Genomic DNA, 128,020 nt, shown 5'->3' with positions numbered 1-128,020 from the left:
TTAAAGTTAAATGTACTCTTGCATGTTAAAAACTCAAGAGTTATTTAAGCAAAAGCTTAATACCATCTATAATGCTGGAACATTTTTATAATAATCCTATTATTGCTTGAAGGAAAATGGCAGAGTGGTGTTAGACGTGAAATCAGTAGTTGCTAGAAATAAGACTGTAATGCTGAAAGTTTGGCAATGCATGTATAAATCTCCTGAAATTTCTGTTTCATCTGTAATTACTACTGTGAATAATATTTCATCCTTTTTTTCTTTCTTTCTTTCAGATAACACGGTAGCAGGTAGACTATGCAGATACTAGAGTTGCTAAGTTCCATAGTTTTCTAAGAAACTTTTTGAAAACTTTGTATCTCGTGACAGTGATTTTTTCAGGAGTGTAATATTCTCATTATGAGCTTACTCATTTATTTTAAGCACAAAGGTCTTGCCCAGAGAACCACACAATACAACCAATTTTTATTGAGGTGAGAGAGATCCCAGGGCACGTAATGTCAAAAATTTGATTTATTACCTCTCATAAAGATAAGACCCCCACCCCTCCCTCCCACCCAAACTGGACACCTGTTTGTCCGTGCCCCCACCCATCTAAATGAGCATCTGTTTTTACTGTCCAGTGATCCTAAGGTATTTATGAATGTTTTGGGAACCGTGTTTTTGTGTGGGCCATTGAAGACTATTATGTGTTTAAACTTTAAATTGTGAAACTGTGTTAAACGGGACAAAGGGAAGTTTTTATTAGAGTTTTTCACGCACACATATCAACAAAAAATACGTGTAAAATGAGCAACGACTTGCTAGTGTTGTTGTAACGAACTCTAACTAGTTTAAAAACGTTTTAAGTTAAATAAAAAGAAGTAGAAGTGTACGTGTTTGTTTATTTAAAACAAACAAAGCATCGGACACCTTAGTTAAAACAATAGTATAACATTACAAAGTTAAATAATGTTGACTTATCTTACCCGTCTTCTAAAACAAAAAAAAAGCATCAGAAGCGAACGTTAAGGTACTTTACAACGTTCTATCATTACAGATTAAAAGGTAGCTTTTCTCACAAGTTACAGCAAATAGATCTGACTTATCTTACCCGTATTCTAAAACAAAAAAAAAATCAGAAGCGAACGTTAAGTAAAAAGTCAAAATCTTGTTACAAGTTAGGAAATAAAAGAAAGAGAAAAAATAAGTGTGATGTAAAATAAATAAAGAAAAAAGAAAAAGTGCAGACTATCTTAGGCAGCCTCCGCAGATAATCAAGACACTAGCGCGTCAAAACTCAGAATGAGTTTACGCCGCTGAGTCCAGACCACGCCTTCCGCCACCCCCCCCCCCCCCCAACAGCGTGAGGAGAGACCGATGCAAAGATTTAAAAGAATTAAAGTAATGTTTTAACATTAGAACAAACGTTATTTTTAATAAATCTTTAGCATTTCTTAATTAATGAAACAATTCGGCACTCATCCTAAAGCTTTTCATTTTAAAATTAGGTTTGTCTAGTTTTTACCTTTTAAACAAACAGTAGGCCTACCTACCAGGGAAATGTTGCTTATTTTATTTTATTTACTTTAGTTTAGTTATTCGCACTTAATTTAGTAATACCTTTATTTACTCTTTGATTTTTGTCAATCTTTAAACTTTCTAGCCTGCTATAATGGTTCAAACGCATACACACGTATGTGAACGGAAACCGGAATGAAAGCAAATGTTTCGGACGTCTTTGGAGTTTTCAGCCATAATTAGACGCCTAAACTTTTTACATTATAGCACGAAATGTAAATACTTCGTCTCATGCAGGGAGCAACGAAATGAGAACGACACTGTGTGTGTCTGGACGAATGATTAACGACGCGTCCGTATCAGATCAAGAGAGTTGCTGTAAAACATCTAAAGGTGTTTCTGGAGACGCAACTCATTTGCAATCTAACGAGTTTTTGGGGATCTGGCATCGTAAACTTTGGTGTAGCTGTTCATTTATCAAAGGATGCGACCCCTTTTGAAGTTTTTATATGACACATAGCTGGTTAAGTTAAAAGTTTAGGTATAGTTGAGAAATTAGTATTTATAACGAATTAATCTATTCGAATACGTCTTCAAACCAATGTTCAGGATGTAATGAGGTAGATAAAGAAGGTGATAAAGTTTAAATAAATAGAGGATCTCCAAAGATGATTGTTTTAATAAGACTGTCTATCGCGTAGGAAAAAGACGTTTAATTTACTTAGTTTCACATAATTTGTTATTTCTTTATACGATCTTTGATCATTGTTGCGCTTAAAACATATTATGATGTAGGTCTATACGTAATACATATAATGCAAATAGAAACCCCGTGAACTTTACCGTTGTAAGAAATACATAAGACCTACTTCAAACGGTCGTTTGAACAGATGGTTCACATCGCGCGAGGTCAATAAACAGATATCCCGAACTTTGACTTTTCGACTGTTAAAATCACCCGCGACGCTCAAACGCCAGATAGATAAGGGTCAATATGCGTCTACATGTTAGGGATATGCTAACATCGTAGCAATTAAGTTGTAAAAGAAAAAAAGAAAATCTAAAAGATGTTTCATCCCGTTGGTGAAACATCTCCAACTGTGTTAAGTAATGTGATGAAGATGCAGCCGACTAACTAACATGCGTCTGATGATTTGCGCAGGGGGTGGATTTGATGATAATAAGGAAAGCCAGAATCCGAATAAATATATGGTGGCCGGGAGCGATAAGTAAGAGTCTAAATATAAAATGTATCCAGAGTTTCTGTTTTAAATAATGTGGCGTAAATCTATATCATACCGTCAGGTAAATTATGTAAACAGATGCGAAACCTGCGTTTAAATGTAAATAATAAAACCGCTCCTTTATGCATGCATGTACGAATAAGCGCAATATTTATAGAATACTAGTCATTATGTTTAAACACGAATTTCGTAATATTTGACCATACTATTTCACAAATTAACGTTGTGTCATGTACCTTACTAAAGATTTGTGGTATTAGGTCACCCCCTGCCGGTTGTTATCGGATTTACGACGCATTTTCAAGAGACGCCCCCCTCAAAGTGATGCGTTAAAAGCACAAGTTATAACATCCTCATTAACTGTAAAACTCTAACTTCTCGCACGCCGTTGTTACACCTCAACAAACGTCGGAACGATGGCTGACAATTACGATGGTGAGTACGTTTTGCTCATAGGAGATGTTTAAATATTTTAACGTGAATATTTGTTTAACATGATGTTATTATTTCAGCTACTTTCGATAATCTTGTGTTTGACGAAGATTTAGAACACATCCTTGAAGAGATATGTAAGTCTTTACTCTTTTTCTATCGTACGGTTTAATAATGTTATTATTAATAATAATGACGGTTATCATTTTATTCAGTTGATGAAGCCCAACTAACTGTTTGCGAGGACGACAATGGCCTTAACGGTAAGTTGACATTAGTTTTGTTTTGTTTTTCTTAACGTGTTAAAACCACCGACCCCTCATAAACAGTATTTACTAAATTTGACAGGTGGGCATAATGATGACAACAATCTTGTAATAATAACTGCAGAGGATGTGCAGCGGGGGGTTGCGGAGGGAACCGAGTTACGTAACGAACCAGCCAACGTCACAACGGCCGCCCCCTCCCACACGGAGTGTTCCGATGAACAACTTCACACGCCTACCGTCCGTGCAAACGCTCGCACGGACGTAATCGAACCCCCCACGCAGCGAATGTATGAAAACACGTGAGGCTGCCCGAACAGGAAACGAACGACTCGCCGTCCGCCAGCCGTTTAAGGACTTCAGAGAACAACGGTGCGTATTAAAACAGAAAATCGCATTATTATGTTTTATGTTCGACTTTTATTTAATAAAATTAATAAAGTGGTTATTGTTATTCTTTTTACAGAACAAGCTCATGACCAACGAGGGCTAACAGCTTGGTCTGATTCGCTGGTCCACGCATGGGATCAGGTATCCTTCACTGATACGGAGAGTGAGGAAGAAGAAGAGGAGGAGGTGGAGGAGGTTGCGGAATTACTACATGAAATACCGGAGCTGTTTAGCGATCGCGATTTAAATAGAAGGCTTGATCGCGGCGTTGAACCGTGTTAATCGTTACTTCGAAAGACTTTTTGATCTGGCCGGACAACCGTTGACTTACCGGCAAGTTGAAGAAATTGCAGCTAACGCGCAAGGTGACGTTATTTCGATTTTAAGAAATGTCATATCCTGTCAACAACAACACACCGAAGCCTTACGACACGCAGCGGAGTTTTGGAGAAATTGTCACGAAGAGTTATATAACGAATTCACGCAATTTCGCCAGAGTATGATCGGAGTACCGGAGGAAATCCGGGAAAACCGGACCGAGCAGAGATTGGCGGTAAATGCATTATCTTTGATGTCCGAGCGTTTGAATCTGCTACAGAGAATGTTGGTAGATTTGCATGAACGTATGATATCCAGGAGATAATGTACAATGAATTGAATAGCTTTTTTTTTTTTTTTCCTTACATTATTTTCCTTATTTTTCCTTTCATTATTTTCCTTACATTATTTTTCCTTACATTATTTTGTATGTTACCTATATTAAATTTTTTTCATACTATTATTAATGTTTATCATTGACAACCGTGTATTATTGATTATTCATGTTATTAGTAAATCATATACGTGTTGATATGTAACTTCTCATCGTCGATTGTATCTCCTATTAGTTTCTGGTTCAATTTCTACCGTAAGTGTTTGTTTTTGTTATATCTGGACACGTTACGTTGTGAACCGTTGTGGTGTTTTCAAGGCGCTACATCCGTTTGTCTTTAAGGTTGAACTATTTTGTATTTCTGATTTTCAAAATAAATTTTCAAAATGAGTGGTAAAAGATGTCACGACGATTTGCATGACCGTGTACCAGAAGATGTTCAGAGATCATTAAGACCTAGACACGATTCTCAAAATAACGCTGATCTGTTACGCGATCTTATTAATAATCAATTACAGATGTTACAACCAGATTCGCTTAACATGACCGAAAGATTGCACGAACTGGTAGATGAACAGTATGAATGGCTGGATGTAACTATAAATGATGATCAGATTGGTATGGGATCGTCTAACGATGATGCCTCAAGCTACGAACCTTCAGCACCAAACATGGGTCTCAGCCAAAATTTTATAGATAGACTAATAAATGAAGGTGGTCGTGTGAGCGATTTTACAATTACCCCAAGATCGAGATTTAACGGTTTAGAAATTTGCAGAACTTTAAATTTCCGCGAAATTGTCGCAGACGATTATGCAGCGTATAATATCTTTTTGCAAGATATTTTGAATGAGATCGTAGATTTTTCACGTTTGTTGGCAGGCGAATCCAGTTTTATGAATGTGTCGCTGCAAGGCGAGAGTCTCCCAACAGACATTAACGCGGTTCTAACGCCAGATAATAATCATGACATTAATACGTTTATCGATCAAATCGAATGTACGGTTCAAAGCAACGCGGATGTGGGGGCCGATTCTGCTTTACAGTTACGCGTGTCTGTGGTACGGAATAGGCAAGGTGGAGGGCGTAGAAAGCTAACCGACCTAGCCCACAATATGATAATCCAAAAAAATAAGATGAATCTTTTCGTCGCAAAAAATATAACAGACAATATGTGCTTCATACATTTTTCAAACCCTCATTGTCCCGATCAGGAATTGGTCAGAATAGCCAACGACATACACACAGAACAGGGTTATAAACCGCAAGATAAAATTGCATTTCACGACGTTTCTAAATTCGAAACAGCCCTAGACCTGAAAATAGTCATCTTTCACAGAACGTGTTCAGGTAAATTGGAAGTGTATAAAAATACGGATGAAACACACCCGAACACTGTACATTTATATCTGCATGATGAACATTACTATGTGATAAAAAATCTGAAGGGTTTCTTAGGGTACAGCTACGTTTGCGAGTACTGCTATCAAGGCTTTAACGATCGTAGTTTACATTATTGCAAATTTACATGCAACGTGTGTAATACACCTCAGTGCACCACACATCCTAAGAAATGGATGCAATGTGAGGACTGCGCTAGATATTGCAGATCTGACTTCTGTTATGAAATGCATAAACAGCCGCAAAGTGAAGGGGTGAGGTCGCGCTGCGATCTCGTAAAATTTTGCGGAGATGTTGCAGACAGTATAGAGCGAAATGGACGGATGATAAACTATCACTGCACAAGTGCGCCCCGTCCAAATGTCCGCATTGCAACGACATACTGGTAGATGAAGGACATCACGGCTGTTATATTCAACCCGCAAAACCTGACGTGCATAGTGAAAAATATATTTATTTCGATTTTGAGACGATGTACGAAGATTCAAGACATACTGCAAATTACGGTGCGCCATTTCGCAAGACGGTGAAGAGTTTACAGCCGAGGGGGTTGATTGCGTAGACAAAATGGTCAAACATTTCAGACGTCCAAAATTTACAGACTTTACATTTATAGCACACAATGCTTCAGGTTTTGACTCTTATATATTGCTCGAATATTTCACAAGTCAGGGTTTGGCACCAAAATTATACTCCAAGGATGTAGACTCGTATATATGTACGATCATGTATTTAAACAGCGATACATAGACAGTTACAGTTTCTTACCTATGAAATTGTCAAAAATGCCCTCCGCTTTAAACCTAAACACCGATGAAAAAGGATTCTTTCCCCATCATTTTAATCGCTTGCAAAATGCAAATTACGCCGGACCGTATCCATCTAAAGAAGATTATGGATACAACACAATGTCCGAACCTGATCAGGTCAAATTTGATAGGTGGTACGAGTGTAGCAGGACAGGTGTTTAATTTCAAAACACAACTGGCGATGTATTGCAAGAACGACGTTGTTTTGTTACGTGACGGGTGTATGAAATACAGAAACGAGTTTATAGCGTGTACAAATGTGGACCCTTCGGATGTGTAACGCCGCGGGTGCGCTATGAAGGTGTTTAAAACACTTTTTTTAACCAAAGACACAATAGCCCTGACGCATAAAAACGCCTATCTTAATCAGTACAAAGCTTATTCTACACCGTCCATCCAGTGGTTGGAATATATTAAAGCGACCAAAAACGTTGACGTGCATCATGCATTAAATCACGGAGAAGTCAAATTCGGATCTTATCACGTGGATGGATATTATGAGTTTAACGGTGATAGAATGGCTTTGGAATTCCTGGGGTGTTTCTGGCACGGACATTGCTGTCGTTTTAATCCTAACGAATTAAATCCCGTGTCAAAAACACCTTTCGGTATGCTCAGAAGACAGTCTGATAATAAACTGGAAGTTTTGCGTAAAACTTACAACCTCAAAGTAATTACTATTTGGGAATGTCAGTGGGAGAATGCCAAACAAAACGATCCTGATGTTAGGACTTTTATGAGTAATTACGCTGCACCTGAACGTCTGAATCCTAGGGCGCCGCCGGTGGTCGAACGAATGCGCTGAAGCTTTACCATAAAGTTACAGAGGGCTTAACGTGTATCATACCTTGACTTTACGTCTCTGTATCCTTTCGTACAGTCGCGTAAAACTTACCCAATCGGACACCCTGAAATAATTTTAAAAGATTTTGAACCGATCGAGTCTTATTTTGGACTTATTAAATGCACAGTGCTGCCCTCACAGAACTGCTTCATCCGCTTATCCCTTTCAAATCGCCGCAGGGAAAGCTATTGTTTGCTCTGTGTCGCACCTGCGCAGAGCAGCAACTACAAACGGGTTGTCAGCATAGCGATGAAGAAAGAGCTATTTCAGGGGTTTGGACGTCTGTGGAACTCTCACATGCCCTAGTTAAAGGTTACACAGTTGTCAGTATCGCGGAAGTCTGGCACTTTCCGCAGACGTCAGACACATTATTCACCGAATATGTTCAGACGTTTCTCAAATTCAAGCAAGAGGCTTCAGGTTTCCCCCCGCACGTAGTGACAGATGCCGAAAAACAGTCTTACGTTGAAGATTATTTTGAGAAGGAGGGCGTTCAGCTTGACATAGGCAAAATAACACTCAATCCTGCGAGTAGATCTATAAATAAGTTTTTATTGAACGCCCTTTGGGGGAGATTCGGACTTAGATGTCATTTACCTAAGACCGAACTTTTGACAGATCCTGAAGATTTCGCCCAACACATTTTTGGAAACTACCATGTAATTAAACACTTCTCATTCGTATCAGATTCTGTAGCCCTAGTGCAGTGGTGCTACGCTGAAGACGACCCCGCCCCTGCATGCGATGTTAATGTGTTTATAGCCTCATTCACCACGGCTTATGGACGATTGGAATTATACGATCTTATGGACAGATTAGGCCCGCGCGTTTTTTACGTAGATACAGACAGTCTTATCTTTTCGAAAGAAGGCGAATGGATGCCTCAAACAGGCTCGTACCTAGGCGAACTGACGAACGAACTCGACATAGACGATAACATCACGGAATTCGCATCAACCGGTCCTAAATCGTATGGTTTTAAAACTGCAAAAAATAAAGTCACCCTTAAAGCGAAAGGGATCACGCTCCATTCTTCGAATGCGCAAATCGTTACCTTAGAAAGTATGATATGTCTGGCACACGGTTATGTAGCATCACGTGACACGTCCCATCTGCTCACCCGTACGGAGACCATCGTACGGAATAAAAAGAAGTTCACACTATATAATAGATCACTTTTGAAAAGAAAACGGATTCTTTTGCCTGACTGCTCCACTTTACCTTATGGTTTTTAACAATATGTCCAGACCAGAAGATACGTATGTTGAAGAAGGTTTTGACTTTCGTTTTAATTTCCGTTCTCCGCCGTGGTCTCCGGACCTTCCGCAGCGGAAGACTGTCTTTGTGAAAAATCTGTTGTGTAACGCAGATAAACTGATCAATGTAAAAATTGACAATATTGTTTTTTTATACAGTTGTTGGCAACCATTGTATGATGAACTCTTGTCATTGTTTGATATTAAATTTATTGAAGGCATACCAAAATCTTTAACGGATGAAAATTTATTGCCTCCTAATAAGAAATCTATTTTGATTTGTGATGATTTAATGGAATTAGCATATTCGAACGATGAACTCTCACGCGCTTTCACGAAATATGTTCATCATAAATCATTTTCCATTATATTGATAACTCAGAATCTGTTTTTTCAAGGTAAAACCAGCAGAACTATTACACTGAATACTCATTACATTATTTTGTACAAGAGCCCCAGAGACTCTATGCAAATAATGGTTTTAGGGCGACAAATTTTTCCAGGAAACGCTAAATATTTCATGGAATGTTACCAGGATGCAACCAATAAGGCTTTCGGATTTCTCCTGATCGACTTTAAAGCTAAAACGCCCGAGCGTTGCCTCAGATCGGATCTGTTTTCAGATCATCAAGTGGTGTACATACAGAAAAGAACGCGTAAACTTTGATGAAAATAAGAAAAATGAGCGATAGGCTTTGTAAAAACCTACCTCTTTTAAAACTGTTATATAAGGCTACACCGAAGCAGCGACGTGTCATTTTACAGTCGGCATCGGATCAACTGATTCTATCCTTATGCGAAATAGCTCTTAATGTCCTCCGCGGTACCATACCTCTAAACAGCACACAGTTCAAGATTAAAAAGAAAAAGAAGAAATCAAATACGCTGCTAGTAAAAGATCACCGTCGAAAAGAAAACGGATTCTTTTGCCTGACTGCTCCACTTTACCTTATGGTTTTTAACAATATGTCCAGACCAGAAGATACGATGTTGAAGAAGGTTTTGACTTTCGCTTTAATTTCCGTTCTCCGCCGTGGTCTCCGGACCTTCCGCAGCGGAAGACTGTCTTTGTGAAAAATCTGTTGTGTAACGCAGATAAACTGATCAATGTAAAAATTGACAATATTGTTTTTTTATACAGTTGTTGGCAACCATTGTATGATGAACTCTTGTCATTGTTTGATATTAAATTTATTGAAGGCATACCAAAATCTTTAACGGATGAAAATTTATTGCCTCCTAATAAGAAATCTATTTTGATTTGTGATGATTTAATGGAATTAGCATATTCGAACGATGAACTCTCACGCGCTTTCACGAAATATGTTCATCATAAATCATTTTCCATTATATTGATAACTCAGAATCTGTTTTTTCAAGGTAAAACCAGCAGAACTATTACACTGAATACTCATTACATTATTTTGTACAAGAGCCCCAGAGACTCTATGCAAATAATGGTTTTAGGGCGACAAATTTTTCCAGGAAACGCTAAATATTTCATGGAATGTTACCAGGATGCAACCAATAAGGCTTTCGGATTTCTCCTGATCGACTTTAAAGCTAAAACGCCCGAGCGTTTTCGTCTCAGATCGGATCTGTTTTCAGATCATCAAGTGGTGTACATACAGAAAAGAACGCGGTAAACTTTGATGAAAATAAGAAAAATGAGCGATAGGCTTTGTAAAAACCTACCTCTTTTAAAACTGTTATATAAGGCTACACCGAAGCAGCGACGTGTCATTTTACAGTCGGCATCGGATCAACTGATTCTATCCTTATGCGAAATAGCTCTTAATGTCCTCCGCGGTACCATACCTCTAAACAGCACACAGTTCCGAAGATTAAAAAAGAAAAAAGAAGAAATCAAATACGCTGCTAGTAAAAAGATCACCGTCGAGAGAAAAAAACGTCTGATTAATCAAAGAGGTGGTTTTCTCATACCTCTGTTAAGTGTCACCATACCTTTTATCACTAGTTTGATAACGTCCAGACAACATTAGGAATGGAATATGCTGAAAAGCATTATGTAATTCCGCAGAATCAGCTGAATAAATTAAGAGCCGGAACGTCATGAGACAATTCAACAAGTTGTGGAGAACGATTTGGATGGTGCTATAAGAAATATATTACAGAGGTCTGATTTAGATTCGCACGGAAAGCTAAACTTTATTCCAATGTCTTACAGAGGTTTTTAACTATAGTAAAACAGGGCGATTTGGAGAGCGGTACTTTAACTCTGACGCTCCCGAAACAGGATAACGTTCACACCGACGCACCTGGTAGTACATCTGCTAACGCACCTGACCCACCGTCTAATAAAGGTGATGAAGAGGATCACATCGTCAACGAGATCTTAAACAATGTACCGCAAAGGTAATTAAAAAACATCAAATTCATTTTGAATAAAATGTCTAATGCTAAGCAGCTGTCTTCATGGACAGATTCTGGAGAGTTTGTGTTTAAAGGCCGCGTAATCGCCGGTTCGCACGTGATGGATTTGGTTAAAAGCATAACAGCTCCTCATACCGTCCGCGATGAATACAGACCTCGTGGGTGGAACGAATTTCTAGATGCTTTTGCCGATTTTAAATATACCATTTTCAACTATAAGCAACCCGCAAGTTAAACGGTCGGTCGAAGCCCTTAAAGGGAAATCACCCGGATACAACCAGCAGATGTCGCCAAAGATGACGACCCCGTTGAAACAACGGCGTGGTAAAAAGCGTGCGGCCACGTCACGGCTTAGTACCCCAGTAGGAGATGCGTTTAATTCGCCGACTCTTGATGCTAGCGCGTGGTTAACTTTTTAAGTTACTGTTTGTAAATATATTTGTAAGCATGTTTGAAATGTATGAAATATTTGTATTAAAATGTGTTGAAATATCAGCGCTATATTAATAAAGAAAAAGATATGACTGATTACCCAACTTCTTTTATTTATAAAGTACACACATTTGAGATTACATCTTTTATTTATTATACATGTAATTATAGAACTTTACAGATCTGCATGCAGTGAATACAATTAAATGTATCACAGAGGCGAGGTTTCAATCTCTTTACAAATCGAACTACCATGTCATCATTTTTAATTAGATCGTCATAATACATTTTAACAATATTTTCATAGCCGTAACCTTTTGACATGTGATACAGAAAAAACACACAATGTTGGCCGCAAGCATCGGATGCGAAGTCTTGAACCTGTTTGTTAGAGTATTGCACGCGAATAGAATTGTTTTTTAAAAAATCCTGGACAGTCTTCGGAAAATGCGGATCTTTAGGATTTCCGCCAAAGCTGTCAAAAAAACAACTAACGCCATCGTTGTTTACGTAGATGGCTACCCAGTGTTGACCCAGTTCTGTGGAAGGGTTCCAGTCTAATGTTTCCCGATCTAATTAATGATACGTGATTCGAACAATCTTCATCGGGCGATAAATTAAATCCGTAGAGGGTGTATCCGTTGAGAAAATCCTGGCGATCTATTGCCAGGGGGTGATTTTTAAGATGTCTTCCGGTAGATAATACGAGTTGATAAAAGTCCCTCACGGCAGATCCGTTATCATATTCCGGCTGAAGGGGTTTGGACGGGATCTGTACGCCGTCTCGATATAAAGCCAGAAATTCCAGGTTAAAATGTTTAAAAGCAAAGGGGTTTTTATCGTACGCGCCTGAAAAAGCCGTATTTTCTGTCATTGCTAAAATTATAGATTTTGGTAAAGTCCCCAAAAAAAGATTTTCTTGATTAGACACGCGATATCCTACCGGTATAGAGAAATTCTTCAGACACACACGTTCTATGGGGTATTTAGCTGTGGTGGATAGAAGCGCTTGCGCATGTCCTAACCGTACGCCCGGTGAAACTTTTTTCACAAAAAGAGACGCTGATACAATGTTGAGTTTATAAGCGGTAAGGTCATCTCGCATCAAACAAAACTCGTCTTTACCTCTTGTCATCCGTATTCGAACGTCAGTACCGTTCAACATGAGCTTCTCCTGAAAGAATATATCGCTGTGGATAGGTGCTAATAATTCTACGACATTACTAGTGTTGGTAAACGCCGCGCGCTTCATTAATCCTGTATTTTCTCCTGCGGGATCTGTGGCGTCCATGTGACCCGGCGTGTCTTTGTAAAACAATCCGGCTGAAAAGACACTTTCGAGGGTGTCTTTTCCAAAATTGATCAGAGCCTCGATCAAGCACCTATAAGGGTACATACTAGAACTCTGTGTTATTAAGCGATCGCCTAGAGAAACATCCACCTGCGAGAATATACACGCTCCGGGATAATTTATTAAACCAACAGGCGCACCGTCTGCTATATCGGTACCGTCCGGTCTGGTTATTTTGACCTGCGTGTATAACAGAGTGTTATTAAGGTCGATGTAATCTTCGCCGTCCCTGCAATAAAAATTCTAACGGCGATGAATCCGTTATTGCAGATAAAGGTGGTATTTCCACGTAGGTATTTTTTCAATAGATGTCTGGGTCATAGGAACGGTAAATAAATCTAACTCGGATTTAATGCACTCCTCTGACATGTTGTGAAACAGAGACATGTTTAGAAAATAGTGTTCAGCGGTCTTTTGACACAGACAGTTTTCTTTACATCGCCGCTGGAGCGTCGTGAGCGTTTTGCGACTGTACGCTTCTTGCTAGTGCGTTAGCTTTCTTCACGCCGCCACTCCCCACGCACTCGCACCGGGCGGTTTAAAAGACCGCGACATAACCATTAACCCATTACCGTTTTGACCATTGTAGTTATTATTATCGTTATACGATCTCGATAGGGCTGTGGTTACAACGTCGCTAGCTATATTTTTCGCAGCTGCTTTTTGCTATACTAAAACCTCTTTTCAACAGAGGTAGAGCGGTTCTGAAAAGCGCTTTGAAAATTCCCCTATACCTGCCCCGACATAACAGGTCCGCTGGCATAGCCGGGTAACCCGTTACCCGCCTGGTTTCGGTAGTAAGCGGCGTGGCGTTCGGGGTCCATACTCGTGTGATAGGTTTGTTAAAAATAAAAAAAATAAAAAAAATAAAAAAAACCTACTTCACTGGTCTGAAGTGTAGTTTAACCACAACTTTACCGTAAGTGAAACGTACATGTTTGTTCTGATCGTCTTTGATTTCGATGCATATGTCTGTAATATCAGATTTATTCACAGGTGCGTAATGCGGCTTATCGAATCTAACACTGACTATGTCGTTAGATCGCCCTCTATATGTACAGTTCTCAGTAGCGGTACATGCGAGTCTCCAACTGATTGATATTCAATCATGTCCGTGTATATGTACATGCTATAAAAACCCCCTCTTATGTCGGTCTGATGTGGGGCGCGCGTCACGACAGGTGCATCATCAGGATGATCTTTGTGAGGCTGATTTACAGATCCTAGAGGCATGCCCGGTTTTAAACCTAAAATAATGGCCAACTTCCGTAAAATATCAAAGACGTGTTCGCCGGTGCTTTTAGAAATATCCTGTTTTGACATGATCGTAACCGAGGGTCACTCTAGGAGGTAGATTCGCATTTATTTCTCTAACCAGAAACAGTACATCCTCGTAATATCCGTTTTAACGTATTGCATACTTTAGATACGTTTTGAAGATTTTTTCTTTAATATAGATAATCACACCCGCATCCTCTTCGTAATGTTTCTCATCATAACTCAGTATGTCGGGGTCGTGTTAATAATAAACGCAGCGTCCTCCTCGTTAAATGTATACCAGGAAATTGGATAATAAAACTCGATCAGGCCTACCTCCCACTGGCCTTTGAGGTTCATACTTCTGGCAAGTCTTGTTTTGTAATTAGAAATACAGTTGTCAGGATACACATTCATAGACGCGTTGCAAGGAAGCGTAACGTAAAACCTCCCTCGGTCATGACGTAGATTATTGCGAATGATATTTAAGATGACCTCACCGTTACTTTAAACGCTTCTGTAAGTCCGAGATGGAGCTTTCTGGCAACCATGACGTAAATTTAGTCGGCCATCCCCACCATTTCAATAGACAGAACGTTTTTTTCCCTCTCTTTTACGATCTAAAATCTTCTCTATTTTAAACGATTTATCTTGATTCACAATAATTTTTGTAATTCTTTTCATAAAACAACCTTCGATAATATCCCGTCGTAGTCTTGTAACCTGTACACCGGCGGGGTCCGTGGTATACAGGCCGCTATAGTGAAAAACTCTTCTGTGTAATTCTGCTCGCACTTAGAAAACACATTTCTGACTTTAGACACCCTAACCACATCGCCAATTTTATACCTAAAAACAGGTGCACCTTTACGCATCCTTCCATACAGATTATTAAACACGTCCGCTTCGTTTTCTTTATGAACATCCAGGGGTCGCATTTTAATGCTTTTGTGATAGCTGGCATTATACCCGTCTATAAGGTCTTGTAAGATATCGTAATAACGCTTTGAATTGATGGCTGTTAAAAATCGCGCCATTCTGTCCCGAAGCGTGCGATTAAACCGTCCACCACCGACGCTTTTACATCACTTGCCGTAGCAAAATGATGTATGTTATACTTTTTCATCAGTTGCTGGAAATGTTTGTTAAAAAATTCAGTACCTTTATCAGTCTGTAATTTTTGAGGCACAAGGTTTTCTTTGAGTATAGATTCGAACGCTTTTGTAACCTCCTTCCCCGTCTTATTCTTCAGCGGGCGTGCCCATGCATACTTGCTAAAAACGTCTATACAAGTCAGTAAAAATTTTATATTATCGTTTTCTTTCGAGTAAGCAGACATGTCGACCAGATCTGCTTGAAACTGTACGTCTTTCCCAAACACCACGACTCTATTACGCTTGTATTTGACAGGTGCAGTTCTGTGTAAGGTATATGCGTCTTGAGCTGCTAGCCAGTCCGTAACTTCTTTATCATTCAGAGTTACGCCGTATTCCTGTAACACTGCACGTTTTAACCGTTTTTTACCCCCCAAAGATCCGGGGTTTGAAGGATTGTAGTATGTAGTACATCTTACTCCACTGTTTTTTCAAAAATAATGACAGACCGATTAGTGTCAAGTAGGTTTTATTTACAATCATTGTAGAAGGAGGGGTCAAACATTTAATATGATTGGTTATACGTTATCTATATATTGAAGGAACTTCATACACGTTACAATATTTTTCTCTGTCATATGTTCAACTAATGTATCGATAATTTTACACACATCCGTCAGTTCATTTCTTGACAACAAGATCATACACACATCGGTTACATAAGTACAAAGACATAAAATGTTACCTATTTTAAGACTTTCTTCAGATTCATGCATGATTTCGAGAATGTTTTTAACGGTCATACAGGGATCGTACCCCTTTGCGATGCATTGATTTGTCATAACTTTCCACTCATTCGACATACCTCGTATAACAGTCATTTGATTTTTTATTTTCATTAAACGTTTATTATTCACATAACAATCATTATTATCATCAATGGTCTTATACAATAAATGTATTATTTCTCTCTTAATTCGTTGTTTAAATAAGAGTTTTGCCAGACAGGATGTGTTGCAGAGGTTTCCCATCTTCCTCAGGTTAGTCAGAATCCGCAGGTGCGCTTTTCTTCCAGCTGTCAACGGCGTCAAAAACAGCCTGTTCACAGTTTTCATCCACAAGTTTCGTCCTGAGTTCTGCCAATCTTCCCACTATGTACATCTCGTCTCTGAGTTTGCACGGAACAGCTTCGACAACGCCCTGAATCCTCTGGAGGTGTGGTGATAAACCGAACAGTTTCAAGGTTCTGGCCAGAATTAATTTTAGATCGGATTTACACACTTTACCCCTCAGTTCTTCAAAACAGCCGAGAAAATAGTACGCCGGTGCCTCATAGAGACACGAATGTTGTGTTTGGGAAGGATGGTCGACCGAACAACCATAGCAATTTTTTTTAAGCTGCCTGTCAACCAGATGTTCCAGAATGATCCCGACAACAGCTTTAATAATTTTATGGGCGGTCACACCGATGCGTCCGTCGACCGAATCCGAGACTGAATCGGAGTTTGCGGCGTCAGGTGCTGCAGGTTGAGACGGTGCGTGCTTTGCCAGGAAAGCGAGGTTATGGTATCCGAGCTCTGTACAAAATTTGTTCAGCCAGGTAATGTTATCCGTAGATCGACCCTTTGCGGATGCGACCGCCGTGACACGATGCTAGGAGACGTTGAAGTATTTTCTTGGGTCATGTTGCTGGCGTTAGCGTTTTGAAAGTCTATTTCCTCTGAGAACCCCATCGCTCTGTATTTAATGATAATAGAATGTAGGCGGAGTTACGTGAATGCCTCTCCGACTGGTCACACACCATTCTGGGTGAAACAATTTCACTTTTATGTTGTTGTATCTGTCAAATGCCTCGCACCATTTAAACATTTTGTCAATCTTCTCAAATATGTCTTCTAACGCAGGGACATCTTTCCATTGAAATAAGAATTTAATTCTATAGTATTTGAGATGATCCTCTTCAGATATCGGCCATGCGCGCTCAGGTAGGCCTTCAGTGTGATCGCTACAAAGTATATAAACGTAATCATCAGCGCATTTGTTAACATGGTCCCCAGCACTCTGTATCTCATTCCAGGCGTAATGCCGCTCCACTCCCCTATGAATAGTGGTTCGTCGCAACCGTCTTTTAGATCGCGCCAGACATAGTTGTAAAATAAACACCAGTCTTTTACAGTGAAAAACAATTCAGGTTCTTCGCACGTGTCGTACGTGAACCTTTCATCATTGTCCACGGTACGCAGTCTGACCTCTCTGTTGGTCTTGTCAAAGTTGTAACTGAATACACGATTACCGGATAAATGAAGATCGTACTTAACATTATCCATAGACTCGTGGAGGAAATTGATCAAACACGGTCCATGTTTCATTTTCCTAGGCGCTAGAGTAAGATCGTCCATAGCACCCTCAACGGTCTTCTCTGGAGTTTTAGGTAATGATGTTTCAGCCATTGTTGTAGAACAATTTTCTGTTTTTTCCAATTCGCAAAACCTCGTCTGTATTTTGCGTGTAGGTGAAGATAGGCTATCCTCAACACTCCTTTTTTAAACACAATGTTACAACTGAAGCCGTCAGTACACCTACTGTTAGGGGGTGGCGGAAGGCGTGGTCTGGATTCACTGGCGTAAACGCATTCTGAGTTTTGACGCGCTAGTGTGCGGTTATCTGACGGATGGGCTGCTCTTTTTCTTTTGTTTAATTTTTGTAACAAGATTTTGACTTTTTACTTAACGTTCGCTTCAGATTTTTTTTTTGTTTTGTTTTTTTGTTTTAGAATACGGGTAAGATAAGTCAGATCTATTTGCTGTAACTTGTGAGAAAAGCTACCTTTTAATCTGTAATGATAGAACGTTGTAAAGTACCTTAACGTTCGCTTCTGATGCTTTTTTTTTGTTTTAGAAGACGAGTAAGATAAGTCAACATTATTTAACTTTGTAATGTTATACTATTGTTTTAACTAAGGTGTCCGATGCTTTGTTTGTTTTAAATAAACAAACACTTCTACTTCTACTTCTTTTTATTTAACTTAAAACGTTTTTAAACTAGTTAGAGTTCGTTACAACAACACTAGCAAGTCGTTGCTCATTTTACACATATTTTTTGTTGATATGTGTGCGTGAAAAACTCTAATAAAAACTTCCCTTTGTCCCGTTTAACACAGTTTCACAATTTAAAGTTTAAACACATAATAGTCTTCAATGGCCCACACAAAAACACAGTTCCCAAAACATTCATAAATACCTTAGGATCACTGGACAGTAAAAACAGATGCTCATTTAGATGGGTGGGGGCACGGACAAACAGGTGTCCAGTTTGGGTGGGAGGGAGGGGTGGGGGGTCTTATCTTTATGAGAGGTAATAAATCAAATTTTTGACATTACGTGCCCTGGGATCTCTCTGAGGTGCTATGAAGCTTCTTAAAGTATTGAACAGATAAATGGATTGCAATAAAAGTTATATTGTAAACTTTTATTTGTGTTTATGATGGACATGGATTCTGAGCAATTCATGTGTTAAACAAGTAATACTAATTTTAAGTGAATCCTCTTTATTTGTTTATTTTGTGAAACTGAAGAAGAATGTCATTTCGTTTCTCATTACTATTTTCAGTTATTCTGTGAGTGATGCCATTAGCAGTGGACCAGTCACACCTGCTCTCTCAGAGCGAGTCAGCTAAACCTTTGTAACGTCATTTTAAAACTATTGTTATCAACAAGTCAAAACAACAGCAGCATATGAAGCAATATTTACTTTATTTTATCAGACATCCATCTTACTTTCTTTATCAGTTTATTATGGAGGTGGGTCTTGATGTTGTTGTGAGATTAGCACCGATAATGGACATACTATAAAAATAATTTTTCAAAGTTGTATATAAAACAATGATTATTGGAGTAACGTTTTACAAGAAAACATTTTTTCGGTCTTCTACTTCAACATCTCATATTTAATTAAATGTGTTACTTGCCGTTTCTTTGTAATTATTTGTGAAATTTACTAATAATTATTGCAACCTGGTCTCATAAAAATACGTACCTCTGCGCACTTTTTGTGCGACACCGTTTTACGTACCTTGCTGCATGTTTCGCCGCAGTTTCAAATAGAAATGTCGCTAATGGCGCTAAAACACAGGTTCAATATGTGAACACTGGCACATTTTTATTACGTAGATATTGGTACGTATTGCTGTTTTTTTATTACGTTGCTTCAGATACGTATTGCTGCGGTTCAGAATTCAAATATCCGGGGACTGTCGCTAAAGGTTAATGCTCTATCGTGTTGGAAATATGCCCTACACCAAATCCAGCCCTAAACCTACCCGATAGTGTTAACAAATGCAAAACTGATATAAAAATGTATTAGCTGATGCAACTGTGCCATTTGAACTTCCTTTTATGCAGATTTTAACTGCTTTGTCGAACCGTAGTTACACGGGATTCAAACCGGTGCTTCTCGTCTCCTAAGTCCTTCTCTGTACTCCGTGAGCTACCGAACAAACTTATCTTATGAAAACCCATAGATATGAAGCTGGATGTGTGCGATGCTAACATTCAAAAGCATCAGTTTTCAAATCTCCCATCATATTAATATTGTTTTGTAGTCATAGCATGATATTCTTCAAGTAATTGTGCAAAAATTACGCTTTATTAATCGCAACTCTGTAAATTTGTGTGAAAGTGTTCATTTATTTTGGAAACTGCAGTGATATGTACTTATTGGTACGTATTTCATGTCACGCTAAAAAGTGCACCCAGGTACATAAATGCCATGAGACCAGGTAGAATTATTTAGTGTTTCCAAGTAAATCCTACACTGATTTTTTTCAGTGTACGGTTTCACATACTATTTTTTAAAAACAAATAGGTAGAACAAAACTGATACGGTGCAGTAGTAAAGCGTGAAATTAATATTTCACTCCAAACAGAGTAAGCGTATCATCCCATTTAAGCAAATAGGAATAGGTATAATCTTTTACAATCCCTAATTAATCAGCTTTGATGAGATGTAGACTGGGGAGAGGGGTAATAAAGGGAAGGGAGGATATTAGAGGCTACCAATATGACTGAGGTCATTAGGTGGGCACCCGTTTTCCTGGATGTTTTGTTGATAAACCCACAACATCTCCAGAGGGCTCAACAGCGAACCTTGCATGACACCCAGGACACTGCATTTTTCTCACCCTCAGGCCATTGAAGATGTAGTTGACTTTTCTTTTTTTTTTTTTTTCTTTTTTTTTTTTTGAGTAGAACAGTAAAGAAGATTTTTAACTGAAACTCTGGTTCTTGGTGATTCATAAAAAGCAAGTGAGCAGCTGCCAGCCAGTGAGAAAAAAAAGAGCATATCAAGGAACACAAAATTAATACCCGTGGCTCCTGACAATATATTAAGATTTTATGAAGCTAAACGATTGCTATGTGCAAGAAACTGAACATTAATTACAACATTACCTGTAATCCAGAGCCTCAAGCAAACATGGAAAAGTTTTTTTTTTTTTTCTCTCTTTTCCAAGTTCATTTCAATGAACTGGTTCAGTTCACTAGTTTGTTTATGCAATCATGCAATGATGTAACGTACACAATTATATTATTAAAGCACTCAATAATGATGTGAAACTTGGATGTTTTACATGTCTGTCTAAAGCATATAAAGAGAATAAACTAGTCTTCATCAGCTCAACTTTTTACATAAACAATTAGAAACCATAAAAACCTTCATATCAGCAGCTCATCTTTCTTTGTTCTGAGTTCCTCAATTCAGTGACTGGAGCGTTGAATGAGCAAAGCCAGCATCACGGGATCATATATGCTGTATTTTGACTCATTTCAAGTCAGAGTGACTGTCAGGCATGCCTGAAAGTAAGTTTTGATTGAAAAACTTGTAGATCTGTGCTGTTTGAGCCTTGAACTGTTTCAGACGCTTCAGTCCAATTTGGTGAACTGGTTCAGAAGAATGATTTGTTCGTTAACCGGACTTCACTCTGGATTGTTTGCCTGAGGTTCTGGATTACAGGTAATAACATTGTAAATAATGCTAATTTTCTTGCAATGACAGATTGTTTCACTTCATAAGACCTCAGCATATGGTCAGGAGCCACTGGTAGTAATTTTGTGTTGCTTGTATATGCTTTTTTGACTCTTAAATGACTGTAGCTGCTGAACTTTGAGTTCATCAAATCTGTTCCCTTTCCAAAATGTGCATCTGGATAAACACTCATCTATTCAAAAGCGTCAAGGTTTGTCTGGTTAGCTCCTGCTGGTACATGTCAAACACCACCTGGCGGCAAAAGCATGTTTTTAACCAAAGTGGTACTAATAAGAGTACTGTAAAAACATTCTTGTCATGAGATTAAAAAAATGAAACTCACTCAAGTTATTGGACTCAGCTACAGACTATTTATTTGACAGACTACTCAGGAAAATATATTTAGCATTTCAAATGAAATGCAAACTTTAAAGAAAAAACAAAACACAAGTCGAGAATAACAGGTTATCCAAACAGTGTTGTGTATTTCATGCTGAGTACATGGCCATTCAAAGATGCCCGAGGAGCCGATACAACGACGTGTAACAATTCAACACGTTTTCTTTAAATCTTACACCAAAAAAATAGGTATACCAAAACATTCCTGGAAAATCAGCAGGCAAAGTTGATCAAAATGCTTTATACAGATAACAAAAAGAATACAAAATGATCTTTGTCCAAAAATGTACAGGAAAAAAAATCTAAATAAAATCATTCTTTGTACAAATACCACATAACAACATCGATATTTGAATTACATTATATATAGACTGTATATATTTACTTTTTGTGATGTAAAACATGACAAAGAAGGCAGAAATCTGGACATGAATTGAGCAGTGTCGACATTATGAGGGAAAGCTACAGCACTCTCTTATACAAAATGTACAAAACAGCTGCTTCTAGGTACAACTAGTTACAACATAATACTGTCTTTTTTCTTTTCTTTTACTTGTTCTTTTTTTTACAGTATGCCACAGTACAAAAAAAACTTTTTGTGCCTAGAAGTGTTGAGGTGAAGCGAACGTAACCCGGTGCTGCCCCCTTAGTCATGTGACTTCAGTCATGGACGCTGAATGGTTCTGAAAGACAAGCAAAATTGCATTCAGAGTCGTGCTGCACCGTTCCAGACGGTAATAAGCATTTGACTCGTTGCGTAAATGCTTATTACCCATCAGGCGCATTTAACAGAAACACCAGAGAGCCGTGGAGCAGAACGTGTAATTTCACAACGTGCCAATTCCTGTTGAATCAACCGTTTCGATTATCGTACTTGGCCAGATCGTGACAGAACACCTGATTTTCCTTGTTTCCCCAAAAACATTGAGTTGCATAGTATGGTTTTGTCAGCCACTAGGGTGTTAATCTGGTGTCGGAAGCAAAGGAGAATTCCTCTGACCCACATCTGCTGCTCAGGTGCTCGAGGTATTTTACTGGCTGGCTGTCAATAGAGACGTCTCACAAGATTTTCCCTGCTGTAAACAGTGTCGGAATGAATTTGTAGAAGCAGCATTGTATTTCCCTGCTGTGTTAGGTGATAAAATGCATCGTTTTGGGCGTTTTGGAGAGAATAAATGGCAAACTGCAAAATCAAAGCCTTTGGGGTTTTTTTTACTCCGGGGCCAAATAAAGGAACTACTGCAGGGACGGCTTAAAAGTTCAAGTGGGTTTACAAAAAAGCAAGGCTAATTTCAGCCAAATATGCACTGAAAGTAATGTTGGTAATACTACTGTAGGTAAATACAATCCTCATTATTACACATTAGAAAAAAAAAAAAAAAATCATATTTAATTATTTTATTGTAAATTAAATTGAGGATGGTCCTAAATCTACCGGATCCCTCTCAATTTATACATCATATTCTTGGTACCACATTTATTACAGTTACTAAAACTAAGGCTAAAATTAAAAGAAAGAAAGAAAGAAAGAAAGAAAGAAAGACTTCCATTAATTAAAATAAAAAAATTTAAAAAACACAATTATAAAAAAAATAACCAAAATTACTAAAATTATACCTAAGATTAAAATGAAAATTGAAAATAAAAATACACATTATAAAAGTATCTCAGTAAAAAAAAAAAAAATGTATAGTGCTTTCTGGAGAAGCTGAACTGTGTTTAAATTTCACACAGTGCTCATGGTGAAAGACACTGAAAAAAACATTGTGACTTAACGCAATGGCCACAAATGTCAGTCTGCATATGTATACAGACCAAAAGTTTAAAAAAGGGGACAAAAACTGTGCAAACAAAACACAAGAACTCATCATGTGTGAACAACTCTATCTCAGACAAAGCAACTCTAGTGCAAAATGCATTGCTGTGGACCGAAAACCAGTGATAGTGGAAAAGCTGGCTTTTCTCAGCAAAATATTGATGTATGTGATGCGTTAGACAAGCCAAAAATAAATAAATAAAAATAACCACATTCCTCGTGCCTGAAATGTAAGTTACTCTATATTAAATGATTATAGAACTGTAACATCACATTTGTGCTGGTGTACTGAATATCAGTATGGCCTCATTCTAACAGTGCTGACATTAAGTGCAACAACACTCTTGCTTGTGTGATATTGCTTAAATAAATTTAATAAATAAATAAATACTTAATGCAAGTTAATAAGTGTTGTCAAATTCAAACTAGTAAAATAGCAAGATCCATACTACTATATACTGTATGTAACAAAACAAACACCGATCACTGTGAGCAGGACGAGAGAGAGATGATTTCCTGAGATGCAGAAGATGACATTACCTGTGCGCTGAGTGTCTCGAGAGGGCTTTCCACACGGGGGAATGTCATCAAGGGAAGGCCGCGGTAATCCTCCTGCTTCTGTTTGGTAGGAGTGGAGTGAGTCCCTTTGAAGTTGTTCACTACACAGATTCCCTACCATGAAAAAAGCAACTTTTGAAGATTGCGATAGATACAGTACCTACTAAGTCAAAAATACGTATTACATTAATACACAATACTTCACATTATTTAAATTTTTGCATATTTATTTTTTTATTGATCATGAAAAAAAGAATATTTATTAAGTTATTCTTAATAATAATAATAATTTTTAATGATAATAATAATTAAATTATTACTGAATTATTACATTTTACTGACCCTTGTTTAAAAATGTATGCTGTTTTTTTTTTTTTTTTTTCAAAAGTTTGGGGTCGGTAAGATTTCAATATTTTTGAAGCAAGTCTCATATGCTGCATTAATTTGATCAGAAATACAGTAAAAACAGCACAATAGTATTACTATTGAAAATAATAGTACTTTAATATATTTTAAAATTGTATTTATTTATTTGGCGGTAAAGCTACATTTTCAGCATCTACAGTATCTATCTATCTATCTATCTATCTATATATATATATACATACAGTATCTCACATTTATATACAGTACACCCCTCACATTTTTGTAAATATTTTATTATATCTTTTCATGTGACAACACTGAAGAAATTACACTTTGCTACAATGTAAAGTAGTGAGTGTACAGCTTGTATAACAGTGTAAATTTGCTGTCCCCTCAAAATAACTCAACACACTGCCATTAATGTCTAAACCGCTGGCCACAAAAGTGAGTACACCCCTAAGTGAAAATGTCCAAACTGGGCCCAATTAGCCATTCTCTCTCCCCGGTGTCATGTGACTCATTAGTGTTACAAAGTCTCAGGTGTGTTCAATTTGGTGTTATCGCTCTCACTCTCTCATACTGGTCACTGGAAGTTCAACATGGCACCTCATGACAAAGAACTCTCTGAGGATCTGAAAAAAATAATTGTTGCTCTAAATAAAGATGGCGTAGGCTATAAGAAGATTGCCAAGACCCTGAAACTGAGCTGCAGCATGGTGGCTAAGACCATACAGCGGTTTAACAGGACCGGTTCCACTCAGAACAGGCCTCGCCATGGTAGACCAAAGAAGTTGAGTACACATGCTCAGTGTCATATCCAGAGGTTGTGTTTGGGAAATAGACATATGAGTGCTGCCAGCATTGCTGCAGAGGTTGAAGGGGGGGGGTCAGCCTGTCAGTGCTCAGATCATACGCCGCACAATGCATCAAATTGGTCTGCATGGCTGTCGTCCCAGAAGGAAGCCGCTTCTAAAGATGATGCACAAGAAAGCCCGCAAACAGTTTGCTGAAGACAAACAGACTAAGTACATGGATTACTGGAACCATGTCCTGTGGTCTGATGAGACCAAGATAAACTTATTTGGTTCAGATGGTGTCAAGCGTGTGTGGCGGCAACCAGGTAAGGAGTACAAAGACAAGTGTTTCTTGCCTACAGTCAAGCATGGTGGTGGGAGTGTCATGGCCTGGGGCTGCATGAGTGCTGCCGGCACTGGGAAGCTACAGTTCATTGAGGGAACCATGAATGCCAACATGTACTGTGACATACTGAAGCAGAGCATGATCCCCTCCCTTCGGTGACTGGGCCCCAGGGCAGTATTCCAACATGATAACGACCCCAAACACACCTCCAAGACGACCACTGTCTTGCTAAAGAAGCTGAGGGTAAAGGTGATGGACTGGCCAAGCCTGTCTCCAGACCTAAACCCTATTGAGCATCTGTGGGGCATCCTCAAATGGAAGGTGGAGGAGCGCAAGGTCTCTAACATCCACCATCTCCTTGATGTCATCATAGAGGAGTGGAAGAGGACTCCAGTGGCAACCTGTGAAGCTCTGGTGAACTCCATGCCCAAGAGGATTAAGGCAGTGCTGGAAAATAATGGTAGCCACACAAAATACTGACACTTTGGGCCCAATTTGGACATTTTCACTTAGGAGTGTACTCACTTTTGTGGCCAGCGGTTTAGACATTAATGGCTGTGTGTTGAGTTCTTTTGAGGGGACAGCAAATTTACACTGTTATACAAGCTGTACACTCACTTTACATTGTAGCAAAGTGTCATTTATTCAGTGTTGTCACATGAAAAGATACAATAAAATATTTACAAAAAATGTGAGGGGTGTACTCACTTCTGTGAGATATCAAGGTTTTTGCCCCCTTCCGTTTTTTTTTTTTTTACATATTTGTCACACTTAAAAGATTCAGATCATCAAACAAATTTTAATATTACACAAAGATAACCCGAATAAATACAAAATGCAGTTTTGGAATAATGATTTCATTTATTAAGGTAAAAAAGCTGTCCAAACCTGCCTGGCCCTACATGAAAAAGTAATTAGCCCCTAAATCTAATAACTGGTTGTGCCACCCTTTGCAGCAACAACTGCAATCAAGCATTTGCGATAACTGGCAATGAGTCTTTCACATCGCTGTGGAGGAATTTTGGCCCACTCTTCTTTGCAGAATTGTTTTAATTCAGCCACATTGGAGGGTTTTTTGACCAGGACGACTGATCCGTGTAAACGAAAGAATGAATGGGGCCATGTATCGTGAGATTTTGAGTAAAAACCTCCTTCCATCAGCAAGGGCATTGAAGATGAAATGTAGCTGGGTCTTTCAGCATGACAATGATCCCAAACACACCGCCCGGACAACGAAGGAGTGACTTCGTAAGAAGCATTTCAAGGTCCTGGAGTGGCCTAGCCAGTCTCCAGATCTCAACCCCATCGAAAATCTTTGGAGGGAGTTGAAAGTCCGTGTTGCCCAGCGACAGCCCCAAAACATTACTGCTCTAGAGGAGATCTGCATGGAGGAATGGGCCAAAATACCAGCAACAGTGTGTGAAGACTTACAGAAAACGTTTGACCTCTGTCATTGCCAACAAAGGGTATATAACAAAGTATTGAGATGAAATTTTGTTATTGACCAAATACTTATTTTCCACCATAATTTGCAAATAAATTCTTTAAAAATCCTACAATGTGATTTTCTGGAATTTTTTTTCTCATTTTGTCTCTCATAGTTGAGGTATACCTATGATGAAAATTACAGGCCTCTCTCATCGTTTTAAGTGGGAGAACTTGCACAATTGGTGGCTGACTAAACTCACCAGAAAAAGAGCTATGGAGCTTCCTAATATGAATCCAGCGATGACATCGGAGCAGTGATTGCGGTATTCTGATACACGGTTCAATCCAGTCAGGAAAGCAGCGCACAGGATTCCTAGACAAAGTACAGGTTTGGCCAGACGACTGCTTTTCGTCTTGATGGTGCTTGTGATGTACATCTGAAACAGGCAAGAGCACACACACAAGCTCAGGAACCGATTTATTCAGTGGATTTTTTGTGCAGCAGGTGACTGTGAGGAAATCAAGCTTAAATAAATACACGCCGCTTGCTCCACCTCAGGGAAATTATGGCCAATTATGGAGAATGGAATCAGAGTAAATAACCTCTTATTCCCAAGAAAGAGAGAGAAAAAGAGCTGCTCTAAACTCTACAAACCCTGCCATTCAACATCACTAACCTGACATCAAAACACACTGAAGATCTATTCAAAATCAGTGTAAGAAACCAGATTTCACGCAAAAATGTCAACTAAATTAACAGACAAAATACAAAATGTTACAAAATAACAGAATTTATTTAAAATATAATAAATATTTTATAACACCATAAGAAATGCCTTTATTGTCACTTTTGATCAATTTAATGCATCTTTGATGAATAAAAGTGTTAATTAACTTTCTTTCTTTTTTTTCCTTCTGGATTACCTCTAACTAACATCACTAGCTTGACATTAAATGTCTACTCAAAATCAAAAGTGAGAAAATTTATTTAAATTTTGGCAAGATGTGTGGTTACACTTATTGCCTTTGTATAGCAATGTACATTTGGTGATATCAGGTAAATACATGTGTACACGTTTTGTAATATAAATCAACATGTTTGTACTTTTATTTTAAGTTTTTATTTATTTATTCATTCATTTATTTATTTGTTTGTTTGTTTGTTTTATTTTGCTTTTTTCCCCAAAAAGTTTACTTGAATACTGCTGTTAGATACCTGAAAAACATCAAACACTAATTTATTTAAATTGATAATAATATTTAATTTCTTAAATGTATATTTCATAGCATATTAGTGTTTGGTTTTGGTATCTAAATTGGGATTCACAATTGTGAAATTAAATTAGTATTGGTAACAACTTTGCATAAAAACAAACTGTACGGATATCCGTTTAAAACGCAGTGTAACTATATTTTCCCTGTATGAGAATTAATACATGACACTAAATTAAAACAACAGGCCATTTTTCAAGCATCCTCATTTTTCAGGGTCTGTCCAAACTGAACATGAACACATTTGGAATTTGGAGCAATTATATTTCAAGACTAATTGCTTTGGACCTGGTTGGGACAACTTTTGTGTAAAGCAAATTTCTTTTCCAGGTAAACAAACCATGAAGAATGAGCCAGTTGAAATCAAGTTGGAATTCAACACATAACAGACAAATAAAACTAAACAATTTCAAACCCACACTGCAGTGTCTTACAGTAACGTAGACGGCGGAGTAGACACTGAGCGACGCGTCTTTGGATGGGAAGGACCTCCTGGCTCTCTCCACCACCACCTGGTTCCCAGTGCAGATGTTTCCATTGGCGATGAACTGGTGGTTGAAGTGACAATCCATCCCGGTGTAATTTGGCTTGCAGACGCTCAGGAAATACGGCGCCAAATTGCCAGTCGCTACCTGGCCGGCGTTGACAAAGATGTCGGTGGCGAACAGGCCAAACGCAAAGACACCTGCGGTGAAAAACAACAACAGCAGAAAACTATTCATCTTGTTGTTCCCAATCAAGTCTCGAAAATATAAGCAAATCAGACAAGGGCTTGGAGGATGCCTATGAATACCAATGCGGTCTTGATGGAACGATGTTATTTTTATCTTCAACCAGAAGTAATTACAAATGCCCACTAGAGCAAAAGCTACATTTGCATACATCATTTGGCACCAACAAAACTACTCTACTGAGCTTAGTATCTTATGCATGTAATTATGATGTCCTCTAGTTATGCCAACTCTCTCAAACGGGCGTTTTCCAACTGATTTTGTGGAATACAATGGTAACCGACTTGTTTCACCGTGAAACTGTGCGTATGTGAAGTAGATTACAATTCATGCTGTCTCTGAAAGTGCGAAGGGCATCGATGAGCAAAAAGTTGAGCTACTGGAGAGAGAAAGACAAAAGATACTGTACTCTCTGGCCACAGTTGCTTAAGAATGCAATCCGATGGTCCATATCACTGCAATCCCAAGCCTCAGAGGACACCATTACCAGAGTCTCCACTACATTATGCATCACATCCAGCAAAGCAACGCTCCCCATGTTTCTCATTTTATTTTACATCAGGCTTTGGGTGGGCAGCATGGACATGTGTACTGAAACCAACATCCTGTAAATATGAATGCATAAAAGAAACACTGCGAGGAAAAGTTTTATTGGAAAGTTGTGTTGATTGTTTCTGCTATTATGTCTGTAGCAAACATTTAAAATTGATGTGTTGTGGAGGTAGAGTTGTGTGTTCGGTCTGTTACTAATCAATAAAGCAGCCACAGCTCAGCAGTTTTACTTGAAAACTTGCACTTTTAATATCTCCAGGTAAATCATACCATCCTAACAAAGTCAAAGATTTATTGGATCTGTGGTGCATTTTTACTTTTGAGAGCTCACTAAAGTGATATTAGCGATATTTGCTTAGTACTTTTTTTTTTTCTGCAGTAGTAGTAATGGGTTAAGTTGATTAATAAGCCATTAACAAATAATCTGCATTGGACAAGGTGTCAAAGCCAACCCACAGGTACTTAGCTATTTCTATTGTTTTACGTACAGTATATCCCGCTGGTTGTAAATTCTATAATCACTCCTTAACCCACACTCTAACAGAAATAATAATACTACTACTAATAATAATAATAAAACTCTTTATTTTGATACATATTTTACAAATGAGGGTGATTTAGTTTTGTCTGATTTAACTCACTTCTGTGTACAAATATGTAGTTAAGCTAAATATAGTTAAGCACATTTTTATGTGCACTGATCTTTTTTATCAATGTGAATACCTTTGTTAAATTGATCATTTTAAATTATTACCATTCAACAATATGAATCATTTTTAAGATTTAATAAGCAAACCGCTGGCCAATGTTTTGTTTATCATTAATTGCAGAACATGATCTTGTATCATTTTTTAAGCTCAATAAATTTACACCAATCATCCCATAAAATCCATAGTAACAAATGTCTCATTTTGCTTTGCATTTACTGTATTTATGTCAAGTAACTCCAGATTAGGGATATGGCGGTATCAAATTTTCATGTTGCGATTAATTGCTAATGCTTTTATCACGGTATGCAGTATTATCACGGTATTGAAATTTGGTTGCAAAAAAGTGTTTAACAACTTTTTTCTTAAAACAATACACAAAAATTGTAAAAGTAAAAAATTTTACACAGATTAAAATGCAAAATAATTATAAAGACCAGTAAGTATCACTTTACAATAAGATCTTATTATTATTATTCTGTTGAGCTTATGAATGCAATGACCAATCAGAGGTGTTCAGATGAGTCATCATCGCTAAAATGCCGGTGTTTTCTTCACTCTCTCGCTGACTGAATACCTCTTTCTGGTGAATTCTCTTGTCAGAAACAAGTGCAAATGTGTGTACGAATCTGTAAGATATTAATTTCATAGTGTAAACAGCTTCAGTGATTTTAATGGGAGTTTTTGAGAGTGCTTGAACTAGTGAACTAGTCAGTGAAAATGTTCTTTGATAATGTAAATGTGCTTTGCTCTCTTTCTCAGGGAAGTGCAGATAGTTCCTCAGGGGCAGGGGATCAAATGTAATATAGGGGCAATGTAAAAAAAAATATTGGTCAAAAGTTTGGATACATTACTATTTTATATTTTTGCAAGAAGTCACTTATGGTCATCAAGCCTGCATTTAATTGATCAAATTTTTAAATTTTCTTTAAAATACATTTTATGCAATTCTGATTTATTATCAATGCTGGAAACCTGCGATACATTTTTCAGGATTATTTGATTACTAAAAAGTAAAAAAAACAAAAAAAACACAGCATTTATTTAAATTTAACTTTTGTAATAATATACGTTGAAAAGCTTGAGGTCAGTATTTTATTTATTTTTATTTTTGAAAAAATTAGTTTTCATTCAGAAAAGATGTGATAAATTGATACAGTGATAGTAAAGATTGATATTGTTAGAAAACCTCTCTATTTTTAATAAATGCTGTTCTTTTTAATTTATTTATTTATCAATGAACCCCAAAAAAGTATCACAGGTTCCAAAAAAAAAAAATAAATAAAAAAAATAAGCAACAACTGTTTCCAATATTGATAATAAATCAGCATATTAGAATGATTTCTGAAGAATCATGCACTGAGTAATGATGCTGAAAATTCAGCTTTGCATCTGTTACGAATCCGGTTCGTGGCCTTCAGTCTGATTGCCACCAGAGGTCACCCTTCCATCATATTTACTCTCACACTACACAAACCGTTGCATGTCACCCCCGGAATACAGTTTCCATCATCCATTGCACTGACGACACACACACAGCTGATTGCACTGATCACACACAGCTGATTCCCATTTGCACGCCTTACTTAAGGGAGACTTTCTCCTCCTCACTGCCGAGTATTGTATGCATTTATTGCTGTCCTAGCTTTAGCTACCTTACAGAGCCTTTCGTAGCTCCCCTAGTCTTGCCTTGCCTTGCCTGTTTCGGATTGTGTTTTCCCCTGCCTGGACTATTGCTTACGTTTTCTGTTTACCTCTCTTGTCAAGCCCCTTTGGATACTGTTCGCTGTCGACTGACCCATTCCCGTTTTGGATGACTCTTTGCCTTGCCTGTGATATACCTGTTTGCCATTGTTTGACCCTGCCTGTATTTATGACCATGCCCTTGAATAAAACCTTGCACAGCATCACAGAGATGAATTATATTTTTAAGTATATTAAAATAGATAAACATTCTTTTTAAATTGTAATAATATTTCACAATATTACAGTTTTTTTCTGTATTTTTGATCAAATAAATGCAGGCTTGATGAGCATAAGACACTTTCATAATACTGCATAATTATCAAAAATGGTAATATAATAAAGTCCATGTCACCATTTCGCCAGCCTACACTTCACATAATGGGCCTGTAGGTGGCACTTGGCCTTCATTAATTATGATAGTTTCATCAAATAGTAAGCGGTGTATCAATATACAAATATAAGGGTATTAAATACTGCTTATTATTGCGACTTTTGGCGCTGCACGGTTTTATGCCGTGCTTTTGTAGTCATTTAGCATCCATTTTCTCAGCGATGTAATTTGATTTCTAAAATGAGAAACCGCAAATCCAGATCGCTCCACAAATAAGCTTGTCTGTCCCATGTAATTTTCAACCGATTTATGAATAAGAATGGAAAATGACTGCTCAACTTCACATATTGTCCAATGAAATTTGAACTTGTACCAGATCATGATTGGTTGGTGTATTATACACGACAAACGGGCTTTGTTGAACTATGTAATATTCTAAAATATATAATATGTGGATTTGTAATTAAATCAACACACTATCTTTGATTATTGATGAAAAAAAAAAGTTTAAAATATTATTTGGTTTATTTTTTTTTCCCTTTCGTCGACCCACTCACTGAAAGAACCATATAGGCTATGGCTTGAGAGCCTAGGTTTCCGAACAGACTGTGGAATATCAGTCAGTCAAGCAAAACGCACGCAACCAGCAATGCCTCAGATTGACAGATATGTAAAAATAAACAGGAATTTCCAGACTTTTGAGCAATTAGTTACCATTTTGTGCAATTAGTTACGTTTTTGTCTAGTGCTTTGCAGGTACGTGATCCTTCTGTGTTGTCATCCGGTGCTGAAATTGAATTTGGTTGTGATATTGAGAGTCCTTCTGTTGCTACAGTACAAGGCCGTTTAAAAAAAACTCTGATATGCTTGTTCATCTTGATTCTTGTTTTTTTTTTGCATCTCCCCTGTTCACAGCGCACAGATATAATAAAGCTAATTAATGGTCATGTTTCATTGTTTTCAGATGTGCCGTCCCAAACACACGTATTGCAGCATGACATCGATATTGGTGACAACACGCTGATTAAACAGCACCCTTATCGTGTCAACCCTGAAAAACGTCAGCGCCTCCAAAACCAAGTTAACTATATGTTGTCACATCGTATTGTGGAACCCAGTATTAGTTCATGGAGTTCGCCCTGTCTTCTCGTCATAAAGTATGATGGGTCTGACCGTTTTTGTACAGACTTTAGAAAGGTTAACAATGTCACTAAGCCTGATTGTCATCCTCTTCCTCGCATGGAGGACTGTGTCGACCGTGTGGGGTCAGCAGCTTTTGTGACAAAGTTAGACCTCCTCAAAGGCTATTGGCAGGTGCCTTTAACTCCGCGTGCCAGAAAAATTAGTGCGTTTTTACCCCTGATGCATTTTTATAGTATACTGTAATGCCTTTTGGGGTACGCAATGCGCCTGCTACTTTTCAGCGGTTAGTTAACCGTGTTTTGTGGGGGGGTGCAGTGGTGTGAGGTGTATTTAGACGACATAGTTGTTCATTCGGCAACATGGGACGAGCACATCAATCAGTTAAAACAGGTCTTCCAGAGGCTGGCTGAGGCAAATCTAACTGTTAATTTGGCTAAATGTGATTTTGCAAAAGCGACAGTAGTTTACCTGGGTAAAATTGTGGGTGGTGGCATGGTAAAGCCGGTAAATGCAAAAATTGAGGCCATCACGTCATTCCCAGTTCCTTCCACTCGAATTACAGCGGTTCTTGGGAATGGTGGGGTATTACCGCAGCTTTTGTAAAAACTTTTCTTCTGTGGTTGCCCCACTCACTGACCTGCTGAGTCCGAAAACTGCGTTTAAGTGGTCACCAGAATGCCAGCATGCTTTTGAGTCTCTTAAAGCGCTCCTGATGCATGCACCTGTCCTTGCTGCCCCAGTGTACGATCGTGCTTTTAAACTAGCTGTTGATGCTAGTGATGCGGGAGCAGGTGCTGTTTTGTTGCAGGATGGGCCTGATGATGTTGAGCACCCTGTGTGCTATTGTTTTTTTAAGTTTCAAAAACATCAAAAGTCGTACTCAACGATTGAAAAAGAAGCCCCCGCTCTAATTCTGGCCCTTAATAATTTTTAGGTTTATATTGGTGGTTCCTCGCATCCGGTTACTGTTTATACAGACCACAACCCTCTCAGTTTTATTCATCAAATGCGTAATTCCAATCAATGCCTAATGAGATGGGCTTTGTTTGTCCAAGCTTTTAATCTAGAATAAAACATGTAGCCGGCAAAAATAATGTCCTGGCAGATGCGTTGTCGCGCATCGTTACATGGTGATTGGTGGCTTTCTTTTTTGGCTCACCACTCACCATCTGGGGGTGAAGGTGTTACATGTGCCTCACGTACGCCCTGGCCCAGAGTCAAATAAACATTAGTGCTCATTGTTATATCTTTTTTTTTTTTTGTCTTCTCTAGTTTCTTATTGGTTGAGCTGGGGATACGAGGCTATAAAGTGGAAGGAGGCGGACCCTCTCGCTCTCTCTCGACCAGCCACAGTTTTCTCCACAGCCACAGTGCCACATACTTTTTCTTCGTTTGTAATTATAGTTTGGAGTTATTCTTACCTTTGTTGCCGGGCTCCCCGTCTCTTATTTTTGGTTACTTTTGTGAGTAATTTGTGTTTAAATAAATAATTCATTTGGAAAACTCTAGCCACTGTTCGTCTGTTATGTTATGTTATGTACACTTATATTAGGGACCGTAACATCATGTTAATTATAATTCAAATGCATTTTGTTTTATTGACTACAATAGCATTGTTATTTGAGAGGGCACTTTTGAATAATTTTGAGAAAGGGCAGGGGCTTGAGCCCCCAAACCCTTCGGCATCTATTCGGACTAATTATTCTCGTTCTGACTTTTTTCCATTAACATAAGGGACTCATCAGGGATGTCCGCTGTCCCCACTCCTTTTTACTATTGTGATTGAGCCTCTTTCGATAGCTTTAAAAACAACCAATTTGTATAAAGGAATTAAAAGAGAGGGTACCGAGCATTGTGTGTCTTTATACGCCGATGACCTTTTGCTTTACATCAGTGACCCCATATCTAGTTTCCCTTTAATTATATCAATGTTGGATCGGTTTGGTACATTTTCAGGATATAAATTACATTTTCAAAAAAGTGAATGCTTCCCCATTAATAATTTGGCCTTGAAAATCCAACAAGAGTCATTACCCTTTTGTTTTTCTCTGAATGGCTTTAAATATCTTGGAATAAATATGACACGCTCATTTTTTTCTTTGTTTGAAGCCAATTATAAAATTCAGTTAAAAGAAATGAGAGCTGAGTTGGAGAGGTGGCGTAGTCTTCCCCTTACTTCTTAGCTGGAAGAATACATTCAGTGAAAATGACAATTCTTCCCAAGTTCCTCTATTTGTTTCAGTCCCTACCGTTTTATTCATTTATTTTTTGCCTAAATACTAATAACAAGATCCCCAGGGTAAATAAACATTCTTCAGAGGACTCGTGATGTAGGTGGTTTAGGCCTCCCAAGCTTTACTCACTATTACTGGGCATCAAATATTCAGAAGATATTATTTTGGCTTCATCATCCAGAAACAAATTGGTGTTTAATTGAAGCACAAACGTGTTCTTCCTCTCTCCCTGCTTTAGTGTATTCCTCCTTACCTTTGAAAGTTTCTCGAGTCACATCTAACCCTGTAGTACTTTCTACTCTTAAAATCTTCAATCAGTTCCAGTGTCATTATAAATTTACATCAGCATCAGTTTTGGGTCCCATTTATAAAAATCATTTATTCCCACCCTCTATGCTAGACTTATTTAGACAGTGGACGGCATCCAGTTTATTTAATAGTTTTGAGAATCTCCGTATAGGGTATGACCTCCCACACAACCATTTTTTTTTTTAGATATATTCAGGATAAATTCCCACTTTTCCCCGTCCTTCCCCCTAGCTCCCCTCTAGATAATCTTACTCTTAATTTTAATAATAAAGGATTGATCTCCATATTGTATTCCAAGCTCATGTCTTTGAAAGAGTATAATCTGGATCAAATTAAATCCAGATGGGAAGATGAACTGGGTATAAAGCTATCAGAGACTTTTTGGGGGGAGGCACTTAAAAATGTCCACTCATCATCATCTTCTGTTAGGTTAGGGCTCATACAATTCAAAGTGCTACACAGGGTCCATTTGAGCAAGGCACGGTTGGCCGGAATGTACCCTGGATTAGATGCAGCCTGTGATAGATGTTCTTTTTCTCCAGCTGATCTGACACATATGCTTTGGTCTTGCGCTTCTTTAGATAACTACTGGGCATTGGTTTTTAAGACTATCAGTGAAGCTCTGGGGGAGACATTGAGGCCCTGTTCTTTAATAGACATTTTTGGGATTCCCAGTGATACCATGACCATAACTTTAACAGCAACTCAGAGGGGAATTATCGCTTACACTTCTTTACTGGCCCGCAGAAGAATTTTGTTAAGCTGGAAATCCCCCACCCCTCCATCTGTGACAGCTTGGTTGGGAGATGTGATGTTTTTTTCTAAAATTAGAAAAGATCAAATTTACATTAAGGGGATCTGTGGACAGGTTTTACACTAATTGGGACCCTATTTTGTCATATTTAAAAAATCTGAAAGAATTACCCAGCTGTTAATTTTATTTGATTTTTTTCCCCCATTTATATTCTGTATCTCTCTCTTATCCCCTTCGTGATGCTTTATTTGGTGTTTTGACTTCAATGTAGCTTGTCTTGCAGAATGGCCAAATTATTTTCCTTTTATGCAAATATGTATACTGTGATAAATATATTTGTAACAATACCTCCTCTATTATCATCATCATTGTTATGTTATGTTATGTTCAGACCTATGTGTAGATGTGTAATTATCATATGATAACATAGATCAACAATCTATAAAGGTGAGAATCAAGATATTTCATGATATAGTTAATGCGTTTGGGAATGTTTCGAATAAAAAGGACAAAATAAATAAAACATGTGCGCTGTTGTGGCTGCTGTGTCACATGACGAACCCCTCCACCCCGCCCACTCGTGCCCACTCAAAAATAATGAGTGCATGACGCCCCTGACAGTGGCAACTTTTGATTTCAACAATGTGGTAATAAATATTGGAATTACGTAAGATTAATGAACGTTTAGAAGAATTTCTCATCCGTGCTTGTCTACATCAGAGTGCACACGCTTCTTTGATGCAGCAAACAGCAGTGTTGTGCATCGTGACCAGTTGATGGGAAAAGTATTCTTAAAATGCATTCAAAATTCTGAAGAATTTGTAATAAATAATTATTCTCGGTATTTTGAAGTGCCCACGATAACAATATCGTGCATGTTCATTATCGTGATATATCGCATTACCAAATACTGGCACATGTCTACATGTTTCTGTCATCACTATGTGCTCTCCTGTTTAAACAAGAGATGTCTGTTCTTTTCTTTTTTTCTTCAAAAGATTATTGTACACATTAATTGCCATGCTAAATCATTAATCAAATTCCTTTGCTTTGCTGAGCCAGTAGCAAAAGGCCTGTGAATAGCACAATCAAATAAAGCTCTCCACAGGATGTGAGGAAACACATAATTGTAGCTCCAGGAAGTGAAATGCTGCATGAATTAATTATGCTAAGTATTTTTAGACATTTAATATATATAATTATCCAATATTACTTCCAGAAATTAATACATTATCTTCCCAGCCCTAACATAAGCACACAATATCCACCCCAAAATGACAATGTATTAGATAAAAAAAAGATGTGCATTTATTTATTTATTTATATATATATATATATATATATATATATATATATATATATACATATATATATACATATACATATACACACACATATACATATACACACACACACACTGTATATATAGTATGCATTATCTCACCATGCTCCAAGATATCAGCTTTAGCCACTGAAAAAAACATATTGAAAGGATACTGAGCTAAAGTGTTAATAATAAAAAGCGAAGACTCACCAATAAACCTAACGATTCTGCGGATGAGAGGGTTTAGGTAGCAGCACTCGCCCGTCACAATGGTTTTCTCCTGGGCTAGGAGAGCTTCTCTAGTGGACTTCATGATATACATGGAGATCTCACCAACAAATATCTGCAGACACAACAAAAAAAGCATTAGATTCCAGCAGTTAATGCATCTCGTTTAAACACAAATGAGACTCATGTCTATTATAATATTTCTGATCTTTTGCTCATCACTTGAATTGCAGGAACTATATTCTTCATTTAAGCCCTTATGTTATGGTGTCACAGTTTTGGTATCAATGCCATCAAACCTGGTGTAGTTTTCAATCTAAACACAATTTAGTTTTTTTTTTTTTTTTGGTTTGTACCTTTAAGACATCTGTATGCAAATGACTTATGATGTCACATGTGAAAGCAGGAGTGGCTCTCACACTCGTTCATCAGGAATAGGCGTTAATATGTAAATGTTTCAATTAATATGTTAATGAGCTCTTGGTCCAGATGTCATAACCATGGCAATTTCAGAGGGTTTTGAAGTCTGACGTAAATTATCTGGGACTTTGTGCTGTGAATGTTAGAATGACACAGTACATCAAACTCTTTCTATAGTTTCTATAACCCCTCCGTTTTGTGAGAAAAATCAGGATTTCTAAAGTCTTTTGTGGCATGAAATTGAGTGAACCTCTAATGATCAGTTCACTATGCCCTTGTATTATTTGGAGTAAACCAACTGTAGCTAAACACAGTGTTTCGCACTAATGATATCAATAATGACGATACAATAACAAAATTCATGCTTTGACTCCTGGCACAAGGCATAAATATTCAAAGGCGTATTCAAAGCCGTAAATATCAAATGTTATAAATACTTTTAGAAGCTAAGCAATATTTCAGCCCAAAATGAAAACTGTCATTATTTACTCCTCCTCATGTTGCTCCAAATCCATATGTACAGTTTACAAAGCTCTCTCTCATTCACTGTACCTCCTTTAGGGCCAGTGGTTTGGTTATGATTCATTTTGTTTATAATACTTTATGCACCAATTTTTAATTTAAATGCAAATGTAAGATAATTGAGAATTTAAAACTTAAATATGGAACTGTTCCTCACACACACACACAAATGCCTTTATAATATTTATTTATGTCAAAGTTTAAAAAAGAAAAAAACAAGAGGGAATGTATAAAGTATAGAAAATTGGATTCATATATTTTTTTTTACAGCATCAGTCACATGTTGCACATGTATGTGTCTCTAGTGAAACAAACTAAACAAGAAGTTAAAAGACAGAATTTACTAAGAAAGACCCACTGATGGAATAATTTGCATAAAAAGGATGTGTTTGAGCTGAAAAGAAATGATAATGACAAAAGTGGAGCCGTTTGGGGATTTGCACCTAAAAGATACAGCATTTCACAGGCCACTTTGAAGTCAGATATTTCTCAGCCACTGACCATTTCTGAAGTTAGCAAACGCAAAGGAGGGTTTCCATTTAGTTTCATGTTCTACCACACAGAGGACAGAAAGTTTGTGTTGTAGGGAGGGCAAAACTCACGAGCAGAGGCTGCTGCTGCAGTTCTTTATATCTCTGGAGTCAAACTCACTTTGGCTTGTTTAAGGCTGAAAACACAAAAGCTTATTTCTGCGCTTGGAATGATGGAATTGAAAACCTGCTGCTTGAGATACAGAATGAGGTATAAAGATGAACTGTATTAAAAAGTTTCAAGAAGCCTACAAGATGTTCTGCCAAGCGTATGTTATATTTTGGTGAATGTCATAAAGGCGATCATGGGTCATATTATAAAATATAAAAAATTAAATATAAAATTATGCAGTCATTATTTAATTTTATTTCCCTTCAGAAAATGAAGCCAATTTTGGTTGTATCGTGGCATTTTCAAATAAATAAATACATACATAAATACGGGTGTGATGACAGAACGTCCATACTGGGGTGAATTATCCTGTAATTATTCTTGATAAAACGTACAAGTAAAATATGATGTACATCCTCAAGGCGTGTCTAATCTGAAAAATGACCTCTGTAACTCCTAACTGCTTCATTGCACTTCTGTTAATGGCCCAAACAAAGGCAGTAAAACTGAGACCATCATTTTCAGCAGAAATAAAATATATTCACTGTAATTTGTCTTTAGTGGTTGACGTTTTATGATCCGTGTGGTTATTAAAATGATATGAGTCACACTGAAACTCCACTCTGGAGACTAAATTTCATTTCCCCTTCATGTTTTACACCTGCTCTTAATTGAAATGTAAAGTAATAATAATGTTAATTTAATAATAATAATAATACAAATCTACAAATAAATTCAAATAATTTTTTGACCCAAAATAAATAAGTCAAGTATGTAGTATGTATTGTATGTTGGTATTGCAGTGCCCTCTGGTGTTCACGTCCAACAATCACAAAAAAAAAAAAAAAAAAAAAAAGGAAAAAGAAAATGCAGAAATCTTTATTGAAATTAGGGGTGGGTGATATGGCAAAAATATAATATCACAATATTTTTAAGAAAAATCACAATTCACGATTTTATCACGATTCTTTGTCATGTTAGTTTTACTATTTTGCAAGTTGTCTGAGCATTACAGCCAAACTAATTTCCCTATTATAAAGACAAAACCTTTCAAGGTAACAAAAATATTAAAAAAGAATGGCGGATATTTAGGCCAAAGTGGGCGAAGATAAAAATATTTGTCATTATTTTATCTTTGTTATTAAAAAATGAGAACAAAGATACACATTACAAACACACATACTATACAAATAAAACAGTGTTTTATTTTCAGGTACAATAGGCAGGAGCATTCGAGAAATTGAATCAACAAATATAAAAATAAAACACTATATAGATTGATTCCTATTAAATCAACTGTATTAATGTTTTTCAGTCAAGAGTAGTGAGTGATTTTTCTCTTTGCGTTTGGTGTTTTATTAACATTGGAGAAATAATTAACCCCAAAATAAAAAGTGTTTTATATTTATACCATCATTTACTCACTCAAAAGTTTCTTTAAACCTGAATGAGTTTCTTCTGCTGAACATAAATGCTATTTTGAGGAACGTGGAAAACCAAACAGTTGCTGGTCCCCAGTGACTTATTCCATAGTATTTTTTTTTCCTTCTATGAAAAGTCAATGTGGACCAGATACTGTTTGGTTACCCACATTCTTCAAAATATCTTCTTTTGTGTTCAGCACAAGAAAGAAATTAATACAGGTTTGGGACAACATGCGAGTTAGTAAATAATGACAGAAATTAAATTTTAAGGTGAACTATCCCTTTAATGACAGTCGGCAGCATGTTCAGTACTGCCCCTTTAAGACATGCACGCATCTAATATACAGAGGCACGCATCCGTTTTCTCTCAGCTGTTTACTTACTCATTTTAGACATAAGCAACGGAGTCTATACATAAACCTTGTGTGTTTTGACAGTATTAGTGCACAAGATAACTTAGTTCAGTAATCAGGCGCTTTTTGACATGCTTTAGCACGCGCGCTTCGGGTGTACGGGCTCAGAAAAAGCGCACGTGAATAAAACATTTAACCGGCAAGGCTTTAAAGCAGATCCGAATAATGTACAGTATATTGAGACGGAGGAATAAGAACTGCAGCTGATATAATGTGCGCTGTAGCACGATACTACGATATTTCTTCAAAAGCAGATCGTGGAGACATTTTTATCGTCCACGATCAAAAATCGTCATATCGCACACCCCTAATTGAAATATTCCATTATTTACTTTATTTTACAAATGCATCTGCCAGAGATTTTTATCCCAGTTTCACAAATTGTGCAACATTCAACATCAACTGTGTAGGATTTTTTTTTTCTTTTAAATAATAACAACTATTATATTATATTCTATTATATTATACATTATGAAAAATATAATACTAAGAGTTTGGAATGAATTCAACGTTCGGAGAACAATGGTTTCAACAACAACAAAAATAAATAATAATAATAATAATCATTTTTATTAGTAGTAGTAGTAGTAGTAGTAGTAGAAGTATCTCCCACCCTATCTGAGCTTTGGAAAACCAGATTGTTGTTAATGTTTAGATATAGTATTAAAAGCAGAAGGATACTGAACCTTTAAAATTTAAAAAGTTGATTACATCACCAGAAACTAAAAAAACCTAAAACAATTGGAGCTCACTACTGAACTAGTCTGTTGTTGGTGATGTTGAGCCAGCGGTACTCACGATGGCTGTGGGCGCAGCTGCCACCACGCAGTAGAGGATGAGAGGAGGGATGAAGCTGCTCTCCTCCACCCCGGGGTACGGCTTCATCAGGTCAGCGTCGTTACAGAAGAAGCCCTGGATATGGAGCCCAAACGTGTCTGTGCATTCAAAGTAGTACGCCAGCAGCACCGTCCCAGCCATGATCACCAACTTGAAAGAGAACAAAGAAACAAACTTAACAAATGTATCTGTTGAGCAGTGTTGGCCAGTAGCTGGTTACAGTAATAATATTACTTTGTGCAGTAACTAGTAGTGTAACTAATTACTAAATAGCTAAATAGCTCGTTACGTAGTTCATTTTGATGACTCAACCTCTACTGATTTGACGTCCAACAATCCAATAATTCCTAGATTTATTTTCATAATTTTCACGAACACATGAAGTCACCAGTGCAGCAGGCAAGCTTGAAATATGGGAAAGCTTACATTCAGTGGATGGAAATATTGCCATTACGTTGATTTTGTCAGGAGAAAATATGATCTGAACACTGATGTGCAAGTTGTGGCATTACTTTACTCTGGCATAACATGGATTGCACATTTCCCTCTGATCCTGATATGAATTGTATTACAAGAATTAAAAATCATTTTAGAAAACGAAACATTTTCTTACGAACTTATGCTATTTCTTTTGATAAAATGCATCGTGAAATATAATCGTATATGGGTACAAGAGAAATTATAGCTACAATTAACGTCACGCTACACATGACAATTAATGAGGTTAATACAACACTTAAAAATCACTATCAATCGTTATAAGTGTTTGTAATAACTTCTGTCTGCGAGCCAAAGTGGATTTTGGTCAAATGATGAGGCAGAAATATATTGTCAGTATCATTTCAGAACAACTTTTTGGGTAAGATATGCAACTTATGTGGGGCATGAAGGAAAACTAATGTAACCAGTAGAGTAACTAATTACTGTTGCCTGAAAGTAATAAATAACGTAATATTACTTGTGTAAGGAGTAACTAGTACCAAGTAATTAATTACAGTTGAGTAACGAACCCAAAAACTACTGTTGAGAACTTAATTTCACCAACACACAAAATAAAATACTCCAAAATTTGTCTCATCTCCATGCACCAAACCTCATGCAAGCATCTGTTTTCTTTTTGTATTAGGCCCACTCATAAGTTATATTTTTACCCTCTAAAATACTCCTCAAGCATTCATTTCCAACAGAGTTACATAAAGGGCCTTTCATGAAACATGCAAGACAGCGTCTCTGAGAATACAGCTTAAGGCACAGTATGCTTAAAGTGATGTGTTATGTAACTTACACTAGCCTGCAAAAGTTTGGGGTCAGATCAAGATTTTTTTTTTTTTTTTTAATTAAGAAGAAGAAATTAATATGATTATTTAGCAAAGACATTAAATTGATCAAAAGTGACAGTTAAAAAAAAAAAAACATTTATAAATGTTACAAACTACCAAAAAATAAATCAAGTAAATGCTGTTCTTTTGAACTTTCAATCCACCAGCCCTGAAAAGAAAAATCCACATAAAAAATATGAAATATTAATAATAATACAAACAGTTTTTTTGAGCAGCAAATCAACATATTGATATGATTTCTGAAGGATCATGTGACACTGAAGACTGAAAAAATGTAGCTTAATCACAGCAATAAATGACATTTAAAAATATATATTACAATGGAAAACAACTATCTTAAATTCTAATAATATTTCATAAAATTAAGGTACTTGCACACTCAGTCCGAAATTTTTTTTTTTTTCTTGATTTTTTTGTATTCGTCATACTTTCCTATCAAAATGCTTGCTATGGATGCGAAAACGCAGAAAATCAAACCTGATCCGAATTTTTTGTTGGACGAAAGTTTCGGAGGCAGTGTGTAAACATGATTGACACAATCTGAGGTCGTATTTAATTTTGTAACGTGCAAAAACTTGACGTGAATTTTACTGTATCAAATAAATGCAGCCTTAATGAGCAGAAGAGACGTCTTTTAAAAACATGAATAATTCCACTTTTGGCTGCCAGTGTACACTAAAGTTAGCAGGCTTACATAGTCATGTTTAGGGGTGTTTTCACACCCTCACTTTCTCTTCAGTTAATTCAGGCATACATGAACACATTGTGCTCTACTCTGCACCAAAACAATCAATCCAAGATCGGCTGGCCCGACTGAAAATGAACTCTGGAGCGGTTCGTTGTGGTCAGAAAACAACGCAACGCAACCCAACAAACCAAATAAACAGAGCTGTCAGTAAAAAGCAACAGCGTCTGATTCTGTTGGTGAGTTGAAATCCTAAACTGTTGTGTAAATGCCTAACCCTAACCCTAACCCTAAGGCTTGATTTACACTCTAACTGATATAAATATGCTACGAGGAACATAAACAGGTTCGCGCTCACCAAAGAGAGGACAGTTTTACTCAGTTTTACTGACTTACATAAACACATTTTGGTGCGCTTTGAAAAAGAGAGCTGAACCAAGAAGTAAATGCTACATAACAACAATGTAACAAAGTCCCTATTTCGAAATGAAGATCTACAGCTCTGAAAATGTCGAGTTCAAAGATGAGATTCACTTCAAAACCGTGTAAAAGTGGTGTATTTCAACATTACTCCCGCTCAAATGCCGTCCCAAAGTCCTCCACTGTAAGTACATCTCTATAAACCCATCGTTTTGTTTTTACAAAGTAAGAAGGTGAAGTTGTTGCCTCTGGTTACAACAGCATGTCACAGATGTCCACAGAGTTTAACTTTAACCACCAGCTGCCAGCGCCGACCACTAAATCAAATCACAGTCCACATCAGAAGTCATATCAGGACAGAAGAGAATATCAAAGCAGGTTGAATATGGTCTTTATGCACATCTCGCACTCTGAAGCAACACAATCTGAACCCTGCAGCAATGTACTGAGTCAGCGCCTCATTAGTATTTCATGAGCCCACGTACCATGGTTCCTCATGCTTGACTTAAACCATAATATAAAGGGCATCATATGGAGCCAAAGGGGATGCACGTCTAAACCAATTACAGTTGCGATCCACTGACACAGCACTTTTCTTTCTAGTCGCTGAATTCAGAAAAGTGGCCTCAAACTATAGGTGGAACATAGGTTTATTCAGGGTAAGTATAATATTAACACTTCACTGGAACAAAAAAGTAGTACTGAGGTGATGGTAGTAGATAGCAAATGGTACAGTACTTTCATTTACACCACGGTACTGAATGATTACCGCAATCAAGCAAGTTTGAAAGTATTTGGCAACGGTGCTGAACATGAATTAGAGGCAAATGCTATTAGCTTGTTAGATACACAGCTGAGATTCAATGTTATCTCGCTCGACAGCATTTCAGCATAACACATTTTAATAGCTAGCTATAGTTTTCATTATGTAGGCTTTTCCATCATTGGAATTTAGAGATTTTTGTCTATTTTTGTTGATTTCCGTGTGTTTTAACTGTACCCCCCTCCCTTTTTTTTTTTTTTGAACAGACGTAAAAGTGCACAATTCAGACTTAAATTGTTATAATTCATGAACGTTTCTGAATACAGACCTAAGGTTAGTCTCTTTTTAAAGAAGACAATCTGCAGATTATCGCAGAAGTGAAATCATTTCACAAGAAAAAGGTATAAAAAAAAGTTATAGAAGTTTAAATTTACTGTAAAGAAAATGTACTGTACTATCTTTATTTTATATTATAATCAAATTAATATTTTACAAAAGAGGTTATGATCCAAAATTGCTATAAAATTAAAGGCATATGTACAAATAAGTTGTGTTCCAAATTTGAAGTTGATATAAAAAAAGATGATTTCCATGGTAACACAAATGGGTTTCACAGGATGAATTTTGAGGTTTTAAGCTTTCAAATGATATATAATTTATGATGATTACTAAAACGTGATAGGGAAAAAGGAAACAAAGAATAATTGCTGTGACAAAGGTCAGAACTTCTGTTATGATGTATATGTTTTGAGGTGCATTCTTGTCATAAATTAATTTCTGTTTCTACATAATTTTTACAAACAGTGGTAAAATATCCATTTAGGAGTCTTAGACCTTTCCAACAATATATAGTTTGTCGTGATTAGAGTAGGGTTTAATTGTTATATTGAAGAAAACTTAGGCATCCCGCTGATGGGAGAGTGACAGTTAAGGTGTTGCAAACTGGGGCTAAAACTACTGTGAAAATATTGTAATCCAGTCATAAAATGTTTAACGCTGGCTTAAAGCTGGAATTCACTACATGACTTTTGCCCTGACTTACAGTTAAGATAAGTCAACGCTAGTTGCTTAAAGTCAGAGCCAGTGTGCAGATATGAGTTCCCAGATTTCATAGAAAATCATGTAGTGTATGACGGTCACAGACTCTGATTTTGTGGCTTCAGATTCTACATCCACCCAGTCAGAGGAGATGATCAAACATGTTTGATATTTTCAGAAGATTTTAGAACACGTTGTTTTCATTTGTCATGCATCGCCTAGCAAAAAGGTGCACGTTTCTGCGTGAGTTTGTTGTGATTAGAATGACTTTAAAGTCTGCTAGTGTGTAATCCTCAGTCATTTAGTGTATGGTGGTCAGTTTCTTTTCTCTGTGACTGTTTAGAAAAGTCAGTAAGTGTATGATGCCTAGCGTCATCGGATGTGACATGCACTTTTACAAGTTGTTTGAACTGAAATGTGTGTTGGCAGCGTGTGTACACAACCACCCTATAATGATAAAAATCCACCCAGTTATATTTTTTTGTTTGTTTGTTTTGTTTTTTAATCTCTTTAAAGCATTTCCCCTTTCTGAAATCGAGCCAATCTCAGATGCCTGTCAGTGTGACGTCACACAGACCCAGGTCCCTCCCACGATTGTTGATTGACACTAGCGTTTTACCTTAGACCCACCCTGAGTGAGCTGTCATCAGTCCTCCATTTTTTCGACGCCACAGCAGATGTAGACAAGAATGACTCCTAAGCGATTGAGGTGTTTTGTTTTTGGATGTAATGATGAACATAGCAGTAGTCATTTACTCCCGACATCTGAACCGCTGAAGACGCAGAGGATTACATTTGTTTTTGAAGGGAATAAACCCCCTTATCTACCTAAATGTGTTTATGTTCGCGCGAATCATTCGTGATCCAGCTTCACCTCCAGAAGAAGTGAGTATAAGGTTATTTTATGAATCTTTGCAAATAGTCTTTTCTAATAACGTGCTAGTTAGCAAGTTCTGTGGCTAAAAGTAAACCGTCTCATGAGAATGGCTCGTCACCCCACGGAAGAGAGGGACGGAGTGAGTAGAGCTCATTAGCATTTAAAGAAACATGCACTAAAACGGCTTGCTGAAAACAGAGCTGATTTTGACAGGGTAAAAAGGGTGCCGTTTTACACTAACATTGAGAAATTTTAACCAAAGTATATTATAGACTTTTCATTAAGACCCTAAAGAATCATATCAACTTGTGGAAAATGGGCATTCGATGACCCCTTTAAAAGTCGTGTAGTGTTTGAGCCTTTAGTTGTTTACCATTGACAAGCAACATTTTAACTTGGTTTATTCCACCTCAATCTCAAGAATAATGTAACTTTTTAATAAGGTGGTGATTTCTTATGAATCCAGACAATATGTTTTGTATGGAAAAATGCATAATTTTTATTTAAGGCAAGCACGAAGATCCACCGCTAAACAACGATCAGTGGGGCACAAGCAGACTGTATGAAAATGTACAAATTACATTGTACGAATTCATATGAATTACTGACCAATTTTCAAATTGTAAAATAGCTATGCATTGCCTTGAGTGTAGTATATTTTGTAAGGATAAGTATTCAACTTATTTACAAATTTGTGTATACTGGCTCTTGTACAATGGCTTCAAATGTGGCTAAAGATCAGATTTTAAAAAGTCAAAACTATCCATTTTTATATTAGTTTTAAGATTTTGTCTTTTGTTTTTAACCAACTGGTTTAGTACACTGTTATAATGTTTACATTTGAATGTTGTCTATTAAATAACCATATGTATATAACCAAATATGTTGAACGGTTGTCCTGTGAATGCACAGAATGCCAAACTAAAGCGTACCTGTGGGTAATAAATCCTATTTCCAGCAACATGAAAGTGTTTTTCTCATAACCCCTCGGGACTGAGCACAGTACAGTTAACAGTGCTTTACAACAAAGTGCTCTGAGCAAAACCCACTAAGATGAAAATCCAGAAAACAAACGTCCACTGCACTACAAACAACATCAGGATCTCTCTAGAGCTTATTAAACTGACTGAAGGAGAGGCTGCCCTACAAACCATTCATATCCGTCACTGATGGACTGAGCTGAAAAATTTCCACCATGCTTTATTATTATCCATTAGATTTATTTTGATTTCTTGCAGAGGAGATGTCATTCGACGTGTGTATTATGTACATTTGATGTCGTCATGATATTGGCAATATTAACATATTTAGTCATTAAAAATGACAAAGACTAGGTAATACCCTTGTGAAAGAGAGATATCATTTTAAAAAGAGTACCAATTATGGAAGTCATATACTGTAAAATAATATACCTGAATCTAATGTGATGTTTTTGGAAATTTCATGTTCATTTCATTCTGTTGAATGTACTGACAAGCATTTATAGTAAATTAAACCGTTTTAATGTAATTTATATTAAATACTGTACATCATGCATTTAAATATTTGTGTAATTACATATTTGTAATGATGAAGCTGCATTTTACTACATTTCAAATATATTAACTTTAAATATAATATCAAATAACGCACTACACTTAAAGGGTAATGAGACAAAAACAAAACATACTTAGTTTAAACAGTAAATACTCATTATTAACGTAGTAAATATTTAGACAACACCAATCTTAAAATTTAGGAATATTTAGGAAAATTTGAGTTAACTACTAAATGTCCTTTCAGTCATATGTCGACTATGCCTTTAGTTCCTCATGCTAACACATTGCTCAGAACATCTCATCTTTAATGTATAAAGTTGTGATGATTGAGACCAAATCTGTTCTGCTGTGAAAGTGATTTTATGCCGAATAGACTAATTACAGCTCAGTCCTTGAAATTTCTATCATTTCCCAACACACAATGCAATAATCAGCATGACACAACATAAGACAAAACACGCCTCTGCTGTCCTACAGGGGGCAGCGTGTGACTACAAACACCAACAGAATGTGTGCGTGTGTGTGCAGAGAGAGAGAGAGAGACTCAGAATGAAACAAGCTTACTACACACTGATCAGAATTCACTGTACTACATACTATTCAAGTCAAGACAGTAGGCACTATCAAAATAGTACTATGCTACAATACTGACAAATAACCTCATAGTGTTGCCTGCAAGAGACTTCTAGTTATTATCTTGGGAATAAAAACTGTTATTTAACATTTTTAATCTGATGCCACTACAGTTACTTCCAGTTCATTCACCACATTGCATTATGGGATACAGTACCGTACAGTGCAGTGTGTTCTGTTGTAAATTTGCTCTGCATTCAGTATTCCATACATGCCAAAAAAAAATCCTACATGCAGCAGAAATTATTGAACAAATTAAGAAATTATTATTATTTTTGTCCATATTGAATGGAAAAGGGAGAAAGAATTAAAACAAAAAGTAAAACATTTGACAAATGAAGACAGCCACAAATATTAGTGTTGTAATTTTACAGTAATGTAAAATAAAATAATAATAATTATTATTATTATTATCTTAAAAACTTATTTTTTTTTAATTTTGCAGTAAAAATTACATTAGCAATATATCTTATTTTTATTTAGTAACTATTATTATTATTATTATTATTATTTAGCCATATTGATATATAATCATAACATTTTGGCCAAATTGTGCAGCCCTGCCAAAAAGCACAGCAAACCTGGAAAATAGTTTTTAAATCACTGTCACAAGTTAAAATCAGAAAAATCGCAGTAACATTTTTCTCAAATTGTGTAGTAGTTTGTGTCATCAGATGAGCATTTAAACTAAATGGCAGTCGATGCTAAGCTGCTTTAAAGGAATAGCTCACCTAAAAATTACAAAAATCCTCAAAATAAAAAATGATATGCATTACTCTTCTCAGCAGCCAGACTTGTGATTTGCAGAGTGGATGATAAAAAGGTCCCACTGATAAAACAAATCCCCTTGACTTACGCTGAATGAGGAACCAGAGCTTAGTTCACTCAAAAATGAAAATTCAGTCATCTTTTACTTACCCTCATGTTGTTCCAAAGCATGTACAGTATTTATTTCTTCTAAGGACACAAACGTTGAAGATTCAAACAACACTGGACCACACTCTCACACAATTTTTGAGTTTTACAGAAATACAGGTTAGGTATAAGGGCGAGTAAATGAAGATAGAATTTAAATTTTGGAGTGAACTATTTCTTTAATAGACCAGAATATCACTGGATGAGCTTGGCTTTTGATTGAACCAGCAAAAAAACCACTCAGACTCCCAAGAAACCACTAAACACTACTCCGAACACCCAAGCAGAGTGGCAGAGAGATCTGCAAGCGCCACTAACATTTCCTTCAGAAAAATGTTTAAATCCAGTTTCCCCATAATCCCTCATAGATAAGCAAGCACATCCCATCAGCCTCACGTCCAGCCAGAGCAGATCAGATCTAAAACTAAACGGAAGGGCAATGCTACAGCTGTTCCAGACGAGCAGAATCAATCATAACTGGCCATATGCATCATAAACACGAGCTCTCGGTCAACTTACAACCCCAGCGGTTCACTGGGACACAGCCCTAAAGCGCACATGATGAACGACTTCACACAACCATGATTCATCATTCTGTTCGGTGCTGAATCAAACGAATTACACCAGTAGATGGTTCACTCTATTTTCGGAAAGCATGCTGTAAAAATAGTTTACAGTGCGCTCTGACACCGCATGATGAAACGAGGCGCATTCTGAGTTCATGCAGATATCATAATAATTGATCATCTTCTACTTCTGAATTTAAAGCACACACGGATACATGTTTTCTGAACATGGTTTTCTTACTGCAACGGAAGCAGAAGCGGTGTTCAATTTTTACATCAACGTATTAAAATTATATTTAGGTTAATTGTGTAGTTGATTGAAATAGCTCTTGCTGATTGCAAATTTAAGCAAATGAAAAGAAAAGAAAACAAAAACATTTGCATAATGATTAGTTCTAATAAAATAAACATCAAAAGGAGCTCGCAAACAATTTGGTATTCAAACGGACATGGCCTACTGACTAACTAATGTGACCAGACTTCAGATATGAAAAAGATGAAAAGGTTCACATGCTTAGAGGAATAATTAACACATCACTGTAAATGATCATCATAGTTTATTTATAAATAATGTTACAAAAGGTTTATATTTAGAAGTTATGAGTTATATAGTTCTTTTGAACTTTCTATGCATCAAAAAGCCCTTTAAAAACGTATCAGAGTCTGCACAAAAAATATAATAATACTGATGATAATAATACTGTGATTTTTTTACCATTAAATCAGCATATTAGAATGATACAGGAATAAATTACATGTAATTAAAAAAAAAGTCATTTTAAAATATATTAAAACAGAAAAGAGTTATTTTTAACTGCAGTAATATTTCACAATATTACTGTTTACTGTATTTTCAATCAAATAATTACAGCCTTGGCGTGCACTTCTTTTAAAAACTTCTAATAAATCATATCGACACCAAGCGCTTTGAAAGGTAAAGCTCCAAAAATGACCATAAAAACACCACTGAAGCTGTCTGTACGACCGTGGATTACGCATATTAGCACTTTGTGATCAGTTACTGCACATGTAAAGTCATTTAGTTACTAAATATTTCTAAATCATGTTTGAATGTAAATGTGAATAAGATTTCAGAGGTTCAGTAAAGGTTTTTTATACCCACTGACTTACTGACTTAGAGCATAACATTTTGCGCAATAAACTCTCATTCTATCCCATTAATTATTGCAGGTTTGGGTTATATTCTTGAGTTTTCTTTTCACTGTTTTTATTATTTTGAGGAATAATAGGTCTGTTTTTGTCGCGTGAGATGAGCAAACGCACGATCACATTTAGTCTAGATCTACGGTAACATGTTCACACAGCGCACACAACGCCTCTGCACTTACTCCTGATTTCTCTCAACACGAGGACACGAGAGCTGTCAATCAAATGCGAAAACAAACTGCCGTTACTTGTTTGAAAAAGTAACTCAGACATTTCCTTGTAATTCAAAAATAATGTGTTACTCTACCAGTTACTTGAAAAAGTAATCTGATTACGCAACTCAAGTTACTTGTAATGCGTTACCCCCAAAACTTATTTTAATTTTTAAGTGAATGTTTCTGGGCTTAATATGAGCTTGTGGAAAGAGAGAGCTGTTTGCTCAGTCATATTTGATTCAACTCATTTATTTTAATAGGTTAATTAGATCTTCTCGAAAGTATTCACCAGTGGGCCTATCCTAAACTCTCATACAAATAATTAGACAGACATCACTTAAAGTATTTGCTGTGTTCAGTATTCAGATTTGTTGGTTCTCAGTCCTGCCAAGAGTTTCTAGTGCATGTGTCAATCATGTCTGTACGCCTGGATTTGAGCAGTTTCACTACGTTCTTCCTTGAACGTACTGTCAAACTGTCTCAGGTTATTTGTGGAGCATCTGCGATCCGCACTTCACTGATATTTTTGCAGGGTTTAAAGAAAAGAAACTCTGTTATCATTCTTGCATCGTCTGACTGGTTATGACGCAATGCATTTGAAATCGTATACGCAATCGAATATCAACTGACAGCACAATACATTCGCTTCATGTTGAAACGGGGTTTACAACAGTGCGGGTAAAGTAGACTAAATGTCTTCAGGTGAGCCATCCAAAGACTAAATCTGTCTCTGGCTGAGGTTGGCTTGCTTGTTGGTGTTGGCAGGTAAAAGTATGTTCACTGGGAGGAAACATTTAAGTCAGACAGAAAATTTCTCCTGACTTCCAAAGTTTCCTGGGTAGTCTTCACTGATCAGCCACAACATTAAAACCACCTCCCCTGGACTCCACAAGACCTCTGAAAGTGTCCTGTGGTCTCTGGCACCAAGGCATTAGCAGCAGATCCTTGAAGTCCTGCAAGATGTGAGGTGGGCCTCCGTGGATTGGATCTGTTGGTCCAGCAAATCCCATAGATGCTCAATCGAACTGAGATCTGGGCACTTTGTAGGCTAAGGCAACACATTGTACTCTTTGTAATGTTCCTCAAACCATTCCTGAACATTTTTTGCATTATCCTGCTTTCGTATGTGTTCGATACCTACAAACTATGCCGAAGGCCATGGATGTGTGTTAGAATCAGGACTGGTAAGAAAACACTGTGATTTACAATTTTTTCCCTTCAAACAAAACATACTGTTTCAGACGGCAAAGTTTAAATCCTGTCTGGCTAGCGCATTTCACGTCCACTAATGTTTAAGAATAGCAAGCAGTGAGGAGGCTGTTCAAACGCATACGACCACATGAACGTCTACACTACAAAAGCAATCCAGTCGAATGCTTTTTCAGCTACCTCTGGAAGCGGTCGAAAGCAGACAAGCTCAAAACTTTTCAGACCCTATTTACACCTGTGATAGGATTGACTAAAATGTATCTTTAATACCAGGAATAAACAGGGCCCAAGATCTTTTCCTGATTCCAACACATGAAATTCAAGAACTGCCGTTAATCACTTGTTGATTAATATATCATATCCCTTGATATGTGCCAGTGTAACAACATAGTCAACATTATTCACTTCACTTGTCAGTGGTTTAAATGCTGTAGTGTATTTTCTACCTTGAGGCCTACAACGTTAGCCTTTCAAAACAATGTTTAGTTTCTTGCATTCAAAAGGGAACACCTGATCTGAAAGTCAGTTAATATATGCAACAAAAGTCCTAGATTACAACTAATACATGTCAGAAAAAGGATGTCGCTTGATGAAACAGCTTTCAATAAAATATTAATGAAAATGTGTCCTAAATATAACAAAATAAAACACAACAGCCTTACAAATGTCAGAGAACTAGATATCTGGTGTTATAGACAGAGAGACACAAAAGTACAGCTCAAAGTCCCAATGGATGGCTGAAGAGAAGAGCACAAGCACTTTGTGGCTGGACTTTTAGGATGAATAATTAAATTGTGTCTGATGTTATTGGGCAGATCTCAAGAAGCAAGTTCAATGTGTTCTGTCTCTAATGCAGGGTCCAAAATTTACTTTTTCCCACACCAGCCAATGATGGGTGAGTTGAGAACATTAGCAAGACAAAAATAGTTTTGACAATGAAACTGCATTTTGCCTTGTTAAAGGTCAATTTCTCTAATATTGTTTTCTCCTGGTGAACTTTCCATTACACATCCCAGACTGATCACTTGTTAGCTGTGTATCAGGGACGCATCAGGGTGGATAAACGTTTACACAACACCGTGCGATTTGGTCACATGGTCTGGCTAACTCGTGGTTTCAGTGATGCAATCCAATCACAAGATGTTTTGGACCCCATTTACACCTGTATTTCTTACTGACTACTTGTGATCACAACATTGCATGTTAATAACTATTCCCATGTTGTAAACTATTTAAACTACTATATATAATGCTGAATATGATGTATGATAATGCAATGTGGAATTGCAATTTGTTGGTCCCAATAATACCAAATGTCTGATTTTACCAGCAAATGAAAATGGTTTCTAAATTATTATTCTACAAAAGTTTCCCATTTTAGCTCTATTTTCATTTTTGTTTTGTTTAAAGTATCATAAGAGTATCGTATCATGAGATCAGCATTGTGTATTCAACCGAATCATGACATAAGTGTATTGTTACACCCCTATTATTTACTTTTTCACGATTCCTAAAAATGCCAAGTTAATTATCAAGTACAAAAAAGCACTGGCCAAAGTTAATTAATTAACTGCAATATAGATAATAATGTTTAAATATAATTAGCTAAATATATGTTTATTAATTTAACTCTGTTTTTTTTATTATACTATAAGAAAGATTATTAAATGATTTAGATTTATATGTACTACAAGGCATAGCAATAATCAGCAATATTTGCCTTTACATATTTTATTAAAACATTTTAAAAACAACACATGGCCACCATCAACAATCTTTGACCGATGAACAAATGATTTTCATATCAATTCACTGAAACAGTTTGGACTTGTTTGTGGAAATTAACTGAACTTGTAAACTGTTTTTGTACATTTAGCTGTTTATCTTCACCACGCCTCAAGACTGTTTTAATAAAACTCATCACCTTCATACCAGATCAGTCAAAATTCTCAACTTATGTATTTAGTTTCAACAAACACTGCTTAAACATAGCATTCGCCTCAAAGGGTTGTAATGCATCATGGGTAAACACCAATTTTTGATAAATTCAGAAAATTGCCGTTAATCACTTGTTGATTAATATATCATATCCCTTGATATGTGCCAGTGTAACAACATAGTCAACATTATTCACTTCACTTGTCAGTGGTTTAAATGCTGTAGTGTATTTTCTACCTTGAGGCCTACAACGTTAGCCTTTCAAAACAATGTTTAGTTTCTTGCATTCAAAAGGGAACACCTGATCTGAAAGTCAGTTAATATATGCAACAAAAGTCCTAGATTACAACTAATACATGTCAGAAAAAGGATGTCGCTTGATGAAACAGCTTTCAATAAAATATTAATGAAAATGTGTCCTAAATATAACAAAATAAAACACAACAGCCTTACAAATGTCAGAGAACTAGATATCTGGTGTTATAGACAGAGAGACACAAAAGTACAGCTCAAAGTCCCAATGGATGGCTGAAGAGAAGAGCACAAGCACTTTGTGGCTGGACTTTTAGGATGAATAATTAAATTGTGTCTGATGTTATTGGGCAGATCTCAAGAAGCAAGTTCAATGTGTTCTGTCTCTAATGCAGGGTCCAAAATTTACTTTTTCCCACACCAGCCAATGATGGGTGAGTTGAGAACATTAGCAAGACAAAAATAGTTTTGACAATGAAACTGCATTTTGCCTTGTTAAAGGTCAATTTCTCTAATATTGTTTTCTCCTGGTGAACTTTCCATTACACATCCCAGACCGATCACTTGTTAGCTGTGTATCAGGGACGCATCAGGGTGGATAAACGTTTACACGACACCGTGCGATTTGGTCACATGGTCTGGCTAACTCGTGGTTTCAGTGATGCAATCCAATCACAAGATGTTTTGGACCCCATTTACACCTGTATTTCTTACTGACTTGTGATCACAACATTGCATGTTAATAACTATTCCCATGTTGTAAACTATTTAAACTACTATATATAATGCTGAATATGATGTATGATAATGCAATGTGGAATTGCAATTTGTTGGTCCCAATAATACCAAATGTCTGATTTTACCAGCAAATGAAAATGGTTTCTAAATTATTATTCTACAAAAGTTTCCCATTTTAGCTCTATTTTCATTTTTGTTTTGTTTAAAGTATCATAAGAGTATCGTATCATGAGATCAGAATTGTGTATTCAACCGAATCATGACATAAGTGTATTGTTACACCCCTATTATTTACTTTTTCACGATTCCTAAAAATGCCAAGTTAATTATCAAGTACAAAAAAGCACTGGCCAAAGTTAATTAATTAACTGCAATATAGATAATAATGTTTAAATATAATTAGCTAAATATATGTTTATTAATTTAACTCTGTTTTTTTTATTATACTATAAGAAAGATTATTAAATGATTTAGATTTATATGTACTACAAGGCATAGCAATAATCAGCAATATTTGCCTTTACATATTTTATTAAAACATTTTAAAAACAACACATGGCCACCATCAACAATCTTTGACCGATGAACAAATGATTTTCATATCAATTCACTGAAACAGTTTGGACTTGTTTGTGGAAATTAACTGAACTTGTAAACTGTTTTTGTACATTTAGCTGTTTATCTTCACCACGCCTCAAGACTGTTTTAATAAAACTCATCACCTTCATACCAGATCAGTCAAAATTCTCAACTTATGCATTTAGTTTTAACAAACACTGCTTAAACATAGCATTCGCCTCAAAGGGTTGTAATGCATCATGGGTAAACACCAATTTTTTGATAAATTCAGAAAATTGCCTCTGATCTAATCATGCATATGGTATAATTATAGTCTGCAGTGCGTGAATATTACTTTCATCAGAGCTAACAGTGAAAATAGGTCAACAGATGGTTGTGGAGTATTCCAGGTATACGGCCGTCATTACTGGTGAAGGGAGACGTGTAGATTGCTTCAAATTCACTAATAAGATTTTAAAACCAAAAATACAATGCAAAAATATTTGTACTTTAAAACTAGGCACAAGATTTTATAGCAGAAGCCAATTACTCGTCGCTTTTTTGCCTTGTTTTTTGTCGATCAGTAAAAAACAGGCCCAATGACTGACCACATAAACAGGAACAACATGATCAGAAGATGGCCAGCATCCAGTTCCTGCACAGTCAGGAGCTGGGAGAGAAAGGTAGCTGGCATATGTCACCATATTGGACACGCTTCTCAGATTCGGGTGCCTTTTCACAGGAATAATCTCTCTAAAGAAACTGCGCACACGACTGTATTTCTCATCGTCTTCACTAAGCGAGCATTAGGCTGCATGATCGTTTCTGTGTGGCCTAGTTTCCGTCTCTGATGTGTCTTGAAAGCTCCAAGCAGATCCAGAGGCAAAGGAAAAGAAACACACACACTCACACATGTCCATTTAGAGGAAAGCACTGAGGAATAGAGGATTCGCCCTATAAAGGGAACCTCTGTGACAAGCATGTTTTTAAGTGTGTTTTATCTCTGTTTGCATGAAAAGTCCCAACTGAAGTCGGATTGAGAAGCTACTAGCATAGATACACATTTTACTTCTCTCTTACACCGTTTGGCAAGTGGTCTGGCACTTTGCTGCCAATGTGTAATCCCTCTATTGTACGCAGTCACAAAAGGAAAGAAGCACCGGCACTAAAGGAGGAAGTTAAATGTCATTCAAGTGCACATTCAGTAGGCAACTAAAAATCAAAAACAGGCACAAGTAAGGCTAGGCGATACAGACAAACATATCACAGTATTATCACAAAATCAGCATCAGTTTCATATTTTTACATATTATAGTTTGTTAGACCTTGTGAATGAATGTAAACAAATGAGTTTTTGTCCTAATCAGCCTTGACGGCGACACGCAAAATTTCTATTTTAGAAACGGTTTCTATTTCTGTGATGTCGCAACAACATGCAAACTATGACAATGATAATCTCAGGTACTGATTATGTGCTTTATTCAATGTTAAAAGTGTCTAATGTGAGTTTGAATATCATTTTGCATGACCTTATAGGGGATTTGCTGGACCAACAGATCCAATCCACGGAGGCCCACCTCACATACTGAAAGTAACAACAGATGGTTTACCTCAGATCTTGAAAATAAATTAAAGCAAAGATGTACGTGAACTCAATGCAAACCAAAAAGCGTATTCCATGAAAAAGATGGTATCAGTCACTCAGTATGTACATTTAATGATGTTAAAAAAGTTTCATATTTATGAATTGGATTATAAACTTATCCATTTCATTGCGAGTGCAGTGCGCTTCCAGAGAGAGCCCGCCCACACAGGCTCCTGATTGGCTGTGATATTTGATTGATTCTGTCGTGTCGCATTTTCATGTCACGGCTGGTGTGGACAGCCAGATTGTTTGTCGCTGGAATCTTGTCGCGTCATGTGTAGTTAGGACGTGGTGTTATTAGCCACATGCGCTGATTGGCTGTTGTCATCCATTTCTGCTGTGTGACAGATTGTTAAATTAATCCATATCGAGGAAAAACATCATCATTATTAACATAAAATTTAATCCCAATCTCGATATGACACCGTTTATCGCCCAGACCTAGGTACAAGTATGCATACATAAAGAAAACAACAGGGATGTCTTTGCCTGGCCACTTTCACAAGTTTAACTAACTATTTATTTGTGTCACGAATCCGGTCTTCCATTCACTCACCACCAGAGGACAATTTGTATTTAAGGCAAGCATCAGGCATGTTTGTGTTACAGACATGAAGAACAGTTGCTAACTGACATGAATACAGACCCAAATCAAAGTTTTGCAATTGTCAATTCAAAACAATTGCTAGCAGTAGGGGATGTCACCAAAATAAAAATTAAAAAAAAAAAAATAAAAACTACTGTGTGAACTTCATGAAAATGGGATTCGAATTTTAAAAGACTCGTTTCAGCAGTTCAGAGTCGGCTCTTTCTTTTGAGAGATAGTAAATTTACTTATGGATGCACGTTCAGCTTTACAACTACGCAGATTGTTTACACTCACACACAGCTACAGTACATACCGTAAGAAAGGTCATTTTTAAAAATCCATAATAGGTGCACTTTAAGAGCTAACTTAATGGCACTAGGGCTGTAATGGTACACAAACATGATGGTTCAGTACGTATCTCGGTTTTGACATAACGGTTCAGTATGGTTTCAGTACAGCAGACTGAAAAAACTAAACATAAAATTGCTTGTTTTTTTGTTTTTTTTGCTCTTTCTTTAAAGGGGACCTATTATGCAAAAATCACTTTGATAAGGTGTTTGAACAGTTGTATGGCTGCAGTGTGTGAAAACAACCAGCCCATAATGTTAAAAATCCACCAACTCATTTTTTTATAAAACCAATAAATCATGAACAGTCTCTCCAAATGAGCCGTTTCAAATTCTCCCTCTGTTCACGTCACCGAGGGGAAAAAGTCCCACCCATTTGTGACGCTCTCTGCCGTATTAGCATAAACACAGCCCTGAGTGAGAAGCTGTGGTCCACCATTACTGGGGATATATACAATGTCAGCGCCGAAGAGGTGTTGTATTTTTGGCATGCACTAATGAACATAGGAGTCGCCATAATCTCCCCCGATCTGAGGAGATCTTTAATTTTCGAAGGAAATATCCCGGGAAAAAAATCGGTAACGTCCCCTAAATGTTTAGGAATCAATACCAACGCTTTGTGCGCAAACGTCAGCTCCAGACAAAGTAAGTATCATGCGCTTGTTTTCCAAATTGCCTGTCTGAAAGAGCTTCTTGGCACTCTGTAAGGCTAATTGCTAAAGCTATCATTGTCTCTGCGTGTTTTCACTGATGCTGCCTTAAAGTGCTACCAGAATGATTGTGAATAGGAATGTGGTAGTTAAAAGTTGCATATGAAAGCAATGTGAGTCGATCGCTTGAAGTTGTCGAGCACATAATCAGAAGTGGGACTTATAAAGTTTGTGATAGCATGAGACCAGCTATGTTGTTATTTTTATCCCACAGTGCTCCCCGTCTGTGTAATTCATAAACGCGAATTTATTATGCACAGTATAATCAGATAACTGACTATGAAACCGAGTATGTTTTCTGTAAGGAAAACAGGCTTGTATTAATAGTGGAATGTTTATTTGCAAAGGCTAGCACTGCTAATGCCAGAGCTTGAGCTCTTGAAGCTCCGCCCTCTTCTACGGGAGCAACAGCTCATTTTCATTTAAAGCAACATACTCAAAATCAGCGCGTTTGGACTCATACCCGAAAAGTGGCAATTTTAACAAGCTATAAAAAAAAATTATCTGTGGGGTATTCTGAGCTAAAATTTCACATATACGCTCTGGGGACATCAGAGACTTACAGGTGCATCTCAATAAATTAGAATGTTGGAAAAAAGTTCATTTATTTCAGTAATTCAACTCAAATTGTGAAACTCGTGTATTAAATAAATTCAATGCACACAGACTGAAGTAGTTTAAGTCTTTGGTTCTTTTAATTGTGATGATTTTGGCTCACATTTAACAAAAACCCACCAATTCACCATCTCAAAAAATTAGAATACTTCATAAGACCAATAATAAAAAAAAAAATTTAGTGAATTGTTGGCCTTCTGGAAAGTCTGTTCATTTACTGTATATGTACTCAATACTTGGTAGGGGCTCCTTTTGCTTTAATTACTGCCTCAATTCGGCGTGGCATGGAGGTGATCAGTTTGTGGCACTGCTGAGGTGGTATGGAAGCCCAGGTTTCGTTGACAGTGGCCTTCAGCTCATCTGCATTTTTTGGTCTCTTGTTTCTCATTTTCCTCTTGACAATACCCCATAGATTCTCTCTGGGGTTCAGGTCTGGTGAGTTTGCTGGCCAGTCAAGCACATCAACACCATGGTCATTGAACCAACTTTTAGTGCTTTTGGCAGTGTGGGCAGGTGCCAAATCCTGCTGGAAAATGAAATCAGCATCTTTAAAAAGCTGGTTACAGAAGGAAGCATGAAGTGCTCCAAAATTTCTTGGTAAACGGGTGCAGTGACTTTGGTTTTCAAAAAACACAATGGACCAACACCAGCAGATGACATTGCACCCCAAATCATCACAGACTGTGGAAACTTAACACTGGACTTCAAGCAACTTGGGCTATGAGCTTCTCCACCCTTCCTCCAGACTCTAGGACCTTGGTTTCCAAATGAAATACAAAACTTGCTCTCATCTGAAAAGAGGACTTTGGACCACTGGGCAACAGTCCAGTTCTTCTTCTCCTTAGCCCAGGTAAGACGCCTCTGACGTTGTCTGTGGTTCAGGAGTGGCTTAACAAGAGGAATATGACAACTGCAGCCAAATTCCTTGACACGTCTGTGTGTGGTGGCTCTTGATGCCTTGACCCCAGCCTCAGTCCATTCCTTGTGAAGTTCACCCAAATTCTTGAATCGATTTTGCTTGACAATCCTCATAAGGCTGCGGTTCTCTCGGTTGGTTGTGCATCTTTTCTTCCACACTTTTCCTTCCACTCAACTTTCTGTTAACATGCTTGGATACAGCACTCTGTGAACAGCCAGCTTCTTTGGCAATGAATGTTTGTGGCTTACCCTCCTTGTGAAGGGTGTCAATGATTGTCTTCTGGACAGCTGTCAGATCAGCAGTCTTCCCCATGATTGTGTAGCCTAGTGAACTAAACTGAGAGACCATTTTGAAGGCTCAGGAAACCTTTGCAGGTGTTTTGAGTTGATTAGCTGATTGGCATGTCACCATATTCTAATTTGTTGAGATAGTGAATTGGTGGGTTTTTGTTAAATGTGAGCCAAAATCATCACAATTAAAAGAACCAAAGACTTAAACTACTTCAGTGTGCATTGAATTCATTTAATACACGAGTTTCACAATTTGAGTTGAATTACTGAAATAAATTAACTTTTCCACAACATTCTAATTTATTGAGATGCACCTGTATTTTACCTCTTGTAAAAAGGGGCATAATAGGTCCCCTTTAAATAAATTCAGCTATAACTAAAATTTTCCTAGGGATAAAAATCTACCTAAAATTATGCTCTAAACTATAGGGAGGTTACAACAAACAAGAGCCCAGACTTAAATTTAATTTATATTTATTTTTAAATATAATAATCAACACTCAGCAAAAATGTACGCAAACATGTAAATTGCACATAATGTTTTTAAATTAACTTCTGAATTATAAAATGTATCTTTGTTGTTGAAATATATTCATTTACACTGTGGCTGTAATAAACATTTTTATAACATATTTATTTAAACATTAAATAATTAATTAAGACATCAGTAACAGGTAAAGTAAAATATAATGAGTAAATAGTAAATATTTTGCGAAATGCTTTTCTCTAGACTTCATTTGTCTAGTGAATAACGAGCTGTGGACACTGATGACTTGCTGAGGTAAATGAAATGCTACCTGACATTTTATTTCCATGCAGTTTTATTGACATCTTTACATGAGTGAAACACTGATTGAGCGATTACATGAGGCATGAGATGTTCATTCATGTTTATTTTGCGTTAAAACTAGTAAATAGGAAAGGATGATCACTCCACACTGCTGTTTGAACTGAGGCGTTTACACAGTGATCTGTCTCGCCACATCAAAAAGCGCCAAAACGGCATTTATTGTTTGAATTTCCTGAAAAAAAAAAATGGACATCATTTGAAAGATAAGACTCTGCTTCCTACCAAAAGTAACGATATATTGAACTGGAAGTTTCCAGTTAATTTTCACTCGTGCAGTGGTTAAAACAATGCTGTATTTGTTCGATACACGTGCGCACCGAACCAAAAGACCCGTACTGAAAATGTTTGGTCCGAATACGTGTACCGTTACACTCCTAAATGGCACTGTTGACCTTCACTCTCAGTGGAGAAAGAGGCATCTCTTTGACAAGCAGTCAATATTTCCTGAGCCAGATGAGAAACCGGCAGATATCTCTCTCTCCAGGTATTACAGAGCTAATTGCTCAGAACTCGTGGAGTAACCTGAGGGTCAAGCATCACGATCAAAGATCCAGTGGGGATAGTTCATTACACAACACTTGCAGGGCTAGAAACTAGATCTTTAGCCACTACACTACAGCTCCACCACATGGTTTATGATCCCATGCTAGCACATATTTCTGCTGAAGTAGAAAGCTGGATGTCCTGAATACTCCTCTGCAGTATCAGCAGCTCACAGCCCTGGATATCTGGCATCCAATGTTCTCGGGTTCAGGCAAATGGCACAGTGGTTCATCTCACAAACCCAACAGTCCTGTCTGAGAGATATGCACAACTCGACTTGCTGAGGGAGACGAGCGCTTTGAAGTGCCTACACACAGTTCCCAGTGATTAAACAGGATTTGACAGAAATTTTAATTAAATACCCGGCCAGTTTCAGAAAGAAAGGCTGTCTTAAAGCCGTATCAGAGAGTAAGGGACAGCATGATAACTGGTGAACGGAATATAATAGCAAGTGAATAAATGCAGCTATATAATCGTGTTTTGGCTGTAAAATAACCTTACCTCCACAAATATGAAGCATGGTATGATGGAGTAACTACGGTGTGTATTATCTGAAGCCATTTTGCATCGATTCAGTCAAAGTTCCACAGTTGGCAATCTAAGAGAGAAAGTAGAAGCAAGTCAAATTAATAGTGCATATAATAACAATTACAAATGTACTACAATTCTATAAAATGTAGAGACAGGAAAAACAGGAGAATGAATGTGGAAAAACAAGAAGTAGTTACTTTTGTAAAGTGATGTATTTCATGTCACATTTTTCAGCTTCAAAATTCAAACACAATCATTCAAATGTTTGAGGTCGGTTTTTTATTTTTTTCCTTTTATTCAGCAAGCACACATTGAATTGTTTGAAAGTAACGTTAAAGATATTTATAATGTTACAAAATATTTTTTTTGAAAAACAATTATGTTCTTTTGAACTTTATATTCATAAAAAACAAAAAAACAATCAGCATTGATAACCTGAAATGTTTCTTGAGCAGCAAATCAGCATATTATACTGATTTCTGAAGGATTGAGTAATGATGCTGAAAATTCAGTTTTGATCATAGAAATAAATTAAATTTTATAATATATTCACATAGAAAACACTTATTTAAAATTTGTATAATATTTCAAATAAATGCAGCTGTAATGAGAATAAGAGAATAAATAAATAAATATTCCAACTTGAATGACACCATATACAGAAGTTGTGTCCTTTGTGTTGTGGGAAAGGAACAAACTAACTAAATAAACACATGCATACATAGCAGGAAACCCATGACTTGAAAATGCTAAATCTTTTCTAGGTTTCCTGGCTACAAAATGCAACAACTGAGTACAGTTAAATGTCTTTCTGATTTCTGAAATACCCAAGCAGTGTATCACAACCACAACAAATAGGAGAGCACAAACAATTCACCAGAGGATCTGAAAAGAGCAGCCAGAAAGAGTCTGAGGACTTCTGGTCCTTGAAGGGAAATTTGTCAGAAGGAAACAGTGGAAAGAAAGTAGAACAAAGACAGAACGACAGAGAAAAGAATTTAACTGTGCAGCATTCTCAGAAGAGCAACACAAGGTCAAACACAAACACTTTTTCTGCTTTTCTCTTTTTCCTTTATCATCCATACATACACACAAAATGTACACAAAGAAACATTTTTACACATGAGATTCATTATGTAATTTTGCTGTCTCCTAAGGCAGCAATTAAGCAGAAGTGTGTAATTTGTTTGATGTTAAAATATTTGATCCTACCCCAGCTTTAGAAGCAGAAACAACTCAGTAGACATATCGGGTTGATTCCTCAGAAAAGTGTAAACACTGTGGCTTTGTGCCACAATCAAAACCAGCCTGATGCCACAACACACGGTGTAGCCTTGGGGCGGAACGATTTTTTGACTTACCACTAGGAATTGTTTGAAATCATTTATTACTTTGGCAATTCCATTTGGTGACTCTAGTGGCAGAGAAATGAACCTCTCCAACCCAAAGTAAACTTCCTTCTCATTTGAAATTACAGAAGCTAGTTGGTGGGGCAAGCTGTTGTGGCTGATTCAGAAGAACTGCGTGCAATTGATCCAAACTTTTTCTTCAGTGAATGCACTGGAACCGGCATTTGACTGTGTATTTGAGCATCTGTCTATGCTTTCTAAAGCGAATACACATCACACACATTCACAGAGTGAATTTATGCCATGAATTGCATCACAATTCAGTGCATTGCAAAAGTTTGCGCTGCTCCTGTACTCATTTTTGTGAGCTAAATGAGACTAGGGGAAAAAAGCTAGAAGCAGCTGTTCAGTCTGCCACATCTTTTCTTAATTGGCACGTGTGACAGACCTCAACAAAAGAGCAGTATTAAGTCTATTCATGCAGCATAAATAATGGCCCAAAAAGCATTTGGACGGTTAAGCCACATTAAAAAAAAAAATGAATGAATATATCAAAATATCAGTGAAAACACCAAGAAGTGGCACCTGATGAGACTTCTGTTTTTATATGGGTCTTAGTAATTCAGTAAACTATCAGTTTGGATCTTGACTGGTTTGGTTTTACTACAATTCTAAAAGGTACACTGAAAAAATAGTGTATGCTTTACCTTTACTATGAAAAAATTACTATGTAAATTCACAAATGCATGCAAAAAACAACAAGCAACACACTGAATTAAAGGTGAAATCTATAAGTAGGCAGACTGCAATAGTATTGTCTTGTAATACATACTCCAATAATGTTTGTTTTATTTACAACTTTGAAAAATCTATCCATCTGTCCACATCTCTCCACATGAAGGGATTAGAAATCAGAACATACAAATAACCAATACTGCTGGAAATAAATATGACCTCATTAGGGGTGGGCGAAATGACCAAAATCTTATATCACGATAGGAGTAATTTTATTTCTCAGTAACGATATATGTATCACAATACAGTTATTTTTGCTTTGAATAAGAACTTTATCTCATCAAAAGTTTTGATGCCATAGAAATTTCAAAATTCTTATCACCAATGTCAATATCACAAAACAAAATGAATACTAGTACTACAAGCTCACTGAAGACAATTAAAAAGTCAGCGATTAAATAAGAATAAGAAACTAATTACAAGCAATAGGACAAAAAAAAAAAAAAAAACTACAGTAAGGCCTATAAAAATGGCAAAAATAACAAATATTGCAAAATGAGTTCTCTTTCACTGCTGATTGCATTTCAATAGCTTAAAATCACTTGTTTAAAAACGTGTGCAAATGATGTTTTCATAACCACATAGCACAGCAATTTCACACGAGTGTGTAATCACGATAGTCCAAAATCTCTACCGGTTGACAAATTTCTACCAGTTAATTCATGTCTACCAGTATATCACCCACGCCTAGCCCTCGTCATGTAGCAGTACCGTCTTCCTCCATCTGCTGTTCTTGGAAAAAAATGAAGTCCTCATCACTCCTTTAGCTGGTACTGAAGAGCTGCATCTATGCATTACTAAACATCTTTTCATTTAGGCCTTGTCAGCCTAGACAATGATTCATGACACTATTATCTCTAGCAAACTGACGCTGCTGTAGGTCCAACATTTGGTCATTGTTTTACATCTTAGCAGGTCTAGAACGTTCAGTTATTGCTGATATACAGTAGTTTATATCCCTTCCTTCCTGCTAGCATCGCTTACTCGCAGTGTGTCCCTTGACGCACATTGTCAAATTGTTAACAGCTTTCAGAGCACCTGAGAACTCTTTCCTGAAGATGCTAAACTGAGAACAGGAGTGAATAAAAATTATGGATTTTGGTAATACAAACAGCCGCTTCTGAAACAACCCACATATCCCACATGACCTGAATTTACATATACATTAATATCATAAATTTTGATGTAACAAAAAGCTCATCTACTATGTGGGAAATACAATCTTTTGTTAATTACACATTCAGTTTAACTTTTAAATTAATCATTTTCTCCAGTTTGCTCTCTCTGTGATGAAATAATAGTTTTTATATGTTTTGACCAAGTCCAGTGTTACAGTTGTGACACTCACAGTGATAGTGTTACAAAAACAATAGTAATTACCAGTATACTGAACCTTTTCTTCATAAAATCATAAACCCCTGCAGGAAGAGTCAGTACACAACATTAGAAAAATTCAGTTTTTTTTTTCTTTTCTTTTTTTATTATTATTTTAGATTGTGAAGCTTCTGTTACGAACGTGACAAAAAAGATGGTTGAAAAAAAAAATTGGTGAAAACATTTTTCACACTTCCACGTTTGAAAAGTGGCAGCTTTGAATAGTAGCATAAAATAACGTCCACTGTATTGATGTACAATTCATCACAGATTTACACCACAGTTTACAATCATTAATCGGATATGATGAAAAAAAAAAAAATGTTGTCATGTTATTACAACGCATGTCTTGATTTAAAGCCAGGGTAGATGGTTTGTTTCAAAAATATTTTTTGTTATGCAGGTTGAATGTCTCTTCACATCCCGATAACAATCACTAAATTATGTGGTCTACATGTATTTATATCATCTGTGGAAGGCGTAGGACCATAAAATGTTCGACCAATCAGATTATTCGGTCCGAACATTACGATAGGCTGTCTTACCTGCCTGTCAACATATGCATTTGTATACCTCCATGCACCCTGTTCGCGCAGACATGATACGTCATCAGCTTACATAATATTTCACGTTAAAATGGAAGATTACACATATGGTAAGGTATCATGTAAGGCTAAACAGACTGTTCGAAATACTAATGTTTATTGTCAAGTTCAACAAAATTAGGTTAATTTGCCCACATATTGCAGGGGGAATTTTTTTTATGCTACCAACTGAAGTCGGATGTGACGACAAGCAGACTGTGAAAAAGGTCTATTGTTTGCAAATTCATATGAATGTCATGCATATGTTTTTGTATGATCTTCTCATGGATGTTTTACTTACAATTATTTTCGTACAAGTGAGATTGTACAAATTAATTGAAACTGCATGCTCAAACAGTAATTACAAACAGAACCACTTCATGAGGTTGGGTTGGAAACGTCTTCAAAATAATCAGACTTTGACCTCTGAGACGCCGATTTAATATCAATTTAGACTGCAATCTAACTAAAACTAAATTCATTACAATGAATATTGTTTGTGTAACTATAAAAAAATCATCTTATTGCCTTTCTAGAAAATGTTTCTTGGTAAAAGTGAAAAAACACATTCACCTTAGGGCGGTACTATGGAACTTTGTCCTCTCTATCGGCATATCTGGTTTGAGTTTGAGGGAAGTCCATGGTCGCCTGTGAACATTTTAGAGTAGATCCTTCATTCTACAGAAAGACCCAGTGACAGCAAGAAGAAAGTCCTACAAAGCCTTTATCCGAACAACATGTCATCGGAGCAAGCAAGTAGCATCTCCCCATTTTTGCCTGGAGCACGGTGCTACATGACTACTTTTTTACAATACTTGGGTTAACAGAAGAAGCAACTCTGTCAAAGAGGACATCTGAAACATCTAAGGTAGGGAATTCAAAGCAGAACATTATATGACTCAGGACAGCAACTGAGTTCTGTCAAAACAATTAACTGGACTCAAAAGAAGATCTGTAATGGCCACTTAAAATCAAAAACGCACCTTCAGGAGAACTAGACGCTAAGACTTTCTCTTCAGAGAGTACAATCACGTTGTCAGAAGTAACGTGCAAGTCTGACATTACTCTCAAAAAAGAACAAGTTAAGCCCAGGATACACCAAGTTAACCTCAAAGAACTAGTGGCAACAAAAATAATTAACTGTCTATATCAGCAGGTATCAATAGTCTACATTTGTCATTTAAAAGGAGAAACCAAAACAAGGATATATGAGATATATGCAGATATACGAAATGTAAACAAAGCAGCACTTTCCTACCATTTTTAATATCAATGTTGATAACTTCATTTTAAGCGACTCATGTTTTTTTCATATATTGGAATGCTTAGAGAAGATAACGTAACATTAGAACAGCCTCCTGTCTGTGCCGTCTTGATTTACTTGCTCGTTTTCATCAATTTCGCATTAATTCTCATGCACTGATTTTACCACGCTGATGTGAAACACACGGCAAAAACTAGCTCAACAGATGCTCACAGCCGATCATCGGCTTGGTGTGTCCTGCCTTTACATATGTTGACGTGGATATATATCTGAGCTGGAAAACAGCTCTATTCACCAAGCAGTTTCATGTACCTTGACCTCACCAAAGCTTTCGATACTAGGGCTGGATGATATGACCTAAAATAAAAATTATTATTATTATTATTATTATTATCATCATCATCATCATTTTTTTGTTGTTGTTCTTTTGACAAGATGGGATTTTTTTTTTCTAATGAAAGACTGCATGTCTTATATTTGTGATTTTAAAATAATTTAAGGAAACAAACTATTTATGGTTATTTATTGAATATTTCAAACAATTCAAATCAAAAAGCACCAATTGCTTGAAATGAAAACATATGAAATGTAGAAAATAACTTGTATCTCTTGTAAATAAATATTATGTTAAATAATGCAATGTGAAAAGTAGAAAATAAATTGCATCTCTTGTAAACAAATATTTTAAATAATGCCATGTGCAAAAATGTAATTAGAACACTGCTGATTTAGAGCAAAAGCAGGGATTGGACAGAGCACCTCTAATGGAGAAGCAGGCTGCATATCCTGTGTGCTCGTAACGTTATAAATGTGAATCTCATGATCGCCGTTGCATTTGATATTCCTCCTAATGAACATTTTTACTCTAGGCTCTACTCTAGTGGTCATTCACAAAAACACCTGTCTTTGTAGGGCTGCACGATAAAACGAAATGAAATCGAAATTAAGATTAGACAGAAGCTGCGATTGTCATGCGTATCTTTCAGTGAAGCACGGTTCTGATCAGTAGTAAATCTCCATCCGAAGGCCAGAGGGCCGAAACTCCAATTACACCCTGCAGAAGAAACCCAGGAAATCCCTATAGTGGGTGCTGAATAAACACACAACAATGGCAATATGGTTAATCTGAGTTCTTATTATTATAATTTTCATTATAATAAAGTATATCTATAATGCAATGCTAATCGACATAGCCTTTATCACTGAATACTATGAAATATGTTGCGAACCTTATTCTGTGTAAGAAGCCACATCATCTCACAGAAGGATTTATTTCAAACACTCGGCTGACGTTATGAAGTGAGTTTGGAGTAAAAACATGCTATTAAATGTAGTATTTTCATGTGCTTTCAGATGGAGCAGCATTTACTACACAGAGCCGTAGTTCACTGAGAAGCTACGAAAACAGCTATCATTATTGCAAACGATTTCTTCGATTTCATAATCGCGCAATAATTCCGTTTGCAATTTGTTTTTTTGGCGTAACTTGTCAGTGAACTACGGCTCTGTGTAGTAATGCTGCTCCATCTGAAAGCAGGTGATGGAGATTTACTACTAATCACAGAACCAGCTTTACTGACAAGATGTGCATGACAATCGCATTCACTTAATCATGCAGCCCTACGTCTTTGCATCTAAAAACTGTTTTTTTTTGTGTGTTTTTATGCAGCGCAGATTGCCTCCTCCACCATGTTGCCATGCCAACTTACTACTGTAAACAAAAGCTTGCAATGCTTGCCCTGCCTCTGGGGTCTAGGGCTGGGTATCGAGTTCGATACTTTTAAGCACCGACCGAATTGCCTCGATAGTATTGAGTATCGAAAAATTCATTTTTGTTCGGTACCAAATTTCGATACCTAAGGGTTTAATCTCATCAATGTCAGTGAGCCAGTAAACGTACAGCATGCTTGACATGCCCAAATCAAATGCTGGTAATTGACTGTGGCGAGGCATCAGGGAAAATCAATAGTTTACGCCGGTTACACCCACTCGCCCAGAGACGGATCTCACACGTGAGGCTGTAGTGTAACTTAGTATCCCAAGCCCCATAGCATAGATTTAAAAGATGTTTAAACGATCAAAAGTGTGGCTACATTTTGCCAAGGTCGACGACAATACTGTGCGAAGCAATATTTGCAATAAGATAATTGCTGCCAAGACGGGCAACACGTCAAATATGATGAAGCACTTGACCGTGCACGGAATAAACAGAAGAGCAGAACGTTGCTCCGTATTCGATTGCAAGAGGACCGAGTCGGTGCAGTCATCATCCTCTCAGCATTTTCCTGCCTCGGGGCCTTCTTCAACATGCCCACCACAAGAGTCCTCCTCCATTACTGATGAAGATAGCAGCGCTATGACTGGGGCTCCGACAGGTAAACAAACATACAAAATTGGCTAACTTGTAGTGCTACATGCTTGTGTACTGTTTAAGTTAAGTTAATGTTTGTGCGCGGTGACTTAGTCCTATTTCTTAGGACTAAGACGTTTTCTATGTAACGTTATATACTGTTTCGATGGCTATAGATACCTAGCTAAATCGATGCTAAAAATGCTTTAAGGTTAACAGTAACTGATCAAGTTTAACTCACATTAAACTTATCTTGTTTAAATGTCCTTATCCTTGGCTACATTAACAGTTTAGCATTCATGTTTTTTTTCCCCTCTTCACATTAATGTTATAGTCTCTGCTCCTGCTGACCCTGGAATTAGGAGACCATCAACTGTTAATCCATTTACACTGGCAGAAAAAGGAAAAATGAATAAAGGAAAGATGAATGCCACAGGGCCATCACAAAGTTCATTGTTAAAGGTTTGCTGCCTTTTCTACAGTGGAGGCTCCATGGTGGAGCTAAGTAAGCTGTAAGTGGTGTTGTAACTTTACCATTAAGGTTGTTGGCCAGGTTTGTAGGTAGTCTCTTAACCTAGATCATTTTTTTTTTACCTTTTATAGTAAGCATCGATGATAAAACAATGCAATTTTATGTTTTGTGTTTGATGATGTCAACTATAGGGAGATGATAAGTGCCTTAAACCCCAGATATCAGTCTCCCAGCGGAGACATGCTCTCAAATACCCTCATACCTGCATAGTATGCAGTAGAAAAAGAAAACGTCAAGAAAGAGTTACAAGATGTGGCTGTGACTGCTGATGGCTGGACCAGCATTGCACAGGATCACTAGCTGACAGTGTCAGTCCACTATGTGAGAGAGGGCTCCATGAAAGAGAAAGTCCTACATACAAGGGCAGTATCCCAGACAGGGGACATTGTAGCAGAAGAGATAGGTGATATTCTTGATGAATTCAATATAAAGGAAAGAGTAGTTGCTGTGACAGTGGATAATGCAGCAAACATGGATGTAGCAGTAAAAAAGATGAGTATTCAAAAAATTTGCTGCTGTGCACTCTCAACATTGCTGCTCAGAAGCTTTACACTATACTCTCAGTCTCATAATGGGCAGGAAGGATCAGAGCAATGGTGGTGTGGCTGAAAAGGTCCAGCCTGGCTAAACCTGTCCTTAAAGAGAAGCAGCGTCTTCTCGGTAGGTAGAAATCACAATAGATCAACCTTAGTGCAAAACTCTTTGGCCAAATAGTTTAGAAAAATTCTTTGCTAAATCATGCAGTAAAACATCTCTGCAAATGAACAATCACTTTGATAACCACACACACACACACACACACAATTTCCTCTTTCTCACTCTAGGTCTTCCAGAACATGCTGTCATCCTTGATGTGAGAACAAGGTGGAATAGCTTGTTCCTCATGGTGGAGCGATTCCTGGAGCAGTTCCCTGCCATCCAGGCCACCTCCATGGACCCTCGGCTTGAGAAATCAATGGAGAAGGAGAGGTAAAGAACTCTGTAATTAGCTTATACCATTTTCAGTGTAAACCATTGTGCTCATAAAACTATAGTCCAGCTAATGAATCTGATTATATTTTACAGACTGCAGAGAGTTTATGATGAGGATTTCAGATCTGATTCTCTGCTGAAAGGAGCCCAACCTTGGGTCAGATTCTGACTTTCTTAAATAAACTCCAGCGCCACTTCATAGTTAATGAAGAGGAGGACTCCTTCACAAAGACCATCAAGGACACTATCTGGAATGACCTCTCAAAAAGATACAAGGTGTGTAGTGTAATTCTGTTGAATTCTCACGTGTTTTCATTAGGATTATTCAGGGACTCAAACTGTTTTTGTCTTGAAGGATGGCAACAACAGACAGTTCTTGGAGGAGGGCACAGCCTTGGATCCCAGATTTAAGTTAAAAGTGGCAGATGAAGTGTGGACCAGACTGGAGGACGAGCTGATAAGAAGGACCTCATAACAGGTGTTAATTCTTATTGGTAATCTTCTACTTCTCTTGAATTGTAGGTCAATATATGTGAACTTTACATTCCATTGAATACAGACTCAGACCGAGCAGATGCAGAGCAGGTGACCAAGATGACAGCTCATCTGATGAAGACAGTGTATCTGCAGCAACAACACTGGTAAGAAAATATAAAGACATTCTATTTTTCCCCATTTAATTTTAGAAGAAAATTAACTTGTTTGCATTTACCTTTATAGTGTTTTATATTTTTCTTTATTTATTTACTTATGTGTTCATAGAAGAGGCTAAAGCTCTCTGCCCTTGAGGAGTTGTTTGCTGTGGAGGACATGGCAGTTGAAGCAAGAACACAGACCACTGTCAGCAGCACTACTGAGAAGATTCAGATAAATCAGTACAGATTGCTTTCATCTACACTGTCCTCAGTGAGTCCAGTAACCTGGTGGTGGGACATGAAGGACACTCTGCCAATGCTTGCCGATTTGGCAACGAGGTATATCTGTGTGCAAGCATCATCCAGGTGGATGCTGCACACTGGTGGTGGATGAGGAGATACCCCCTGACAATGTAAAGTGCTTTGAGTGCTTAGAAAAGCGCTATATAAATGTAAGGAATTATTATTATTATTATTATCCACACCCTCAGAGCGTACATTTTCCACTGCTGGGGACATTATCAGTCAGGAGCGAGCTTGTCTGTCTCCTGAAAAAGCAGACATGCTAATTTTTCTGAAGAAGAACTGCTGAGAGATTCAAAGATCTTAAGCAGCAGTGAGCCTCACATATACGGACTTAAAACTGCTTGAGCTTTATTAAAACTGTGATTAAAACTGTTTGCACTGATATATTGCGTTGATTACATTTTGTTCCTTTGTGTAGTGGCTCAGGAGATAAGCCTGTAAAAAGTGTCAACAACCTGAAAAAATAAAACCAAAGTTTCTCTGAGATAATGTGCATTGTAATCTTGTTAAAATGGATTTCTTAAAATCGGTATCGGAAAAAGTATCGTTTAGGAACCGGTATCGGTATCGGTATCAATATCGAAAATTTTTAAATGATACCCAGCCTTACCGGGGTCTTCTGATTGGTTCACTGTTTTGTAACTGACATTAAGGAGTGGCGCTACGTGAAAAGTTTCAATTATTTTAACTTGACACAGTGTCTAGACGGGGCACCCACATTCGAGACACCGCAAAAGACGCAACGCAATGGTCATACACGTCCATCTAGCACCAAATACACACGGTAGTATGCTTTTAAGGTTAAAGTATTTAGAGGATTAAAAAATGAAACAATTAACATGGGAAAATTATATCGGTTAGAGGTTCTGAATTTCGGTTTCGATTACTTTTCGATTAATCATCCAGCACTACTCAAATGTCTGTGGCAAATCATGGAACGACTAGGAAGTCCCCCAAAGTTCCTTAACATGATCATCCAGTTACACAAAAACCAACATGGACAAGTCAGACACAGCAACCATTTTTCAAAGCCAACGGACAACAGTGTGAAGCAATGCTGTGTCCTTGCACAGTCTTTTTTCAGCAAGATGTGCCAAAGCACATATGTCAAACTGGAGGACCACTGTCCTGTAGAGTGTAGCTCCAACCAGCTCCAAAACACCTGGTTGGAAGTTTCCAGTAATCCTGAAGACCTTGATAGGCTGGCTCAGGTGTGTTTAATTACCCTGCTGGAAAAAAAAAATAGAACCATCACAGAAAATTCTAATGGTTTCCACTACAAATACCATTACAAACACTATCAACTATCAACACAAAAACCATCAACTTTTAAACATAACTTTTCAATTTTCTGTAGTGTGTTTTGGGACATATTCCATTAGGATTTATTGGTTTTAACAAGCCACCAATAGAAGGTGACCAATTACCAGTAGAGAGACCCTCAGGGATCATTACAGTTTCCATTAAAACCAATAAAAAGTTCCATTATAACTAGTAAAAGCATTACAAATTTTGTGATGGTGTCTTCTGTTGTTGTTGTGTTTTTGTTTTGTTTTTTTCAGCAGGGTAGTGTTGGAGCTAAACTCTGCAGGACAGTGGCCCTTCGGGAACTCAATCTGACACCTCTGTTCCAAGGGCCACAGTAGACCGTGATGACAAGGACAGTGTCTACATTTGATATCACAATGATGATAGCCTGTTCAATCAGAGGCGACTAAAGGCTCAAACCAAGACAGTGAGGCAACCAATCCGATAGCTTCTCTTCGCAGATGTTCCATACAGTGACAGTTCTGCAGTGCATAATATCACACTTTGCAGAGGCTTCTGAGCTTTTTGGATTAGTTTGAAAGAAAAGGCATCTATCAGCCTGCACCTCAGGAAGATTACCACCCTCCCCCCATCACCAATGGTGAGAAAGAGCTGAAGACAGTTCTGCTTCTGGGGTCGAACGCGTAGCCTTTCAAAGTATACTCCATTTGAAGTTGTGCGCGAACGCGGGAGGTCGATACATGCGCTCTAGAAAGCTTCATCCATGTTCAGTGTCTGTTCTATTTTTCCCCGTTAAGTCATGACTGATTTTAAACCAAAGCTGAATGGTCTCATACCCTCTCGCTCACAAGCGCGTGAGCGTCTGTTGTTGCAGTCTCTGCTGTTTTGTTGTCGTTGTCAGTCTCTTTAGTTTCGTTTTCTACTGTGAAACAACAGCCCGGGACAGTGTTGCCACCATCTGGAAAAACTGATTAGTGCATACAAAGTACACGCGGTTACAAAAATAGGGTGGTGCGCGTACTATTCTGATGACGCAATTCGCGACACACGCACTGTACGCTGTCCCTCGCGTACGCGTAAAAAGTGAAGTATACTTTGGGCTTAAGAGGCATATGGTCACCACCTGCAACTTTCTTGAGCACTTCCACCTGTGCTGCCTCCATACCATCCAGTGTTGGGAGTAATGCATTACAAGTAGTAGCGCGAGTTATGTAATCAGATTACTTTTTTCAAGTAACCAGTAAAGTAACACATTACTTTTTAATTTACAAGGAAATATCGGAGTTACTTTTTCAAATAAGTAATGGCAGTTACTTTGTTGTCCCCTTTGTTCTGTTTCTTCATGTCATTCTAGACAGACTGGATATATGATGAGATCAGATTTCCGTGTGGAGCACTGGCTGTTGTCTGACTCCTTGTGCAAACAAAAATCTCACTGGATTATTACAATGAATGGCAAAATGAATGTTGGGAAATGTAAACTGATATTTCCTACTGACACACTACAGCAAAAGATAGAAATAACTGACTAAAAACCATGTTTAAGCTGGTGAAAATACTGGTGTTCTAATAATTTTGGGCACCGCTGTACGTTTAAGCATGCGATCACATTTGCAAAATGATGTCCAATAAAGTCCATCGTCTATTGTAAACAGTGCAGTGATGTATGAAGCACAACTCTCACAGAATCACTTTCAAACCAAGCTGCTTTCCATTGGTCAACTTAAACCTATTGTGAATTTGAGTTGGGAAATCTTTGAAATGACTGAATTTGCTAAAAAATATCATAAATGTGACATCACCTTAAAAGAGGAAAGCTAATCAGCATCACACCTTGCATAGAAATAAAACACACGCAATCTAAATTTAGATCAAATGTGTTAGAAAATGCTCTTCTTTCCTTTAAACTTTCTTCAACCTTATTACACAAAGCCTTAGTTTGCATCCATAGAGGGATAGTAATATGAGTTGCACTTGCCTGTGCTGAACTCCTTGCAATCATGCTAGGGTATTGTGGGTGTTTGTTAGGGCATTTCTAGGTCGTTGCTTACTGGCCCAAGTCAAAAGAGTCCACCTACAAGGATGATATACTGGTATCTATCGCTTGGGGTTTTTCCTTCACTATGAGATTTTATGCTTTATCATCCATAATACAAAATGCTGAGTATCAGTATTTGAACCTCTCGCCTCGACAATCCATGTAGCACAAACAGTGCAGAACTGTATGCACCAAAGCAGTTATTGTCTGGGATTTTCCAAAACACCCAAGTATGAGCAATATTAATAGTAATGCTTGCCTTGGCAAACACCACTAATTATTCTTAAAATACTCTTGGTCTCTATTTATTAAGCACTCAAAAAGTAGATAAAACAGCTAGTTTGGCTTATTATATCCTTTGGGAAAAACTAAACAGAGAAGCCACACAAATAGCAAAACAGCAAGCATAAATACTGTATAATGACATATCCAAATACTACATGACAAAAATATCCTGTTTGCATGACATATGCATGAATGTTACTTTATAAGTGCTATTCACTGTTGAGGTTTGAGGAGAGATAAAGCCCTCTGGCTGTGTCCATCCCAGCCAGGACAGCATCTCTCCAGCTGGCGTATCTGAGCCTGAGATCCAAGCGCTGCCCAGAGGGAACGGCTGTGACATATCTCCAGCACAACATCTCTCTGACTGCCATCAGTGTAATGCGATACCAGTCAGAAGCCACTAATGGACTGGGGGTTCATGAGGCCCAGCTCAGATAAATGATGAAGGACCAACTGGTACACACAGACTCGGTTGCTAAACCTAGAAAGCCGCCTTCCTGTCTACGGCTGGACTGGAACGCTCTTCATAGACAGAAACTCTTTATAGGAACTCAAATAGTGTTCCTTTAGACACTATTGATTACAATAGTTGCTAAGCTATTTGACTCGATACTCTAAGCTTAAAGTCATCATGAAATGGAAATTCAGACTATGTTCTAAATGCATCGTATTGTATGATTCGTCTATGCACGTTTCATTTTCTAGTAATGAAAATCAAAATGCCATAACTCAGCATCCCGATAGAATGACAGACTTCTCTCTGGTGATGTATACCAGACTTCTCCAAACATTTATTCCACGTAAACCCTGCACCTTTCTTACAATCAACTGCAAGATCAGATTCAGATCTGCCTCCAAACAATTAACAATCAATTCACATAACCCACTCCCCACCCTACATTTTTCCATTTCCGATAATCGGTTTCGCTCGGGTGTACATTTATTTATTTTAACAATATTGTGTGTGACGAAACACTTAGCTCACAAGACAAGACACAAGATTGGAATGAATAGTCTGAAAAAATGAATACTCTGCTAGACATGAAAAACAGTCTGCAGGTGCATTTTGACATTTTTTTAACTATTTTTTTATTGAAAGTCATTTCAGATATACTGAGTACAAATGATCATATCCAGTAAAATACAACAATATACAAGCACTGTAAAAGGTTTTGCCACAAACTAAACTGACTGGCTGCTGTCATGACCTTAGAACTGTATATGAGTTATGAGAACCTCTGATTGAAGCTGTGTGACCTCCTGACTGAACTCCATTTCACAAATTCAAAATCGAAATAAAGAATACAGATAACAAAAATAAATAAGTTTTTTCTTAGTCTTATTAACTGCAAACAATAAGTGCAACCATAAACAAAGTACTCTCCATCACCTGTTTTCAAATAGAGTGCCATTTAATACACAGAGCCGTAGTTCACTGACAAGCTACGCAATATCGCGTTCATTATCGAAGGCGGATAATGAGATTTCGGTATATCGCCCAGCCCTACATCACACCCCTCGTGAACACACAAATTTGTAATTTTTTTCCCCCCTCAACAAAATCACCCCAAGGTCAATTCAACCAGTAGCCCCCAGCTCAAATTTTTGAATTTGCATTATTTTTTTATGAAGAATAATTAATATGTATAGTGACGAAAGCCAAAATATTAAATGTCATGGATGTATATTTACTGAGTAATTCACTATTTTGTAGAGGGAGGTCAAAAAGACAATTTTCACCTGAGATTCAAAGCCAGATTACAGGGGGTCAAATAAACTAGAAAAATGGCAGCATCATGATTTTACACAGAAATCGGTAGGTCTGTTAGTACAATCTGTTGACTTTAGTTTCTGAAATTTGGTTGATTTGACATGGAATGACCCCCAAATAATTTCAGATTCAGAATAACTCATTCTTTCCAAATATTGAAGTAATTTTGTGAGAATTCATGTGTTTTTTTCATATGGAAATATCGCAATGTCAGTGTTTTTTTACAATACTGTGAAGCCCTACTATATATGGAAATTTGACCAAAAGATGCTGTCCTAGAAAGCAGAACAATCATGCTACAGTAAGCAACTACACAGAACACTCGAGCAGCAACCAACTAGCTAACCCTAGTGACCACAAATCAACATTATAACCACGCAGATCACCCCAATAACACCCACAACTCCCTAGAAAGCTTTCAGTGGGAAAAACCACTGACATTTGCAGCAGAAAACATAAAAACTAGTTTTAACATGTAAATGGAACAGCACTTTCACATATATTAACTGTGACACCGAATTACATTTTTTAACTGTGTGATGGGTTAAGTATTCATCTAACCCGTTTTAAATATGTCAGCACAGAAATGAGCAAATGAAGCGCAGTCAAGCAGAGTTCAGTTTAAATGTGTTCTCTGGAACGAACGCATAAATCCAAAGCGTCTCGCGTGGCTAATTCTCGCTTCAAAGCCTTCAAGAGCTGCACACTATATCCTCTTTCCAATTCACCAGCAATTAACAGCCAGGGAAAATCCATTACTGGCATACGGGAAAGTCAGCAGTGCCCCCCAAAAAGTTGTTCAAGGGGGAAACCATGATTTTCCTTCGCATTTCAACGGCTGGGTAATTAAAACCTTGACTGAGGCGTTTCCGATTAGAGAATTAACCAAAGCTTTAACTTTCAGAAGAATGAAAGGGGTCACAGCGGATCTCAGTATTATTCATCTTCCTGTCTCTCTGGTCAGTATTACAGCCGACTTCACACCTGATGGATATCTGACCTGGCACACTTCATAGCATTTTCGATTAAATGGTGCTTTTACAACTAAACAATCAAATACTTGTCTATATGTCATGCTGTTCAAACACTGCCAGGACACTTTCCAAATGAAAATCGACAAATAAACCCTTGGCAAACACAACGACCTGTTAATTTGTGCTCAAACATTGCACTTGTCTCAGATTTTCCTACAGGACAGGATACTGAGGTTAATATACAGTAAATCATGGCAGCGGCTCACATCTGCTGCAGTTTATAGTAACTTCTACCTCAGATCTTCAGGAAAGAGGTTTATGGAGTCCCAGTTTTTCTTTCTTATTGACTGAACAACTTTGCAGCACCTTTTCCCAAGAATCACAATATTTTCTGCATTTGTGTGCTGTTTTGCAGTGTTTATGCAACTGAATTGATGCAATAGTCTATATATTTTGTGTAGTCTGTACATATGTATACATTACCATTTTGTTTTTCTTTTATTCAGTAAGGATGCGTTAAATTGACCAAATGTAAATTGGAATAAATGGCATTTTAAATATAGGCCTATTCAAGGAAAGGAAAGGAAAAAAATCTTACTGACCCCAAACTTTTGAATGGTAATGTACAGTATCTGTATATCATTAACGAATTCGGAATGTCTATTTACACTAAGTGCAAATAGCCCGCCTTGTTGGCAAAGGCTATTTACACTAACTCCGCCCACCAACGTGTGATTGGGACAGTCAACACTAAAAAAAGTTTCAGTGGCGTAGATGGTAAGGCGCATGCTTTTTGACGCGATCGACCCAAGTTCGAATCCGACTTTTGCCGAACGTTGTTCTCCCATTTCAAATCTCATCGGAAAGGCATTTAGTTTCAACAAAAATGAACGGTTAGACAACCGTGCTGAGCCGTGCTGGTAGAGTGTGTATGCGTGACGTCACCACTCTGTTGCCTAAGCAGAAGCGCGCTATTTGATCAAACAGCCAAGTAAACAGCTACGCTACATTCAATATAAAAAAAAAAAATGCCTGAGACAGTCAAATATCTGATCATAGTCCATATCGCTGTTTACATTATACTTGCGTTACCAAGGCAACGACTGACACATTTGTATTGCATTCCAACGGGCTCCATTATCAGCACCACAGTGGAAAATGAAACCGTATCCGTGCTGACTGGCCTGGATCGGCACGGAATGCAACGGTTAAGCAAAGAGAACCGTTCGGCCCGATAGTGGAAAAGCGGCTATATATGTGACTATGTTCAATCACAACATAAATTAAATCTCTGCGAAATCAAGACAAGAAACCATTCTTCCATTATTCACCACTAGTCCTGACTCAAACTCACACCAATGTATGCCAAAATTAATATGTCAGGCCACTCAAACAAGAGCAATGTTTGAAATACACACAACAGCTTTAAAAAGGAAATACAGATACCAATATAAATCATATTTATAAGCTGCGTTATCGCAGAAATTTAAAACATTTCTTCAAAACTTCCATGAATAACCCAGAAGCAGGAATCAGTCAGACTGTGAGATTACCATCCGTCTATCAGCCATGTGTTCACTTCTCATGAACAGATGTTATTAAATCAATCTCTCCGTAGGCTTTTCCTTGTCCTAGACAAGCTATGTTCATCAACATCCTTGTTGGTCCAGGAACAACAGTCCTGTCAGCCAATCAGATTTTAGGGTTAGGGCTGGCAACAGAGCTTCAACAGCATTATTACCAAGCTGTTATTTTTCAGTGACTTTAGAGCAGCTAATAGTTAGAGATACAGCTGGGTTAGTCTGAGAGCAATGACAAAAGATGTTGATGCTGATCCAGGAACATGTCCTACTTGGCAAAAAATCAAACACAATGGTTGACTTACTTTTTGCTCCAAAAAGCATACAGAAAAAAAAATCTTATTTAGTATATGATAGCTAAATCCATCTAAATAAGTACTTTGGTTAAACAACCACCTCAGACTTCATTCAGTACCCAATTCAAATTCTCTCCACATGGAGAGCTCAAATGTACAAAAACACCCATATTTCACCCATTCAATAAACACCACCTTATTTATATCACTATTGGTTACTAAACACTAATATACTGTGGCCCTTGGAAAAGGTACTAATATGTAAACTTTATGCACTAAAATGTTCATTTAAGGTAGCAAAATGCACCCTTTAGGTGTAAATAAAGATATAAAAGGTATACCTTTTGAAAAGGTACCACCCCAGTGACAGCTTTTGTGCCTTTTTTCTGAGCATTAGGATATAAGATTGAGTGATTTCAGGTCAAGCATGACTAAAAAATACAAACAAAATACCCGTTATCATTTTAAATGAATTTATTTTTAAGTTCCAGACCCTTAATTTGGGTAACCACAGCAACCAGAGACCATGCTTTAAACATGCAATGCAAAGTGTGACCCACTAACTTGAGGGTTCCCCCATCATGTGACCAGTTCATGTCTCACAATATACTACAGTCCGGCATTGGTGCAGAAAGATCCCAAATGATATTCAAAAACCGGCAGAATACAGTCAATTAAATGAACGGCTAAATACTGCTTTTCTATCCAAAATATGTATCTGATGAAATGCATTTTCCTATGAACTGAGCCCAAAGGCTATGTGGACCCATCTGTGTGCCCAGCATTCCTGGCACTCCATATGACACTCGGTCAAACCAGATAAATGTCAAATCGTCAAACACGATTCCGCTTCGTATTTGCGCGTAAAAACGCATCGTATAATTTATTTATTTCGCTGACCCACACAACCTTCGAAACTTCCCTATTAGTGCATTGTATGTCTTTCAAATGCGAATTCTCCATCACTGATGCATCATGCCCTGAGGACAGGTGTCAATCATCACGGAGATGCTCCATCAAGACTGTAGGATGAGAAGATCACTTGTTTCCAACATGTAGCTTTCACTGTGTCCCAAGTTGTACATGAATTAGTATTACTGACAATTAGCGCATTTTTACACGCAATTATTTTTGAGATCCAAATAACAGGCGTGTTAAGAAATGTTCCCGTTTCCTTGCCAGCAAATGTAAAATGGACACAAAATATCACCGGACGCACGAGACAATGGCAGGTTGCAACTACCACATGCTTCATCATTTCACCCCTCCGACCTCCTCTAACAACTTACCGTGCGAGGGATGTATATTATTCCTGAATTAATCCATCAGTGTTCATTGGGCATAGATTCGGAAAACCGGTATTCCATTATCTGCGTTTTCTGCAGCGTTTCTGCGTAGCTGGCTTGCTGTTTGATTGGAGATCTGTGATTAGAGGCGATCGTGAATGCTCAAGGAGTTCACACACATACATACACACACATACACACACACACACACACACACTCAAACACACACACAGAGAGAGACGCTGGGATGAGTGGGAGGCGGGGCTGGGAACACGAATTTTCCCATTCCTACTATGGAGAAGGAGTCGCTCATGAATATTTATGACGCATGCGACGCTGGGTCCAGTAGGGTTATCAGCGTGAGGTAATTAATGCTCAGAAGCTGAGCCTTCGCGGTAGTAGCGCAGGGAAATTCAGGGTGGGAATACGTGCAAGCGGTGAGAATTCGATTCATTTCATCGAATCGATTCGTTCGGACGGATTCAGTGAACTGGTTCAAAAAATCGATTCTGAGTCATTTCTGACAAGTGTTAAGTTGCGGTCACATTTACCTTTCAGCGAATTTTCACCGGTGAAATCCAGTAATTTCAATATCCCTTACGAAAATGAACCATGGTTTTACTACAAATTAAACCAAAAAAAAAAAAAACATATAGTTAAACATTTTGTAACCACAAATTCTAACCATTATCCGTAGTTTAACCATGATATTTGCAGTAAAACTGCTTGGTTTGAAAGTGACTTCTGTGAGAATACCTCCTATGACTTTAGACTTTTTTCAGTCGGTAAAATTTTGCCAAAATTTTTATAAACAGCCCTGCTGAAAAAAACAATAGAAAACCATCACAGAATTTATAATAATTATAATGGGAATTGTACTGGTTTTAATTGTAACTTTAATGTTGGTCTCTACCGGCAATTGGTTGTCTTCTATTGGTGGCTTATTAAAACACTAAATCCTAATGGAACGTGCCCCAAAACCATTTTAATGGTTAAAAGTCGATGGTTTGTAATGTAATGGTGTTTGTAGTTGAAACTGTTGTAATTTTTGTGATGGTTTATATATATATATATATATATATATATATGTGTGTGTGTGTGTGTGTGTGTGTGTATGTATATGTATGTATGTATGTATGTATGTATATATATATTTATTTATTTATTTTTTTTTCAGGGAATGCACTTCATGCATGGTTGTATAGTCAGATATTGTGGTGTTTATTGTTCAAACACTATTAACATCATTTTGTTAGATAAATTCCATTAATATATAAATATTCATAGTTATTATTCATAATGAATCCCTGTTTTGTTAGAAATGTTGTTCCCATCATCACCAAGGAAGGCATTGCTTACTGTTAAATGATCTACAAATACTCTGTAAATCAATTTGATAGATTTTTTTAAGTTTCAACAAGACTAAGTTTTCACTATATTGTAAGTTATTGATTGTCTGTTGTGTTGTTTATTATTAGCATGACTTATAAGAACTAGCTATATTCGCCAGCAATCTTAATATTAATGTTAGGTCAATAATTATTTATTTATGCTTCATATCCACTATAATGTTTACAATATTATTCCCATCTGAATTTCTAAATAAGTCGAAGTCAACTTCGTAAATATTTTCGACCGAATCCTTCAAAAAAGAATCGGTTCAAAAGAACGATTCGCCTGCGAATTGGACAATGGACACAATTCAAGCGTGAACAGCAAGAAAAAACAAGCAGGACCCCCATGGTTTCCAAACAGAAGCGTACTGTGATTTGACTGGTCACTCAGTGCAGTGACTACGTTTGCGTCTGCTCTTGAATTATTAATTAGAAAGGGGATTGTGAGAGCATCATGTGCGTTTAAGAGGTAGACTAGGCTTCTCCATGCGCGTGTGAATGTTTTAAAAACGCCAACATACGTCCATCTGAACGCATGTTTACGTATACCTATAAGTAAAGCAAGAACGCGTCCTGTAAATGCCCACCAAACAGAATGATGTTTCACCGGGCAGCTGCTATTAGATGATAATTTGTCATGGCAGGCGCTACACACGCATCTGTTTGCGCTGAGGATGTGCCGTCAGGCGTTTAATGTATGCAGTTTGGACAAAGAGACTGGAGGAATGCAGAGAGCGCATGTTGCTTTGTGGTGTGTGTGTGTGTGTGTGTGTGTTTCCCCTCAGGCCAGCAGCTCTCAATGCGCCTGAGAGGGGAAGACCCTCCTTTGTGTTTAATCATTAACTATCAGGCCAAATCCTCTTCCCATCAACCCATTTCTCTTTCATTATTAACACAGAAAATAATGTTTGCTGCATTATCTCATCTGGCATATTTTGTAGGCTATATCTAAAACAACTAATTTATGTAACCAAATATAATCATATAGGCTATAGGGTAAGATGACCCCCATCTTTATTTATTTATTTCCTCTGGACCATATGGCACAAAATCTTATGTCAGCACTTTTGATGAATATCTGAACTATTTTTCATTTTGTCATTTCATCTGAATATCAACATTTGTGAAACTTAGTCAGTCAAACAGTTTTGAGGTTAATAGGTTAATACATTTGAATTGATAGTGCTGCTATTATGAGACATTGTATATTCAATTAAAATATGGTCAATTAAATATTCATATGCCTGTATATAAGTCGTTTAGATGAATCTCTTTTATGTGCTTTGTCTGTCAAGTTACTCAATTATTCAACTACACTGTTAAAAAAAATTAAAATTAAATAGATTTGTTAATTTAGTATTTTACATTGACACTTTTAAAAATATTAATAGAAATTTGATCAAAAATAATTTTTACATTTTATGTTTTAGGAAGCTAAAATCAAAGAGCTTTTATGATTTTAAATATTTTGTCTTATTTATTTATTCTATTATTTTTTTATGTATTTATTTATTTTACTTGTTTATTGTATTTCATTGATTTGTTAATGTATGTATGTATTTATTGCATTTATTAAAAAAAAAAAAATGAATACATTTATGAGAGATTATCTCACAGTGACGGCATGAAAGGTAGAGTCAAATAATTCTAGGTCGAATATGAGGTTTTGAGAATTGGATCAGTCTTACCCATGAACAAATCAGACAAGTTCTGGAGTCGTGTGGATTTCTGTGATGTTTTTATCAGCTGTTTGGACTCTCATTCTGACGGCACCCATTCACTGCAGAGCATCCATTGGTGAGCAAGTGATGGAATGATACATTTCTCCAAATCTGGTCCCATGAAGAAACAGCTTGGGTGAGTACATTTTCATTTTTGGGCAAACTAATAATGAACAAATCATCCAGGCTAGTTCTGTGAAATGGACCCACTGATTCACTGAAAAGATCTGACTCACAAGAATGATTTGTTCATGAATCATACATCTCCCATTAAATCTCATAAACACGGATTTTGATCAGTGCATGTATCATGCATTCTGTATCAACAATATTAAGATTAAGTAATGTCTAGAATTGGTGATTGGGGAGGTTGTTTGTCCTGATATTCATTACCCATTTTAATGTGTTTACATGACATTATGGGAGTATGACAGTTTAGGATTATTAGGCTGTTGTGTTTGCAGCATGTGAGTGCATCTGGACCTGAAAATGGCCTTATGTTAGTTGTCTGTAAAACGACAATTAAGAACAATCATCAGCCCTAAAGACTCCCATGAAATGTCTGCCTACGCCATTACAGATCCTCACAGAGCAGACAGTTGGCAACACAGATTGTGGGTTTGCGTACTGTACTGGAGTGTGGTGAACATCAGTGTGGTGATCATCAGATCTTATTACTTTTCTAGACTTCATGCATCGGCTTTTGCGTTGCAAGAGATATCAATATTGCTTTCTCCAGTGAAATAGTCGTCTTATCTTAATCAGAAGAGAAATATGCACAGATCAAGTGCCATTTATAAGTAAAAACAGTCCAAAGCAGCTCTAAACAAATATGTGGGTGGATTTTGAAGTAAAGGACTTTTTCATTGGATGAAGTATTATGGATTATGGACTCATATTTTGGCAAGAAGCAACAGTTTAAAGTTAAATGTAATGGATTTGTTTCTTACAAACATGCAGCTTTTGGCTTCTCGAGATGTTAACTGATGGATTGGAATGGTGTGGATTATTGTGATGTTTTCATCAGCTGTTTGGACTCTCATTCTGACGGCACCCATTCACTGCAGAGGATCTATTGCTGAGCAAGTGATGTAATGGTACATTTCTCCAACTCTGATGAAGAAACAAACTCATCTACATCTTGGACGACATGAGGGTGAATAAAGGTGAGTAAAGTGCACCACTGGTAACGCATTATGAAAACTTCACCAACCAGTGAATGAAAAAGTTCAGTTGTCTCACAGAGTATGTTTAAATATAAAGTTGATTCTAAGAAAAGTGCAGGAGATACACTTATTTTAAAATGTTATAATTTAGTATAAAATGTTATCATGTGACATTTTGTGACATACCCTGGAAAATAGAAGAGGAAGATGTTCAAATATTGACATTATTACACACTGAAAAATACTGAGGGAGGAACAAGTGTGCCATTTTTAGTGCATTGATAGAATTTTCTGGGTGATTCATCATTCATATCCGCAGCACAAAGAGTGCAGGACATCTGTAATGATAATATTATACACAGTACATTTTTCTTTACCAGTTTAAAGTGGGAAACTCTATGAATGAAACTATTTGACAGACTGGATGAGATGTATTCTACTCAAAACCATGAGTGTGAGAATTATGAATACTTTTGCACTAAAACATCAATGTTACAGCATTATTTCGGTGAAATTGGCAGTTATGAACTACTATGCTCAAAATATTTGAATTATTACATAATTTTGTTGAGTAGACCTAGAAAATATTCACCATTCATTAGAATAGAATGTAGAATATTTACATGTGTGTAAATATTCAAAATTCATTGTTCATTAATTGTTCGTTCAAATTCAGTGTTACAGCTATTTCACGACCACTTTGAAAGTTCTGTACAGCTGCCTCTAGGGGACAAAATACAACAATGATGAGTGAATATTGGAGGCAGTGGAAATGCAGCATTAAAGGTACATTCAAAATTAACCTAGTAATCTTGTACTAATGAGCCTACAAAAAAATAAATCTAATTAACTATGAAGGGAGATGCGTTGGTGAAAAACGACAATGGCTTAATTTAAATAGGCACGATGCAGTGCTTTTTAAATGCATGGTGGCTAAGTAAAATGGATTGCTGGTGGTTAGTGAATAAGACAGATGAATGTTCTGAGATTTCTGTACTCAAATACAGAACATAAAAGTGGAAAAACCTTGAAAGCAGAAGGTTTTTCATTGCAGGACAAAATATGCATACACAGTAGGCTATGTTTGCATATTAAAACATATTGAAAATAAGAAGCCTTGAGATTCAAACACCAGGTGAAAACAAGTTGGAACATATATATATATATATATATATATATATATATATATATACATACATACATACATACTGTATATATAAGATTATATATATATATATATATATATATATATATATAAGAAAAAACAGACAAACATTCTTTGAGTACTACTTATATAAATATTTCCAGGTTTTTACAAAGCCTGTTGTAACTGTTAAAAGATTAGGAATTTCATGCTCTTTAACCCCTAAAAACTTCTTCAGAGAACTCAAGAGCTCAAAATAACAGGAGAATGGAGAAAGTGTAATTTTAAGCCATTCAAAATCTTGGTACACAATTACAGCAGCTGATGTTGATTCTTGAGGTTTTAATGGTTGTTTAACCTTAAAACACCTACTTGACAAAGGCAGCATTTTGTATGATCTGTATGCATAGACCCCAACTGATATTTGTATCTAGTAGTACAAGATCAGCGGCCCTTGCACTGAGGGGTTGCCATGGTGATGTAAGAGGCAGGGACATAGGTATCTTAGGACGGCACTAAATCAATGTGTAGACAGTTTGGCTGAGCCAATATTTTGTAAATGAGACTCCAGGGAGACCAACCCACCCTGACAAAGGGAATTGTGTCCAGGAAATTCCATGTTTCACACTCAGCTCTACATTTACCCTATGCAACTGTTTTACGCTCACTATATGTCAGTAAATTCACTAAAGAGTGCTTTTAATTTATTTGTTTTTAATTTAAGGAGTTTAATATTTGATTTTTGTGTGCAATCATGCAATACACCAAGCAAAAACATTCACAATTGCAGACAAAAAAACGTTCCAGTGCAGTACCCAAATCTCCTTAGTAATGTATTTAGATATACTCATTATTCATATATACTCTATTATTCATTCACATATTGTGTGTCTTTTAACTGATTAATATGAAAATGACAACCACAAACAAAATCCTACTGTTGTAGTGAGAACTTCTTTTTACAGAAAAGCCTTACTTTTATTTTTCTACAGAATGAATGAATGAATGAATGAATGAGTGAATTAATGAATATTTACTTACTTATTTGCAGAGCAATTCTTTTTGCACTTTCACCAGTGGACCAAAATTGTACACTTCACCTTTAAATGGTATACTTCAAGAAAAAAAAATACAGGCAGATATTAACTAATTTATCCTGGATAGCTACAGATGGCTATGTTTCGGTGACAGAATGAAAAATGTCTTCAGATTCTCTATCTTAGGCAGGGAAAGCTTGTTGACATTTGTGTTTGCGTGAGAAAATAAGACCCATGGAAATATCTGACCTCTCCTGTGATGGGTTTACTCAATGATCCCTGCTGGGCTTCCTGTCTCTGCTTCAGCTGAACCATGAGAAACCAGGAGAAATACAAATATAGGACCATAAAGATTCAAAGATTTCTGAAATGAACATTACTGTGACATTTGTGATTCTGGTTCTCCTTATCATACTGCATAAACTGCAGACCTCAGGGAATATAATTTGCAATTCTTATTACAGGGGATGTGTCAACATTTTTAAATTAGCCTATACTCTGTTTTGTAAAATTGCATGTCTAGTTCAATTACATTAAACACCTCTAATAGGGCTGTCAGTTAATTAAAATGTTTAATCATGTTTAATCATGATTAATCTCTGATTTTATTTTTATTTTTATTTTATTTTTTTTGGTTAATTCTACACTCTAAAAAATGCTGGCTTAAATACCAATCACTGGGTTTGTCCATATTTTACCCAGCACTGGGTTACTGCCCAGAAGGTTGGGTTAAACATTTAACCCAACTGTTGGTCCCATGGGTTTGTCCATTTATTACCCAGCACTGGGTTGTATTTAACCCAGCATTTTTTTTTAGAGTGTAGGCCTAGAATTTGAACTTAAAGGAATAGTTCACCCAAAAATAAAAATTCCTGAAAATGTACCTATACTCAGGCCATCCAAGATGTACATGAGCTTATTTTTTCAACAGAACATTTTAAGAAATCATCGCTTGCTCACCAATGGATTAACTGCACTGAATGGGTGCCGTCAGAATGAGAGTCCAATTAAATAATTATTATTATTATAAGCATAGACAATAAAAAAGATGGATGTCATGTCTCTGTTTCTTTCCACTGTGGAAAAAGGAAGTCAAATTGTCCCAGAAATGGCCGGTGTCATGTAGCTGGAGACCTGTGTCTGCTCAATAGTGATTCATTTGGAGCCCGAGTCTGCACAGTAATGATTCATTTGGAGACCGAGTCTGCACAGTAATGATTAATTTGGAGCCCGAGTCTGCACAACAGCGATTCATTTGGAGCCTGAGTCTGCACAGTAGTGATTCATTTGGAGCCCGAGTCTGCACATTAGCGATTCATTTGGAGCCTGAGTCTGCGCAGTAGTGATTCATTTGGAGACCGAGTCTGCACAGTAGTGATTCATTTGGAGCCCGAGTCTGCACAATAGCGATTCATTTGGAGCCTGAGTCTGCGCAGTAGTGATTCATTTGGAGCCTGAGTCTGCGCAGTAGTGATTCATTTGGAGCCCGAGTCTGCACAATAGCGATTCATTTGGAGCCTGAGTCTGCGCAGTAGTGATTCATTTGGAGCCTGAGTCTGCGCAATATTGATTCATTTGGAGACCGAGTCTGCACAGTAATAATTAATTTTGAGCCCGAGTCTGCACAGTAATGATTAATTTGGAGCTTGAGTCTGCGCAATAGTGATTCATTTGGAGCCCAAGTCTGCACAGCAATGATTCATTTGGAGCCCGAGTCTGCACAATAGCGATTCATTTGGAGCCTGAGTCTGCGCAGTAGTGATTCATTTGGAGCCTGAGTCTGCACAGTAATAATTAATTTGGAGCCCGAGTCTGCGCAATAGAGTGGGGGAACTATGATGTCACTTTGTAGGCGAAAACCCGGAAGCGAGTTAGCATTTTAGTACTTCCGGTTCCATCGTCCCAGAGTCAATGGGTTTTTTGAATGGGATTTTGGTTAAATCCCTTAAATAAGGTCCGTGGTTCACACAAGCTCAAGATACTTTCATGTTTTATTCTACTACATAAAACACACCAGTTACACCCCACTCGTGATTTTTTAAAACTGTTATGTTTCTTAAAAAAGACGGTTGCTAACAAGCTGCTAAATGGGACTACAGGCGCTGTTGGAGACATTCAATGTCATCACGCCAGACAGTTTATCAATTTAGTATTTTGCAGTTGTAGTATAATTTGTAATACAATTAATTTTAGAATAACCAGTGAATAGTTTCCCACATTTTATATTGTTGTTCGACAATGTTTGTTTTTTTTTTGCTTTCACCCGAAATGCGACACAAGTCTTCGGATGGAAGAAGCTCGTTTTATCGCTTTCCTACTGATACAGACTCTGCGTTCGTACCATAAGGGAAACTCATATTACGATTATTACATGTAAACACCACATTTACCGGCTTTACGTGGTGAAAGTGAAACTTTAATGATGCATAGTGCTTAAAGCCACGTTAAAATTAAATGTTTAAGGCAACATGAAGCTGTTAGAAAGCATATCGGTATAGTATTTCCTAGAAGCAAGGATGAAATAACATTTTGTGTATCCACCCTAACAAAATGATAGCTGAAATGTGGTGCTTTGTTCACTAAAATAAGTTTAATCTTACCATATCTAAAAACTCGCTCACTCTGCTGCTATTTAAAAAATTCAATACGCGGGGGATACGTTTTAAATTAAAATATTCATATTAATCAAGGATTATTCACTTTTAATGCACCTTATTTCGAAATGTACAGAAATACGTGGTTTCAAATGTCCTTTAGTTAAGATTTTTTAATTTATTCACTTTATTACTAATGTCTCATTTCAGTTTTAGTTTGGCTCTAGTTTTGTATTTATTCCAGTTTATATGAAACGGTTCATGTAGCGTGGATTAAAATTCATATACAGAGTAAATCCTTCACTGAACATGTTAAAAATAAGTTTGAAACAGTTGTCGGGAGCACGGTGGTGGTGACGCTGAAGACGAGCGACCGTGGTGCTGTAGTTCATTTATAGCCTAAGTTTAGCTTTTCAGTTCTGGCGCTTTTATTTAGGCTTCAAAATTCGTCAAAGTTATATTATTGTGTGAAGATTATCTTGATGGACAAAACGTGTAAGTTTCATGAACTATGATTGAACACAGAGCTTATTTTTTGCGATTATCCAAAAGTCTATGGAAAAATCCCATTGGCTTTTTGTCGAGGGAACCAGTTTCATGCTAACAGCCCAAGTCTGCGCAATAGTGATTCGTTTGGAGCTTGAGTCTGTGCAGTAATGATTCATTTGGAGCCCGAGTCTGGGCAGTAATGATTCATTTGGAGCTTGAGTCTGTGCAGTAGTGATTCATTTGGAGCCCGAATCTGTGCAGTAGTGATTCATTTGGAGCCCGAATCTATGCAGTAATGTTTCATTTGGAGCCCGAGTCTACGCATTAGTGATTCATTTGGAGCTTGAGTCTGTGCAGTAGTGATTCATTTGGAACCCGAATCTGTGTAGTAGTGATTCTTTTGGAGTCTGATTATGTACAGTAATGATTCTTTTGCATTGCAATTATGAGTGTACAATAGTGATGAAGTCCAATTAATTTCCGCCCGCGAGTTCTTTTTGGACAATTTGGCTCATTGAACCGGTTCAAAAAACGATTAATCGGTTCCTGACATCAGCAAGTAATGAAGTCACTACACATTTATTTTCTAATAACATAGTGCCATGTTGTATCAATGAAACATTTGAATAAAGTCATTTGTGTCAACACATACTGAAAGATTCAAATAAAAAGTTATTTGTGTGAATACATATTGCTGATTATTGCTTTTCATTCCCTTAAGTTAATGGTGTTTGTGGTCATAGTTTCATTCGTGGATCCCTTTTGACTGATCAATATCGACTAGCCTGCAACTTGGATAAGATTCCTAAAAGTTTTGCATCTACAGCACACATTACAGACAATGATGCACAAACGCAGATATGTTATACATGTCTAAAGTATAAAGAAAGAATAAACCAGTCTAATAAATTACTTGATTTCGCTTAAGCAACTTAAAATATGATCTGCATGCACAATAAACTGTACTAAAATTCAGTTCCTCTTCAGGAACTCGAGCTGTATCTGAAAATGCTACGGGAACGACTTTAGCATGACCGGCTCTGAATCGTATGTGTAATCAGTCCAATAGATGGGCGAGACGTCACGGGCGGGTGACATAATGACCAGGAAGCTTTAAAAGCATGTGAGGTGCAGCTGGCGTCAGCTTTCTGTCATTCAGCGAAGCTCTGTGTGTGTGTCAGTCGCAGAGCGAGTTGCATCGCATTACACGGTGTCCGTCTCTCCTCAGAGCCCTCAGGAGATCAGTCTGCTAACCCTGCCAGAGTTCCAGGCGGCAGCGGTCTCCAGCGAGCATATATCTCACTGCCTTCCACCTGGAAATGTAGTGGAGCTGAGATGCTCGCCACCCCCTCAGCCTCGAGAGGCTGGTTCCCTTAGTAGATTATTTAGCAGCATGGAAACTACTGCCAACTGTATCTCGTTAGGTCCTGCAGACTGTAGAAAAAGGCTACCGTATCCAATTCGGTGCTCCACCGCCGCCATTCAGCAGGGTCTTTCCCACACTAGTGGACCCCAAGCAGGCTCTGGGTCCCTCCTCGCGACAGAGAAACCGGGTTCTACAGCCGGTACTTTATCATTCCGAAGAAGGATGGGGGGTTACGCCCAATTTTAGATCTACGTCAGCTGAATTGCTCAGTCATGCGACTGAAGTTCAGGATGCTCACTATCAAGCAGGTCGTGTCTCAGGTCAGGTCCGAGGACTGGTTTGTCACGATAGATCTAAAAGATGCATACTTCCATGTCTCCATCCTTCCCGCTCACAGGAAGTTCCTGAGGTTTGCTTTCAGGGGCGAAGCCTACCAATATCGGGTTCTTCCCTTCGGCCTAGCACTCTCACCCTGTACTTTCACGAAATGTGTGGATGCTGCTCTGGCTTCATTGTGACTCCAGGGCATCCGTATACTCAACTACATCGACGATTGGTTGATTTTAGCCCAATCAGAGCAGATGGCGGTAGAGGTCTGCATTCCCGCGGCTGTCCCGCAGGAACCGCGGGACCCGACCAAATTTCTTGCGACGTGGGATTAAATTCCCGAATAAAACGCGGTTGTGGTCGGTAACTCTGGTGCAATTTGAACGGGAGCGGGCGGTCTAACAATATCCCGTTCCCGACTTCTTTTCAGAACAGCATATCTGCGCTTTATTCAAGCACCGGTACAGCCTGCACTCCACTGTTATGCACGCACTGCACGCATGAACCAGTGCTTCGTTTTATTTGCGAGTGTCTGTGCGCAGCATGTGCATAACGATGCTCAGAGCAGGCTAACCTACCAGTGAATATACGGCCCGGAGACAGAACAGGCAGGTTGTCGATAAGTGACAGAGCAGAATAAAGATGGAGAAATGTGTGGATGCGCTGTCCTTGAAGAACGCTCAACTCAGTATTTTTTATATTTTGCTTAGCCTATCATTTTAAATGACAAATGTCGAATTTATTTATTTATTTATTTTTCTCCCGCGACACTTTTCCTAGGCTACTGTGTTTACAGCAAGATGTTAAACGAATTTAGTATTTTGACAAGACGAATAAAATTATAATAGGCCATTTTTGTACAACCTAAATTTTTTTCCCTCTGCGACACTTGTTCCTATTGTGTTGTAAAGGTTGAACGAATTGTATCCTGACAAGACGAATAAAAATAAGGAATACAATTTTTGTACATTTTTATTTTCTCTGTGACACTTTTTTTTCCTACTGTGAATTTCGTGTCTTCGTTTAACATTTTGCTGTCAATAAAAGACTCTTGACAAGATGAATAAAATAACAAATACAATTTTGTGCAGACTACACTTTTATTTGTTAGCCTATCTGTCTTTCTTTCAGTAGAGGAAATTTAAATGTGTGATTCTGGAAACGAGATCTAAATTTAGCGGGAACGGTCGGGTCGGGAAGAAAATTATTCAAAGTGGACAGCGGGTGAACAAAGAGTAAATATATTGCGGGAGCAGGTGGGTGCGGGATATAACCTCGCGAGAGCGGGACTTAAAAAACAGTCCCGCGCAGACCTCTAGATGGCGGTTCAGCATCGAGATGTCGTTCTCGCTCATATGAAAGAGCTAGGGTTAAGACTAAATGCCAAGAAAAGTGTACTTTCTCCATTACAGAGGACCACTTATCTGGGCGTGGTGTGGGATTCTACCACGATGCAGGCACAGCTGTCTCCTGCTTGTATCGAGTCGATCCTCACTGCAGTCGCAAGAGTCAGGGAAGGCCGATCACTCACTGTCAAACAGTTTCAAAAGATATTGGGTCTGATGGCAGCTGCGTCCAATGTGATACCTTTTGGCCTGCTGTATATGAGAGTCCTACAGTGGTGGCTCAAGTCCAAGGGGTTCTCCCCGAGGGGAAACCTACTTCGTATGATCAAGGTCACGCGGCGATGCCTATGTGCCTTGGACATGTGGAAGAAGCCTTGGTTTTTGTCTCAGGGACCGGTGCTGGGAGCTCTTTGTCGCCGTGTAACACTAGCGACGGCGCGTCCCTCACCAGTTGGGGCGGTCATGAGTAGCTGCTCGGCCCGAGGTCTGCGGAGCGGCCACCATCTAACGTGGCACATAAACTGCTTGGAGATGCTAGCAGTGTTTCGAGCTCTGAAATATTTTCTCCCAGACCTAAGGGATCGCCATGTGTTGGTGCGCCCCGACAACACAGCGGTGGTCTTCTATATCAACCACCAGGGAGATCTGCATTCGCACCCCTTATACAAGCTGACGCACCAGATACTCGTGTGTTGCCAGGACAAACTACTCTCGCTGAGGGCAGTGCACATTCCTGGGCATCTCAATGTGGGAGCAGATATCCTGTCGAGGCAGAGGCCAAGGCCCGGGGAATGGATGCTTCACCCCGAGGTGGTGAAGCAGATATGAAGAATTTTTGGCCAGGCTCAGGTGGACCTATTTGCGACTCAGGAGACATTGCAATGTCCCCTCTGATTCTCGCTGACTCATCCAGCTCCACTGAGGCTGGATGCTATGGTACAGACATGGCCGAGGCTTCGTCTGTACGCCTTTCCCCCGATCGCTCTGCTCCCGGAAGTTCTGGAGAGAGTGCGCCGGGACGGGGTTCATCTGCTGTTAGTAGCCCCGTTCTGGCTGGGCCGAGTGTGGTTCTCGCACGATATTTCACCCCCGCTCGGAGCTGTGGAAGTTGTGGGTGTGGCCCCTGAGGGGGCACAGCTCATAGCATCCGGTCTCTCAACCATGGTTGTTGAGACCATTCTCCAATCCAGAGCTCCCTCAACGAGGAAAGTATACGCCTTGAAGTGGAAGCTTTTCACTTCTTGGTGCAGAGACCGCCAGCTCAACCCAGTTAACTGCCCGATTGGTACAGTGCTGGAGTTCCTGCAGGCCCGATTCTCTGCAGGGTTAACCCACTCCACCCTGAAGGTTTACGTGGCGGTTATAGCGGCCTACCACGCCCCTCTAGGTGGCCAGTCAGTGGGAATCCTCTAGTTACACGTTTCCTCCGCGGTGTGAGTTTTCGGACGCAGCTCAAGTTCCTGAAGAGGAACGTCTCCAGGTTATGCATGTAACCATGGTTCCTCGAGGGAACGAGACACTGCGTCTCGAAGCCATACTTCCAGCATCCCTGCCAGCGCTTGCTTCATTCCTAGAAGCTGACGCCGGCTGCATCTCACGTGCTTTTAAAGCTTCCTGGTCATTACGTCACCCGCCCGTGACATCTCACCCATCTATTGGACTGATTACACATACGATTTGGAGCTGAAGGTGTTCCCGTAGCGTTTTCGGATGCAGAGTCTTGTTCCCTCGAGGAACCATGGTTACATGTGTAACCTGGAGATGTTTTTCCATGTTTCAATAAAAATCCATTTGTTTCATTAAAACGATTCAGAAGGATATTTCCAGTAGCCTATTTTTTGTTTGTTATTAAAGAAACTTTGCGCATCTTAGGCATGATCACGTCCTCTGTGATACAGTTGCAGCGTCAGCAACTCATTCGTCAGAATCCTCTGGAATACTGGGCGAACTTCGACAGTTGGTTGAACCGGCTCATTCGGTTTATATATTGCCACGTTGTGTGTTTTCTGTCTTCCTGTTTGATCAGTTCAAGGGCCAGTTTTACTAAACAGGGCAAATTAGCGCGAGAGTGCAATTCCAAAACAGTGCCGATGGGAGGGGAAATTTCTGCGGGTGATTTATTAACAATATGCAAATTAAACAACACAGACGCAACATCTCATTTACATACTGACCAACGCCATATACCAAGCGCAGCGCAAATTAGCGTAGTCACAAATAAAGAAATAAAGAAGCCACAGTAAGGTTTGCAAGAAGTTTTGATAGACCTGGTATTCCAAGTCATCTTTTATTTCCTGAAGCATATTAAAAATAACATGGCTTGGCAAACAATATGTTCGGATAATGTTTTCTTCTGGCATTAAAAATAAATTAATATGTGTGGAAAAAATCCTCTCCTTCTAGCAACAATAAATGCAGTCATTTCAAGCGCAAAATAGTTTAAGACTATTTTAAATATAGTTTAAATAATGGTGCAAATGCCTGTAATTTGACGAGTGCAAACGTTAGTAAAACGTGTTGCGTGATTCATTTGAATATAACTTTTGCGTCTGAAAGGGAAACTCCTACAAATTCATATTCAATAAGGTCAGGCGCAAAAATAACTGTGTCCATGCCTTTTCAGTGCTAATTCTTCACTGCGCATCTTTAGTAAAACCTGACAGTACCATTTTAACGCCAAAAGACTGTTTGCGCTGTCGCAAGCTGTTAGTAAAACTGGCCCCAAGTGTTTATCTTCTGTTTATTCAGTCACAGCGATAGCTGGATGTCTTTGCTTATATTAGGGATTTCCTGGAGCGTCATCACTTCTATTACTTCTGCAATGCATCTAGACTTAGATGAGAAATAAACTGCATTTCTAAATCAGTAAATTTAGAAAATGCACAAAATATGTAAAAGCAGCAGCCCTTCAGGAGCTCTCAGTGTCCAAATTCACTCACTTGTTTTCATTCTCTCCTTTAAGTGGAGTATATTAGTGGACTAATGTAGGGAATAGTGAATGAGGGCATTGGGGTTACCCTGAAAACATGGACGTCTGGTCACCTGATCAAATTCAAATGCTGAAATTTTCTCACTATGTTCTTTTATTTATGATATTGGGATCATAGAAAAATAACTAATACATTTTAAATGTTCTTTGATGTTACATTAAGACGATATGATACAGGTAGACATGACAATCTGCTTCTTAGAAGGAACGATTCAAATATCTACACCACAAAGAAGTGATTTAAACCAAAATCCATGGAGAATCTGTGTGTAATGTTATGGTGTAGCTTCTCAGTGCACGGCTTGAGCTGCGATGCCCACTTCACAACACTGTTTACAGTCTGTTTTCTTTCTTTCAACCCATGTGTTTATATTCCAGAGCGCCGCTGCTCTTCCAGACTCATAATCCTCTTTAGCTGAGACAATACAGAAATCCTCAGCCACAATATTCCTCATTCTTCTCTGTTGCTGCCATCTTGGCTCATCGGCCTTCCTCTCGCACTGAACGTGTCTGCCTGCGGTGAGAGCTCGCAGATACTAAAAATAACCTCAGCGGAGAGGAGGTATCCATGGTAACATCAAAACGCATGCAATGGCGAGAAGTGATCTCCAGAAAACATGACTGAGTTTGAAGAGCAGATAATGCGGGACACACACACACGCACGCACGCACCATGAATCACATTTCGTCACGGTGAAGGTCTGTGTTTTATGGCTCCTGCTTTCTCACACATGATTGGACAACAAGGCCATGTGTGCATGTAAATAAGGAGACAATGTTGAATCGTTTCTCCTTCGCAGGGCTGTATGTAGCAGCTGTGCTGCATTGTATTTTCATTTTAATATATTTATTGGTAGCAGTTTTTAATATATTATAATGTATTGCATATTTCAGTTGCAATCTGATGAACCAAGAGCAATACAATACATTTTCCATAAATTATTACAGAATAAACTACAACATTACCATACTGCTCATACTTTTAACCTCATTTTTTTTCTGTATAAATTGAATAACCAGATTACTATGTTTGGGAATTGAGTTTACAATGCATGCTGGGTGAAATATTGTATCCAATGATGCAATGTACTGAATTTGCCCTTCCAGGTTTCACAATGAACCAGAAATCATATAATTTCTTGTTATTTAATCAGATTGTAATGGGGCGAATGAGACATGAGATGTGCGGATCCATTTGCAGGCTTTTATTAGACAGAGAAGTGGTCATAACAGGCATGGTTCAAACAGTGGCAAACAGGTAAACACAGGCAGTATCCAGAGGGCTTGAGAAGAGAGGTAGTCCAATAACATGAGCAATAATCCAAGTAAGGAACAAACAGAGTCCGAACGGTAAAACAAGGGTTAATCCAAGATCCACAGGCAGGAAACAGGAAACAAGGCAACACGAAAAGACTAGACTAACTAGAACTGAAGACTAGACTCAGTAAAGCAGCTATCACTCAGTGAGAGATAAACGCAGAACAATACTTGAGACTAAACAGAAACACAAAAAGGCTCGGTAAGGCAGCTAACAGTAGGAGAGTGCTAAACGCTAGAACAATACTCAGCGATCTGTGCAGGAACTGAGTGCATGTTATATGGTGTGTGTAATAGCTTTCAGGTGAGCGTGTGATTGGTACAGCTGTGTGCAATCAGTGCAATGGAACATAGGAAATGTAGTCCAGGGTGATGTGTAACAGATTGTCTGCTGTGAAAGTCAATGTAATTGGAGGGCGACCTCTGGTGGCTAGCAGATGGAAGTCCATGAACCAGATTCATGACACAGATCCCTTGGGAAAAAGAAGTACACTTAAAAAAAAAAAAGAGTAAGCTACATATTACAGAAATAGTATACTTTAATACACTTGAATATAATGTTAATTTCATGTTATTTAGAATTGAATTAAAATGTATTATAGTTTAAACTTATATTAAATGCAATTAGATAAACTTAAAGAGTGCTTATCCACTTAAGTAGGACTTAATTATACATGCAATTTCACACTTTATATTAGGTGGCCTTAACTACTATGTACTTACATTTAAATTAATCATTTGGTAAAATGCACCTATTGTGTACATACATGTTTTTACATTGCACTTATATTTTTTAAAATACCTATATGCAATTACATCTGTAATTACATTTATAATTACACTGTTGACTCATCCCTTACTGCTTAACCCTACCCATACCCATTACACCCTTAAACCTACCCATACCACCAAACCTGTCCCTAACCTTACCGTATCTCACCTCAATAGCAGCAAAAGTGTTTTGCAATACAATATGAACACAATACGTACATTGTACTTATTTTTGATGTAAGTACATAGTAGTTAAGGCCACCTAATATAAAGTGTGACCTTTCATACTTCTATTCTCTTTGAAATATGGTTAAAGTGTACTGCCAGATGTACTGACAAGCATTTTTTAAACTAAAATATACTTTAATTAAATTTTTATTGAGATGTGTATTTTATATATTTTTATATTGCACATTTGTGACAATGAAGTTGCAATTTAGCACATGTAAAATATAGTAAATTTAAACATAAAAATGAATAACACACTAAAGTTAAAACTGCAGTCCATAAATTTTGCCTCTTTGTCGCCATCTCTGATTGAAAACCTGGAATTACAGCTCTGCGTGGAATTATCTTCAGTGCGCGAGGTTGTGATCTGGTGTTCCGGCACGGCTCCAGCGCGGATGAATCTAATATTAAGAAATAAGAATTTTCACCATATACTGCCATCTGAACAAGTAACTAACAAGTCTGCCACGTTTGTTCTGCCCAACTGAAGAAAAAAGAATTACAATAAACCGCGCTAATGGTAATTAAATCTAAGAATCGGTTAGCTCATATCACAACTAACCGTGCAAATGATTAATTTCATGTTAAGAAATTATTTTAACCCAAAAAGCAAACTATGCTCCTTTCGAACTGGTTGTCTTTAAAGTACAAATCCTGTGTAATCCCAGGCTATCTGTGTCACGAATCTGGTCTATGAACTTCCGTTCACTCACCACCAGAGGTCACTCGCTCACCACATTGACTCTTGCACTACACTAACTGTTGCACGTCACTCCAGGACTACAATTCCCATCATCCATTGCACTGACAACACACACACACACACACAGCTGATTGCACACAGCCGTACTAATCACACACTCACACCTGAGAACTATCACACAATCACACACCCTACATAAACCATGGACTTCCTTTCACAGATTGCCGAGTATTGTATGCACTTATCGCGACTATAGCTGATAGCTACCTTACAGAGCCTTTAGTCTTGCCTTGCCTGTTTCGAAATTGTGTTTTCCCCTGCCTGGATTATTGCTGTGTACCTGGATTATCTATCTTTGCCTTGCCCTGTTGGATACTGTTTGCCGATCGAAGACCCATGCCTGTCCTAGGTATACTCTTTGTCTTGCCTGTGATGTACCTGTTTGCCATTGTTTGACCGTTGCCTTTTGTGACCACGTCTTGGAATAAAGCTTGCAAATGGATCTGCATGTCTCACATCTCGTCGGATCCTTAACAATCTGTAATCAGAAGTACATTTAAAACTGGAATATAATTTAATTCCATTCACATGCGTTTCATATAAACACAAAATCCTTTCTGGATTACAATCCGCCATCAAAATTATACGTTTAATTAGTCCAGCTGCTGTGAGAAAAGGTTATAAACGATCCTCCACCTGCAGGATCCTCACATGCGATAGTGACGTAATGATGCAGTGCCATGCTCGAATTTCCCACTCAAATTAGAAAACATTATAAGTTAACCATTGTGAATCGGGCTAAAGTAAGGCGATAGTTTTGAATACTGGCTGGTTATGTACTTGCTCAAATATTGATTTCGGATTATTTTTAACCCGAAAAAGTTATGGACTGCAGCTTTAAAATTCTAATTAAGTATACTTTACATGAACTTATGTTTCAAATTTTTTGTTAAAATAGGCATTCTTCTTTAAACCACAGCAAAAGATTATTAAAACATAATGAATTAATACTTTATAGTAAAACTTTTAATTTGACATTATTACAAAGTGCACTTTTTCAGTCATAAAAGTGTGCTGTTTAAATGCATGGAAGTGGACTTTTATATCATTAATATTATTTATAAGTACAGGGATTTTAACCAAGGGTTGGCAAAAAGTAAAGAATTTATACCAAAATTTAAATGAAAAATTCAGAATAAACATATTTGCATGTACAGTATTTGGATACCACACAGTCTAGTGAGGTCATGCAATAATAATAATGTAACCTACTTCTATTTTAAATGTGTATCACTGCATACTGTTTTTAGTAAATACTGTTTGTATGCATAGCAAATATATAGTAGGCAGAATTGTATTATTCTGAATGCAGCCACTGTATTGAATATTTTATCCCACAATGCAATGTAGTGAATTTTACCTTCTCTCAGTGTTAAATGAACCAGAACTGCAAATTGCAATTGAACTGAATATGGCTTTGTCTGGAATGTACTACCTTAATGCTCACTGAATACTGCACTGTATAATTTCATCTGCACACTATTAAAAAAGTTTATAAAGCGTGTTTAATTTAATCAGTTATTATTATATAAATGCCTCATTCATTCATTCAGCTGTCATCTTGGAAATACATATAAATATGCTTTTATTTTTATTTTTTTGTTTTTAGTTGTGCCTCTTGGCAAATTTATTAGCTGATGTTCCAAATCATGGCTTTAACTACTTACTTCTGGTTCATTAATCACTCAGAAGGTCAGGTTGTCTCCTTCCTCTGTATATTTTGGTAAATTTAGGTTATCTTGGTATTACACAAATTAAGAACATTTACTTACTGTGCACATATTATATACTGCAGAAATAAGTATTGTGACGGGAGGAGCCAACGACAGACACAGTGGGTGTGGCGTCAGGCCTCGGAGAGGCTTTTATTAAACAAAAACAATAAAATAAAGTGTCCAAGGGGGAAAAAAAGTGTCCAAAATAAACAGGGGGTCTGGTGTCCTCGTCGTGCTGCGGGGCTTGTGAACTTGGCGCAAGGGCTGCTGGCCAAAAAGGTGCCCTAAGCAGAATTGTATTGTTGTGCCCCCTTTGTCAAATATTATGGAAGTAAAAAAAATAAAATACAAAAATAAAAACATATAGGGATCAAAATAGAACTTTAATAAAATATAAAAGTAAATAAATAGTAATTAAATTATATTATTTACAAATTGCAATTTTAGCTCTAGACAGTTAGGCTACCTACTACAATTTACAATTGTCTGATTGATTTTATAGTCTCAAGCATTCAGAAATCACGCAAAAGAAAATTAAGCAGTTTTACCATGATAAAACCATGGTTAATTTTTGTTAGGGTTGTGATGTCCACATGTTTTTGTTGAAGAAATTATAGAGGCTGTGTCATCTATCGCAAAAAGGTGGCCAGAAATTAAAGATTAAGTGGATATTTGAATTAGCCTAAATGTTTGGACAATATTAAAGGATTTGATCGTCCTGTAAGTGTAACAGCAATTACCAGGCCTTTGGCCCCTTTACAGGCATTTGTAACAATATGTAAATGTACATAAATTGTTTATTTTGTATTACATTATGTATTTTAACAGTGTTATTCAACGAAACCATATAATTTTTAATTTACCAATCATTATTACCTCATTTTAATATAATAGAAGTAATTTTAAAGGCTGTTGTTGGCTTAGGTCTGCTTTTATAAAAAAAAAAAATATATATATATATATATATATATATAATCCTAAATACTTATTTGTAAACTATTATTTTAAGTAACAAAACCATGGTTGATTTGTTACCATGGCTACAATAACCATGATTTTTGGTTTTATTCGTTGTAAAACCATGGCTAATTTTCGTAAGAGAACTTGGAAATTCAGAGTATATTAGATACGTTGTTGGTGGTTAAATTATTACCGACATTACAACGCGTTATTAACATCAACAGCCAAAAAAGTTCCACAAGAATGTACCTGGTACTAGTGTGCACAGAAAGTGAAAGTGATGCACGGGCTTCGTCTTTTCTCTTTTTCCTTTTCTCGGCGCCGGATTGTGATTGCTCACGGATATAGTTGTCCAACAATTAAGATTCATTGCACTCAGCCGCAAACATGAGGTCCGAGCGAGCGCGTGCGCGGATTCAGGAATGGCGTGCTCATCGTAAAATGCATTTTTTATAAAGATGTACGTTTATATTGTATGTGTATGTTAATTTTAATATAGAACGAAAGTTTTTTTTTTTTTTTTTTTGAGCAACTGGGATGGTGCCCCCCTGGGAGATGGTATACTATGCAAACTGCGTACTCTGCGTATAGGGAGCGGCGGTACTGCTTGTGAAGGAGGGCAGTGTTCTGGAAGGGAGGGTCCAGGTAAGGGGCGGAGTCCGGCGGCCGCACGCGCTCCCGCTCGGGTCCGGGGCGCCAGCGGCGGCGGCTTCATCCTAGCGGCGGCTCTTCCTCTTCCTCTTCCTCCGCGGAGTCCGGCGGGACTTGTTCGGCCCGGCATCCTGGCCCGACGACCGTCCACGGGTTCGGCAGCTCACGACTCTGGTGGCGCGAAAGTCCCGCTACACTCCCTTCCTGGACCCACGAGGACACCAGCGTGCATGCACGGGGGAAGAGACCGGTCTCTCGAGGAGAGGCGCGCTTGGCATTTAAACAGCGGCGGTGATGAGGCTTCATTCAGTCCAGCTGTGCCTCATCACACGCCGCCAGCCCTCGCTGTTTCCACGCCCCTCCTCTCACACCCACTCCTGTCGGGAGCCTGGTGAAGGGCGGCGAATAAGGGACGGGGTGGTGATGACAATAAAGGGGGGAGGCAACCGACTGGTCACAGTATGATTAAATAAGTGTGCCTTTCCAATCATAGCCACAGCTGTATAATGAATCCCATGATGCATTGCAAAGTGCTCAACTTGACTGCCAGTGTCAACACCAAGGATCGAATTAAAAGCATTAAATGAACTGAAAGCAATAAGCAATTATACCTTTTCTCATTATTTGTTGCTATTTGTAATTTGTTGATGCTTATTGCATGAATATATTTAGTCAGAATACACACACACAAAAAAAAAAAAAAAATTTAAATGTCTGTTAATAGGATAAGAGGTGTGTGGGTTTCTTTGTTTTTGTTTAGTTTTTTCCCCAACCAGACCTCTTCACCTAGAAGCTGCAGGTCCTTCTTGTTAAAAAACACAAACAAACAAACAAATAAACCAAAAAGTTTTGGGAAAGGAATATGTGATGCCAGGTCTTGATGTACCTGAGTGATTTTCCTGCAGACGTGTCTAGTGAAGGTGTGGGTGGTGAACTCATGATCTCAGCTGCTCGCTTTCCTGTTTTACAGCCAATATGTCAAAACTTTGAGCTTGTTATGAGCTTATTTGCACATACCATATAAAATCTATTTTAGCATTGTTAAAGGTTTGTTTACACGCCAACAATAAATAAGAATGGAAAAGTTGTTCCTTTCTATTTTTTGAAAAGTTTTGCTGACAGACAACAATGTTGATCTGTGAAAGTGACTAAAATGTGATGCATTCCAGGCCAGTAATTGGCGAAGTTTTTTTTCCCTTGAAACCCTCCGGGAACAACATGTGGTGATGTAGGGGATGTTTCATATATATATATATATATATATATATAACAAGGGTGCCAATATTAGTGGAGGGCACTGTAGTTTTATTTGAGTTTAAAATGTTGACATCAGTGAACCAACCTATACACTAATTTATACATTAATAACTCATTTTTATGTGTTAAATCAGGCAGAAGTGCACTGAAAAAAAGAGAGAGAGAGAGAGAAAGTAAAAATATGGTACAATGTACTGTATTAATGTAAAATAATTTTCCGTATTGAGTTTTACAGGTGTTTTACCTGTCATTTAAATTATTTTGAATTATATATTGTTGTTGTTGTTTTTGTTGTTTTTACAGTGTAACTCTTTAAGTTAACAATTGCAAATTAACACTTTTTAAGTTTTAGAGTAATTCCCATTATTCCCAAGGGTGATTCCTTTTAGATTAAAATAAAATACAAATATAGTTCATAATAAAAATTAAAATTAAAAACACGTCATAATACATCTAATTAGTCCTATATTATATTTATGCAAGTATAATTTTCAGTTTTATTTTTAAAACATGATTATGGATGTTGGTGCAGCCTGCAGAAAATAACCAAAGAAACAAACTGAACATTTGAGGGAAAACAACCATAAAAATGAAAACATAGAATCTAAAAATCAATTTTAATCTCTGCAACAAACTTAAATCAATTGCCTTTTCCTGCCGGTTGTCTGGTCCCGCAATCTCACGCTCTCAGTTTAAACATAAATATAAAAGATAGAATCATAGTAATCACCCTTTATATCACTCCAAACAGCTACTCATCCTCTCCTCGCTCCCCCACAGGAAACAGCTTTTGGGACCCACTAATGTCATATACAAACTAGGAATTGAATGAATATTTAATGAAGTCTGTCTGTTTGATGATGTAAGTGAATAATCTCACCATTTAAAAAGATCAAAGCATCAAAACTGGCATATCATATGTGCTCCGTATTCTGCGCTGACGGCACTTCATAGCTCAATGTTTTTTTCCCACAGCGTCTTGTGAAGTAATTAAACGTGCCACATATGCTATCAAATTAATTCAGTGACCCAGAGATTGTGCAAAGCTTTAAAGTCAACATGAAACAGCATTCGTAACCTATTTTACTTTGGTAGTGTTATGTATATCAGCTTGGTTTTACCCACTAGGCATTGAGAGGATCGTCATGAGCCGTTTCTATATCACAGCTGCTTTGAAGGAGGAACTGAAAAATAAGAGGACATCAGACAAAAAAAATAAAATAAAAACACGTCATAATACATCTAATTAGTCCTATATTATATTTATGCAAGTATAATTTTCAGTTTTATTTTTAAAACATGATTATGGATGTTGGTGCAGCCTGCAGAAAATAACCAAAGAAACAAACTGAACATTTGAGGAAAACAACCATAAAAATGAAAACATAGAATCTAAAAATCAATTTTAATCTCTGCAACAAACTTAAATCAATTGCCTTTTCCTGCCGGTTGTCTGGTCCCGCAATCTCACGCTCTCAGTTTAAACATAAATATAAAAGATAGAATCATAGTAATCACCCTTTATATCACTCCAAACAGCTACTCATCCTCTCCTCGCTCCCCACAGGAAACAGCTTTTGGGACCCACTAATGTCATATACAAACTAGGAATTGAATGAATATTTAATGAAGTCTGTCTGTTTGATGATGTAAGTGAATAATCTCACCATTTAAAAGATCAAAGCATCAAAACTGGCATATCATATGTGCTCCGTATTCTGCGCTGACGGCACTTCATAGCTCAATGTTTTTTTCCCACAGCGTCTTGTGAAGTAATTAAACGTGCCACATATGCTATCAAATTAATTCAGTGACCCAGAGATTGTGCAAAGCTTTAAAGTCAACATGAAACAGCATTCGTAACCTATTTTACTTTGGTAGTGTTATGTATATCAGCTTGGTTTTACCCACTAGGCATTGAGAGGATCGTCATGAGCCGTTTCTATATCACAGCTGCTTTGAAGGGAGGAACTGAAAAATAAGAGGACATCAGACAAAAAAAAATAAAATAAAAAATAAAAAACATTTAGAGGTGGAGCAAGTTATTAATAAATGATGAAGGATAATGAAGGAAACATATTTTCCTTTGGAATATTGTGCAATGATAAATAATGCACAACAAATTCATGAAACGTGTATTAAAAAAGTACGTTTTGGCTTCATGTTGACATAAATCCTTAAAGTGCAGTCACATTAGTAAAATAACACAGCAAACGTGGCAGCAATTTTAATGTTCAATAGTTTGAAATCAAAAGAAAAATGCTTTACACCAAAATATTGGGCAGGATTTTGAAAGGTATATTCAGTGGCGCTTTTTGGGTGGTCCTCACTCCTCATTCACTTTAATTATACTGAAAAACCTGATATCAGAAGGAAGGAAAAAAATTCATTTTTGAGGTGAGCTATCCCTTTAAGTGTGTTGAGTTGTGTGCAGCTGTCTCCTACTCAGAATATTTTTATACATTTGCTTTCTCATCCGCAATTTTGGAAGAAAAACAAATGGTAAGACCGAAACAGAAGCAAATGAAAGTCAAAAACATCTGAGTCATCATTGTGTGATGTCTGCCTCTGAGGTAAACTCTGAGGGGAAAAAAGTGAGAGAAACAGTGTGAGCCAGAAAGAGCAAGGTTTGGAGAAAGCCTGGAAAAGGACACAGACAGCAGGACATAGATGAGAGTGAATCAGGAGTGCACGGACCCTCAGGGCACTTTCCCAGAACCTGACGAACCTTTCCAGCAATGAACAATGACTGCAGAGAGTGCTCACACTCACGCCTGCAGCCCGCTCCAATTTATCTGATTAAAATCACTGCTGAATACAAGAGAGCTGTACTATTAATCTTCATTACAGGCAAATTCAAAGGAGAAGAGACACACTTTTGACAGAGCTCTGAATAAACAGCTCTGTGACTCAGCAGCACTCACAAAGCCCCGTATCTACTGAATAAAGAGAAATCTAGAGCTGCTCGCTATTTCAGACAAGACACCAAATTCAAAACACGCTGTAGAACAAAACAGCTAATGAATGTATTCAATATGAGCATTAGCGCAGCTGTTGTAATTACTTTTTAGGTTGATACTGTCTTCAGTTACTTTGTCAATCTACCAGTGCACCAGCTGTACTGCCTCAGGGTGGAGAACTGTTGCTATGGCATTAGATATTGAACTGCCCTTGTGAAAAAAGTGTATGTACTTTATGCTACCTGGTCTCATGGCATTTACGTACCTGGGTGCACTTTTTAACGTGACATGAAATACGTACCAATAAGTACATCACTGCAGTTTCCAAAATAAATGAACATTTTCACACAAATTTACAGAGTTACGATTAATAAAGCGTAATTTTCGCACAATTACTTGAAGAATATCATGCTATGACTTCAAAACAATATTAATATGCTGGGAGATTTGAAAACTGATGCTTTTGAACGTTAGCATTGCACACATCCAGCTTCATATCTATGGGTTTTCATAGATGATAACTTTGTTCGGTAGCTCATGGAGTACGGAGAAGGACTTAGGAGACGAGAAGCACCGGTTCGAATCCTGTGTAACTATGGTTCGACAAAGCAGTTAAAATCTGCATAAAAGGAAGTTCAAATGGCACAGTTGCATCAGCTAATACGTTTTTATATCAGTTTTGCATTTGTTAACACTATCGGGTAGGTTTAGGGCTGGATTTGGTGTAGGGCATATTTCCAACACGATAGAGCATTAACCTTTAGCAAAAGTCTCCGGATATTTGAATTCTGAACCGCTGCAATATGGATCTGAAGCAACGTAATAAAAAAACAGCAATACGTACCAATATCTACATAATAAAAACGTGCCAGGGTTCACATATTGAACCTGTGTTTTAGCACCACTCAGTGGACATTCTATTTGAAACTGCGTGCAGCAAGGTACATAAAACGGTGTCGCACAAAAAGTGCGCAGAGGTACGTATTTTTATGAGACCAGGTTTACTTTATGTTATAATACACTTTAAATGAGCAATACCACACTCGTACACGTGAGATATGGCTGTATATCGGCACGGCTGTGATTCGGCCGTAGGTAATCACAGCATGCTGATATACAGCCATATCTCACTTCTACTAGAGTGATATTGCGCTTATACAACAGTTTGACAGCACGAATGTGTAAATACATAAATAATAACAATGGAGTGTCTTGAAAAGCCCTCTTTTGTGCAGAACTACTTCCTTCCGCCACGGATTCAAATCTAAAGTTGACAGTTTAACAGCTGAGCCCAAGCCTCTGTTACTAATTTCAAAACATCACTTTAGAACTAGTAACGAAGGAATGTTGAGTAGCTTCATTAAAAGCTTATTGTATTATTGTATTAAAAGCAGTGTATTATGTGTAGTAGAGTATTATGAGAGAGATTGACTTAGCGAGTGTAATTACCTGCATCTGATCCAGCATTCATTCTTCAGATCAATCTCATATTCACAATAAAACATTAGTTTGAATGTCCAATAGGCTCTTACTATCCTTTCATCTGTTAAGGGTGATTTCCATTGACAGCGCTGCTCAGTGCATTTGTTGGTTGCATCTTACAAGCTGTTGTTAAAAGTAAAAATACCTCCGTTTCAATATAAAAGTCTTTACTGCTGACTCGTAAAAACAGTCTCTTGTCGCCATCTAATGGAGGAACAATGTCACTAAAATCACCATCACGAATACACGTACACTGTTTCCTAACACTAAATACTACTATTATTTATATAAAATATTCTATATTGAACATAATTATTTCATAAACAACAACAACAGCCATCATAAAAGTTGATAGGCAATTCAGTGAAAAGTACAAAGGTAGCGCTCTGATATACAGCATTGAAATTACATAAACATGGTGAGATTTTGCCAAAACTATTTGCTCTGGAACAAATAATAGATTTATGAGACCCAAGACTGCCCGTTAGGTTTACCCCAAATGAAGTATATCTCATGTTTAACCACTAAAAAAACATCAGAGCCAGATAGTAAATTCCAGAAGAACTGGCCGAGGTAAGGCGCTCTCTCCGCGGGTGCATGAGCACTAAACGTCCGCTGATGCCCTGGAACTCACATCTCCGAAGACACTGATGCAAATCTTTATTAACAAACCACATATTTGAAGCCCAAACAAGTATTCTCACCTAAAAAAAACTCTTAAAACTACATTCCGCGACACAAAACAGTATTATTATTTAAATTAAAGTGGATTTGGGCGTCCGCCATGACACTCGCCATGAGAAATACGGCAACTTCAGTAAGCGGAGTGATACAAATGGTGAAACGGCTGTTGGAGTTCTGTTGGACTCTAATGTCACACTCTTATCAGCCAATCAGATTCGAGGACCAGAAAGAACTGTTGTATAAAAGAATATACTCAAACAGCTGATGGTAGCCACTGACTTGCATATGGAAAAAAATATTATGGAGGTCAGCTGTTTGGTTACCGACATTCTTCAAAATATCTTCTTTTGTGCTCAAAAGAAGCAATGGTTAAACTCTATAGCATCAGTTCTCACAGTCCCCAAACACAAAGTGCCATAGCTATCTTTCTGATTATTTGTAGATATATAAAAATCCTGGTCAAGGGCGTCAAAGAAGGTTATATATAATGGAATTCTGCTTCCACAGCATATGAATAATGCAATTTGTAATGTTACTCTCTACTCCTGGGCCTCTAGAGATGTTTGTCTCCAGATATTGCGTTCCTGTGCTCTGTGTGTTTATGCAGTCAGCATAATATGGTACTACACCTCTCTGTTCACCCCACCAGATCTTATTTTATTAACATAAAAAAAAAAGATGTTTCTTAATACACTTTATGTGGCCGGTGGTCCTCTTAGCAGAATTGCATTCAAATTATGAATGGATTATATATAACCAAGAAAGTGTGCAAAGAGTTATGAAAACATTATTTGAAAATGTCCGGTTTTTTAAATGTTTGAAAATGTTTTTGTTTTTCTTGTTGTGCATACATTAAGTAAATTGATAATTTTGCAAACATTATGGTAGCATTACTTTTAAATGTTATCTTCATGTTCTGAAGCAAATAGTAACATTTAAAAAAAAAAAACCATCAGGCAAACATCTGACTAAAAGTTCTATGAATGATGTATAACTAATATGATTTCTATACAATATATTAAGACTTACAGTATATGATAGGGCACATTAAATGTATTGCATAGTAATATTAACCTTCAGAGTACAACATGACCTTGAGTGATTTTTTCTTAAATAATTGCAATTGTCTGTTTATTGTTTGCCAGCTGGACTACTTTGTCAGTGTTTATTGGCTTTGTTAGAACAAGAAAGCATATTTACACATTTTTTATAATTTCCTAACATTCCGGTACAGTAATCTCTTAGGAATCAGCCTGTATTTCACACATTTCATGTGCAGCTGTGCATTAAATGTGTGAACACACTTGACCTCTTTGGCTAAATATGTGCCATTGACATCTGTGCTGCTCTGGTCACAGTTTAGCAGAAATCAGAGAGCCGCTCTTAAAATAGGGCCTTACAATGATGCCAGACAAAGCAGCGTTTGCTCCAGGGGCTTAACCTGAATCTATCAATGCAAACAAGTCTGGTCATTCAGCGGAAGAAAAGCACTTCTGGGCACCGAGGAGCCCTGACAACTGACAAACTCCATGCCAGGCTGTGCCCTGCAGTCTGTGCCAGACAGTGTTATTAGATAGTTAAGGAGCCTTTGGTGAATCTGTCCAGATCAATAGAGCTAATTTACTGTTTTGAGACACCCTGGCCAGTCTGTAAAATAACACTAATCCTTGTTGGGGGGGTGCATAATGAGAAAAGTCTAGAAAATGCTAAGCAAGCTTTTATTAATTTATGTACTTTTCCTTTATATGTCCATTAGGAAACAAACAATGAACATTTCATAGCTTAATATGATAAACATATCCTTTGAATGTCTGAGAGCAACACTGTCGCAGAAAATCTAAAAATAACAGATTTTGTAACACACGTATTACAGAGATTTGTTAAATCGACAATACAAGGCAAACATGTCACAACTTTAGCCTTCCAGAGCCATTAAGCAAGACAACAATTGTACCGTGCATTGAATGCATAATTCATGTTATTGGTTTATTTATGAGTCTGCTGGTCATTTTACGAGAGCTAAAATATGTAGCAATTACCTGAGCTCAGAATGCGTTTGTGCTCTGGCCATTTGGCAATAAGAGCTGCTGGAATGGAATGGTGTTGAAGTTGTCTCATGTAATCACAATCAAACCTTGTGAGGCATTAAAGTGAGAGGGTGTAAATGGCAATTCTTTGATTTGGACACGTAATGATTATGCATACAGAAGTAGAGACTGACCTTTAACAAAACTCTGTTACTGGCAAACCAATTCTTATTTATGAGAGTCATTTATGTTTTTTTAATATAAATACAGTACAGTAGATTTAGAGTAGATTAGTTTTGTGTAAAGACCTTTACATAAAAACAATCTATTTGAAACAAATGCTGTTAATTTGAACTTTCTATTCATCAAAGAATCCTGAAAAATGTATCATGGTTTCCACATAAATATGAAGCAGCACGACTGTTTTCAACACTGATAATAGTCAGAAATATTTATTGAGCAGAAAATTTGATTTGGTTGGTGATGTAACTTTGTAAAGAAACTCTCGGTGTCTGTGCACATATAGACTAAAAATGTAATACATGCGCATGACATCACCACTTTCACAAGTTCACGTTTTTGTAGTTTACATGAAGTCAATAGCGATATCATTTTCAAAAACTTGCACTTTGAAACCTGTTTTCAAAAGTTTGCATTTTCAGAACCCTAAAACGCAGCTGTCATGGTCAAAATGCATAAAAAGTGTTAACACCCCCTATATGTCAAACTGTTTACAATGAAAAATTTACTTAAACACTGGGAAAAATTTAAACCCTAAAAGTAACTAAGTAAATAAAAAGGTTGATGGACATGTTATCATTTAACTACCCATTAAACATTGATTCAATACAGATGATATTGTGAATGCAATTTTTATCCTTAATTCAATAAAAGTTACATAAAGCAAAAAAAGAAACATTTGATTCAGCTCATAAAACTCTGTTTCCTGAACAATGATGTAACTCGCTGTCATGACTGTTTTCTGAAAACTTAACAAAACAGTTGACAGTAGCCACTGACTTCCATTGTATAGAAAAAATACTATGGAAGTACTAAGTACTAAAATTCTATGAAAATGATATGTGTATTTAATGAAAGATAGAAATTGTACATATTAGCTTGCTTATTTTGCTCAAGTGCAAATATTTAAATCCAAGAAACGATGCCACAGGCAACCACACAACTTTGTGATGGTGTTTGAAAATGTTTTTTTTTAAGGGAATCACCAAATCATTGAACTATGTTGACAATGGGGTGACCATACATCCTGTTTTTCCCGGACATTCTAAATTGACTAAATTGTCCAGGTTATGTGTGTTCGGATTGAAGCGGCGCTGCACAGACTGATTGGTGTTTGACATCAAAATACCATGAAATCTGTAGAGAGCAGGCGCACTGCATGCTGTCGAATCGTTCTCATAGTGTTTTGTTGTCACACACCGATGAATTAATTAATTAAATTAAAGACTGAGTTTGGCCAATAGCATGCAGGCATTGTAAACAATCAACCAATCATGGCATGCGAGAAGGTTGAATCCACAGAGAACAGTCAAAACAATGCAAATTTTAGACGTTTTTTGGCAATTTAGAAATCTCGGCCAGGACAGGAGAGGATGTATGGTCACCCTAGTAATGACAGAACTTGTGACCAGTAACAATGATTTTGGGAAACATACCTCTGGTTTGGAAAGACACGAGAATGATAGCAGTTTATGAGTGAACTATTTCTTTAATTCAAGGAAAAATATAATTGATGCCAGAAACATTTTCACTGTCACAAGAAACTGGATCTCATTTGTATTCCTGTATTTGATAACTGATCATCTAAATACATCATATATTGTCTGTTCACCATAAAGTCATGCGGTCCCAATCCACATCAAAGTCACTACCGTCCTTGTGTTTCCACAAAACTCTCAAGGTAACTTTATACTCTCTTCTTCCTATTTCTTGAGATACAGCCCTTTCACGTAAACAATCTTCCCTGTCAGCTCTCATTTGGTTATGTCTCTTGTGTCATTTTCCCCGACCTTTCCTTGGGTGCTTTGAGTCTCTGTGCATGCTATAATTACAAAGAGGCAGTCATTCCCTGTGAAAGACCAGTCATGATATATTACACATTAGCCAGCTGCTGATGAGTCATGTTTCTCTGCCGTTATGAAGAGCAGCAAGGGTTTTCCTTGATGGATTGCTGGTGTAATTACATTTAGCACAATGTAAGGGTTGACTGTCCATGCTTAAATGATTTTGTCATAGCAATAACTGTTGCATTCACAAATACTTTAAATATATAAATGAATTCCTTCAAAATACTTTCCTTGCATTAGCATGCCAGTCATGTGGTGTTCTGAGATATAAAGTGATTTCTGTTAGGAGTACTGTAAATGGTTCTGTTAACTATATAATTATATGAAAACAATTTGTATCATATTTGGATGAATGTGATAACTGGCTGTGAAATATCTAAACTGCAGTTACTGTTGGTAATTATGCATTTATACAATCATATACAGTATGATATTTTCATCAAAAACATCTGTTTTTCACTTTGTTATTTTTGAATAATAGCCACTGGTCAAAATGCTTTAACCTAGCCATAAAAATATATTATGTAAATTCAGTTTTCTAACAAACATATTGCACTTTAAGCTTCAACTAGAACACAACAGAATAAAATACATGATGAATCATGATCACTAGTCATCAAATTATATTAAAGCCAATTACACAAAGTTCGCTAAGCAAGGCCTCAACCCCCACTGTGGCAATAACAAACAGAACGATTATCTAATCTTATTGGTACTGAACTCATATTCAGCCAATATGGGTCCCTAAATAGTCGAAGACAATGAGTACAAGGTATTAATTGTGCAATTGTGTGTACTTGTATTATTTTTATTATTTTCCTCTGTGAAATGAAGATGGGATCCAGAGCAAGAGAGTTATAAAGTAATATGACATGAAATTAGATTGGAGATAGCAGTTTGACAGTTATTAGGACTTTGTTCCACCAGTTTCTGCAGTAATCCCTTCATGATATGATTGTACTTCAGGGCAAAGGCTTTTGCTTGAGTTTGTCAAAGTCAAAGTCAGTTTTATTGTCAATTCTGCAATATGTACAGGACATACAGACGATGTGCTGTACTATTTCAAGGTACATATGCTGTAGGTACATACAGGAACTGGGGAGGAGTGCAGCAGTGGTCAATATTTGGATATGTTATGGTTATAATAGTCGTATTTAATTTTTGATAGGAATGAAAATGAGGCAGTGAGAGATAGAAGTTGTGTGTTGACTAGTGACAGTCGCTAGCGATGACTAACGTCTGTTTAAATAATTCAGAGATATCTTTCTTGAAAGAAACAGTGGTCTAAAATGTAGTTGAGTGTCATTAGCAGAGTCAAGAACAGCTGTGCAATCTGATGATCATTCCAAGCAGTAGGTGTTGATGTAGAAATTTAACGGTCTAAGCACTGAACCCTGTGGTACCCCAAGAAAAAACAGGATGACAAACCAAAAAAGCACTGACCTGCATATGCCCTTCTCTATCAGTGTGAATGCTTGATGGCTGACAGATAGATGTTGAGCAAGTTGTATGAAACCAATGTTTGTCTGAATCCAGGCATGATTTTTTATGTCTATCCATAGAGCTTTTTTCCACAATGGTGTTCATCATCTCAAATGAAGGCATCAAATGTTGTAACTTGGGAGGTCATGAGGCAAGTGTTTATTCCAGCATTGAAATAAAGTGTTATGTCTGACAAGAATATGGTATGTCCACAGCAGGAGCGTAGAATTAGGGGGGGACGAAAGGCACCCTACCAATATCCAGCGACTACCAAACTGTCCCTAGCAAAAATTTTGATCAAACAATTAAATATATGTATATGTTTTTGTAATTTCAGATGCATCTGAAAGGTCATACCATTGATATTATACCTAAGAAGTTAAAGTAAATACGTTAGAAAACTATGCGCTTTCAAGGACGCGCATTTAATACATGGGAGGAATGTAGTCGCACGGCGGACGAGAAGCGCAGCCGCGATTAGAACAACTCACAGGTATTGCACCCAAACGTTGTGAGGAAAGATACACAATCTTCCAGCCTAGGATAAAGTCATTATATGAACCTTAATAATAATTTGGGACAAATATAATGTGGATTTTTATGGTAAACTATGTTCAGCTGCATGGGCTAAACTGCTACCGAGCGGACAGAGATTCATCACTGTCTGGTAAGACTCGCGGCGGTGGCTTGTGTGTGTATATCAACAAAGAATGGTGTAACAATGCTGTGTTAGTATCAAAACACTGTTCGTCGCTGGTGGAGTTTATGTTTGTGAAGTGTCGACCGTTCTATCTGCCGCGGGAGTTCACGGTCATTGTTACTGTCGCGGTTTACATCCCCCCGTGTGCAAACGCTAAGGACGCGCTTCGTGAACTGTACAGCGCCATCAGCGAACAACAAACAAATAACCCCGACGGCTTTTTCATCATAGCCGGTGACTTCAACCACGCAAACTTAAAGACAGTTTTGCCAAAGTTCTACCAACATGTGAACTTTGCAACAAGGAAATAACACACTGGACTTTGTTTATACAATAGAGAAAATGCATACAAAGCTGAACCCGCCCCCACCTCGGTACTCGGACCACATCTCTGTTATGCTAATCCCAGCATACAGACCACTTCTGAAACTCACCAAACCGGTTCAAAAGCAGATCACGGTATGGCCAGAAAATGCCACCTCAGCACTGCAGGACTGCTTCCAGGACACAGACTGGAACATGTTTAAAGGGGCGGCCACCTACAACAACCACACAGACCTACAGGAGTACACTGAAACTGTGACTGCTTACATCAAAAAGTGCATAGATGATGTGACAGTCACCAAGACCATCACCACACGTGCCAACCAGAAGCCATGGATGACAGCAGAGGTTCGTGGGCTGCTAAAGACCAGAGATGAAGCATTCAGATCAGGAGATAAAGCAGCTCTCAAAACAGCAAGAGCCAATCTGTCTCATGGCATCAAGAAGGCAAAACATCAGTATGCTAAAAAAATCAACAACAACTTCAGCGACAGTAAAGACACTCGGACCCTGTGGCAAGCCATTCAGACCATCACTGACTACAAGGCCCCGCCACAGGCCAGTGACGATGACACATCCCTACCAGAGGCACTCAACCACTTCTACTCACGATTTGAGATACAGAACGACACACCTGCACAGAAACTACCCACATCTCCAAACGACCAGGTATTCTGTCTCTCCCCAGCTGATGTAAGGAAGACCCTATCCAGGATTAACCCTCGAAAGGCTGCGGGCCCTGACAACATACCTGGACGTGTACTGAGAGACTGTGCTGCACAGCTGACGAATGTCTTAACAGACATCTTCAACACCTCGCTGAGCCAGGCAGTCGTCCCCACGTGTCTCAAATCCACCTCCATAATCCCAGTACCAAAGAAGTCACATGTGTCCTGTCTGAATGACTATCGTCCCATAGCACTGACCCCAATCATGATGAAGTGCTTTGAGAGGTTAGTCATGCATCACATCAAGTCCAGTCTCCCAAGCACGCTGGACCCATTCCAGTTTGCATATCGTCCAAACCGTTCCACGGACGATGCAATATCCACCACTCTCCACCTAGCTCTTACTCACCTGGAACAGAAAGACTCTATGTAAGAATGCTGTTCATCGACTTCAGCTCAGCATTCAACACAATAATCCCACAACAGCTCATCCATAAACTAAACCTGCTGGGCCTTAACACCTCCCTCTGTAATTGGATCCTGGACTTTTTAACTGCAAGACCTCAGTCAGTCCGTATCGGCCGCAACACCTCGAGCACTACCACACTGAGCACAGGTGCCCCACAAGGCTGTGTGCTCAGCCCGCTGCTCTTCATGCTGCTGACCCACGACTGCACTGCCAAGTCCAGCTCCAACCACATCATCAAGTTTGCTGATGACACAACTGTGGTAGGCCTCATCAGCAACAACGATGAAACGCACTACAGAGAGGAAGTGGCACAGCTGGCTGAATGGTGTGGTGCTAACAACCTGTCCCTCAATGTGGGTAAGACAAAAGAGGTTGTGATGGACTTCAGGAGAAACTCTGTTGACCACCCCCCACTGACCATCGACGGCTCAATCGTGGAGAGAGTCGGTAGCACTAAATTCCTGGGGGTGCACATCACAAAGGATCTCACCTGGACCACCAACGTTAAGTCACTCAACAAGAAGGGACAACAGCGCCTCTACTTTCTCCGTCGGCTGAAAAGGGCAAGTCTCCCTCCACCCATCCTCACCACCTTTTACAGGGGCACCATTGAAAGTGTGCTGACCAGCTGCATCACTGTCTGGTATGGGAACTGCAGTGCTGCTGACCGCAAGACCCTACAACGGACAGTGAACACTGCCGCAAAGATCATCGGTGCCCCTCTTCCCTCCATCCTGGACATTTTCCTTGCACGATGCTCCAGCAAGGCCTCCAGCATCGTGAAGGACCCCACCCACCCCTCCCACAACCTCTTCCAGCTCCTGCCATCAGGAAAAAGGTACCGGAGTATCAAAGCTCGTTCTGTCAGATTGCTCAACAGCTTCTTTCCCCAGGCTGTGAGAGCTCTTAACTCCAGTCTCCCTGTCTGAAACTCCAATGTCCCCGCTCTGAAACCATGAACACCTCAGCCCCCCAACTCATAAATAACTATTGACAAATTTCTCCTAAGTGCAATTCTGGGTGTGCTACACACAGGTGAGTGGGCTATACAAACCACCTGTAGTAACGCACTCGTCCCACTATATGCACACTAGACACTTTCTATAAACACTCCCTGCAACAAAGACTTAATAAGATAATATATGTTTACTTGAATATTGCACTACAAAATAATGTTTACTGGAACATTGCACTATGCGCTGCTTCCCACAAAATCTCTCTTCTGAACAATTTAATGTAAAAAATATATATTTCCTGCACAATTTCATGTACAAATATCTCTTTAGCACTATTTCATGTACAGTATTTATGTAAAGTTCTTGTACTGTCTCAGTTTGTGTATGTGTAGTCAACTAGGTATAGTAGTTATAGTATTTATAGTATATGTATAGTCAGATGGTTAAACTGTTGTATAGCCCTATTGTTTTTTGTTTTGTTTTGTTTTTTCCTATATTTGCATTGCTGTATGTGTATCTCATGTCTAACTAGTATGTAGCACCGTGGTCCTGCGAGACACGACATTTCGTTCCACTATATGTCCACACATGTAGCAGAATGACAATAAAGCTCAACTTGAACTTGAACTTGAACTTGTAAGTGGCACTGTGGTGCAGCAGGATTTGGAACATTTGAATCACCGCGAACAGTCTTTAACTTTAAATTAATGTTGTTCAACTGAATGTACAAATCAAACTGGTAGCTGAAATATCCACATAATAAAAAATAACACTGAAACAAGAGCGTGCGGTTTATCTGTCAGTTGGGTTTATGTCCCCACCAATGTCAAAAGCAAACCTACGCCCTTGGTCCACAGGATCCATAGGGGAGACTTTGCTTTTTATTTCATTTCTTCTCTCATGTGCCTAGTTGTGGTACTACAGAGAACCTTAGAGAACATCAGCATCCATGTCGCCAACCCATTCTCACACCCAACTCGTCACATATTGAAGCTTGGTCAGGATCACTTGGCGTCGCTTTTTGACGCTCAAGGTACCCCTTAGCGTCATTTTTCGACTTGCAGGGTCCTCCGTTGCTTTAAATAGGAAACCCTTAGCGTCAATATGCCGACACCATACTGGGAATTTTATCGTCATAATTAAATGATATATTGGGTAATAACATTGCCATTATTGCATATATGTTGGGGTGTGATTTTTCAATGTAAACAGCCACAACAGTTTTATTTATATTACAATATTTACACATTTGTGAGCACATAACCCAACCCCTGCCCCTAAACCTACCATTTGTCAATAAAACACAAGATATAACAGGCAGATACAACTACCGTCATAATTTATTTAAAAAATATTAATATTCCAAGTCTTCCGAGGCAAAACATTTGATTTGTGAGAGGAATAGACGCGTCTCCGTCCGCCGTTAAACTCATCCTGTGCTGCAGTCTGTGCGCGAATTCAAAAAATGCCGCCAGAAGAAGCCTTACGTCAGCCTTGGTTGTGAAATGCTATTGGCTCTTGTGTGTCTCGTGACCGATTGCGTTATGCTGTTCTGACAGGCTATTGGCTCTTGTGTGTCTCGTGACAGATTGCGTCATGCTACGGGACGGGAGTATCTTTTTGAATGGGATGTGAGCGCGTTAACAGAGCGGGATCATTTTCAACGATTAAAACCTTGTTTTACTCTCTTCTTCTCATAAAGACTTCGTATGGCTTCAGAAAACTTGGAATGTAACACGACTTGTTTTTAATGCTTTTATACTGCTTGTTTATGGTCAGTTTTTGCAATAAATACCTGTGACTGCACTTATATATTTGCCTGTTACGTGTTTTATGTTGTTCAAAAGTGGGTAGGTTTAGGGTAGGGGTGGGTTAGGTGCTCCAATGAAAGTATAAATGTATATAAAATTATTTATATTTTTTACAAATGCATGCAAACCATTAAACTAAGACAAACAACTGAAAACAACGGAGGAGAACGTGTTGTCATTTTCCATGAGCGTCTTGACCTGACGCATAAAGCAAGCAATTGAAAGCAATGGAGTTCCTATTTTGTCATATACTGACGCCTAGGGGCACTTTTGGCGTCTTCATAGTGACGCGAAAGGCGTTTGACCATGCTTCAGTTTTTGACGCCTTGGGAGTGAGAATGGGTTGATGTCGCCCACCCAGGGTTGCATGCAACAAAAAAAGAAACTGCCATTGATATGAATGAGAGATCTCTCTGTTATGCATGTGCAAACTATATTGTAACATAAACCTACAGTTTGAGTCTTTATTCATTCATTCATTCATTTTTTAATGGAATGAACTCTTCACCCCTCATTAAAGGAGTGACTTGTTGTTCATAACGTTCAGGTCAGTTTGATTACAGTTTTTCTTGATTGCTTAAACACATTTCTTGAAACTATGCCTCGTATTCTCAAAACAGTAAACAAGAATTCATAACTTCTAACTCAATTCCCCAAACTTCCTATATTCAGGTCAAAATGAAGCTCTCCGCTCAAAACAACTCAATCTTGCTGAAAAAACAAACTTTGCTCTCAGACACAACACACAAACAGTCAAAAACACACGCACTACAACACAGTTTTACACACTGATGATATAAATTCAAAACAATACTACAAAAAACAGTAATAAGTGTGATACTCCCCAAATGTTTTATTCCTCAATTTTTTGTACTGTAGAGTACAGTACAATACGGCAAACAACAGCAAAAATAATTATTCTGCCCCAGTATCCCAAGAACGTCTTCAACATCATAGGCTATACTGGCCCTGGCCAGGCAGCAGGGGTAAAATCCTCTTGCATGCCTGATGTCCTTGTGTCATTGTTCACAAACAAGATAGGCAAAATGCTAAATCATGTTGTTAATATAACACTGCACTCTGTTAGTATTACCTGATGTAAACTATGGCAACAGTTTGGATTACAGTTACTGTATTGAAATGTAGAAGGCTGCACTTCTTATGCCATATATCCATTTCAAAAGTATAAATGTACACATTACTGAATGTGGGATATTGATTGAAAAAGACTGGATATGATTCACAGTTAGACTTTTACTAGTTGTCTGACCAAAAAAAAAAAAAAAAAACACATTACAACGTCATTGTGAAATAGAAAAGAAAAAGAAATATGTGCACAAAGGCGAAAATAAAAATTAGAAAGTCCACTGTCAGAATTTGTAACTCTTGTGTTGTCCTCTGTCTATATATGCTTTCCAATTGAAGGTTCATGAGATGTACCTTTGAGCTATTTCAGAGAACTGGTATGTCATTGGTTGATCTATATTCTTTTCATTAGTGAAATAATTGTTCAAGATTCACTTGAACAATTCATGGCAAATTAATAAAAATCTAATAGAAATGTGTAGAAAATATGCTTGACAGTTTATGACAACTAAATCAACCATTTTGCATTTACCATAATGACTTGTACGATGAACTAATGACTTGAGGTTTTGAGGGGTAAGACTGTAGCACAGAGAACTATATAAGACTGAAAATGTCTTATATAGTTCTCTATATAGACTTGTCATAAACTGTCAAGCATATTTTCTAAACATTTTAGTACATGACAATAGCAACTGATAATGTAGGAAACCACAGACAAATGTACACAATCAGTTGCATGAATGTACCAGAGCAATCGCAACTTGTTCAAAAGAATGAGAAACTTTTTATGACGTGCACAAGTGACTAGATGATGTGGAGTTTGAACAAGTGGTTTTGAGAATTTAATTTCTGATTCGAGAAATGCACCAAAGCCACTGAGAAAAACTGTAAGCTGACTTTGGTCCTCCATCAAAGGTTCTAATTGGTGTATGATAAATTTTGACTCCTAGTGTTTCCACTTGGGTAATTGTGTGCTAATTCAAACTCTGCAGACTTGAGTGAACAATATTGAATGCTAGTGCTTTCTAAATGACCACATGGTGTAAGCGCTGTTTTGCAGTAACAGTTCACCAAATCTGACTCATGTGTTAAAGCAGGGGAATAGTGTTTATAGTTCAGCAAAATGGGTGTGCTTTTTGAAAAATGGCGCTATGGTTTTGAAATTTTAGTTCAAAAGCCTGGTTATAGTGTTTTAGCAATCGAGAAAAACTGTAATAGCTTTCATATGTGTTTCTTGATGTGTTTGAGAATATTGCAATATGCTAATAATTTATTTTACTGTCATTATACAGTTGCTTATCTCAACCCAGTTCACACGAATTCGCGAAAAAGACTAGAAAATCTGTGTTATCATGCCAGACCATTGTAAAGGAACACTCAGTGTCTGTGCACATATACATTGAAAATGTAATACATGCGCATGACATCACCACTTTCACAAGTTCACGTTTTTGTAGTTTACATGAAGTCAATATCATTTTCAAAAACTTGCACTTTGAAACCTGTTTTCAAAAGTTTGCATTTTCAGGACCCTAAAACGCAGCTGTCATGGTCAAAATGCATAAAAAGTGTAAACACCCCCTATGTCAAACTGTTTACAATGAAAATGGACTTAATAAATACTGTGAAAATTTTAAACCCTAAAAGTAACTAAGTAAATAAAAAAGTTGATGTACATGTTATCCTTTAACTACCCATTAAACATTGATTCTATACCGATGATATTGTGAATGCAATTTTTATCCTTAATCCAATAAAAGTTACATAAAGCAAAAAAGAAACAAAATTCAAACTTTACTTACATAACCATTCTAGCAAAAACAAAAAAGCAACTTGTTTCGGAAGAAGGTAAGGACAAAATACACTTTATGTGCAGTAAGAGAGAAAATGCAAGCCAGTCAACCAAATTACAAATGATTTATGACACCACTAAGATTTCATCTGGTCTTCATCGTCAGGCTCACATCCTTTTATGTCCTATCATAATTTATTCATTCAAGGGTTTATAATTTATTGCTCTTCTTTTTGTTCCTCTAGACAAAATGTACTAAGAGTTTTTTTTCTGAGTTTATAGTTAAGACATCTTGTTCAACATGCTTTGCATTTCAATCTCCGTGTTGACATCATTTGATAGCTGAAGTAAGCCACAATGTGGTATTGATTAATATTACCCTTTTGACCCAGAATTGAAAGTCATCCTCATATAAATATTCCAAACTCAAAAGCAAGATTTAGCACTCATATGTTTTCTGAGAAATGCTGAGAATGTTACACATAATTATTCCACAGGCTTGCTATATGTGCCTACAGCGAAGAACTGGCACCAATTCACCTCTCAGCGCCTCTAGAATATACGGCCCATCCAACCCCCCGCACTCGATAAGGTCCCAGCTGTGGCGAGCAGCCAGGTAATTCACGTCTTATCATCTGTCCTTCAAATGAATGTCATGGGAATGAGAAGGCCAAGAGGTCAGAACCACTGTATAGTTATTCAAGCAGAGGATTGCTGTCGAGCACCATGAAGAATCACTGCTTTCAAACTCTGCTGGGTTTACGCTGTTGATGCACAGCATGATGGAATAAAAGAGCCAGAACATGAGCGAACCATAATAAGACTGAACATGGTCAATTTGGTGCTAGTAAAAGTACTTTTGTGATGTAGGGATTGTAGGACTAGGGATGTAGAATATGGTCATGCAGAATATTGTGAAAAGTAGTAAACAGCCAATATCTTAATAATAGGCATGCTAATAAGCCACTAGTTAATAGTGAGAATTGGTCCCTATACTAAAGTGTTACCAGCAATGCTAAATTTAAAATATAATACACTAAATTTATAATCAAATTAAATTCAAGAGTCTGTTAAACGAACAGGCTAATTTTGCATTTTATTCAGTCAATTCAATGGGTCTCATTGACTAACCATGTGTGTGAAATCTGCATATGAATGTTTGCACAAACAAATCATGATACTTTTTTTCTAAAATTGATTCTAAATGTACAAAATTTGCACGAAGGCTCATTTGGGGGACAAACACCTGCCTTTGGAGACATTTAAGCTAAATGATATTGCTTTTTAAAAGTGTAGCGACACTGTCAAAGTTAAATGTCCAGCAAATGGTGCTAAAAGACATTTCAGTTTTATCCAAAACAAATTAAAGTGAATAGGTCAGTGTTTTATTACATCAGTTTGTTGTTATTGCAGCAATTTCAAAATGAAAAAGGTGAGTGGTGCTAAAGGATTAGTGCTTTGTAAATAATGTAGCACCTGCGCTAAACCCGACCCTAAACCTTAAAGATAGTCTTAACAAAAGCAAACATGAGATAAAAATGCATTTGCTGAAGCAACCATGCCATTTTATCTTGCTTCTACAAGTCTTTAAACTCTTTTATAGAGCTTATAGTCAAATAATGTTTTATTTCACACATCACAATCCTAAATGATTTCAGTGATTTTCTATTAGATATGTTTGCAATTGCAGACACTTCACATTATATAATATATATATTTTTTTTTTTTCTGATTTAAAATATGTAGGTGTTTTTTGCCTGTAAGAGTACTTGGCAAAAAACATACTTCACTTGATTTGAAATTTTATTTATACAGTATTTGCAATGTGACCCAAGGCAAGAATGCATCCATTATACAACATGAAAGCATTTTTAGATAGCTAGCGTATTCAGTATTCATGTTTTTAAAGGCATTGGTAAAAAAGAAGGCATTTTCAAGAAGGACATCAAGGCCTTCAGAACAAAATCAAAGAGGACCAAATAAATAATTGTGTGGCTGGCCTCTGCACACTGTTTCTCTCTGAGTGCACTTGCCTTGAGCACACTGTTGTTATAAACCCAGTCA

At 37.6% G+C, this 128,020-nt stretch overlaps 2 protein-coding genes across 4 annotated transcripts; both read right to left on the bottom strand.

Moving 5' to 3' along the window:
• Nucleotides 1–21,695: 21,695 nt before the first annotated feature.
• Nucleotides 21,696–84,465, bottom strand: plppr1 (phospholipid phosphatase related 1). The gene is made up of 8 exons (XM_058789943.1): nt 84,194–84,465; nt 64,501–64,597; nt 42,601–42,789; nt 38,364–38,496; nt 28,757–29,007; nt 27,311–27,487; nt 24,099–24,230; nt 21,696–22,425 (listed from the first exon to the last, which is right to left on the bottom strand). Exons 2-8 carry the CDS (start codon nt 64,558–64,560, stop codon nt 22,393–22,395), a joined length of 975 nt encoding a protein of 324 aa, XP_058645926.1. The 5' UTR covers nt 64,561–64,597; nt 84,194–84,465; the 3' UTR covers nt 21,696–22,392.
• Nucleotides 84,466–100,991: 16,526 nt separating this feature from the next.
• Nucleotides 100,992–107,209, bottom strand: LOC131548455 (uncharacterized). Of its 3 annotated transcripts, none has more exons than XM_058789724.1 (4): nt 106,098–107,209; nt 103,221–103,320; nt 102,338–102,480; nt 100,992–101,572 (listed from the first exon to the last, which is right to left on the bottom strand). In XM_058789724.1, the coding sequence occupies exons 1-4, from the start codon at nt 106,296–106,298 to the stop codon at nt 101,381–101,383; spliced, it is 636 nt and encodes a 211-aa protein (XP_058645707.1). In that variant the 5' UTR covers nt 106,299–107,209; the 3' UTR covers nt 100,992–101,380. The 3 variants fall into 3 exon arrangements, 2 of the variants coding, with proteins under 2 accessions (XP_058645707.1, XP_058645708.1); XM_058789725.1 differs by having other exon boundaries at nt 100,992–101,553; XR_009273155.1 differs by lacking the exon at nt 100,992–101,572 and having other exon boundaries at nt 102,354–102,480; nt 105,767–107,209.
• Nucleotides 107,210–128,020: the final 20,811 nt, after the last annotated feature.

The sequence above is a fragment of the Onychostoma macrolepis genome, chromosome 10 (assembly GCF_012432095.1).
Source record: "Onychostoma macrolepis isolate SWU-2019 chromosome 10, ASM1243209v1, whole genome shotgun sequence".
In the NCBI taxonomy this organism is placed as follows: Eukaryota; Metazoa; Chordata; class Actinopteri; order Cypriniformes; family Cyprinidae; genus Onychostoma; species Onychostoma macrolepis.
Note: the sequence above shows the minus strand (reverse complement) of the source record. Positions and strands in the feature narration are given on the sequence as shown.

Coding starts and splice junctions, on each gene's coding strand:
- plppr1 (XM_058789943.1), bottom strand. CDS start 64,560: ATGGCTTCAGATAATACACACCGTAGTTACTCCATCATACCATGCTTC. Junction 29,008..38,363: donor CAGAATCGTTAGGTTTATTG/GTGAGTCTTCGC, acceptor TTTTCACCGCAG/GTGTCTTTGCGTTTGGCCTG. Junction 27,488..28,756: donor ACTCCGCCGTCTACGTTACT/GTAAGACACTGC, acceptor TGCCTGTTTCAG/ATGTACATCACAAGCACCAT.
- LOC131548455 (XM_058789724.1), bottom strand. CDS start 106,298: ATGCCGGGCCGAACAAGTCCCGCCGGACTCCGCGGAGGAAGAGGAAGA. Junction 103,321..106,097: donor CGCCGCTCCCTATACGCAGA/GTACGCAGTTTG, acceptor TTCTGATTACAG/ATTGTTAAGGATCCGACGAG. Junction 101,573..102,337: donor GGACTGCAGTTTTAACTTTA/GTGTGTTATTCA, acceptor TTTTTTTTTAAG/TGTACTTCTTTTTCCCAAGG.